General features: G+C 39.5%; 1 protein-coding gene across 1 annotated transcript; it reads left to right on the forward strand.

The window, feature by feature from the left end:
- Positions 1 to 12,127: 12,127 nt before the first annotated feature.
- GAP43 (growth associated protein 43) lies at positions 12,128 to 117,948 on the forward strand. Its single transcript, XM_004577887.4, has 3 exons — positions 12,128 to 12,335; positions 64,053 to 64,635; positions 117,266 to 117,948. Exons 1-3 carry the CDS (start codon positions 12,306 to 12,308, stop codon positions 117,349 to 117,351), a joined length of 699 nt encoding a protein of 232 aa, XP_004577944.1. The 5' UTR covers positions 12,128 to 12,305; the 3' UTR covers positions 117,352 to 117,948.
- The last annotated feature ends 22,621 nt before the right edge of the window (positions 117,949 to 140,569 follow it).

Raw genomic sequence — 140,569 nt, forward strand, 5'->3', positions numbered from 1 at the left:
GTCTGCTTAGCTTAGCAGTCACGTGTAAATAAAGGTTCAAAATCCTACTTGGAGCTAATGAGCAGTATGTAAAACATCGCTTATGAACTTTTCTGAAACAAATTTTATATAGATTCAAATTAAATAATTATATCAAGGTAATAAGTGACTAAAATACAGCCCTTCTTAATTATTTCATTATCTATGTTTTAGAGATTAGTTATTCTTGCTGTATCAATTTGGTGAAAATACTTTATAACATTGCTTTGCTGTTCATCTCTTCTCGGTTCTGCATTTGGTTACACCACATTTGCAGCTTGAAAAATGCCAGACTGAGAGTGGTGACATCATGAAAATTGGACAGTGCTACAAGCCATGTCTTCTCCCTTCCATTGAGAGGGTGGTATTGAACATTTACTAGCATACCATTGTGTAATTTCATTGTTAATTAGTACGGTGGTGATACACACATCCACAATTACACAACTCCTTTATTTCTGTAATACTTTAAGGAGTTATTTTTATTTGGAAGGTAGGGTGACAGAGAGAAGGAGAGACACAGAGATACAGAGACACAAAGAAATTCCATCTGTTGGTTCATTCCTCAAGTGCTTGCAACAGCTGGAGGTGAGCTGATCCAAAGTCAGAATCCAAGAACTTGTTCCAAGTCTCCTACATGAGTGCAAGGACCCAAGACTTGAGCCATCACCTGCTGCTTTCCCAGGGCATAAACAGAGTGCTGGATCTATACTGGAGCAGTTGGGACTAGAACTGGTACTCATACGAAAAACAGGCATCAAAGGTGAAGGCTCTATACTACTATACCATGTTGCTGGCCACAGTTCTGTGACTTTTAATTAATACTTCACATATAAAATCAGGCTGTTGAGATATTTATTCTGCCCATTGAATCCTTTCACATCTCAAATGCAATTTTAGCTTTGGATGCTACATTTTAAGAGACATAAATAACTTACAGTGTGTTGAAAGGAAGTAGAATAAGCACAATGAAGAGACTCACAATCTTGTTAAATGAAAAATAGCTCAAGAACAGCTTTACAGGACTCAGAGAGGATGCATGAATTATATTAAACTACTTGCTGAAATAATAGAGATTTATTCTTGCTGACCATGAGGCATGGTATACAGGACTAAGGTAGAACTTGGAGTGTTCCAACAGCTGTCAAAATTTAAAATGAGAGCCCAGCATGATAGTATAGTGGTTAAAATCCTTGCCTTGAACACGCTGGAATCTCATATGGGCGCTGGTCCTAATCCCGGCAGCCCCGCTTCCCTTCCAGCTCCCTGTCTGTGGCCTGGCAAAGCAGTATAGCATGGCCCAAAGACTTGGAACTCAGCACCCACATGGCAGATGCGGAGGAGGCTCCTGGCTCCTGGCTATGGATCAGTTCAGTTCTGGCCATTGCAGCCACTTGGTGGCAGATGGAAAATCTTTTTCTCTGTCTCTACTTCTCTCTGCAAATCTGTTAAATCATTTTTAAAAAGTAAATAAGTACATAAAAAGACAAATGCTTGTGAAAATGTAGAGAAAAGGGAACCCTGACATTGTACTGAGGGAATACTGATTAGTAGGCCATTGCAGAAATTAGTCTGGGATTTCCTCAAAAAACTAGTTACAACTGCCATATGATCCAGCAATCCCACTTCAAGGCATATTTCCAACAAAATTATTAATCTTTTGAAAACACTTCTATGTTGTCATACTTATGACCCCACCATTCCAATAGCCAGGAAATGGAAACAACCTAAATGTCCATCAACTGATCTACGGGGATGAAGAAAATGTGTTACATATACACACTGGATTTTGCCTGAGCCATAAAAAGCATGATATCTTGCCATTTACAACAACATGGTTGAAACTGGAAGCCATTACATTAAGTGAAATAAGGTAAGTCAGCATATAAAAATAAACATCACATGATCTTTCTCCTATGTGTAATCTAAAACCAAACAGATGACCCCAAAGAAGTTAAAGATATAATTGTGGCTACCAAAGGCAAGGGAGAAATATAGAGATGGAGGGCTGGGGAAAGTTGATTGATGAGTGGTAGGTTATGGCTAGATAAGAATAAGAAGTTTTGCAGCTCTATTAGACAATCAGACATATTTTGCTATTTTTGTATTTTTAAAGACTTTATTTTTATTGCAAAGTCAGATATACAGAGAGGAGAAGAGACAGAGAGGAAGATCTCCTGTCTTATGATTCACTCCCCAAGTGAGCGCAACAGCTGGAGCCGAGCTGATCCAAAGCCAGGAGCCAGAAGCCTCTTCTGAGTCTCCCAAGCGGATGCAGGGTCCAAAAGCTTTGGGCCATCCTCAACTGCTTTCCCAGGCCACAAGCAGGGAGCTGGATGGCAAGCTGGGCTGCCAGCTTTATAACCGGCGCACATATGGGATCCTGGGGCGTGAAAGTCAAGGACTTCAGTGGCTAGGCCACTGCGCCGGGCCCATATTTTGCTGTTTTTAAAAAGCTGGACCTGTGGAATTGCATCATAAAATAACATTTTGAAAACTTAAAATTGAGAAAAACTAGAAGACAGAGTTTGGGGATGTTTTTACTCTAAAGAAATGCTAAATGTTTGAAAAGACATGTGTATTTTATCTCATAAGACATTATACAATACATATATATAATAAACCATCCTATAGTATACCAAACATAGGTTTAATTTTGTATGTTTAAGGGAAATGAGCCAATCCCAAAAGGTTAAATACCACATGTTTGCCTTAATTTAAGATGATATGATGTTATGTATAACATGTTATGTTATGTATGTTATGTTATATGTTGTATATGAACTAAAATTGAAATGTCAATGAGGTGGTCATAGAATGTGGTTAAGAACTCGAATGTATTTTTAACATATTGGTTACTCATTACTATGTCAATTAATTCCATAATGATGTAAATTTTTGCTGATGGTATGTTGGGGCTTTTAATTGATTGGGATGACACTCTGCGGGCTCTGCCTTCAAACCAGAGAGGGTCTCCCTAAGAAGCCATTGAACTTGACTGGACAATTAGATGTTAGACTCTATGTTTGATATATGCTTGCAATGAGGGAATCTCAACTGAACTTGAACTGTGGTTATGCAACAAGGTGGAGGAATCCACCATGGGGGGAAGGTTTGGGGAGGGATGGGGAGAACCCAAGTACCTATGAAACTGTGTCACATAATACAATGTAATTAATGAATAAATTTAAAAAAATGTATGTGTATTAATTTTCTTAAATAAAAAATTAAAGTGTGAGAAAAAAACATTATACAACCGTGTTTGAAAGTTATTTTAAAAATTGTAATAGCTTTTTGAATGATTTGATGCTTAATGGTGGTTATAGATTTATAAACCTGTACAACTTGTTATTTATTCTCCTTCCAAATAAACATGCATTTCACACTTGTACTTTTCTTAAAGTTCCTCAAATTGTATAAATTTCATGTTCCATAAAACCTAAATATATTATTGCTAAGAACAGCAACAATGAATTTCAAAGCTAAGACAGTGTCCTGGTCACCCACAACATCCATTGCAGCAGGGCACAGGCTGGTAAAGAAACACACAGGTGAAATAGAAAATAGGGGTATGGAAAGCTGTGTGTTTACTTCAATGAACAAGCCAAAAGAGTTGCTCTGACTCCAGCCTTGGATGATACGCTGGTAACGGAAGCAGGAGAAAACTAATAGAACTTTTAACATCAGCTGCTTCATGCACTCAGTAATCCAGACTTCAGTTTGTTCACTCAGGCATTTGCAAACTTCTTTTTGAGCTAATTGGCAAGTTGAGTTGTAGCACATGGCAGCATTCCTGTCAAGGGCTCCTTTCATGCTGCCAGCACATGGTTCCTCCCTGAGATTTCCTTGTTCTGGAATATCAGCCACTCAGAAATTCAGATGGCCTCCAACGTGTGCTGGAAAGAGGAAATCTCAGAAGGCCCGAAACAAGTCTGGAAAGCTGGTCCGAGATTTAAAAAGTCCTGAAAATCATCCTGGCTCTGGCTTCAGAAACCATGTCTGTGTACAGGAAACCGGGTGAATCCTGGCAGGGAGGCCACACTGAAATGCTAGCAAGCCTAATTGATATGGTGACATCATATCACAGAGGCAGGCCTTTCCCTGGAACCAGACGCAGCCCTGTCTGCCTGGAAGCCTTTGACAGACTGTGTCTAGCAGCATCATCTCAAGCTAGCAAGCTGGGTCCAGTCAGAAAACATCCACTCAGGACCTATTGCATGCCAGTCAAACCCCACCCCCAAGCATATGATAGGATTCCAAAAAGGAATAAGCAGAGGTCCTCCAAATAAGGAGGAGTCTAAACCTTTAGTGTGGACAGTGAATAACATTAGCATGGAAGTGCTAATGAACACTAGGATCTGAGTGCTGCAGGACAGAGCAAGCTTCTCTGATGCACAGAGCATGCTTCTTCGAGAAAGTGCTACTTATCTGGTTAATGCTCATTGGGTTTGCAAGATGCTTACAAAGTAAGTTTTTCTAATATATAAGGTACAGAGTTTCCTGAAGAACTGAAACAAGTTCAGTGTCTACTAGACTCTAGGTTTATTATATTGGTAAACATAGGGTGAAATAGAAAATGCTGCCAGAATATTAAAAAAGAAGCTTTCTGAGGTTGAGCTTGTAGCTTTCTTTGCAGACTATTCTTCCTCAAGGTATGACTGAAGGCTCATTTGAACCAAAAATTATTTGAGGGTAACTGCACATATTGCAGAAACTTTGTTGCATCCAAAGAACCTGCATTTACAGGTAAGCGTTTGACATAGTGGTTAAGGGGTGGTGGCCACCTGGGGAATAAACCAGCGGACTGAAGATCTCTCTGTCTCTCCTTCGCTCTGTAAATCTGACTTTCCCATAAAAATAAATAAAGCTTTAAAAAAAGAGGAAGAAGCACATTCTTTGAGTTTAGTTTTAGTTTAGTTAACATGGGAGATAGAAAGAAGGATAAAATTGAGATTAGTTTAAAGTCCATAAAATTATGTATTCTGAAAAAAAAACCTGCATGAATTTCAAAAACAATTTGCATCAAGGTAAACTTTTGTTTTTACTTTTTTTTCCCATTAAAGTATCTCACACACACAAAAAAAATCAAAGATAACTAGGGTGCTATTGCAACAGGTTTATTGAGAAATGCTAAAGATGTGCATTACATGAATGGATTAAGACAACAAAAAAATTGGAAAAGAATATTTCAGAGAAAAAAATGGGCAGAACATCCTGAAGACTAGAGAAACTGATTGGCTAGTGCCATGAAGGCGCAGAAGTGGATGATAAAGGCTTGGATGAGTGCTAAGTGTTGGGACATTTCACTTACACTGGAGAAAGGAGAAGTTAGCAGTTATGGTGCCTACTTGGGTTTTAGTTTGGGGTTAGGGCATCTAGCCCACAGATCTAATTTTTCAGAAAACAACTGAATATCCCATCCTAAAGTTGCAATCTGATAGAGGTTATACTCAGCTCTCTGCTAAGTTATGGCACGGAATAAACATAAAGAATCAATGTTAGGGGTGATTTAGTGCTAAAAAGAAAAAGCTAAACAAATATGTTTCAAATCAAGGTCACTTGCCCATGAATATTGTTAAAAGTTATTTATACACCCATAGAATTAAAGATTTTCCTATATACCCTTAAATATAATTATTGTTGTAGCTTGTTTAAACAAGAATCTAAATTTGCGGTTGTATTGCTATTGTTTCATCTCCTACAGATATCCATAAACCATCCTAGTGTCCAACTATTGTGATGAAAACGTGCAAACCAGATGTTTTATTTATCCAACCATTGACAAGGGAGAATTTTGGTCCTTGGTTTTCTATTTTGCTCCTGTATGGAGAGAGCAGGTTAACTTAGTGTCAATGTATCTTCTTGGCATTCCACATTAAATCTTGAATTTTGAGGATGTGCCATTTCTGCACATTGTTATGTTATTTGAGTGTAATATGCCCATTAAAATGTTAGAAACTAACATTTTGAGAAAGTTTAGATATAATATTCCTTTCTTCTGGAAAGAGATTGTGCCATTCCATGAAAGAATTCCTTATGGATATTTATAAAATAATTAATTATGCAAGTATTTAAATAATGACAAGTCCATTGAGTTTATAAATGAAAATTTAAGATGGAGAAAGCCAAGAAATATTCTCCAGATTTTTAGTGGCTATCGTTGCCTCTAGTTTCACTCCTGACTGCTCCTTATTTTATCTTCAAGTTTCTGAGTCCTGAATATTTCTTAATGTTCCTAAAATTTATTCTTTGATTCTCTAATTTCTACAGTGCTCTGAAGCTGAGAAAATGAATTTTCTTTGATAGTACCAACAATCACATATTGGAAAGCACTTCTGAGTCTTGTTACTTGTGATCTGATCCTGTGTTGTACTTGAACATTTTCAATGCTTCTATAACATGAATGCTTTCAGTCTGGACTCATCATATTTCTCACCAAACTAGATCTTTCTGTATCTACTCACATGTATTTGTATATTCTCATTCTCCATATTGCCTAGTTTTAATCTCAAGCAACTTTTTAAAAAGATTTTTGTTATTATTATTATTTAAAATACTTCACAGATAGAAAGAGAAAGTCTGCTATCCACTGGTTCACTCCCCAAATGGCCACAATGGCCCATGCTGAACTGCCATAACCAGAATCCAGAATGTTTTTCCAATTCTCCCATATAGGTACAGAGGCCTAAGGACTTGAGCCATGCTCTGCTATTTACCCATGTCAGAGCAGGGAGCTGGATCAGAAGTGAAGCCTTCAGGACATGGATCAGCACCACAAGGTGGAGAATTATTCCACTGTTCCACCGCTCTGGTTCCTCAAACAACTTTTGTTTCTTGATTTTTCTCTTTTCTGTGGCTAGTCTCCCATAAGATAAATGAACAAAAACATGTTAGCACAAAGGAGGTAAAACCTGAAACAGACTACAGACTTAACAAGTCAAAGTTCACTTTGTCTTGAACTTCCTTTCTAGACATTAATAGTTCCCATTTGTCTTTCTCATGGGCCCCCCATCCACTCTCCTTATTGGTCCATACTATACAACATTGCCACATGTAGTTTCCAGTGCTCCCACTCATAGATCTTAGGTGTAGCCCTTTGTGGGCTGACTCGTGTCTGCAGACATATTTGTAGCTATGTCTGAGTCCTTGTCCTTGCAACCGAAGAATGTGACCTTCATGTAGATGTACTTAAGGGTAGTAAACTGAAATCACTTTGGATTTCAAGTGGGCTTGAAAGTCAGTAGCAGGTATCCTTTCAAAAAGAGAGGAAAACAAAGAGACATAGAGAAGGAAAGAACAAGTGAAGATGAATGCAATGATTGGAGGAATGCTTCCCCAAAACAGACAAAGAGAAGAATTGAAGATAACCAACAGAGGTCTAGAGAATGCTATGGAAAGGATTCTGTCACACAACCTCCAACCTGCCACTGCTTTGATTTCAGACTTAGCCATCCATCATAATTATGAAAGAATAAATTTCTTTTGTTCTAAGCTTGTCACAGAAGGTACAAGAAATTAATATATTCCATTAACCTAATCTTTAAAGGCTCCTCATTCTGTATTTTACCTCTTCTTCTAGGGTCTCTTATCACCATGCTTTAACACAACCCTCTTCTGCATACAAACAGTTCTTTCCCAAGCAGTGAATATTAGTGCATTTTACCTCTTCCAATATGAGCCCATTCCCTTCTCTAAACTGCATTGTTTTACTTGTTCAAATCCTCATTAAATGAAAGGTCTGCCCTAGACCACAGGGATTTCTTTCCTATTCTGAACTTTTGTAACACATGTCTGATGTTGACTCATTCTTTGCTCCAATAATATTTACTTTTCTTTTCAGGTATGTGTATATCTCATGGGAGGAAGAATTATTTTTACAACATATAAAATGTCCAATAAATGGGATCAGCAGGTTCTGACAGAGAATGCTGTTTTTATAAATTGAATTATGTCCCTAATCCAATGCATATGTCATAGCCCTAATACCTAGCACTGCATAATGTGATTGTTTTTGGAGACAGGGCCTTTTATTAAGTTTAAATGAGGTGGTGGTGGGTCCCAGGCCAATCTGACCAACATCTTTATAAAAAGAAGGGTTTAATATACACAGGAACTGATACCATGGATTTTCATGTATGGAGAGATGACCACATCATGTGAAGAGGCAACAAGAGCATGGCCTTCTGTGAGCCCAGGATTGAGGCTCTCGGAAGAAATCAACTGCCATCCTCTTGATGTTATCTTTGCAGCCTCTTGGAGTAGGATGCGTCACTTTTCTCTTGGTTAAGCCACTCTTAGAATGGCAACTCTAGCAAACTTATAGATTAGGTAAGAGGCTGAGACTGAGTTCAAAAAGGTAATGCAACTATCTATAAGACTAATGTATCTTCTACCTAAAGAATAATATTGTTTTCTCTCAAGTATCAGTCATATTTTTACACTGGAAGACGAATAATTAGCAGAGGCCTTAGTAAAGTCTAGTGACTTATTGGTTCAAAGTTTTTTGTACCACGTTCAAAGAGATTTGACATTAGAACTGGGACATTGCCTTCATTATTCTCTCTCTTTTCTAGATTAGTATTTTTCACAGTCAGGAAGCTGAGAACTTCATGGGTTGAGAAGCGAGTCTAAAATTGTGTAATTAGTCAGCATTAAAGCTTATACATTGTCTGCAATTGGTTATTAGTGTATGATGATTAATGAATCCATTGGGGGAAATTGCCTGGTAAAGATCAGGACAATTCTGATTACTTTTTTTTTTAATTTGCATTGTAAAAATCAGATCAGTATGTTATTTTTTTACTTGTTCATTTATTTATGCACTTTTATTTGAAAGTTAGAGGCCAAGCCAGAGAAAGAGTCAGAGAGAGGCAGTCAGAGGTAATCCATTCACCAATGATTCTTTAAATGCCTTAACAGCTGGGTTTAGGCCAGACTGAAGTCATCAGGAGTACAACTGGGTCTCTGGCGTGGTGGCAGGAGCCCAAGCTCTTGCCATACTGCCTCCCAGGGTAAGCATTACCAGAGAACTGGAAAAGGGAGCAGAGCCAGCACTCAAACCCAGACAGTCTGCTGTGGGATACTAGCATCTTAATCATTGTGCCAAATGCTCTTCCTTCTCATTCATGTTCCATCTCGTAATAACTTCAATTGCCTAGAGGAGAAAAGTGTGTTGGAATTGATCCCACATTATTCACACATAGTTTGGAATCACAAGTTCCATTCTTGCAAGTGCTTCACAGGACCATTGACAGAATGCTGTGTGTGAGGAGGAAGGCAGCAAAAATGCGGAGAGTTGCACACACTGAAGATTAGAAGAATTGTCATTTGGTCAGAAATAGATAGGAGAGCTCTCTATTGGATTCGGTTATCAGCTTGTTCTTTGTGGCTCTTGAGGTAAGAGTCATGCCAAAAAGGCATACCCTTGTGACACAAAGCTCCCATTTTGTTGCTTAATCTAAGGACCCAAAGTTCTATGAAGTGGTGATGTGGCTTAGGGGCAAAGAGGATTATTTAAACTCCTGGATTTGCCTCTTATTAGCTGTGTTAACCATCCAAGGCATTTCACTCCCTTTAGCATGATATCACATCAGAATGGAATTCAAATTTGCAGTTATGCGGTTTTGAGTGCTGCAAAAATAATACATGTAAACTGATGAGAAGGCTAAAGCTGAGAAGATTGGTTTAGCACATTTTCACACCAAGTCTGTCAATGCCTGTGTCAGTTTTGAGCCCTAGCTTGTCTGGTATTATTTGCTGTTTCCTTCCAATCAATAATAGGGAGGAGAATATAAAAATGGGAGAGCTGGAGTGAGTGCACTGAAAGGAAAAGGAGTTGTTCCCAGTCTCTGCATTTGCTTTGGCCACACAGTTAATGAAATGATCTTATCAGTGAAGCTCACTGCCTGTTTAAACATCAGTAGAAGCAATTCCTTCTTACTCTTAGCCTCCATCCCTTCTGCTTCCTCCCTTCAACACTTTCCAGTCACTAACAGACTACATGAAGGGACCCTAATCCACAACCAAAATCCAAGGCGCTTCTCATCCATTCTTTGCCCTCTTCTTCATGAAAGACTGCTTTTAAAAACTCAGCTGTAACTGGACTCATTATAATATTAAAAGTACCTTAAACTAAGAATCTAGTTCTGACATTTATTATAATCCATGAAAACTGTCAAGAAACCGATTTTAAAAAGGGCTAGGTAGATTGGCTCTAAGGCAGGGCAGTTGAAAACCCCAGAGGTCATTGATAACCATCACCCTCAGAGTTATCACCATAATTCCCAGATACCTTTCAGAGACAGCCCATTTTGAGTTGGGTGTACCTTGAATTTTATTTAAATGTGTCAAGCACCTATTGAACTCAGTGACCCTGGGTTATATCTATGAGAGTATAAGAATACAGGCGGTTTAAATAGGGGTACTTGTCACACCTATTAGCAACAAGAGGTGGCTTCAAAATATTTGGGATCGTCATTTGAACATATCACCAAAATTTTCAGAGAAGCCAAGACTCTGGTGCAAAGCTACCACGCACTGAGAGTGGGTTTACACACATAATGGCAGTTTGTCCTTATACCATGTAAGCCAGGTTGGAACTATTATGCCCATTTTACAGATGAGAAAAGCAGATTCAGAGCTGTTTGACAACATTCCTACACTGCTACAGCTTTTATGTATCAAAATAGTACATTTTATGCTCTTTGAAGTCAATTTTTCCTCCCCCCAAACTATTAAAGACCATAGAAAATATTGAAAAATATGCAGCAGGACATAACCTTTCTTCTCACCATGGAAGAGTTTATTTTCATTCGTCATGGCAAAATGTAATTTTGATTGCCATTAATGTTCCACAGACCTGTTGTTCAAATATGCTAAGGTTTCTCCTTAAAATTAGAAGAAACTGGAGTCTGGTGGGGTAACCTAATGGCCAGAGTCCTCGCTTTGCACTTGCCCCAGGATCCCATATGAATGCCGGTTCTAATCCTAGCAGCTCCACTTCCCATCCAGCTCCCTGCTTGTGGCCTGGGAAAGCAGTTGAAGATGGCCCAAAGCCTTGGGACCCAGTGTCCACGTGAAGGACCTGGAAGAAGCTCCTAGCTCCTGGCTTTGGATCGGCTCAGCCCCAGCAGTTGTGGCATCTTGGGGAGTGAATCATTGGACAGAGGATCTTCCTCTCTATCTCTTCACCTCTCTGTATATCTGACTTTCCAATAAAAATAAATAAGTATTTTTTAAAATTTAGAAGAAACCTTGATTTTTAAACAGTTTTATATGAATTCCAAAGGAAAAAGCCACCACCATATAATTCTAGATATGGATATTAATTTCTAAACATTGATAATCATTTCTTAACTCAAGTGCATGGAGTGTTTAAAAGTTTACATATTCGTGTGACTTTCTTCACAATATTGCAGCATGTGTGAGATGGGTTTGTGTATCTCTGAACCTATATGTGTGTTTATTTTAGGTTTATGCATACTAATAACAGTGTAGGGATGTATATGTGTGTATGTATATTCTATATATATATGATACATGTGATAGTTATATGTTATTTAATTTTTGAGGAATCTTAACCCTCATAATTTTTAACTGTGCATAAAACCTAAATGGCTGCTCTGGCTTGTATAGGTATTACTACAACTCCCCTTTAGGAATAGCTGGTGTTTGCTTTTTGGGAAAAGGAGAGTTGGTGTAGAAATGCAAGCCTTTCTCAGGCCCCACTTCCCTAAAACATATTCCGCCCAATCTCATGAACAGGCTAAAATATCCTTTTCTGCCCCCACCCCATCACCCTCGCAATGCAGTGGGAAAGTCGGTGGGTAATTGGGTCCAGATTGGAGGTGTTTAAATATTCATGAGACTGACAGGGGATTGGGAGGGGTGACTGTCTAGAATGGGGTAGGGGCTGGGGGAAGTGATTAGTCATTGAAAGGTAGTGAACAATTCTGAGGAGAGGGGGAAAAGGGATAGATTTGGGGGGCGGAGAGAGAGAGAGGGAAGGAGAGAGAGAGAGAGAGAGAGAGAGAGAGAGAGAGAGAGAGAGAGAGAGAGAGAGAGAGAGAGAGAAAGCGAGCATGTGCGCTGAGCAGTAGCTGTGGACCTTACAGTCGCTGCTAACTGCCCTGGTGTGTGAGGAGAGAGAGAGAGGGAGGGAGGGAGAGAGAGCGCGCTAGCGCGAGAGAGCGAGTGAGCAAGCGAGCAGAAAAGAGGTGGAGAGGGGGGGAATAAGAAAGAGAGGAGGAAAGGAGAGAAGGCAGGAAGAAGCAAGGGACGATACAACCATGCTGTGCTGTATGAGAAGAACCAAACAGGTAGAGCTAAAGATTTTTACTTCTTGCTCTTGTGAAATGACCAGAGTACAAGATTCCCCTGTAAAGGCAGGGGAAAAAAAGAAAAAAGAAAAAACTGTTTTAACTGCTTCTGCTCTGACCGTGGTACTCGCGTTTCCGTAGCATATGGTAACTGATGGTCGCATCCCAGCTTTTATTCTTTTCTGTCTTTCATGCTCTGGTTTTGGAATGCTGCTACTAAATAGGGGTGGGGGTGGGGGCAAATCCGCCCGTTTGGCTACCTCAAAGGTTTCTTTTTGCTTATCAGATTTAAATGCTCAGCGTTTTAGGTTTCTGGTTTTGAGGGTGTGGATGTCGAAAGGGGTGTGGGGAAGAAGATGTGAGCTCTACCTTACAAGATGGGGAGGCGATCCTTTATATTCTTTACAGAAAGCATGGTTAAGGGAATAATATTCAGAGTAACGCCTGTTCTGCCATACCGTTTGCTCACATGTGCTGCGGAAGATGCCTTATTTCGTACATGCATGAGCTTCACAGGGGCACAGGTATTTGCGGGGGAAAAAAAACATGTGAAGCGTTTATTTATTTATTTATTTTTCAATGAATGAATGGAACGTTGAGGCAGAAAATTTTATAAATGGAGAAATCTAAGAACAACTGGGATTGAGGAAGAAACTGGCCATGTAGAAGGGAAAACCTCCGCCCTAGGATCGGCTAGTGATTGTGCCCCAGCTGGTCCGACAAGAGGGTGGACCACGCCCCTAGGAGCATTGAGCTCTGATGCGATGGGAATGAGGAGCCCGGTATTACCTGTTGGAAATAGGGGCTTATCTCTTTGGCCCTACTCCTGCTCCTTCCCTGGGATTTTCAATGACCAGAGATGTGCTCACATCCTGGGTAATAAGCGTGGTGACTCATTTTCTTCAGGAAGAGGGACATATCCAAGATTAGCAAGATTCCTGGTCCCCTTCTTCCCTCCTCTCCAGTACTCAGGTTTTCCTGCCTTTTCAGATTGCTCACTTATTTCTTTTAAAGATATTTGAGAAACTTGATGGGGGTGAGGATGGGAACTACAGGACTGTGTAGCAATCACAGCATGCTGGCATTTTCCAAAGGAAGCTTTCAAACATTTGTGGGAGCACGTTTAAGTGATTTTGGCTAGGCTTAAGGAGAAAAAAATGGGTGTAGGATTTGAGTGTGTACGTGTGTGGGTGTGTGTGCTTGTGCCCGGGGAAGGGATGGTGGTGGCAGTTTTGGTCAAAGAAGCTCTTGGCAGATTGAGTGCCTCCAGGGTGGGGTGTGAGAGATGGGATTTGCGTATTATTCTTGTGCAGATAACGAAAACTGGGTAATTTGTAATACACTCCCTGAATCCGAGGGGGTGGAGAAGAGTGAGGGAAGAACAGCCTGCCAACCTTGCACATTTAGCCAGCGCCCTGGAAAGAGGGGTGGGGAGTGAAGATGAAGAAGGAGGAAGAGAAAGCAGAAGCTCAGAACACTGGGTGGACATGCATGGCCCAAAATAAATAAATAAATTAGCAAGCCTCCTAGGCTGTATGCGGATGGGGGTGGGGTTGGGTGGAGCATGTCAGCTGGGGGGGAGGATGGCCATTTGCAGCATTATTCAACTCATTTTTCAACCCAGGCCAGTTCCTTTTCTTGTCTTCCTTCATTTTAATGCGCAAATGCAATAGATACAGGTGTCTGTATGAGTGTACCGTCAAAGATTCTGAGGTTATCCTGTCTATGAGCTGGTGAATTAGCATTTGCGAAGGTGAAGCCCTGAGGAAACCAATGCTATTCATTAAAACGGTTTTAATTTTAAGAGAAAAGCATGTCAGATTGTAACTTGTGTCCATCCTGCTTATATACATGCAAGTGTCTACACATCTCCTTGAAACAGGAGACCAAGCATGATTTTTAGAGGCTGAAGGATTTCCCTCCCCAGAATGAGGACAGCTACCTTAGCTCAGATTCTATTTCACCCACAACCCCAAGCATTAACTCTGATGTGCAAAGTAATGAGGCTGAAATGGTGTGTTTGGAGAGTAGTATAGATTCACATGTAAATGTGCACAGCTTTCACATACTTCATGTGCAACAGTCATGCGTGTATTACTCTCTGTGGTTTCTACTTGCCTTCCTGGTTTGTAACATCATTCATATTCAAGAGAGAAAATTAAAAAATATTGTTGTATTTTACCCATGCAATTTATAAACATGTACTTACATGTCAGAGACTCCTTTCTCCTATATGTGACTGTTGTGTATTTTTCACATGAGTCAGTATTTAAGAGACCATGTAATCAAACTGAAGGAAATGGTATATTCAGGGCGTGGGCTCATACTATACTGACTGGAATTTCTATCGTGTATGTGCTTAAGTCTCACGCAGGTTCTCTGCAAGTGGGTGCAATGATCCTGCCTCAACCAGGGCACAACCCAGTGGTGTCTGACCATCTTCCAGCATTTATTCATTATCCTATTCTTTTGCAGGGAATACAACATTGTCAAAACCCTGCAAAGGTCTAACTCTGCCACACCCATAAAATCCAGCAGAAATGAGGGAGGGGTCTAGAGGGCTTGCACTTCCTTCCTCTTCCACTTGAGCAGCAAAAGGAAGCAACCCTGTGTTTCTAAGTTGTAAGGCATTGCCAGTGGATGAAAAAAAAATTAGATGATCCATATTAACCATTAGTTGCCACTAAATTATCAGAGCTTGGAGGAAAAAAATAAGTGTGGGCTGGAGATAAGGAGATAAGTGAATGGGGAAAAAGGAGAATAAAATAAAATAAATCCAGAGATTTGACTGGCTTATGATTTTTAATTATCTGGGGGATTTACTTTAAATAGTGAAGCCAGCATGCATACTACAGATGATTGAGAACTTCCAAGGTGTGACGAATGTCCACAAAGAAAACTGTTGAGATGGTTCCTTTGTTTAAAATAATGCCTTTAATTTGTAAATGAATTATAAAAAAAATGCATGCAAACAAGTAGCTCATCTGCATCTCAGCCCATAACCTCAAGCCCTGCCTACTTCTTTTCCCCACACTAGTAATTCTCATCTATGAGACTGTGATCTGTGGTGTAGAATTCCAACCTGGCTGCGCCTTCCCTTGCAGCATCGGGAAGGAGTGCAGGGATGCAGCTTTGCAGCACGCTGCAGGCGATTCTTCCCGTGATGTATTGGATTCCTCCTAAATCTCTCTGAGCCACACCCAGTGTCATCCAGGGACTTGGTGAATTAATTAAATGGAGACATTCTACTTAATACAATTGAAACAATTCTCTTTTAAAAATTAAAAATACTGATTTCTATTAGCATTTCCAAATTTAAACACAAGGAATACGTCCTTGTGTTATCTGGACTTGCAGAGAACTTCAGAACATTCCTAGTGCATACAGAAATACGTTCATTACCAGTGACTCTGTATTTCCTTCTAATTCATGCCAGGTGCATATACAATGAGCTCTTATTTCCCCTGCTGACCATCTGTAACTGCTCCCACCACCTCAGCCAATGCTGAGGTAACAGGAACAAGAAAATGCAGGGTTAATTTTCTTTCATGCTGAGCTAGCAAAACTACAGAAACCTTTGAGATACTATGCTAAAGGGCAGTGCTACTATTTATTGAAGGGTAAAGGGCTTAAGGTCTCCCTTGCCACCATCAGGGTGAACGTTTCAGTGTTAAAACTGGGACTGAATTAGCCCACAGACTTCTGAGTTTTAGCTGGACCCATAGGAAGTGTGCTGGGATTCTTGCAGGCAATAATGGAGCTTATGTCCTAACCAAAATGTTCCCCTTGTTCATATTGTGAAAGTACGACATGTCTAAAAATCTTCCTCTGCTGAGAGTTCAAACAATGCAGGTGAAAATATTCATTTCAAGAGAAGATGTAATATTTAACTCTTTGTTTCCTTATTAGTTGCAATACAGTTTTGAGGCTACCAAGTCTAGTCTGTTATAAACCAAAGCAGTGATTGATTGCAGAAATTTGCCTTTGGGATGTCTAAAGTGTGGTCAGCTCTGCACTACTGTAATCCATTGCCATGAAGTCTCCCCAGTATTTTCTGACATGTTGGAAAGAGCACTGTGCTGTGAGACTTTAATGATGGAGTTTACTGAGTGATGATTTTGAATGAATCATATCATCTTGGGGTTTCAATTTCCTCTTATAAATAAGGACTGGAAAACAAAACAACAAAACAAAACAAAATCCTAAAAAGTTCACTTTGCTTAATTAAAAAAGGTTTTTGCATGGGTTAAACAAGTTGATGTGGAGATAAAATAAAAGTAGAACAATACAAGAAATATATGAAGACCACTATAAGAATACATTTTATATTTTGTTTTGTGAAGCTTGACTTCAGATCACTTTTTATGATAATCAAGGATCTATTATATCTTTCTCTTCTCTTAGACATTAGTTTCTTCTTGTGGTGGCACTGTGGTACGGATAGTTAAACCTTTGCTTGTGACACAAGCATCCCATTTTAGAGTGCTGGTTCAAGTCCTGACGGCTACCCTCCTGATCCAGTTTCTTGTTAATGCAAATGGGTTCATGCTAACTATGCAGGAGACCTGAATGGAGGTCCTAGAACCTGGATTAAGCTTTGTCCAGTTGTGGCTGCTGGGGATAAACCAGTGAATGGGAGATACAGCTCTCTGTTGCTCTTGCTTTGCTTCTTAAATTTTATATATTATATATCTCCAATGCATAATCTTTAAAAAATGAAAGAAATTGATTCCTACTGGTTAGGGTTGAGCCCTCTGCTGTAATCTTGTCCTTTCCGTGTTTTTAGCAGGGCTTCATTCCTCAGGTCCTATTCTGTTGAGACTCCATCCTCTATCCCCACACCTGTGAATATGCTTTTATCTCTTCTATCATTAAAGGGCCCTGTCCCTGATTGTATGTTCCCCATTTCTAAATTGCTCTTTCTTGACTTCTTTCTAGAGTAATCTACTATACATACTACTCATGTTCATTTCCTCCTCTCTAACACTGGTTTCTCAAAATTTCATCTACTTGAATTTGGCTTTGGATTCTGAAAGGACCACAACATCCAGTGACCCTCTGGTCTACCTCTTCTTATCTCTTTGGCATTCTCTGTTGTTGGAATTCCTTCACCCAAGAGCTCTCCTGGAACCTCTGTTGTACACCTTCTCATTCTCTTTTGTGGTCTCCTCCTCTCTCTTACCTACCCCATTAAATATCATTGATTTGCTATTTCAAAATCCTGATCCATCCCTCTTTGACTTTCTATTCCCAATAATTTCATCCATGTCTAGAACTCTGTGATCTCTAAATCTTTAGACAATATATCTGTCTTGAATCCCTGATACACACATATAAAAGACAGCCAAGTTCATGTCTTCTGCTTTGTGTCATATTCAGTCTTCCTTGTCATGGTTATTACTGTAACACTCTCCTTATAATTCTTAGCCTTAGGGAACTAGGAACCTGCCATAACCCTGAATATGGTCCTTCCTTTCAACTCCCTATCCAATGACTGAATCCTTTGATTCTAGTTTAAAGGATTTTTAGTATATACTCTGCCTTTCAACTCTACATGTTTATATAAATGACCTGATTCACACTTTTTGTTACCTCTAATCTGGACAAAGCCAATAACTTCTTCCTACATGGACTCTCAACCACCATAATGTTCTGATGGCTACACTAATGTTACCTTTATATATATATATATATATATGCTCGTATTTCCCTCATTAAAATCCTATAATAATTTCTTGTTAACTATAAACTGAAATACATGCTCTTCCTCATGGGTAGAATCATCTAGTCTTGCCCAGTTTTCCAGCACCATTTACAAAGACTTTTTCCTTCTTGCTTATGACATTGTATCAATATTTCAGACCCTTCTTATTACCTTTGCTTGTACTGTACCCTCTGCCCACACTACACTTCCTTTTCAGCCTGCAAAACTCTTATTTTCCGTACAAAATGTAGTTCTCTGAAGTCATCTCTACTATGCTAATTAAGTTTCCTTCTGTCTTCTTTACACACATGCCGTATTTTGTACTATCTTTATTACTACTTTTTGTACAATGTAGTGTGTATGGGGGGGCATTTACACTGGGAACTGTTTGAGGGAAAGAATGCCATCTTAATTATTTTATCACTTTTGTTTACTGTAATGTTTGATCCATAAAGTAAGTACTTTTAACTACTGATAATCTGTTTGCTAAGTAAGTGTGAATCAGACTTACAGTATTTCTACAAGTTGTGACATTCAAGTTGGATATGATCAATACTAAATTTTCTAAACTTATTATCATGAAATGAATTGTATCATCATTTTTATAGGCATGACAGCTGTCAGCTTTTAATGAATTTAGGCACAAAAACAAGTACAGCTATTCTTATCTGGTCTTATCCCTTCCATGTCTTCACCCTCAACTAGTGAACCAGTCCCACCCTCTAAGGTTAGCAGAGTTCCAGTCTAGACACCTGATCACCACAGTCTTGAATCTTTATAGGTCCTTCTTCTGGAACTCCACATACTTGTACTTACTTTGTGTGGTTCTACAACTATTACAAGTAGACCCTAAATCAATCTCTTTTTGCTCCTAGTTGGTTTTTTTCATCGATAGCAAAAGCTTCAAAAAATGTGTATGGCATTAGTCTATTCTTAAGGATGTGTGCTCAAGAATTAATTTGACTTTCATTTGGAGTGAAGTTCCTTCCCACTAGAGTATCAATATAATAATATTCTACAGTGATATATTTTGCAAGCAGGTAAAGAGAGGATTGAGGGTGAGTAGTCTCTCAAATGTCAGTTACATAATCAGTCATGTCTTGGGTGTGAACAGATTTGGATCCTCAGGCAGGCCTATTGTGCCCAGTATGAGGCAAACTGAAGCCACAGCCTCCCATGCAAATACACTCAGACTTTAAGTAGTATGCTTTCTCTGAGTGGCATGTTCTTGAGAACAGTAAGATAGAATGATTCATAGGGGAAATTTGTCTTCAACTGCTAAAGTTGAGTAGTGTTTCTTTTTGGCATTGAATTTTCCTCCTCTCAAGCCCAAAGCAATTTTTCTGATTAAGTAATATTAGTTTTCAATGATGGAGACTACAGAAGCAGAACTTTCAGAATATATGTGTCCCTCCCAAGTTTCCAGATAAATACTTTACACCAAACATGCATTTTATGCTATAATCTACCACACAGTAGATTCTTAGTAAATACTTATTGATGGAATAAGTGTAGAAAGGGAGGAATGATCATGAGGGGCCATTAGCAGAGATGTTTTGGTACAGAAAACTACAACTGCACATCTGCTCATAGTAAGCTTTGTGTGAATGTGTCACCTCTATTGGTCCTCTTCAAAGTGGTGTGGTCAAAGTTGCAATTCCCTCTCCTATCTGCTCAGATCAGAATGACATACTTAAATTATATTAAGTATAATTTGGTAGCATGATCTTCTACATTTCCTATCTCTAATTATTTACAGATATTATTGTCTTAGATGTTGTTTATTTAATGTCATGTTTCATGTCTTTGTAGTGGAATAAACCCTTTTCCTGGGTTCTAGACCTGGCTCTGCCAATTGTTTGTCATGTGATCTTGGGTAAGTAAGTGAGTATTTCTGAGCCTCAGTTGATTTGTTTGCATAATGGACACATTCAAAATGCCCTCCAGATCCTGATTTGCACTGTTTACTAGGTTGATACAAGGCTCAAATAGAGTGATGAAAGTGTAATGATACAATTGTTCTGGCAAAAATATGTTTTCTTCAAATGTAAGGTATCATTCATGGGAAATTTTAATTTAATTAATCCTGAAGTGTTTATGGCTCTACATGAACAAATGCTGCACTTGCTGTCTGTATGCAAAATATATATCATCCATTGCCACCTCTCCTCTTCTTCTTCAGAGTAATTACTAATCATGCTTATGAATAGAAGCAAGAACAGTTTTAATATTCTTTTAAAAAATGTAACAGTATTTTAATAAGCAATAGAAAAGGGAAAAAAAGAATTTAGATAAGCCAATATTTAAATGTTCATGGGACCCAAGGATCAGTTCAAATGCTTTGCTAACATCCACTGCTTCTGTGTTTATCTTTGTGTGTGTTAATATTTCTTCATGCTTTGATCTCTTCTCTTCTCCATTTGCTAAATCAGCTGCAACTCCCCCAATTCCATCCCCCGCTTTAACCTCCAAACTGGGTTCTCAGCACTCAGATTACTAGACATGCTGTGCTCACATCCATCACATGAAGGTCCAGTCAGGCATAAGAATGGAGAGGGAATCAAGGGCTGCTTGGAAGATGGAAAAATGCAGATGTCACTAGTTGCGGGAAACACACTTTAAAGGATTATCTCCTCAGCAACATTTGTTTTAATAACCTCAGTGATCCTCAGGACATCAGAAATAAACCTCGGTCAAAACAGGTGATAAACAAGCCAAAGACATTTCAGACTCAACTCGAAATGCCAGAATCTGTTAAGTTTTCAGAAACTACAGAAGGCATTTTGTTCTTCTGTGTTTCTGATTGTCATAGGACATGTTACCCACATAAAATAACAAAATTTATCAAATTCTCAAATAAGCAATGAAATTCTCAAATCAGAAACTGAGTTCTTACTATATGGATGAAATTTGAAAATGTTTTCAAAGGGTAATGATAGGCTCAAGTTAACTCAAGAGATTCTGCATTTCCTAGAAGCCAAAGACTAATATGAAAAATGAATAATTCAAACAATTCTTAAAAATAAAATTAGTGAACAATTAGTATCAATGTACTTTTTAGGGAAAAAGTATCATTTTGCAATTTTTTTTTTCAGAGAGAGCTCACATGGACTAAAGAAAAAAGTATGCTAGTTACTAATTAGAAATCTGGAATATTCTAGTGTCCAGAAGGAAATACTTACTTTGCTATAGTTAGTATTAGTGTCATGTTTAATCATTCCCTATAATCATTTTCTCCTCCCTTGCTACCAAATACACACTTCTGTCATGTATGCATCCTATGGATACAAGTTAAAGACACCAAATTTACGAATCCACAAGAGAAATATTTTGAAAGAAAGCTATAGATGATAAGCAATTAAGACTTGAGCAGCCAGGGACCAACACAGTGGCACAATAAACTTTCCACCTGTGGTGCTGACATTCCACATGAGTCCTGTTCATGTCCCAGCTGTTCCATTTGCAGTCTAGCTGCCTACCTATTCCTGGAAAAGCAGCAGAGGATGACCCAAGGCCTTGAACCTCTGCACCTATGGGAGACCTGGTAGAATCTCCTGGCTCCTAGCTTCAATCAGCTCAGCTCTGGTGATGGCAGCTATTTGGGGACTGACCCAGCAGATGCAAGATTCTCTCTCTCTCTCTCTCTCTCTCTCTCTCTCTCTATATATATATATATATATATATATATATATATATATATATATCCCACTCTCTGTAATTCTGACTTTCAAGTAAAATAAATGACACCTTAAAGAAAAAAGAACTGCGCATCCAAGCTTGTGGAATAAAGGTAGATCTGATCCTCAACAACAGCAATGAAGCTCTTCCTTTCCGGAGTGCTACATTTAAATGGTGCTGTTACTTACAGCCACAGATTTTCCCTTTCTCAAATCAAAATTCTTTTTTTTTAAAAAAGATTTATTTATTTTTATTGGAAAGGCAGATATACAGAGAGGAGGAGAGACAGAGAGGAAGATCCTCCGTCCAATGGTTCACTCCCCAAGTGGCTGCAACGGCCAGCGCTGTGCCGATCCGAAGCCAGGAGCCAGGAACTTCTTTCTGGGTCTCCCACGCGGGTGCAGGGTCCCAAGGCTTTGGGCCTCCTAGACTGCCTTCCCAGGCCATAAGCAGGGAGCTGGATGGGAAGTGGAGCTGCCAGGATTAGAACCGGCACCCATATAGGATCCCGGCACATTCAAGACAGGACTTCAGTCGCTAGGCCACTGCGCTGGGCCCCTCAAATAAAAATTCTTGAAAGAGAGAAAGAATAACAGGAAAAAATGAGGCCGAATTAATTTGATCACTCCTATATGAGTCAACTGTTACCATCAACTGATGAATGAGCTATGATTGGAAGAAGGTTGCGGTCATAGTTGGAACGTGATTCCTGGAAGTGCACCAGTAGATCTACTGTGAAAGTAAATTGACTCTGGAAGAGTACCTTGCATATCTATCCACAGGTTCACAATGCAGTAACTACTCAGATTACCACAGGCTTCAAATGTGGTAGACTTCCAATTTTTCTCTGATTCCAGTTTGGTATATTTTATATAGTTTCTGCTTGGTTGGCTTAGCATAACTGCTTCTAAGGGAGCAATAACCAGCAGATACCTGAACCTAGGAACTTAAATATTTAATAAAGAAATATCAGGGCAAAATACCATACCTGGATATGGTGCTGGATTTTCATTGTCCTCTAAAAGCTTCGGTCTGGTAAAGAACACCTGTCTAAGATGTTCTATCTTATATCCTAGGTGATTTAACATAGCTGTATGATAACAGCTTTGCTATTTATGCTAATTTAGCATGGTGTAGCATTCTTCCAGCTTCACTTTTTAGTTTATAGCATCACTTTCCTCAAAGGGATTGAATAAAAGTGGGTATAAAACAGGTCCCTTAAAGTTTATGTCATAGAACTGCTACTTCTTGACACTAGTCATCTCATTTTGTATATTTTTGAATTACTTCCAACAATAATCACCATATTCATCTATTTTTAGAAAATTGGCACTTCCTAAAATATTGAACTGCTGTCTCCATATGCACCAGTTTGCTCTGAATGTAGAATGCTGATAATTAGCATTGCATCCATTATTTGTAATACTAGTTCCAAAAAACTATTTAAAAATGTTATTTTTAAATGAAAATTGGAGAGACCCTAATATCATCCTGTTAATGATTGTATGAATTGACTAGATGAGGCAAAGCAAACTTAAAGGTCTCCAAAAGAACAGGTTAAGCAAACTCAAACCTTGGCTGCTTTTTAAAGTGTCTTCAAAAGTTCTGAAAGGCATAACTAGCCTAGAAACTAGGCTTGAGTAGCACGTCACTTTTCAATTCTACTTTTCTTTTGCCAGAAACAAATTCTGGATAATTCTGTTCTTAACTTCCAGTTAGATGTATAGGTATGTGCTGTGTTACAATGCCAGTTATCGAGACTTACTGGAGTTCAAATGGGAGAAGAGGAATAAGCATTCAGTATAATATTTTGTTAAAATCGCATTTCAAAAAGCCCTTTCTTTTTCAGTAATTTTCCAAAAATTGCTCTATCTGAGAGATAGGTAAGAATACTGATACATATAAATGGTTATCATGAACATGTGTCATTTCATATTCATCTAGATATATGGTATTTTTTGTTTTATAGCTAAGGTTTTTTTTTGTTTTTGTTTTGAAAATGATTTATTATTTATTTATTTGAAAGGCAGTATGACTTAAGGAATGGGATAGGATTGGGGTGGGGAGAGATCTTTCCTCTGCTGGGTTACTGCTCCTGTAGGCAGCCTATAGGAGCCAGGGCTGGGAATGTCAATGCAGTTCCCCACATGGATGGCGGGGACCTCATTATGTGGGCTATCATCTCTCACCTTCCTGAGTGCATTAACAGGGAGTTGGGTCAAGAGCAGAGCAGCTGGGACTCAAACTAATATTCCAATATGGCAGCAGACTAACTAACTAACAGACTAACTAACAGACTAACTGGCAACACCCACCCCACAGTGCAGTACTTGAGCACATATACACATTATAGCTAAGTTTTATTGGATTATAATTCAAAAAAATCTGAGGATTTATGAAGGAGGCAGAAAATCATATTTGTCTCACTTGACAAACACCAACTCTTTCGAAAATCTGCCTTGGGTATATAATTTATTCTATTGACCTTTTTCTAATGAGTGTTATTGCAATATTTTCTTAACTCTCAAGGATTTTTTTAAGCCCATGAAAGGAAATAGGACTGTTTTTTCTTGTGCCTGGGAAAATTATTATGGCAAATTCAGAATTCAGGTTTGTATTAATTTGACTATGTCTTTTATGATAGCCTTCCCAATTCATTGTTCCTCAGAGCTTTGATTGCCTTTGATTGAAAGACACAAGGTGGTGGTTTTTGCATAACTCAGTGAGATCTGTGTTTTGAAACTAATGCACATTCTATTGGAAAACTGTAAAGAAAACCCAGGATTAAGACTTAGCTTGTTACACATTCTTTCCTTAATCTTGAAGTTGATGACTTACACCTCTTAGGTAAAGTCAGTTCAGAGGAGAAAATGAGATCTCTATAACTGAAAAAAGAAAAGGAGTTTACATTATAAAATAAAATTACTTAATTTGGAATTGAGCCATAGCCCTCTAGTAAAAACTGCCATGGGAACATTAATGACCACAGATGGCTCAGGCCTCACTTCTGAACATCATCTGGAAAACACAATATGCCCTAGAGAAATTGTATTCAGAAAAGAATCCAAGAACTTTGGTCACCAGTATACATAAATGTACTTAACCATGCTTAGGACCAAATTCAGTTTTCAGTGTTTTTTCAGTGGGAAAACGCTATTTGTTCTTGGTTAAAAAAGAGAAATATCAAGTTTTAAATTATAGCTATTTATCTTATTTTATGTTAAAAACATATATTTTGGAAATCATGAATTTTCCTGCAAGTTTCTACTTTCTTTGAATAAGCTTGCTAGTACTGTGGAAACCAATTTGTGCAAACACTGCAGTCAATTTTATTAAACACATACTACAAAACTGTTATTTTCTCTCAATTTGACTATGTACCAAAAACCCACCTGTAAAAAACTGAACCATAAGAATAATAGGATAATCAACCAAAAAACTAACATTCTCAGAATCCAAGGATTCCAGATATAACAGATATAATAATTTTGCTTTTCCTTCTAGTCTTTGTTGTCACCTCATAAAAAAGTTCTATTAAGTAAATTACTTGTTCCCAAGATAAGACCTCTGACTCTTTTAACAATAGCTTTCAAATATGCCATTACATTCCCAGTTTCCCAGTTCATAATATGGAAATAATTGATTACTCTTGATTCTCTTATGAAGATCATATAATAACTTACCAAATTCTATTTGCAATAACTGTCACATCTGTCCTTTCTATCATCTGCCAGGCTTCTTCAGTCAACTTTCCAGAGAAGAACCAAAATCCTATTATCTTCAAGGTCCTAAGACCCACAATTGCCTGCAATTGTAAATAATGAATTTAATCCTCTCCTGTGCCACCCCTGGAAGAAAAGGAAATAGGCAATTTTCCCCCAGTGGTCCCATTATTTTTATTGTTGCTAGGTTGGGATTTGTCACCCAAGTTTTTTTATGCTGTGGTTTAGATGAAAATGTCTAGGTATAAAAGGCTGGATAATCATTAAATTCCATGTTTTCAATACCATCCCTGATGTTTATCTGCTGGAGAATCATATAATTAATTACCCTTTGCTCCAAACTTCAATAATTTCTCTTGTTTGTTAGGTTAATTCTAATTTATTTATTCGTGACTTTTTTTCAAAATTCCTCAAACTCTATTACCAATCTCTTATGCTTGTCTTCTACTGGCTCTGATATTGCCTAGGCCTGTGAATTTAAATAATTCTATTCCCTTTGTGTTGCCATTTTCTTTTATGCAAAACAAAAATTTGAATGAAATCATTCTTAAGATATTCAACTTCTTTTATAATGTATTCTGTATATTACATATTATATGCAAAGTAATCTTTGTACTGTTTGTGTATTCCTTGAACATTACTTTCCAAACTTACCAAATCTAATCCTGTGTCTATACTTTTTCTCATTGTCTTGGAAAGTCTCTCCTTTTTACTCAGTTCAATCTAACCCAGTCTTGAGGCTCTGAATTAAAGTATTTCATTTGTGAAAGCTCCCCAAACACTACAGTTTTCTGTGATTTCTATTCTCTTGCCATCCACAAATGTCAGCCTTACTTAGTTATCCATGTTCTTCTATTGGTATCTGATTTCTCACAGTTGGTAAACTCTGTCAAGGTGACATAGCCAGATCAGTGCCTGATTCAAGACACATTGAATAATCACTTTGTGATGAGCTCTGCACTGGACTCTGGGGGAGTTAACAGAAAATTCAGTACACTCTCACAAAGACAAATGAAACTATCTGGTCTGGATTCCTTGGAACATTGGGATACCTGAAATACGCCTTCAATTCAGAATCTCTTATTTTCTTCGTTTTTTCCCCCCAGAACATTTTTCTCTGTAGTTTTCTTATTCCCAAACTGATAAACAAAAGCAAAGACAGTAGATTTTCCTACAGGGGAATGAAACAATAAATGACCAGGGAATCTATTACTTACCTACATCTGACCAGTAATGTTTATGTAAAAAAATAATTGAAATTCTTTTTGAGGACTGGGGCTAGGAAGAATGCCTTCTACTTGCAATTTTGGTGAATGAAAAAATATTTCCAATTAATGTGTCCTCTTTTAAGATTAATTGTAAAAAGCAGGTAGGGAGAACAATGGTCCATGATGATTAGTTAGATAGATCTTTCTCTACACTAAAGCTAGGTAACAGAAAGACTAAATATACATTTTTGGTTTGAGTAGGAAACAAAAACTCCTTTAAATTTTTTTCAGGAAATGGCAGTTTTAACTTTCAAATTGAAAATTTACAAGACAAACTCTGGAAACATTCCTTTTATGAAGTTAGGAGAGTGCTCATTCCAAATTTGAATTTGGGCAGGACAAAAAATTATAATTTTCCTGTTTGGGGAAGGGATGATCAGAAGAAAGCAAAAGGAGGCTGACTTCAACTAAAAATTATGAGTCACTGTTCTTAGTTGTACATTTTTTATTTTGGTAATTATGTGGGAGGTAGAGAATATGCATAAGTACTTTATGATGCTGAGAAAGTAGATGAGAGAGACAAATAGTTAACTTTGAGCAATTGATTTCGGAGTTATGGTGGAATTTTTAGAGGCTCATTGGTCATGGGTGGAACCACTTGAAGCTATTTGTAGAAGATAATTCATTTTCCATATGACTGATCTGGCTATACATGCCTTTGCTTTCAGTTTTCACAGAATTTTCCACTAGGCTGTGTTCTTAACAGAACCCTCCATATAATGGAAAACCACCTCCACCTGGAAGCTCTAGACACCTCACTTGCTGTAACCAGAGACACTGAGTGTGAAGCCACTATGAATCTCAAGTTGCTGCTAATCATATGATATTCTTAGAATAGCCAACAAATCTGAGACACTCTGACTGAAACAAATATCAGGAACTTATCTGAAAGTAGTAAGTTTCCTTTGGGTTCCAAAAGAGGATTAACAGATCAGGTATGCAGTATTAGAGGATAACAAAGCTTTCTAGGCACTTGTTTTTGTTATTGCCGCTTTTTAAGAGACTTATTTTTCTATTTGAAAACCAAAAATGACCAAAAAGAGAAAGGAGAGGAGAAGAGAGGAGAGAGAAGGGAGAGGAGGGGAGAGGAGAGGGGAAAGGAGAGCAGGAGAGGAGAGGAAAAGGGAGGGGAGAAGAAGAGAGAGGAGGGGAGAGAAGGGAGAGGAGAGGAAATGGGAAGAAAAGAGAGGAGGGGAGGGACGAGGAGAAGGGAGAGAAAGGAAGGGGAAGGGAGGAAAAAACAAGAGGGGGAAGGAGAGGTGAGGAGCGGAAAACAGCACAGGTAAAAAAGGAGAGGGAAGGGAAGAGAAGAGAAGGGAAGAGAAGGGAAAGGCTCACTGGTTCACTTTCCCAGTGGCCACAAAAGCTGGGGAGAAGCCAGGAGTTGCAAACTCCATCTAGGTTTCCCATATGGTTGAAAGAACCAGACATCCCAAAAGGAGCTTAACTTGCTGTGCCACTAGAGCACTTTCAGAAACCCGTGGGATGGCAGGGAGGGGATGGGAGAGAGAATGAAAAGATACATTGATTCTGAAGCCCATGCAAAATTGTCTTGTGCTGTACATTTTCCCATGAATTTTTATTTTTTTTAAAGATTTATTATTATTTTTTTATTGGAAAGGCAGATATATAGAGAGGAGGAGAGACAGAGAGGAAGATCTTCCATCCGATGATTCGCTCCCCAAGTGAGCGCAACGGCCGGTTCTGCGCAGATCCGAAGCCAGGAACCTGGAACCTCCTCCAGGTCTCCCACAAGGGTGCAGGAACCCAAGGCTTTGGGCCGTCCTCAACTGCTTTCCCAGGCCACAAGCAGGGAGCTGGATGGGAAGTGGAGCTGCCGGGATTAGAACCGGCGCCCATATGGGATCCCGGGGCGTTCAGGGCGAGGACTTTAGCCACTAGGCCACGCCGCCGGGCCCTCCCATGAATTTTGTAAAGCAGCATTGTATATTTAAATTCTGATAAATATTTCCTCTCCACTCAAACATTTTTCGTGGACAAAAATAAGTTTAGAAAAGAGAAAACCAAAAGACAAGCAGAGTGGTAGATTGAGTAAAGTGTTGCTGTAACACAGACATCCTTAGTGGACACACAATACAGTTATTGTTGCTCCACTTCCCAATCAAGCTCTTCACTAATGCACCTTGGAATAGTAGCAGAATATAGCCCAAATATTGGGACCCCGCTGCCCTTGCAGATGACTCAGAGGGAGTTCTCCTGGCTTTGGCCTGCTCAGCATGGCCATTGTAGTCATTTGCAGAGTGGATGGAAGAACTGTCTCTTGTTTCTATCTCTCTGTAACTCTGTTTTTCAAATAAACAAATAAATCTTAACTCAAAAAGAAAAACAAACCTAAATAATCCTTAAGCTCTTTTTAACTTGGCAAACGTATGATAATCATTACGATCAAGTATTCAGACAAAGGGTGGCAACTTGTCTTTGGAAGATAAAATAGATAGTTAGCTATAACTGTAGATCCAGTGTATGAAAGCATTGCACAGGACCTTGTGAAGATGGAAAACACAGAAAACCCCCAGAATGTGCCCTAAGCATTCTCCTGGAAAGATCACATAAAGTGTATACATGTCTCAATGTTCTCTCCCTATCCCAGGCCTACAGAGATATACACAGAGTTGCTTCAGAAGTGTGTGTGGGGGAAAAATGGAAATGAAGATAAATTTATTTTGGTGCAAAATTTTTTAATTATATAATTTTTCTCATAATGTATATTTACCATGATAAACTTAACTTTTTTCCATGAAATTTTAGAAGAATTTTCATATTTCAAACAATGTAGGGAAAAGAAATTGCTGGGAAAGTTACTAGAGTAAATTCAATTTGGAACCAGATAGATAATGGAGAAATAGCTAAAATTATTTTAATTTGATTATCTTTTTTTTTAAAAAAGGTTCATTTATTTTCATTATGAAGTCAGATATACAGAGAGGAGGAGAGACAGAGAAGAAGATCTTCGTGCAATGATTCACTCCCCAAGTGAGCCGCAACGGCCGGTTCTGTGCCGATATGAAGCCAGGAACCAGGAACCTCTTCCAGGTCTCTCACGCGGGTGCAGTGTCCCAAAGCATTGGGCCATCCTCGACGGCTTTCCAGGCCACAAGCAGAGAGCTGGATGGGAAGTGGAGCCGCCTGGATTAGAACCGGCACCCATACGGGATCCCGACGCGTTCAAGGCGAGGACCTAAGCTGCTAGGCCACGCCGCTGGGCCCAAATTTGATTATCTTTTAATCCAATTTGTCCATGAACTTTTTGAAGCCCACTTGTATAAAGCAGACACATAGGAGCTTTGAGGCTAAAATACAATTTGGTGGTCTAGAAATACATCTGGTCAACACCCCTTTTTGTGTCTCCTGAGACCAGGCTGGCAAAGCCCAAGGAGTAGAGGTTTTGAAACACTGATCTACAGTCAGTCCTTCATGGTTCAGATGTAGGAAGTTGTATGTTCAGTATCATTCAGCTTAAAACAATAACAGCAATAGCAACAACTACAAAACTGTTTTCCTGCCTTGATCAGGGCTACTCCTTCTCAAAGTAGAAAAGGCCATGCCCCCAAATTCTGGATGTGTACGTACCCTTAAATATTCTGAATTCAAGTGATCATTCATGTGTTTCTTTTCCATTGAAGAACATAAATTGAACATAAATTATGTTTATGTTTTCCCTTTCCTGTGTCTTGATTTTCTTATTTTTCAAGTAGCCTTTTCAACAAGACTAAATTTTGGAGGTAAAAATTTCCTAAAATATTAACCAGAAATCATTTATTCATTCAACAAATATGTTTTCATCATCTACAAAAAGGCTTCTTACATGTCTCCCAGGTGAGTGGTAAGGGACTAGACACTTGGGCTGTCTTCCACTGCTTATCCTAGTCTATTAACTGGATCAGAGGTGGAGCAATCCCAACACGAATCAGCACCCATATGTAATTCCAGAATTTCTGATGATAGCTTTATCTGCTTTATAATGCCAGTTCCTGTGGAGGTTTTTTAAAGAATTAATTTCTTGATTTTTGGTAGTGTGTATATTTACATACATGTTATACATTAAATGAATATGCAATTGACTAACAAAGAAATGAGATATTAACTCCACAAACACAGTGTTTACACTCTAGGTTCTCAACATTCATTAGGCTAATAGACATTGATTCTTGGAATCTAGAGGTATTACCAGCATATCTTAGCAATGTGACCAAAAGTGAAGTATTATATATTGGAGATGATCTCAAGGACAAGGTTATCACTTCCTGGGAAGGGGAAGGTAAGCATCCTAAAATCTGAAGTTGACCACCTTGAAACTTTAAGGAATGATGCAAAGATGCAATAAGAATTCCAGGTTACTCCCAACAGTGTCTAGGTTCCATGGCTGTGGTGCTCATGAACCCATGTTCCAGGGGTGTCTTTGCCTTTGTTGTTTCTCTAGGGCCCACCTCTCCTTGATTTCTGCATAGTTTCTACATCTTGTGCTCTGGCCTTCCCTTCAGTTATGTGATTCCAAAATTATCCTAATCCAGTTCTGGTTACATTGCTTGCACCCAGGAGACTTACTGATACAATACTCAACGCTACATCTAAGTATCAGGCACAAGCTACTAGTATTTTTCATCTAAATCATTACAATATCCTTAGGGTTTTTGTTCTCCTGGGTCCTTTTGTCCAAAATGCTTTGTTGTGATATATTCTCATGACTAGGTCTCCTACTTTCTCAGGGATCTGCTCAAATCTAATCTGAAATCTCATCAGACTTTCCATGTACTATATGAATCAGCATTTCACTCATTCTCTTTAAGTCCCCTTTTGTTCTTGATCATTTTTCTCTTTCATTCCTGGATCTATTGAAGTATGTATTTGTTATAGTATACTCACCTCTGTGGTGTATGTAAACTCCTTGAGGTATCCATGACTCTATTTGTCCTTAAGAATTATTTAGTTAATTCAAAAGTCATAGTGAAGGAGAGACAGAGCTCTTTAATCTGATGATTTACTCTAAAAAATTATTGCAGCAGGTGGAGTTGGGCCAGGTAGAAGCCAGAGACCAGGAGCTTCAGCTGGATATCACATGTGGGTGCAGAGTACCAATGTTTTGGTCCATCGTCTGGTACTTTCCACGTTAGCAGGAAGCTGGATTGGAAGTTGAGCAGCCAGAGCAGGAACTACTGCCCATATGGGATGTCAGCAATACAGATTAGTGCTGGACATGCTGTGCCACAGCACCAGCTCCCTCATGACTCTTAGCAATCTTTATTTTCTGAAATTTTACACAGTACCTGACACACAAAAAATTCTTAATACGTATTAATTAGAAGAATGAATGTATGCATGCGAATTCTCTGAGGCAAAAATAAAGTCAAACCAAAAAATAATAATAATATGTCCCTTCCACTTTACTGCATGTTCTTTCTGATTTCTGCCCCATAATCTTGTCCATCCGCTTCATATACTACTTTCAGTCTTGCTGTCAGTCTAAGATATGTTATATAAAGGATTTGCTAAGAGCAAGGAAAAGAAATGTGACCCTGCTTATCACTACAATGTTTATTTCTCCTTTTACATTTTAATTGTTTAAATATTTGGGGAGGATTTCCTGCTGTGGTAAATTTATACTCATTAAATTGTTAAATGTGATGGTATTGTTTATTTATTTATTGCAAGCACTGTGGGAGAATGCCTGCGTTTGCCACTAGTACCATCTGGCTTTGAGTGATTATTGTGTTTTACCTGGTAGTCTGTGGCAGGACTATCAGTGTGATGGATGGCTGAATGTGGGAGGAGTTCAAACACAAGTTGAGAAAGAATAACAAACCTGGAGCAATAAGTCAGACACCATGAGGCGTTTTAAGTGATGAATAAGGCAGAACATCCATTGTACATCCTATTTGCATTCCAGGTTAATCTTAAAGAGTCAACATGACAAAAACATTGTGTGATAAAAATGCAACAAGATCTTCTTGAAAAGATTTAAATTTCAAGGTAAATGGAAAAATCCTATGTGGTTACCAAGAATGCATTGATTCCACATAGTGGTGGTTGCATCTAGAATTTTGCATACATTTTAGCGTTAATGACTTACTAATGGGGATTTAAAAAATGAATCAGGATATTTCAAGACATTTTCAGAGAACATTATTTGTAGAAATTCAAGCATAGGACCCTGAGTGGTAGCCTAGTGGCTAAAAGTCCTTGCCTTGCATACACCTGGTCCCGTATGGGTGCCAGTTCGTGTCCCAGCAGCCCTCCCTCCCATCCAGCTCCCTGCTTGTGGCATGGAAAAGCAGCCAAGGATAGATCAAAGCCTTGGAACCCTGCACCCACATGGGAGATGTGGAAGAAGCTCCACTTCCTGACTTTGGGTTGGAGTTAGCTTCTGCTGTGAAGCCACTTGGGGAGAGAATCTGTGAAAGGAAGATATTTCTCTCTCCTCCTCCCTGTATATATGGAGGAGAGAGAAAGATATATATATATATATATATATATATATATATATATACACATATATAAATATACATATAAAATAAAATATATATATAAATAGATATATATAAAATAAAATATATATATAAAATAAATGAAAGAAAAGAAAATCAAGCATAAAATTTACAGTGGCAAATAGAACAATGTCAGGCAATAGTATCTGCAGTCCTCACCTGGTAAGACATCAAATTCCAGCCTGCCACCATTGTCAAAGCCTAACATTCATCGAAGGCTTTTTATTCCAGATAGAAATTAAGTGATATTTCTGTTAATGTAGCTTACTCAGCTTGTCCAAGTGTATCTAATAGTTTTGTTGAACAGAGAGCCTAAATTTGCCATTCATTAAGCTTCTCATATTTCCCCAGAGAGGGACATTTGTAAAGTGTACATATAATTGAGCCCCATATTACTTTGGTTTTTCAACAGCCATCTTGTTACATGCATAGCATCTCTGAGATACATGGGGTTTTAGAAGTGATCTTGCCTTTGAGATATATTAATATAGTCATTGGGAAACTTTTATTGAATGCCTATCAGAAATCAAAAGTATGAACCAGATATTTTCATCCTTTCTAAATGATGCATTAATTCTTCTTCATGACATCTTTTATACATTAAGATTTAGCTTTTGATGCTCTATCTCCAACATTTCATAGTAGTGTCCACATGAGAGCATTAAGATCCTACCAAATTTTGCTTACTTCTCTTTATTCAAAAATCCAAGGATGGATTCAAAAATCCAAAAATGGAATCAAAGTAGAAGGGTTGTTTAATTTTTAAAAATTAAACAAAGCCCAATTTTAGAAATTTTAAGTAACTACTAGAAATCAAGATATACTGGATTCTGTCTCTTGAAAAGATTATTCTTAAACCATGATGTAAGAGTCTTTTTTATTAGTCTCTGTCAGTATTCAGAAACTCAGTGCCAAACGTAAGTCAGCCTTGGATAAACAGATTGTCTGGCCTAGGCCACCAATCTGTCCAGCATTTGTGACCTATAAAGCTTTTCTTTTTTTTTCCTGCAAGTAGCTCTGTTTATGTCAACTATTTACATGCTCAGTGGAAACTTCCAAAGCTGTTCCTTTCCCAGATTTTTTGTTTGTTTGTTTGTTTATGGGACTAATTACTACTATGTTAGAATTTCTTTTGTAGTGTTATTTATGGAACCAAGGAATACTCAATAACTCGTGGTTTCTGCTCAATGATAAAAGCTGAAGGAGAAGAGCTTAATATTACAACATTCAAGCTTGTGCAATGTGCCTTGATGATGCAACAAGGACTCAGGAATTATTGCTACAGTCGAGATTCAGAAGACTTTAATGAAAGATTTATAGAAATTGAGACAAAGAGCTGTAGACTCCAATCACACTAACGAAAAGAATAAAAAGTAGAAATAATCTAGAACAGAGAAGGAGAAATCTTATAAAATCTTGAACTGCATTTAAGTTATCAGAAGTATTTGCAGTACCTTGTTAGCATATTTTTGTTTTGTAAAAACAAGACAAACAAAGCAAAAAACTGGAATTAATATAAACCCTAACCACAAAAGACCTTTCTATTGAAAGGTTTATAATTTGATGCCATATTATGTGGTAAAAATCCTCTTTCCACTTTTTTTTAACATATTAAGTCTATAAAAAGTATGCAAGTATATAAACAAACAACTTTGTGTTTTCCCCTACAATGAAGCTGTCTACCTTGGTTATGGCACATATTGTGATGAGTGCATAAACTCCACTACCCAGGAAGGACTTATTCTCTGAAGGTCAATGTGCCCTCAAAATTCATCTGTTGATACTGTACCCCTCAAGGTGACAGTATTATGAGGCAATATTAGGTAGGTGATAGTATAGAGAGGTGACAGTATTAAATAAGTGATAGTACTAGGAGGTAATCACTTTCATAAGTGGTTAGGCCATGAAAGAGGATCCTTCATGAATGGCAAGATTTCACCTGTAAAGAGAACAATGGGCCTTCCTCAATTCTACTTCCATGTGAGCACAATGCCAAATGGTTCTAGAAACCACAAAGCAGGTCTTCATCAGACACCACCAGATCAGCCAATAATTGGGCCTTTGACTCCATAGCTTTTACAACTATAAGACATAAAATCCTGTGATTTATAAGTAAGCTAGTTCACAGCATTTTATTATAACAACCTGAACTAAGACATAGAATAAAAAAGGCTGATTTTCAAAAACATGTATAATCTGAGGAATGGCAAAGATAACACAGCAAGAACACCTGTGTCACGAGCACTCGCTGAGGACTCCTGGAGGAGGCAGGAGAACCTGAGGTCTTTAAAATGGAAGTACCAACAGCATGCTCAAAATAAAGGGAAAAGAGTACACTCTGGCAAAGTGAAATGACACGGTGCATGTTCATGGCGATTTAAGCAGATCATACTGATGAAAGTGTAACGTCTTTGATGCTAAGAATGGGAGGAGGGACATGTGGATTGGGATATAGGATAATATTTAGCTGAAAAGCATGATATAGTAAGAAATTGGTGTTAAAGCTTTTGTCGAATGGGATGACATGATGAAAGAGGTATTTACACAGGATTTCAGATGGAAAATGAACACAGGAAGGTAAGTTAAGTGCTTATATTTTTCAAATGTGGGTGAGAAAATAAAATCTTGTAGACCATTTGAAGAAAAATCAGTCATTTTAATTCTTGTAAGTCATGAAGAAAGGATTTGCAATGCATGTGGTTTGTGATTGTCCCAGCTGGTTGATCAGTTGACATGTAGCATAAGCTGTACAACAAGGCAAGACAGAGAAATGTCTTTCGTTTCAGGCAATTACTCTGGTCTTCTTTATAGTTCCATTTCCTTTTCATTTTCATTTCCCTAATTCTTTAATTGATAGCTCTTTGCCCCCACACATAATTTCTGATTCTGAGTTCTCTAGCTAAGCTCCGTTTTGTTCTCTCCCTTCCCAGGCATATTAGCTCAATGCTAGATCAGAAGTAGAAACTCTGGAACTTGAATCTACTCTTACAGGAGCTGATGTTGCAGGTGATAGCTTAATATGCTATGCCACAACGCCAACATTATTCTAACACTGATTTCTATGAGGTCTTTAGCCATTGTTTCATATTTATCTCCAAAAACCTTTTCTTAGCTTTCATTTAACAGTTCACTTCTTTTCACTTCCTGACACTCCTTCTAAGAATTCTCTCTTGGTTCTAACTCAGGCTCTTTTCAATTTATGTTCAGCTAGGTTGTTGTATTAGTTTATTCATTATTGAAATAACCTGAGGTAGCCCAACTTAGAAAAGAAAGGGGCTTATTTGGACTCATGGTTCTGAAAATTCACAGTTCAAGATCAGGCAGGGTGGGCCCAGCGCAACAGCATAGTGGTTCAAGTCCTTGCCTTGAACGCGCCAGAGATCCCATATGTCGCCGGTTCTAATTCCCATGACCCTTCTTCTCACCCAGCTCCCTGCTTGTGGCCTGGGACAGTAGTCCAGGATGGCCCAAATCCTTGGGATCAGGCACCAACATGGGAGAGAGACCCGGAAGACCTCCTGGCTCCTGGCTTCAGATTGGCTCAGCTCTAGCCATTGCTGTCACTTGGAGAGTGAACCATTGGACAGAAGATCTTCCTCTCTGTCTCTCCTCTCTGTATCCACCTTTCCAATATAAAAAAATAAATAAAACTTTTTAAAAAAATAAAATAAATAAATCTTAAAAAAAAAAAAAAGGATCAGGCAGGACTCAGTAGTTCTGCATCCGGTGATGACATTCTTGCTGGCAATCTCAGAGTCACACAGGGCACACCATGGCAAGAGACTGCCTATGTAGTTATAATTTTTTTTAAGATTTATTTATTTTTATTTGAAAGACATATTTTAGTCAGAGAAGAAGAGACAGAGAGAGGGGTCTTCCATTTATTGGTTCACTCTTCAAACGGTTGCAGCAGCCAGAGCTTAGCCAATTCAAGCCCAGAAGCCAGAAGCTTCTTCTGGGTCTTCCATGTGGGTGCAGGGACTAAAGGACTAGAGTCATCCTGCTTTCTTAGGGCATAGGCAGGGAGCTGGATCAGAAGTGGAGCAGATAGGACACAAACTGGTGCCCATATGGGATGCTGGCACTGCAGGTGGAGGATTGGCTTGCTATTACACCATACTGGCCCTGACATAATCTTGTAAAAAGATTTCATGATTTAATCATGGAACCCATCACCATGTGAGTTGCACCTTAATAACCCATCTGAATATCTCCCAAAGGCGCCTTCTCCAAAAACTATCACTTGATTAAGTTTTTAACCTTGGTACCGTTAACATGAGACTTTGGAGACTGAACTTTTAACCCATGGGCCTTTAGGGAACTCTCAGCTTCCAAACTAACACCCAAGCCATAGTCACTGTCATTCACTGTTCAACTTTCTCCTTCTGTCTTCTCAATACATTTTCATATCTTTATGCTGCAAGGTTTCTAATTGCTTACTGGATATTTAGTCTCTTATGCACTTTTATGTTTGAAACTGAACCTATCACCTTTCTCCCACATCCATCTTCCCCTTTTGCTATCAAGTCTTCTAGTCTTATAATCTTTCTTGTAATTTTATAAAAACACATTTTTTGCCACCCATTTTGTTCTCAGAGTGTTTTCTTGGTGACATTTAATCTTACCATATATAGATGATAGCTATAATGAGGGCAATACTTTCATTTTCTACATCTGTGTATTCCTGAATGGTAGTCAGTGCTCATGGAATAATTCTTATTACGATGTCTCAACAAAATTGAAAGATTTTGATAAAAATTCATGGATAAGATTGTGGTTCAATTCACCATCTTAAGACAAATTTAGAAGTCAATAAATGTACTGATAAGAGACTCTCTGTTATTTGTTATTAACAAGGAATGCCATTTTTATGCAGCTTTGAACCATACATTTGCTCTTCAGAACCTTTGTAAAAGGAAGGTTCTAGCCAAGAAATGTAAGAGGCAAGTTAAAATATCCAAAGTTATGTTAAATTAAGAAGATACCCATATTAGGCATAAGGTTGAGTAGAAATCTTGGATTTGGGAGAAAACTTACCAAATTATGGGGTAGCATTTACAGTATTAAAGGAGTCTAGAAAAAGATGTGAGGAATGATTCAACTCTTGTTATGTATTTTGTAACCCCTGCCTCCTAAATTTCTTTATATACAATGACTAGGTTTGTAGATTCATTGTATTAGTGAGTTCAGTTCACTAGTGAAGATGCTGCTTTGGAATATCACATTCTATATTGCAAATACTAAGTCCAAATTTCCATTCCTCTTCTGAGCTTCTTACTAATGCACACTCTGGGAAAAAGCAAGCAATGGCTCAAGTACTCCGGTCCCTGCCACCCATCTATGCAGGGAACTTGAACTCTGGGTTCTTGGTTTTAGTTTGGTCTAGCATGTAGTGAGTAAAGCAGCAGATGAGGATTCTCTGTCTCTCTGTGTGTGTTACTATCACTCTGTTTTAATAAACATAATTGAATGAAACTTTAACAAAAGTGCTAATGAGTTAGACAGGCTTGAGCATCACTTGTAATCACTTGTTTAGAATATGCTACTGCCTTCCTAATGCTGATTGTATATTTGATTTCCCTAATCACTTACCTCTGAACTTCCAGCTACGTACTAACCCTGGAGTTTGGATAATTCCATCCAAACATAATTGTGGAGGTTATTTAAAAAAATTTTTTTGCCTGGCTCATATTTTATGTGTGTTCCCCTCAAAAAAGTTTGAGTTCCCATTCTTCAAATATTAAAGCATTTGAAATTTTAAAAATTAGTCCTACTGAACATGTCCTTAAATATATGAAGCGGAAGTAGTGAGAAAATATTGGCTTTAATCTTTACCCTGTCCACACCTCCCATACCCGATCCACACATTGGAGCATTAATGTACTGATTTTACCATAGGCTAATTCTGCTTTTCACTGATGCAACAAAATTCATCACAAATGAATGTCATATATTTGAAGCTTTCTTCTGATCTACAGAAAACTGGCCTACTTCTATTTTATTGCTTTCTGTTTAATTTATCTATCAATAATTCTACATATAAAAAAGAAACAGCTGTATCAAAAGGAAATACTAAGTGATTCAAATATTGACCCCTAGATTTGTGTGACCTTAGGCAAATATATACTTGTGGTCTTATCCACTTGCGGACTTAGGAGTAGTGTCCAAGAGTTTATCTGAAAACTTCTTTTCAGGAAAAAAGCATTTATGAAATACAAGCCTTGGGCCCGGCGGCGTGGCCTAGCGGCTAAAGTCCTCGCCTTGAAAGCCCCGGGATCCCATGTGGGCGCCGGTTCTAATCCTAGCAGCTCCACTTCCCATCCAGCTCCCTGCTTGTGGCCTGGGAAAGCAGTTGAGGACGGCCCAAAGCCTTGGGTTCCTGCACCCTTGTGGGAGACCTGGAGGAGGTTCCAGGTTCCTGGCCTCAGATCGGCGCAGAACCGGCCGTTGCGCTCACTTGGGGAGTGAATCATCGGACGGGGGATCTTCCTCTCCATCTCTCCTCCTCTGTGTATATCTGGCTGTAATAAAATAAATAAATCTTTAACAAAAAAAAAAATAAAAAAAAAGAAAGAAATACAAGCCTTCCTTACTGAAGAGCCTAGTTCTTCCTGGAAAGGTCTGAGGAAATGAAGAACAAGTCCAGTATGACATCAGCACTCCTCTCCCATATCTACTTTCAAAAGCTTTGTTGTACTTGAACTCCCTGTTCCTGAGTCAAAAGAGTACTTTAGCAAAATCTGCCTTCCTAGGGGCAATCACACTCTCATATAAGCTCTCACAGAAAGATACTGCTGACTATTGGCTGGACAAAAGATGTGTTTTTTTTCCCCCCTTCCAGCAATAATTGCTCAAATTGCTTGAGAAAGGCACACAATGTGATGTTTATCCCTGTTTACAGATGTTTAACCATGCCCCTTCCAAGGGTCATGTGCTTACCAAAAGCATCATGCTAATTATATCCAATGTTGTGCAGCACAGATGTGTAAATTGGTGGTTTCTTGGGAGAAGAAAATACCAAGTCAACTTTCCAGAAATGTTCACAGTGCAGCACAGCTGTACCATTTTGTGTGGAGGGCTTTTTAGTGTCTATCATGGAATGTAGTTATGTTTAAAGATAGAAATTCAGCAGACCATCTTAGCAAATCCTGGAGTACCTAGAAAATGATTCAGGAGGCTTGATATATTCTAAAATTTCTAATGATACTGAATAGATTGCCACATCCAAAGGGCATAAGAAGTCTTTGGTTCTGAAGTTTCCAGGCAAGAAATAACATACCATGTAGAAGATAGAGTTGGAAACTTTCTAGTGACCCATCTACCTCTTTTGTCTGTGAATCTTCAAAATAAACAATACTTCAGTAAGATTGAACTAGTGATGTGTGAACCTCTGGTCTGTAAACATTAGAATATTGCTAAACTCATTGTAGAAGGTCTTTATAGGGACAAGGCTTCCAGAAAACCAACATTCAATGGCTCCTTTTTTTTTAAAAAAAAGAATATGCTATCATGGACAGACAAAAGATGAAATAATTTCTGCAGCACATTTACTGTGTTGTAGCTGTTTGCTTTCCCCAGGTTGAAGATCTATATGGCCAAGGGGTAGTCAATATTATCCTTACAATTAAAATGATATCAATCAATCAAAGTTAGCATTTTTGTATTAGAACAACTAATTAAACATGTCTGCTGTCATAAACACAGATGAAGGTAATTTAAAAATTTCATAGAAGAATGAAATTACAAGATAAATTTATTCTGGTTCAAAATATTTTAAATTCTGTGCATAATATACTTTCCATGAGCTTTTTGAAGACCTTTGGATAACACTGTAAGCTTTGCTATCTTCTTTCTTAAAAGAGTCTTTTGCTATCACAAATAGTGTATTCAGAATGTAGTATTATGACCTACTATGTGCCAAATACATAGGATTTCTTCTGGACTAGGGTTATTTGTATCTTCACAGATACTGAAATTTTGTAAAAGATGTATTTCCATAAGTTAGAAAATATGATAAAACCCTGGAAGTTGATTTGCATTTATATTGCATATTATCATATGCAATGATATTATGTAAAACTTGAGAATTTTGCTTCTGGGGTAGAAAAGTGTAGTCTGCTATTTTTTCAAGCTATGCTTTTTGGATTTTATGATTCCATTGAAACTACTAAGCAGTACCAATCCATGTCTCTATGATTGAAATGTAACAGAGGAACAATCAAGTCGGCTAATCTGGATCTTTCAGGCCCACCATGCAATGATAATAAATTGAGACCTGCCAACCGCCTTAGGTCAAAGCATGTCTTTTGACACTAATGATCTAATTCAGTTATCTACCTTGTCCCAAATCCAGCCTTCTTTTTTCTTGTGGCCTTGGGTACTCAGAAAAACACCAGGAGTGATGAGGGCCAGCCCAGCTCTACCATGAATTAATTCACTCCCTAAGGCTCCCTTTCTGAGGCTGTGAGGCAACACTCTGTGATGGGCTCTCCTAGGACTTGTGTCTACACATGCTGAGACTTAGAAGAGGGATTTTTAACCATTTGTGTGCAGTAGTTGCTGCTGGATATCCAGTTGCTGCTACTCAGGAAACAATGAGATAAGAATAGAAACTTATGGCTTACTTAACATCACATTTTTCCTAAGATCAAGGATGTATTTCCGAATAGAAGTGGTTCAGTTTATAGCTCTCATTGTGGTCTAAGAACTCTGTAAAGCAACTTGCTACAGCTTTTACTAAAATGCATTTAGACAGTTTACACCAGACTTGTCAATCAGCAACTCTGGAATTGACACCCAGGAATCCCTGATCAGTGATATTTACACCAATGTTTGTGAACCCTTGGAAAAGCACATTTTATGCTAATCTAACATTTGATTGAAAGAGAGTAATTTAATTTTACCTGAAGTCTCAGTTTTGTAAAGATGGAAGCATTACCTATCTTTCTCCATTGTCCAGAAATAAAAATGTAAGCATCTTAGTAGAATAGCTTTTTAAGAAAACAGCTTCATAGGCAAGCAATTTCTTAGTTATAAATTATGCTCATACTTCAAGAATAAATTGTTAAACTTGAAACTCAGAATGCCTTCTCTGCAGAAATAACATAAAATGGTGGTAAGATTTCCAGACTTGTCTATAAACTCTAGTTGACACAAAATCTAGCTGAAATTCTATGCCTTCATAAAGGAACTATGAAAGAATGCAATGCTTGTTACTGCATATTGGAGAAAGGTTAAACCATTTCTTTAAGATTTATTTGAAAAGGCATAATGACAGAGACACATGTATAACACAGAGACCCACAGAGCTATCTTCAAATTGCGGATGAACTCCCGCAAAAGCCTGCAGCAATTCGGGCACAGCCGGGCTACAGCCAGGAACATCTCCTTCCAGATCTGTAATATGGGTGTTGGAGCACAAGAACTTGGACCATATTCTGTTGCCTTCCAAGACACATTAGCAAGCAATGTAATGGGAAGCAGAGAATTCAGGACTGCAATAAGAACTCCAACAAGGGATACCGACATCACGAGTGGTGGCTTAACGCACTATGCCACCATGCTGGCATAGATATATATATATATAAACAGAGCGGGAAAGATCTTCCATCTGCTGGTTCACTCCCCAAATCACCACAACCGCCAGAACTGAACCAATCAGAAACTAGGAGTCAGAAGCTTCTTCTGGGTCTTCCATGTGGCCAAGGACTTGGGTCATCATTTGTTGCTTTCCCAGACCATCAAGCTGGAAGCTAGGTGGAAGGTGAACAACTCAACTGGTGTCCATATGAGATACTGGTGTCATAGGCAGTAGCTTTACCCCATTACTCATTGGCTTCGACTGTAATTATTTTTCAAAAAGTTTCTACCAGGCTGAAATCTAGTAATTTTTAACCTTCCAGGGGGTGGAGCAGGTGACAGTCTTTGAAAAGCTATGGATTTTACACTAATTTATTTTTTAAATCTATTTTATTGTATTGTTGTTGACAATCTTTACATAGTTAACTACAGTTAAAGAAAGAAAAGAAAAAAAAGGTTCAGGGGGATATGGAAGTGGGTAATACTATTATGTCCATATTGTTTCCATCATGTATCTGAGGTAAAGGGGGATATTGAGGGAGAAGCCCCACCCGGTTTCCCGCCCACCCCGAGTCCCGGATGTGGGGCATGCTCTGAGATATGTGCTCGAGTGGTGTTAATAGTTCTCCGGTTGTGAATCGCTGCCAGTTTCGCTCAGTGAGGTTGTCCACTGATTGATATGGTCCATTATAAAGTCTCTGTTTGCCCCATATATCGCTGCCAACATATAGCTGAGATGAATGATTGATCTGCTCTGTCTTCTGTCTTTTCTTGATTAGAGTTCTGAGTCCAGCAGTTCGATTGGGGAGGTCTCCAAAGAAACTTTGAGGTATTCCCAGACTAGTTTCTTGTATGTTCTAGCAAGCACAGGGCCTGGCACAGTCCATCACCCCGATCAGCTGGTGGTTTCAATTGCTGGGTTGTTTCTGTTTTCAGTCCCGAGTTGCACTGGAACCAATGGGTGTTGCAGTCCAGTCTGGTTTGGCCCAGCACGTACTCGGCCCTCACACTAACCAGTGGGAGCTGTAGCCTAGTTGGGGCGACCCACAATAACCCCCACCAGGCCCGCCCCCTACCCTGGTTTGCCAGTATGTGTAGCAGAAGACCAGTCTGTCCCCCATCCCATTTGGCTCTTGTACTTGTCAATGGGTATTAAAGCTTAGTTCTATCTAACCAACTCAACCATCCAGCCCTCACGGGTGTTGTTGAGTGCCTCTCTATCTAGCCATCCCAGCTCCCGTCCTAGTTTTCATGCCCTCCCACGGGAATAGTGACCCAAGAGGGGGGAACCCACTTTTTCCCTCTCAGGTCTCTCTGTCCCGGTTTATGCACTCTTTATGTGGTTCTGTGATTTGACTTGACAGAATTAGTCCCCAGTGCCAGCTTCTGCGGCTATGCGCATACATCCCTCACCTACTCTAATTTATGCTTGCACCAGCAGGAATAATCAGCCCAGCCTGGCTTTTCCCTGGTCTAGTCCACAGGCAGCGCACAGGTGAATCATACACTAAATGTATTGCATACCACCTCAGATGGAGACACACGCTGAAACCCATCCTTAGACCCAAGACTTAAAACTACGTGGTTGATAAAGCTCTGACACAAATCGCGAAACTTTGGGCGAACAACATGATGGACATCCGAGGAGCAGATCTAAGCAAAGTGGCTCTCCCCTTGGCTCCGCAGTGTGCACACTCAGACTTCTAGTCTTCCTCTGTCCGTCATCGCGTGCTCTCTCCGCCCCTCCGCGCCCCGAGCTCCCGTGGGCGTTCGCTACGCCCCAGCCTCCCTTCGAGGTGATCTCATCCCTTTGTCCAGCGCCCACCTCGCAGACTAGCCGGCTAGGCTGTGGGCGTGGCGGGCGCTGCCTCAGCCGCCCGGGCCACGGGGCTGCAGGGCAGAGCCGGACCACGCTGGGCTAGGTGTGCGTCCGCAGCTCGGACGCCACCCAGAGGCTGCTACAGCCGCATCTGCAACCGGCGGAGCTCCTCCTCCCAGTGCCGGAGCCTCCAAGGTTCCCACAAGCCTAGGAGTTTGGTTTTGTTGTCAGGAGGCTTCAGGGATTCTTGTTTGGGAGCTAATTGCTGCTTTCGGTGGCTGGCAGAACAAAGCCTCAGTCCCAGCCCTGGGCCTTGCTGCAGTGTCATGGAGAGCGCGCTGCGCAGCGCAAGCGCCTCCACCCTTCATCATCCTGTCTTCTCACCTGCGCCCCGGACCATAGCAGCGCGGGTTTGTTAGGACTGCGCCCTGGGACACCGCCAGGGTCACACGGCGGGTGAGGAAGGAAGAGAAGAGAACCCAGCGTGTTTTTCTGTGGCTCGGAGGCTGCAAAGAGCGCATTAGCATTCCTCCGGCTGTTTGCGCCATCTCCTTGGCAGCAAGGGGACTCGCTGCACAGTGGGCGGGGAGGTTTCCAGATGACAGCAGCAGCACCTTCGCGAACTGCACAAGAAATCTGGTCATTAGCAAAGAAAAGCCAGCTAGCAGCCAAGGCCACACACCTCTGTTGGGAAATAATGTGTTTTTCCAGTTATGTGTTCCGGACGTTTTCATTTGAACTTTGCGTTTTCTGCTGTTGTCCATAAACTATTGCAAACAAACTTTTGGGCAGGAGCAAATGGGTGTGGTCAAGGAAAGATTTGGTGTGAGATTTCCTCTTAGCCTCAGATACAGGTAGCTGCAAATAGGTGCTGGCTCACTCAGCGATTGAAATAAATGCATATCATTTAACACTATGCTCCACTTTGTTGTGGCTGTAAACCACTTCTGGTTCCTGGGAGAGGGAAGCCAAATGAAAGAGAGGTGAGGTGTAATGACGCAGGGAGCCTTTGGGGCCGAGCACGTGTAATGGCCATGAAGCCACCTGGGAGACTGCGGAGGCAACAGAGGAACACGTTTGCCTTTGCCAGCGACGAGTGTAGAGTGCTGAGGGAACCAGGAAATTTCCAGTTTCCTGATCGCTCTTTCTTACTTCAATATAGCATTGGATCACTTATCTTGTTTATCTGAAGTAGATTTCATTGAGGTTTTCCACACAGATTGACGGCGTGGCTTTAGAAAATGTCAAGACAATCCTTCAGAATCCTTTATTCTTTCATGGAGGTTTGGGGGGAAGTATAACTTTTTGCTCTTGCAGGAAATGATGTCAACCTGCACGGGGCCCTAGATGAGGGTTGTACCTGCTGTCCTGATGAGGCAGTCATTCACAGGTCACAGAAGCATAGAAGTGAAATGCTGAGTTGCATCAAGCATGCAACCCCAGCGTAGGCAAGCGTCGTGTCACGTGCTTTCTCAGGGTGGCTGTCTCCTTTGTGAACTGGTTCACTTAAGGAAGATTTTTTTTTTTTGAAGAATCATAGGACTAATATGATTCTGCGTTTAGGTGAGTGACAATAATGGTCAGAGTATGGCAGAGAGAATCCATTCGTTTCAGAGAGCAGGACTACATCATAGACGCATTTCTAGCCTTTCTGCTCTTGAGAAACAAGATGATTTAAATATAGATGTTATATGTGTGTATTTGCACATAATTAGAATCAAGGTACTTCAAGTCTGCTATTTCCTAGTAAGCTGCCTTAATGAATGAAGAAGCTGACTCCCAGCTAATGTGAATTCCATAGGTTGTAGCCAAATTGTGGCGTATCAGGTCTATGCCGTGCTCCCGATTGCCAACCCATTGCTAACAATCCATTGGTAACTCCCAAGAAAAGGAAAAAGGCATAATACCTGTTGCTTCTTGTTTGCCTGAATTTCCTGATAGAGGTATCTTCTGTTATTTAATGAGACATGCTAATGGATTTCCCAAAACAGGTATGCTTCAGTCTGTGTGTTGTAGGCACACAGTACATTTTATACTTGAATGTGTGGAAGGTTTATTAGTCAAGTAGATTCTAGTTCAGTAGATCTGGGGCTGGGCAAGAGTCTGTGTTGACTGCCTGCTCTACCCTGATTGTTACAGATACTGCTGCTCAGTTGCTCAGGGCTGCAGTCAGCACCTTTACCTTCTCAATGAAAAACAGCCCTGGAAATGAAAAAAAAAATCTTTTTTGTTGTTCTTGTTGCCACGTCACTATGCTCCCTCAATTGACTGGATGCTTTTCACCACCTTGTCCTCACGCAGATCTGAGATTGTGTGAAATAAGTCCCTGGAGACAGGTGTCTGGAGCGGGAGGGTGTGATCTTTTGTACAGTGACATAGCACCATTTATCTTGGTTTCACAAAAGCTTTTGCACATAGCAGTTTGTTCAGTCCTGATAGATAAAAGGCCCTGCTGGCTGTGGCTCATTTCTTTCTGAAAGGGCCGCTGGCATGCTGCTAGCCCATAAACCTGGCCCTCCTGTGGTTCAGCAAGGTGTTTTCTGTATTCTCTCATCATTCATTTCTGCCTTGCATTTCTGTGTGTAATACCCAGAGTCACATTGGAGTCCCTTTGTGCATTATCTGCAGTGACTAAGCCAGGGAGAGGTAACACAGCATACTCTTCTAAGGCAAACTTCAGAGCCACCTCCTCCTCAGTTTTTTGAAGCTTGCCTGCCTTGAAAGTGTTTCTCCCATTATTCTTTTTTTTTTTTTAAAGATTTATTTTTATTACAAAGTCAGATATACAGAGGAGGAGAGACAGAGAGGAAGATCTTCCGTCCGATGATTCACTCCCCAAGTGAGCCGCAACGGGCCAGTGCGTGCCAATCCGAAGCCAGGAACCAGGAACCTCTTCCAGGTCTCCCGCACGGGTGCAGTGTCCCAATGCATTGGGCCGTCCCCGACTGCTTTCCCAGGCTACAAGCAGGGAGCTGGATGGGAAGTGGAGCTGCCGGGATTAGAACCGGCGCCCACATGGGATCCCGGGGCTTTCAAGGCGAGGACTTTAGCTGCTAGGCCACGCCGCCGGGCCCTCTCCCATTATTCTTTATGTTGCTTGGGGAGCTCATTTTCTAACTTTTTCGTTATAACTGGTGCCAGGAAAGAAGCAGAATTTCATAGCAACTGTCATAAACATTCTCCAGGTACTTTGCAAGGCTTTGCTGCATGAAACAGCAATGAGAGAGGCCACATGGTGTTGTTGCGGAAAGGTTGAGCTCTGGAGTTAGGCAAGTTGGACTCTTGGGTCTCGGCTCAACCACTTATTAAATGTGGACTCTCCCCAAGTATTAGTATCCTCATCTGTAAAAATAATAACCACTTCCTTGAGCACTAGGAGACCAGCTGTTTCACACACTTGCTATGAACTACTTTTTTTTCCTATCAAGACATATAGCTCAATACCCGGCATTAAATGATCAATATATATATATATGTATATATATATATTTTTTTTTAAGGTTTATTTATTTATTTTTATTGGCAAGGCAGATTTACAGAGAGAAGGAGAGAAATTATGAAGACCTTACATCCACTGGTTCGCTCCCAAAGTGGCCACAATGGCCAGAGTTAAGTCAATCTGAAGCCGGGAGCCAGGAACTTCTTTCAGGTCTCCCATATGGGTGCAGAGTATAAAGGACATGGGCCATCCTCTACTGCTTTCCCAGGCCACAGGCAGGGAGCTGGACAGGAATGAGCTGACACCCAAATGGGATCCCAGCACATGCAAGGCAAAGATTCAGCCATTGAGCTGTTGTGCCGGACCCAAGTGATCAATATTTGTTAGCTTCCATTATTACTATTATCAAGTCAATATTACTTCCTGAAAGACTACAGACTTGTCTTGGAGACTTGATGAGTAAGTATACCAATAAATGCAGTACAAAAATAAAAAAGAAATACAATTAAAGGTATGTTGAGAATTCAACATAAAGAAATATTCTGTCGCAGAGGTTGACAAATCACAGCCTACAAGCTAAGAATAGTTCTTACATTTCTAGATGATTGAAAGGAAATCAAAAGGGTAATGATATTTTGTGCCACTTTAAATTATATGCAATTCAAATTTTGCTGTTCATAAACAAAGTTTTCTTGGAACACAGCCATGCTTATTCATATAGTATTGTGTATAGTTACTTCACACCATTGTGACAGAGTGGAGTAATTGCAATAGAGAACATATGGCTTGAAACACCAGAAATAGGGTTTGGGATGATTCATGCAGGATGTGTAGGGTGTCAGCAGCCACTGAGGGCAGAGAGATGTTTCTGGTGGGCCACCTGGGAAGTGAGGACACAGACTACATGGTGTGTGCGCTTTCACTGGACTCAGTTTCCAGGTAACTCCCAAGAGAAGGAAAAAGGCAAAATTTAATTCCTTTCATGAATCCTCAAATACCAAAACAATGTCTTTCTTTTTATTTTTGTACAATGTTATAGTTTTTAAGATAACATTTTAAATTTATAGTTTACTCATAGCTATTTTAGCTTGAAAGGTAATGGAAATATTTAAAATTTGTCTATTTTAGGTGGAATAAGCATATTATGGTAATTCCATAACTACTTTAGCTTAATCTGATAATGTATGTAAATAGAGTAGCAAATAGACCAAGTAAGAAAATACATAAGATGAATACTATGTTTTATTTCAGGGTCAATTTTAATCTTTAAAATAAAGAAGTAGAGGCCAGCATTGTGACAGAGTGAATTATGTTGCTGTCTACCATGCCAGCATTTTCTATTAGAGCACCAGTTTGGATCCCAGCTGCTCTACTTTCGATCCAGTTTCTTTTCATGCACCTGGAAAAGTAATGGAAGATGACAAAACCATTTGGATCCTTACTACCCATGTGTGATACTAGCATGGACTTCCCGGCTCCTAGATTTAACCTGGCCCAGACTTGATCTTTGAGGTTATTTGGGGAGTGCACCAGCAAAGGGTTTTTTTTGTTTGCTTGTTTTTTTTTTGTTTGTTTGTTTTTTGTTTTTTTTTTGTCTCTGTATGGTTTGGGAATGTTATGTTCCCCTGGGAATTTTTCATTGTTAGTCTTGGATCTGTTCCTGAATTTGCATCTCCTTGGGTCATTTGACAATGTTTATGACATGTTTACACGTGTTCCATAGTTGTTTATAGGCAGGCAGAAAGAAACTGTCTCCACTGGCTCCAAAGATCTCATAATCAAACAAAAACTTCCCACAAGATTTTATGGAAATATTCACATATAACTCATGAGTGCTAAGTAAGCTTTATTATAGATAGTATTTTTGAAAGATGGCTCTTTTTATTATTGGTTATTTTTATATTTTAGTAGGTCTAAATTTTAAGTTAGCAGTTTATCATAAAGGTATATATATATGTATATATGTATGAAAATGCAAGGTATGTATAGATATATTTGCTACTAGCTAAGACCCACCAAGTGTCTTAAAATATATTCCCTAAGGGTAGGAGGGAGCTACTATTCGTCCAAAAGACTATGTAACATAAATAGTATGATACCTTGGAAAACTGTGATCAGAGAAACTAGTATACCATTCATGAAATGCATGGATTTTCCTATCTACCTCACTACAATTATGAGAAAAATATCAGAAATAGTGTTCAAGGAAAAGGCAATGTTTAATTCAGGAACTCAGATTGGATTTAAATTCTCACTCAGAAATAAATTGTAGAACCTGCTTTTTTGCACCTACTCAATCCTTTTGCTCTGATAAGAATGCATAAAGGCGACTCTAGTTCATCCATTTGCTTTTCTCATTTAATTAAACCCCCATAATTCCCGACCTCGGGCTCCCTCTCCTCACTCCTCTCCAAGAATTGCTTTCTCTGCTCTGTGCAATGTTCTGTCTCTTGCTTTCAGAATTAATAGAAAAGCTGGTATCTGGGCTGTTTTCCACTGTCAAGTGTGAATCTTCCCTGTCAAAATCTTCACAAGGAAAATGAGTCATAGCATCACCTAGGTGATGGGGTCATGATGCCACAGTCCCGCCATTGAAAGTTTATCTCTGTTCTTTATTGTAAAGAGATTTTGAAGGGAAAGGACAGAATTGGGTCGACAGCTCTCAAGTCCAGTTCTTTGCGCACTTTGAGCTTGCTCAGCATCTGTAGGCACTTGTGGTAACTGAGTCCTGCCCTGAATTGTCACATTTTCCGCTCTGCTTTCTACCTTATCTAGAAGCCTCCATAGAAAACCTACCGAGGTGAGAGAAGCCTAACCTGTCACCCACTTATTTTCTTAACTTTCTAGCTATGAGGAATATTTCATATCACATAACCTATGTGAGCATTTGGGGTTCAAATCCTGGCTCTGACATTGGCTGTGTGATTTTGAGTAAGTTTGTTAGTGAGTCTGTACCTTAGTTCTTTAATCTATAAAATGTCAGGACCTACACATTAGAAGTAAATTTGTCTTTAAATAAAATTAAAATATATTTAATAAATGTATTTGGAGTCACATAGACACATTTATAAACAGAAAAACGTGCATAGCAGAGTGCATGATATATGCTATGTAAGTTTTCAATTTGTTAGTATCATATTGTCCAGGATATGAGGATATTTTACCATTAAAGGATTTTTGGGAGAATGGGGAATAGCAGTATTTTTAAAGTATTCATAATTTCCTGAAGCTATCAAAAAAGAAAAATCATAAAATATTTATCAAAATGACTCACTTTCTCCCTATTCTCCAGAAGATTGCAATGTTTACTCCATGTGTATTGCTTTGTTTCAGGCATTTCATATACATATTTTTTCATTCTCAAGAAAATTCTGCACCATAGATATTAGCTACCTAACAAGCCATATGAAGACATTAAACTTTAAGAAATTGAATTATTTACTCCAGGTCAGATTTCATAGCCTTGACTGAGCCATGTCTCAAATTTAAATTGTTTGGCCCCCAAAGCCATGCTAGTGACCGTGAATTGAGTAAGCATTAGTGACTGATGGCTGAGAGAGAACTAAGTGCCAAAAATGAAGGTAGTAGCAAGAAAAGAAGAGACAAGGAGAGTAGCTACATGAGTAATAATACCAAATTTAGACTCAGGGTTATGATTTGCTGACTTTAATAAGGTCTTATCCATTGCCCTTAAACCATCCACCAGCTTCAAGCAAGAAATTCATATTCAAACCGCATGTACTGTACCTGCTACCAGCCTGATCTACACCACCTGGTCCTGCCTCACTCTTAAACAAAACATTCCACTGCATTTGTGAAAGAATACAACAGCATACTGTGGTGGAATCAGAGAAACCTATTTGCTTGTCTTTTTCAGATTTCTCTATTGCTTTTATAAAACTACATTCAACATGTGATTGATATAGAACATTAAGACATATGTAAACTGTTGGTGATGGAGAGCAGGGCCCCTACAAAATCATCCTGCCAACACCTGCAGTAGAGATGCACACTGGAAAGGCCATGCTGAGGTCCAGCAAATTAAGACACTGCTTGCCACTCTAGCATCCTATACCAGAGTGCTAACTCATCAAAATACCAGACACTCTGTTTCCAATCGAGTTCCCTGATAGTGTATGTGAGAAGGCAGGCAAAGTCGTCCATGGGCTCCAGTTCCTGCCGTACATATATGGAAGATTCAGATTAAGTTGTAGGCTCTTGGCTCTAGCCTGACCCAACCAAAGACATTGCAGCTATCTGGGAAGTGAACCAGCAAATTTTCACTTTCTCATCCTGCTTTTCAAATAAAGAAACTAATTTAAAAAGAAAAAGTAGATAGATTTGAGAAAGCAAAAAGAAACAGAAGACAGGGCTGAGTTGAGAATGTGGTATGGTTAATATTCAGGTGTATTTTGACCACACAGAGATTCTGATCCATCCCTTTCAAGAAATAAAGTTCTAAAAATCAGATCTATAATACAGACCAATGTGTTAATTAAAATTACTAAGTAGTCCTAGAACTGATAATAGGATTGCTACTTACTGAGTTACACTTTCATAAACTTTAATATATATTTAGTGCAATGCACATTCAAATGTCTTTTATTTTCTAAAGAGAGTCCAAGTCCTTTTTCAATGTCTCATTTATATAACGCGCACTCTGATGGTAGATTCTTTTAATCTTCTCTAGATATTAGGTATGCAAGATGTTAGATATGGTATGCAAGTATTACTTGTTGGAAGTACAGTGTTAGAGCTGGGAATCTCAGATCATGACCATTCTCTCTTCCTAGCACCAAATGTTCCTTTTCTATTTGAAATAATAAATTTATTTTATTTTTGACAATGTTTGCATAGTTGAGATGGACAGACACCCATGTGGACTGCTGGTTAGGGTGGGGAGGGTAGAGGAATGGGGGAGGGTAAAGGACTGGGGAAAAGTAGATGAGACAATTATTTCCATTCTCCTTTTTTCTTCCTGCATCTGGGGAAAGTGGGGGGAGAAAAGGGAAGAGAGCGATTCCCAGAAGCTTAACTACATTAGTACCCGGGGATGGAGGGCAGCCACCCAGTCTTATCCCAGGGTCCCAGATGTGGAGCATTTTCTGGGGGCACTGCTTAAGTGGTTTTGATGGTTCTGAGATGCTGTTGATTTTGTTGGTCCAAGGTTGAGGAAATCCTTCCAAGGTCCATTGGCTGATATAGTCCATCTTAGAGTCCAAATACTCACTGTAAAAGCTTGGCCAGGAGAACTGTCCAATATGTTCTTTCCTCCATGGTACTAGATGTCTTCTGCAAGCCTCAATGAACTGGTTGTCATGTTTCCCATGTGCATCCGAGCATACTTTCTGCTTGCAGAAACAGAGGAGATTCGGTTCTGGCATTTGTACTCCATTGTCAGACCACAGATCCTGAAATTTCTCCTGTGAATGAGGTTTTGAGTCCAGTGGTCCAGTTGAGGAGTTCTATGAATGAGGTTCTGAGTCCAGTGGTCCAATTGAGGGGTCACCAAAGAAATCTCCACTGAGGTGACCCCAGCCTGACTCCTGTGTGTGCCAGCCAGTGTGGGGTCCTACTCAGTAATTACCCATATTAGCTTATACATACACATTGATGATTACAGTTACCCAGTCAGTTCTGTTCCCAGACTCATCTCATACACAAACCAATGGATGCTACAGCCCAGCCTAAGAGTGCCTACCACACACTCTGCCCTCACACACACCAGCAGGAACTACAGCCTAGTCGGAGCAACTCCAATGCCCCCCGACCCACCCCCAGTTCTGGTTCCTGCACATGCCAGTGTGTGCAGCAGGCTGGTCCAGTCCATTCTGCATCCCACTTGGCTCTCATACACATCAATGGGCACTGGAGCCTTGCTCAGCCTGACCAAACCCACTATCCAGCCCACGCTCATGCTAGTGGGTGCCACTGCCTATGCAGCCAGACCCACCCCTCTCCAGTCCTGATTCCTATGCTCACCAACAGGAGCTATTCCCCTCAGAGGGTGCTCACAATTTCTCTATAAGGCCCATTCCCACCCTGGATCTTTGACAGGACTGACAGGACTTGTCCTAGTCCCAGTACCCGCTTGCTGATGCTACAGCAAAGCCAGACCAGGCTGTACTTTGGCTCACATATGCTCCAGTAGATAGGGTTGCTTAGCTCAACCTGGCATGCCTCTAACCCAGCTCACATGCAGGTCAGTGGGTTTTGTAGTCCTGCCCAGCCTGATCTATCCTGAGACCCAGCTCTCACCCTCACCAGCAGGGGAATTATCACAGCATATTTACCATCCTCACTGTCCCCCCTCCAGGTCTTAGGTGTGCTGGTGGATGCTGCGGTCCAGTCTGGAATGTCTTGCCTTATCTCAGCATTCACCAGCAAGCAGGTGGAAGTAATGGGTGCTGTAGCCTGACTTGGCCCAGTCTGCCTTCAGTCCTAGTCATGCTGCTGCAGCACCAAATGTTTCCAAACTGATCTCCCACACAGTGTCTGACAATTGAATCCATAACTCTCATTACAGGAATATGCCAGATATAAGTACATAAATGGCCTCAGAAGTTACACAGACAATCGTTTTATTGGGCATGTAAGGGGTATAGTTGGATCAGCAGGATAGATCAAATAGTCACGAGACAAGAGTTTTAGTGGGGACTAGGTTTTCTGTGGGATGAGGGTTGCCAAGTGCAGAGCATAAAATTTGGGAATCAAATGAATTCTAATTTAAATTAATTTCTATCACCAAGCTGAAAGGGAATGAGGTGATTTGGGTGAAGGATAAAGTTGCAGAGAGCTGAGAAGAATCAGATGATGCATTCAAAATATAAATAGATATTACCACCTCCCCCAGAATAACAAAAATTGAATTGAGTACTGAACTCACATTGAACAGTTTTCTGCTTAACTCCTTGAGGATGTAGAGCTTAACAGTATTAGACAATTACAGAACAGCTTTTTTTCCTCCCCGGGTGAGAATGTGAGTAATCATGGAGATGAAAATGGTTTTTCTGGTTTTTATTTTGCTGACATAACTTAATCTAGTTTCATGATGAAGGAGAAGTTACTCTGAGGGGATAAGGATGATGACAATGTTTAGGATGAGAAATCTAACAGCAGCTATCTCTTTTTGAGCATGTATAATATGTTAAGGACTGTGATAAGTACTTCATATATATTAGCTCGTTTAACCCTCACAACATCTCTAAAGGATCCATGAATGGAAAAGTAAAGAGACTGAAGCATATTTGTTTAAATTGAACAGCTCATAAGTAAGTGGCAGAACAGGAATTCAAATCTAACCTTGTCTAGACACAGAATACAGGCTCTTAAGCAATAGAGAATATTGGTTTTCTGGCTCCGGTGTGCTGGCCTAGTGGCTAACTCCTTGCGATGCATCCACTGGGATCCCATATGGATACCAGTTCCTGTCCCAGCTGCTCCACTTCCCATCCAACTCCCAGTTCGTGGCCTAGGAAAGCAGTCGAGGATGGCCCAAAGGCTTGAGACCCTGCACAGGAGACCTGGAAGAAACCCCTGGCTTTGCACAGGCTCAGCTTCAACTATTGTAGACACTTTGGAAGTGCACCATCGGAGAGCGGATCTTTCTCTCTCCTTCTCTCTGTAAATTTGATCTGTCTTTCCAATAATAATTTTTAAAATCTTAGAAAAAAAGAAAAAAGAATATTGATTTTCTGCCTTGTACTTTAAGAAGTACCTGACTGAGGCTAGGACTCTGACATTTGAAACTGGATCACGCCAGAGTCCCTGCTGGTTCTTCTGTGGTCTCCATCATGAAACAAACACGGTTGTATGTCCTTCACATGTTTATTATGAAGAAACAGTTGATATAATAAATGCATGTCCCCTGTGCACATATGAGAAGACACAAGATGCAATTGCTGGAAAACTTAGTTTTCTTATAGGGCCACCATTCATGCAAGGCCTGGTGGTGCAGGAATATGTAGCCATATGGCTGAGCACTGCCCACTCACATGCTCTCTACCCATTCATATGGTCCTGTAGTAGTTACTACAAATAAATACTATTTTGAGTATCAACTGTGTGGCAGCATCATTTTGCCCATTGAAGTTTTTTTTTTTTTAAGATTTATTTTTTATTGGAAAGGTCGATATATAGAGAGAAAGAGATAGAGAGAGAAAGGTCTTCTGTCTGCTGGTTCATTCCCCCCAAGTGACTGCAATGGCCTGAGATAAACTGATTTTAGGCCATGAGCTAAGAGTTTCTTCCTGGTCTCCCACATGGGTGCAGGCCCCCAAGGTCTTGTGCCATCCACTGCTGCTCTTCTAGGCCACAAACAGGGAGCTGAATGGGAAGAGGAGAAGCCGTGACACAAACCAGCACCCATATGGGATCCCTGCAGATGCTAGGAGAGGACTTGAGCCACTAGATTACCCTGCTGGGCCCTGGCCACTAAAGTTTTGAGTATTGCTCAAAATTCACACAGCTCCACTCTCACCGTTTGTATTTCAAGAATAGATTCAGTTAATAAGATTAAAAAAAAAAAGCCTAGGCCAGGTGGTTTTTTTAAGTACTAAGAGGGAAAACCAAGGTAAGTGGATGTAGAGTGACTACAGTTGAGGAAGTCTACATGCCACTGTGGGTGAAAGTGTCTCATCAAGGACTTGTGATTTGTGAAAGTTTTGTAAGTCAGCCATCACTATTTGACATAGTAGAAAGGGCAGTAATTGAAACCAATTTATATTTAATTGTTTCTTGAGTCCTCTCTGGGAAGCAATTTGTTTTATCCTAAGTTCCCCTGGGAGGTAGGGCTCCCCTGCTGATGCTAAAAACTCTTTTGTTCTCCAGCAGCAGGGAATGTGGTTTGCTTTAGGGCATCTTGACTGGGAAGGACTCTTTTCTGGAAGTAATGGGGGAGGGGACGCGGTCTTCTGGTAAAGGCTGTTTTTGGTATCTTTTCCCAGGTGTGTGGGCTGCCTGCAGTTCTTCTACCCATTCCTGTTGTTAACAGAAGCCTCAAGTCCCTGTCATGTGATGTCAGCCTTTTCAGCAGCCTAACAGGGAGTCCTTTCATTTTGTTGGCAGTCAGTAGGCACACCAGGCATGGAGACCTCTCTGTGGACAGAGTTGACATCCCTTCACCTGGCTTGCGCTACTTTCTTTGAGCGTGCCACTTCTGGAGGCAAGTCAGTGCAAGCATCCGCTGCAGGATACATTGGAGAATCTGCTCCCACTGCTGCCTAATGGAGACCTTTCCACCCTCTCAGTTCCCCACACACCAATGCCTAGGTGTCAGTGACTATGAATCTTGGCTCAGTTAGGAGGCTTAATCTTATGTTTGTCATACCCACATGTTTCCTAGAAGAGTTTAATTAAGCTATCCTGCCCAGTGTGTGCCCTGGTAGATGACCATCATTATCTGCTCCTTCTGAATCCTAGTTCTTTCCAAATCCAGGCTGAGAAAATAAAGCTCCCTTCTTTTAAAAATGAGGAGTCAATCACCCTTAACTTGGAGAACAATGCACAGATGGAGCATAAAGAGTAAAAATGTTCCAGCAATTCCCCCATGAATATTTTCACCAGTTTTACTAATGAAGAAGCAGAGATGTACCATGTAATCATACTTTTTACTGCTATGACTACCCAACCCATAGACTAAATGGATAGTCCATCGTTGTGCCAAGTAATTGGTATGTCTTTTTCTAAGTGCATGACTGCTTATGTTTATATCATTACTATTATCTACAGTTTTTTAGTTTGACTAACTTTTTTTCTTGCCAAACTTCTGATTATGCAGGTCTCCAATGGGGAAGATATGTACCTGTCTTACATACATACTCTTCAAGTCTATTACTAGTGAAGATTTTTTTAAACAAAAGTTGACAAAATGAAATCAAGTCTTCTGTAACTATCATCATCCTTCTGCAAGAGCCCTAAAACATTCAGAATTTGAAAACACCCACAAATGCTGCGCACCTACTATATTTTGGGTGTGATTCCATAAACTGGAGATTCAACTGTAAGATAATAGATAAGACCTTTTCATCATGCATTGAACTTTGCATGTCAGAAGGCATCAGTTGTCTCTGATTTTTTGGGGGTACAAATAAAGTTAAACAGATGAAATAAAGAAAAAAAATTTCAATGAAATCAGAATTCTCTTATAATGTTCCATATCATATTTTATAGGTCACCTCAGATTATTTTGAAAGTAAGACAGATGTATACTTAAATAGGTAATTTGTGAAAGTATATGTATTTTAAAAGTTAAGACAATTATCATAATTTCAGATACTGGCTATTTAGCTTTTTTATTTATCCAGTCAATACAGAGCATTTTTGTTTGAAAACTGAAAAGGGAGTTCCATCATGAGAACTCTGCCAGAATTTCCAAGGCAGATCGTTCTTCAGCTATCATATTCTTTTGAAGAATTGCCCATTCTTCATGGAATCTGTGCTTGTGTTCAACATCAATTAAAACACTTGTTCAGAAGAATTTGAACAAGCAATGACCATTGTTAGGAAGGGCTTTACAGTTGCATTGTTTCTGCCTGCAGCTGCTTCCCGTCCTGTTAAGAAACTCAGATCTACAAAGCAAACTGAACGTTGTGGAAACCCTGTATATCCCAGCTGTGACCATGCATTTTTTAAGTGACACATTCTTCATATCTACACAGGAGCTGCAGAGAGCTTCCAGCTGCAGAACTGGAGGAGAGTGGCCCAACACCTCCTTCTTTGTTCTAGAAAGAGTATTTCTCTGTATTTCTAATCTTTGACTAGATGCAAGGAAAGTAGACAAACTTCACTGTGAAATACTTTAATGTTTGGACATTTTTCTCTTAAATATGTTGCCATAATATTAGCAATGCTTAAAAACACAGTGAAGTCTTTTGTGTTTCACCTCAATAATTTATGAGTAAAAAGAGCCTTGAGTAGGGACTTACTAGAGTTCATATATATGCATCAGCATTGTATTCTGGGTTTCATACAGGATGCATGGTAGGCATGAAAACTGTATTGATTTTTAAAAATCACAGAAGTTAACTATACCTCTCCATTTTCACTTCTGAACAATATCTTCAGATGGGTGATATTTAGTCATGCATTGGTTTACATCAATGATATTTAAAAGCATTTAAAGTTCATTTCTGTTTAGGAGAACATGTAACATAGTATAATAGAGCTACTTACAGCTGGCAGAAATAGATACAGGGCCAAGTTTTTCTTTACTTAAGAGGTTGAACTAGTTCTGTGGCATTTGGATAAAGATACATGCGTCGAGGTGTCCCAGATGAACGCACAATGTTATTTTAGTTCTGAAAGTTGGGCATTCATGTTTTGTGTGTGTGTGTGTAGTGTTCTTTGATAACATAATAAATACAAGTGTTTGTGCATTTAGAATGTTGTTTTAAATTTTCCATTCCTCCTTTCCTTTAGGGAAAAGGAAATTACTAACTAAAGTCACAATGTTGAATACTCAACTATTCCTTATTTCTAGCTTTCTTAACCATGCATCTTAATAGTCAATTAAAATCATTGTCATTTCATGTAATAGATTTAGAAACTAGACTAGGAATGGTATCTTCATGTTCGTCAGAATAACACAAGAGCAATATAAGCAGATTATTTAAAAAAATTAAAAGGTAAGTTGATTTGGCAAGTCCTGGTGGCTAAGACGCCCCGTGGAATGCCTACACCCTGCCTCAGGATGCCAGGGTTCACATCCCGCCTCTGGGTGTGATCCCAGCTTCCTGATAATGTGTTCCTTGGGAGACAAAAGAAGATAACTCTAGTAGTAGGTCTCTGTCACCTACATGGGAGACCCAGAGTTTTTGACTCCAACTTCAGCATGGTTCGGCTCCAACACTGTGGGCATGTTGGAGTAGACCAGTTTATAGATTCATCTCTGTTGGTCTTTTCTTTCTTAGTGAATGTGTGTGTGTATTTGGCTCTCTGGCTCTGAAGAAATGTTTATTTTGATGCAAAAAAACTTGAAATCCATATGTAATTTTTTATAATACACATTTTCTTGAATGCTTTGAAGAATCCACACTATTCATCCAAGATTTTAATGTTTGTGTGAAAAGTAGATTTCATGCACCTTTGTTGCCTTTAGAGCTTAATAAATCATGGGGCTCAAAATGAATCACTAAAAAAACATAAAATGTTGACAGTAAAGATTCCTTAAAACATAGCAACTCATAAAGATACTCTTCCTACATATGAAATACTACATTTGGTTATCCTCTTCAGTTAATTCACAGACAACACATTTTCATGTAAAATGACGGATTTTGAAACGTTCTCAGAAACCATCAGCACTCAGGACAAAGCTAATTTGTGAAAGGACTGAGTTTGAAAAGCAAATAGATCTGAAATGAGACATGCCAGCTGACTCCGCAGCCATTGAATCCCGAGATACCATCTCTGGTCCTCTGTAACTTGAGACTTTTGTCTTTACCAGTTGTGTGTAAAAATCAAACTCCTCCTGAGAGTTACTGGGCAAAAACTGTTAAAGTCCTAGGGAGTGTTTCAAGTGTATTTAAACATAATAATAATAATAATAGTGGGTAAAATAGCTATCTGACCACTAGTGGGTGTGAAGCTTGCTTATTACACTCACTAGGCAGTGCTGCACGAACGAATGAATGCGAGTGCTGATATCATGTCTTGTGGATTATCTGCTTCAAGGAGTTACATGACACTCCGGGGCAGTGACACAATGAAATTGGATGTGAGGGATTGTTATAGTGGGCAAAGGACGAGTTCAATACATTCCACAAATTGGGGCAAGTCAATGAATGTCTCAGAGTCATGAATTTCCCTTTTAGAAACTGCAAGAGGGCCCAGCAGAAAGCATAGTGGTTAAAATCCTCGCCTTGCACACCCGGGATCCCATATGGTCGCTGGTTCTAATTCCCGCGGCCCTGCTTCCCATCCAGCTCCCTGCCTGTGGCCTGGGAAAGCAGTCGAGGACAGCCCAAAGCCTGGACACCCTGCACCCACTTGGGAGACCCAGAAGAGGCTCTGGGTTCCTGGCTTCGGATTGGCTCAGCTCCAGCCATTGTGGTCACTTGAGGAGTGAACAGTTGGACGGAAGATCTTCCTCTCAGTCTCTCCTCCTTTCTGTATATCCGCCTTTCAATAAATAAATAAATAAATCTTTTAAAAAAAGAGAAAAAACTGCAAAAAGACTGCTGAATGTTCCCAGTGCTATCTGGGCTCTCCAAGCTGAAGTGTTCTTTGTTTTAAGTAAATGCCTTCATTTGTAGAAAAATCCTAAGTGGACTGATGCCTTGGAGCTGTTGCACAATCAGTCATGGAGAATGGAATTTTTCTTTTTGTCTCCCCTCTTCAACAAAATGTATTCCTAATACATTTATCTTTAGTGTTGTGAAAAAAATTTTACTAGCAAATAACCTGGAGTTGAAGTTATATGAATAGAATAAATCACAAGTACAAAATAAAGATATGTACCATTCAATAGTATCTTGCTTAAAACTCAGTTTTTGTTTAAAATACTGTGGTTCCAGCATGTCTGCATCCATTCATTTAAGTCAGGCCTCTTATTAGTCAAGTTTTTTTTTTTTCCCTCTCCTGTCTTTTTTTCCTTCTCTCATTTTTTCTTTCTCTCTCTCTCTCTCTTTCTTTCTTTCTGATTTATTTCTTTTGTTGGCAAGTCAGATATACAGACAGGAGAGAGACAAAGAGGAAGATCTTCCATCTGTTGATTCACTTCCCAAGTTGCCACAAAGGCCGGAACTGTGCCGATCCAAAGCCAGGAGCCTCTTCTGGGTCTCCCACGCAGGTGCAGGTTCCCAAGGTTTTGAGCCGTCCTCGACTGCTTTCCCAGGCCACAAGCAGGGAGCTGGAAGGAAAGTGGTGCCGGGATAAGAATCGGTGCCCATATGGGATCCCAGTGTGTTCAAGGCGAGGACTTTAGCCACTAGGCTATCATGCCGGGCCCCAGTCTGAACCTTTGTAACTAGTTATTTTTACCATGAATGTTGTCTACACTATTTTGCATTCTGATCATTTTGAAAGTCCAAGTGGCAAATGCTCTGAGAAATTGAGAGTGTGTGTGTTGACACAGGTTCTCCCTGCATCCACACAGTCTCTCAGCATTCTTCTTTTTGTCTTCTTTCTTAGTTACCTTTCCTTTGGTTTGTTTTCTTAAAAGCAGAGTTTTAAAATAATAGCTTTCTTGAGTCAATAAAGTGTCTTTTCCATATACCTGCTCACTCTGAATTGCCTCATTCAGAAAACTTAAAGAAGAATAAAACAAATCAACAGCATTGTGGCTCCATTCACAATGGTTAATCTTACAGGGTTATTCTTCCATCACTAGCAGAGGCAGCTGCTCCCTTGCCTCAGATTTTGCCGTGCTTGTTCCAGAACAGCAGGATGGCAGGAGTGGGCAGTGCATCAGAGGGCTGAAGAGTCAGCCTGGTGCTGGGAGGAGGCAGCAGGATAGCCCCCCCCTCCCAGGCTTTGCACTGATTCCTTCCTTCTTTGTGTAGATACAATCATGGTTAACTGAGGAAGAAGAAAAAATTGTGTTGAATTTTTACTGAAAAACTTGTCAGTCCTGTTTTTACTCTCACAGATAGCTCATTTCCAAACATATATTCGTGTGTTTTTGTGCATGTTGATGGACTAAGCTATGGCAGGCCTTTTACTTATCCAAGAATATTAGTTGGGCCTACATCATCAAGAGCAGGATCTGGGTTACTGGGGCAAAATGAGAATGGCAGGTGGAAAACATACTGTGTGTTGGTCTGTTGCGGTTTACCTCTGCAAAGTGGAGCAAAGGCCAAGGTCAAGGCCAAAGCCAAGATTGAAAATAAGCAGAAACTTGGTGCAGCAAAAGCAGTCTTTCAAGTGCCATTGCTGCTATTCATGGCTACATATCCACTGTTCCTACAATAGTGAATCAAGGAAGGATGGAATGGGGACTATGCAATAACCACTTCGGGGTACCATGGTGAGCAGCAGCTGTGTAGAATGTCATATACTTGCCTGTCCGTTTCTTTATATGATTGTGTCTTCAGTTCTTTCCCTCTAGTTAATTTTCATCTGGAGAAACAAAAAAGATCCCTTGCAGTGTTTTACTCTGTAAACATTGCCATCATCATGCAAAATTTTGTATTCTGGTTACCTATCTTTAGTAGTAAAATGGCTGTGCAAATGGCAATGTAAAATTCATTCTGACTTTAAGTTGTTTTGGAAATTAGGAATTGTGACTTGGTGAAATGGACCACTTTTTCATTTGTGGAAATCGTATGTGTGGTTTTCTTTTCTTTTTTCTTTCTTTCTTTCTTTTTTTTTTTTTTTTTGCTTCAACTCAGGAAAAACGATCATTTCCTGTAATTAATTTCTGAAGGTCTAGTGTATCTTTACTGACAGTTGTTCACACACCAGGCAAAGTGAGCCATGCTTTTGTGACCAGTATTCTGGTTGTCACATTGTCTCAAAGGCTTTGCACTCATTTGCGTGTTACATAAAATCGGAATGAGATTCTTCTCCAAATTGTTACCATAGTCTGCTGTGAATCTGTTGTTTTCACGATCAGGCTTGAAATCTTGCAAGGGAAAGAATAGACTTTTGCATAATCTTTTTAAGCCAATTTTCTGCAGAGTCCCCTCATAGGACCCGAAAACGTTATCTTTCAGGGGGCTCTTTGGTTAAAACTTGGGGTGAATGTGCTTTGAACTGGCCAGGTTCAAAGAAACCTAAGAAACAGACTAGAATGTGGTAGTAGAGCAGTATGAACCTGGGGGAAGCAGAAAGGTGTAAAATAATGCCAAACGATATGGAAAGTCAAAAGGACTTTAGTTTTGCGATCACACCCTGTGGGAGAGAGGGGAGGCTGGATCTGAACTTCGGGAGTTGGCTGATTCCTGAATTGCAACTGTGATGCCCGACATTAAGTCTCTGACAAAATACTTGTTGAAAGCTGTGATTTGAAGGGAAAGAACATTCTTCGAACTCCCCCCCTTTTTTTTTCCTTCTTTTCTCCGTCAGGTTGAAAAAAATGACGAGGACCAAAAGATTGAACAGGATGGCATCAAACCAGAAGACAAAGCTCATAAGGCCGCAACCAAAATTCAGGCAAGCTTCCGCGGACACATAACGAGGAAAAAGCTCAAGGGAGAGAAGGGCGACGCCCAGGCTGCAGAGGCCGACGCCGAGAAGAAGGAGGAAGGCCCTGCAGCAGACGGGGTGGAGAAGAAGGAGGGAGAGGGCCCAGCTGCCGCTGAAGCGGCCCCAGGCACTGGCGCCAAGGCCGAGGAGACAGGCAAAGCAGGAGAGACTCCCTCCGAGGAGAAGAAGGGAGACGGAGCGGCTGAGGCTACGGCCGAGCAGGCAGCCCCCCAGGCTCCTGCTGCCTCGGAGGAGAAAGCAGGCTCTGCTGAGACGGAAAGTGCCACTAAAGCTTCCACTGAGAACTCCAAGGCTGAAGACGCCGCAGCCAAGGAGGAGCCTAAACAAGCCGACGTGCCTGCTGCTGTCACTGCTGCTGCTGCCACCACCCCTGCTGCAGAGGAGGCTGCTGCCAAGGCTCCCACGGAGACTGCGGAGAGCAGCCAAGCCGAGGAGAAGATAGGTGAGCGGGGGTCAGATGGCGCGGGGTGCTGGGTAGGGGTCCCTGCGGAGGGGCGGGCCGCTGGACCTTCCCTGCCAGGTGCTTTCTGCAAACAAGGAAAGCTGTGCTTTACAAAGAAGTGGCAGAACCAAGAGCTCAGGTTACATTCCCTGCACAGCTCCAAGCCTGGCAAGCAACTCTGGTAGGTGTGTGCAGCAACCAGTCAGGGCTGGCAAATGCTGCAATTGGATTGATTTGAACTAGATAACCATGGGTTGAAAGACATATATATATTTATGTAAGTATATAATGCTGATAAGACTTAGTATAAAAGGTAATAACTGGAACTATGGGTATTTTATGGATAGGAGTTAGCGAACATGATTGGCTCTAGGAAGTGTCTAGTGTAAATGCAGTCAACTCCTTATTATTGATCCAAATTGTCTAATGTGTGAATTGCCAGCAGCAAAAACATAATCTCCGGCCACCTTTCCCATCCCACAATATGTTTCTGGGCACTCTCCCCACCATCAATTGGTAAGCAATGTGTGCATGCTCAGAGAATGCTAATTGTAATACTAATTGGGGGTCAAACGTAATTAGGGAAATAAGTCTGTTGATATTGCCAAAAACAAGAGAAACCCTGAACACAAAGCATTTTGTGGAGTCAAACATAAATTATCATTTCATTACTGAATACACTATTTTCCACTAAATGCATAAATAGAGTCTGATAATAAACAATGTACTGAATTCTTTTTTGGTTTGAAGCTGTAACTTGCAAGTTGTAATGTGTTCACTCTTATTTGCCCAGAGGACCTGGGTGGAACTGGGATGGTACATCTCCAGAGTAAGGCATATTTAACTTTCCCTCACTTTAAGGCACCTAGGGTTTGGACGAGATGCAAGGCCTCGAGGGTTTTCTCTAGTTCACTGTGATCTGTGAATGCCTTCCAACTCCGAACACAGGGAAAGCTGAGGTCCCTTCGGTGCTGATTTAGAAGACTGGAGTCACACTTTCAGAACGCCATGTATTTAACCCATGCTAGGATCAAGGATCCAAATATACTTTAGACCACTATGTGTCCTTGGAAGAAGGCTACTTTATGATGGTGGTCTGGGAAATGGTTTGGTTCAAATTATCAGAGTGCCATTGTAATCTTTGGACACACTCTGTGATAAAAACATTTCTCCAAATCCCTTGCTACTGATGACAGATAATTTTTCCAGATATTTGCCGGTCTTCTTTTTTCATGTCAGCCCTAAAATTCTGTAACAGTTGTGTTTTGTTAATTGTTATTGTTACTAATACATTCAATACTCTAGGTCCAGATGAATCACAAGCTTTTTTTCTACTGCTGATTCATATAAGTCTTTAGTCTAACCACATAAGAAAGAAGGAAATTTTTTTGCTAGGAAAGGTAAGGTGTTGCAGAAAGAAAGGATGGTTAATTTTAATGTACTCAGTAAAATAAGCCTTGTTAACCAATTTTCTTTTAAGGTTCAAACCTCAGAAATGGTATTTACAGATCAATTTGCCTATTTGATAGGGTGTGTCATCTTGTAAATTTTGGAAATTAATCATGTGTTAAGATACAGAAAATATTTGACATTGCTGAGATCCTAATTTTTAGTTTTGTAAAAGATTATAATTTGCATATATGTAGTATTCAGTGTGATATTTTAATAAATAGATACAATACAGGGTAGTCAGATCAGGATAACAGGTGTGTCTGTCACCTCAAATAGTGACAATTGCTTTGTGCTGTAAACATTTAAAATCCTTTATACAAGCTATTTTGAAATGTGTAGCTAAACATAGTCAACCATAGTTCACGCTGCTGTGCTGTGGAACACTGGGTACTAGCTATTGCTCTATCCACTTGCACACTTGAATCCATTAACCATTCTCTCTTTACCCTTGTCCCTTGTTAATGATAACCTCTATTCTCTCTACTTCCTGGAGATTCACTTTTTATCTTCCACACATCAGTGAGAACACATGCTATTGTCTTCCTGTGAAGGATTTATTTCATGCAATATTCTCCATCTCCATCCATATTGCCATGGATAAGACATATTATTTTTAAACTGGCATTTCTGAAATTTTGAATATAATGACACAAAAACATGATGTGATTTTAGATATATAATGAGATCTTAGATTAGTCAAAAGAAGAGCTATTCTTGAATCAGTGAAAACCATGCAATGTAATTATAAGGAGACTCCATTTTATTATATTATTATAGTATATTTCAAGCTATGTTAATTTTAAATCAATTAAAGTATTAATAAGACATTTTATTTGTAAGTGCTTAATAAATGTCAAATGCTGAATGAATGCAAATTGGTTAAATTTAATTTGCAGATGATAATTTGCTCATTTAATCATATATTTCTCCTGTCACTTTACTAATGCTATCCATTTACTTGATGAAAAACAGAGATCATGTTCTGTCCTAAATTTTACAAATTCAGATCTTTCAAATAATGAAACTGAATTATGAAAAATGGAAAGGTAGATGAAGTTCAATTAGGAGTGATCAAAAAATTTTAGTTTATAATATTTCTTGATTTTTGATAGATATTAAACTCTTGCTTAGATTCTGAAATGCTGTCTGCAGTTTCTTTCAGGACTGAGCTATCTGTTAGCTTGGCCTGCTCTCTATGACAAGCACACATTACTCTGCATAGTGAACCTCATAGAATCATAGAAACTAGATGTGACAAGGAGATCTATCACCTCATACCAGGTGCAAATTCCCACAGATGTTGTACTGCATTTTGTCTGTCTCCCATCAGTTTTGTTCTAATCTGGGTTAAAGAGGTGATGTTTTCAACTGGGCTGCACTATTTGAAATAAATGGGAACCGGAGGTTTTTTTTTTTCCCTTTTTAAAATTTCATTTTATGACACAGTTTCATAGGCTCTAGGATTCCCCCAACTGCTCCCCATGCACCTCCATGTTGCGTTCCTCCACATTGTTGCAGTAGTACAATTCATATCCAGTCATGATTCCTTCATTGCGAAAATGTGTCATGCATAGAGTCTAGCATCTAATTGTCCAGATAAGTTCAACAGTTTCTTTTTTATTATTATTCATTAATTACATTGTATTATGTGACATAGTTTCATAGGTACTGGGATTCTCCCCACCCCTCCCAAAACCCTTCCACCATGGTGGATTCCTCCACCTTGTTGCATAACGACAGTTCAAGTTCAGTTGAGATTCCCTCATTGCAAGCATATATCAAACATAGAGTCCAGCATCTTATTGTCCAGTCAAGTTCAATGGCTTCTTAGGGAGACTCTCTCTGGTTTGAAGACAAAGCCAGCAGAGTATCATCCTAATCAATTAAAAGCCCCAACATACCATCAGCAAAAACTTACATCATTATGGAATTAATTGACATAGTAATGAGTAACCAATATGTTAAAAATAAATGCGAGTTCTTAACCACCTTCTGTGACCACCTCATTGACATTTCAATTTTAGTTTATACACAACATATAGCATACATAACATGTTATACATAACATCATATCATCTTAAATTAAGGCAAACATGTGGTATTTAACCTTTTGGGATTGGCTCATTTCCCTTAGCATTATGGTTTCCAGTTTGGCCCATTTGGCCACAAAGAACTGCATTTTGTTTTTTTTAATAGCTGGGTAGTATTCCATGGAGTAGATAAACCATAGCTTACTTATCCAATCCTCTGCTGATGGGCATTTGGCTGCTTCCATGTTTTTGCAATTACTGATTGTGCTGCTATGAACATAGGAGTGCATGTTGGTTTCTCATAAAACAAGTGTTCTGGATATATTCCTAGGAGTGCTATTGCTGGATCATACGGTATGTTGTATTTGAGTTGTTTGAATGTTCTCCATACTGATTTCCATAGAGGCTGTACCAGCGTGCAGCCCCACCAGCAGTGGAGTAGGGTTCCCTTTTCCCCGCAACCTCGCCAACAAGTGTTGTTGGTGCTTTTATTCATGTGGGCCAGTCTTACTGGCTTTAGGTGGTACCTCATTGATGTTTTAATTTGGATTTCCCTTATTGCCAGGGAACTTGAACATTTTTTCATATGTTTATTTGCCATTTGGGTTTGTTCCTTTGTGACGTGTCTACCCATTTCCCGTGCCCATTTCTTGAGTGGCTTGTTTGTTTTGGCATTTTGGCTGTTTTGTAGTTCTTTTGTATATTCTGGAGATGAGCCCTCTATCACCTACGTAGTGCGCAAAGATCTTCTCCCATTCTGTGGTCTGCTTTTTTACTTTATTGATTGTTTCCTTTGCTGTACAGAAGCTTCTTAGTTTGATGAGGTCCCATTTGTTTATTCTGGTCTTGATTTCTATTGCTTTTGGAGTCCTTTTTAGGAAGTAGGGACCTACCCCTAGATCTTACAGAGTATTTCCAACATTTTCTTCCAAAAGTTTAAAGGTTTCTGGATGTAGGTTTAGATCTTTTATCCATTTAGATTTGATCTTGGTGTATGGTGAGAGATGTGGGTCTATCTTCTTGTTTCTGCAGGCTATTAACCAGTTGTCCCAACAGCATTTATTGAACAGACCTTCCCATTTGCCTGGATTGTCGTTTGTCTCTTTGTCAAAGATTATTTGGCTGTATTTGTGTGGGTTCCCTTCTGTTGTTTCTATTCTGCTCCATTGATCTTCCTCTCTATCTTTGTGCCAGTACCAGGCTGTTTTGATAACCACTGCCCTATAGTATGTCCAGAGGTCTGGAACTGTGATTCCTCCTGCTAACTTCCTATTCTTCAGGATGGTTCTAGCTATTCGTGGTTTTTTGTGTTTCCAGATAACCTTTGAATCATTGTTTCCAGTTCCATGAAGAATGTTTTTGGCAATTTGATTGGGATTGTGTTGAATGTATATATTGCCTTTGGCAATATAGACATTTTAATGATATTGATTTTACCTATCCAGGAGCATGGGATGTTACTCCATCTTTTGAGGTCTTGTTCAATTTCTTTTTTAAGTGGTTTGTAGTTTTCCTCAAATAGGTCTCCTACATTTTTGGTTAGATTTATTCCCAGCTACTTCATACTTTTCTCTGTTATTTTGAATGGTATCTTGCTGGTTAAATCTTTTTTTCCATCTTGGGGCTGTTTGCATACACTATGGCTGTTGATTTTTGTTCATTAATTTTGTACCCTGCCACTCTAACAAACTCTCGTATAAGTTCTAGCAGTCTCTGTATTGAGTCCCTTGGCTCTTCTATATAAAGAGTCATGTCATCTGCATATAGTGAAGAAAAGGTAATGATCCAGATGAGAGAGCCAGCACCCCACCAATGAAGTTCAACAGTTTCTTGGGGAGACCATCCCTGGTCTGAAAGTAGAGCTGGCAGAATATCATCCCCTCCAATGAAAAGCCACAACATAACTTCAGCAACAATTTAGAACATCATGAAGTTAATTGACAAGGCATTGAGTGACCAATATGTTAAAAAAAAATGCAAGTTCTTAACCATATCCTGTGACTATTTCATTGACATTTCAATTTTATGAGTTTATATACAACTGGCTGCTATACACCTTAAAATGGTTATAGGGTGCTATTTAGCTTCTCGTGTCTATTTTCATTTTTATATTTAGCAGCTTATAGTACTGAAGCTTGATTTTTACAGAACTTGGCGAATTTTAGGATAGTCCAAACAGGCTTATAATTCTAACTAGGCATATGTTAACACTTGAGATGCAGAACAGTTTTAGGAGGGGTGTGCAGAGGAATCTTCAATACCTTAGTGAGGAGTAACTAATCTTTGTGTCCTACCTAGTAAGGTATATGGGAGTCCAAGCTGACTGTGCAGCCTCCTGTTAAGAGGCTCTCAGGGTAGCCATTGGATCCCACTGTATGTCTTTATAGTTTTTGCTAATGTCTAATGCAGATTTGAGTCTGCTATCTGCAAGTCTCCTGTTATAATCTTGATAGGTTATACTTAACATCTTCCTCACACACTCTAACAAGGTGGAAGATTTCTCTGCTCTCCCAACCCATTATGGAATAACATAGGGAATTAAAAGCATATCAGAGTTTGTAGTTCTTTGTTGAATATCATAAGCAGTCTGACTCACATTGATTGTTGGTTCATTGGTTATATCACAATATCTTATTGCATGTAATTCAGGCTGTTTGAGGTTGTAATAATATTACAATTTACATGTACTATTTTTTGGTTGACATCATTTCATCTTAAGACAAACACGTGATATCTAACCTTTTGGGATTGGCTCATTTCCCTTAGCATAATGGTTTCCAATTGGGCCCATTTAGCCACGAAGAAATACCTTTCATTTTTTTTAATAGCTGAGTAGTATTCCATGGAGTAGATGAACCATAGCTTTCTTATCCAATCTTCTGTTGATGGGTATTTAGGTTGCTTCCAAATTTTTGCAATTACTGGTTGTACTGCTATGAACATGGGGGTGCATGTTGTTTTCTGGTGAAACAGGTGTTTTGGATATATATTCCTAGAAGTGCTATTGCTGGATCATTTCGTATGCAGATTTTCAGTTGTTTACGTGTTCTCCATACTGGATTTCCATAGAGGCTATACCAACCTGCAGCCCCACCAATGGTGGAGTAGGATTTTCAAATTCGATGGCTGCCTGGAAGGACAGAAAAAGTCCATCTAAGCGGGTACAGTGAAAAGAGTTAGACAAGAGTCTTAGAACAGGATTTTATTTTTGTCAGTAGGGGTGTCAACTATTTTGCTTTAATATATTTTGAAATGTTTTGGAAATTTAAAATGTGCCTTCCCCCTCCACCCACCACTTCCTTTATGCCATAGCATTGTTAAAGTGAGCACCATTTGCATCAATACCTGTGAAGGCTTTTTTTTTTTCTTTCTTAAATCCATATCTTCCAACCATGTCACCGTCTGTCTGCTTCACTATTCTACCTGGCCTGCTGTCAGATTTTAGTTCTTTTCTGAGGAGGGTTTTTCTTCTTTTTTTTTTTTTTAGGATTTATATATTTTTTATTGGGAAGTCAGATATACAGAGAGCAGGAGAGATAGAGAGGAAGATCTGTCAGATGATTCACTCCCCAAGTGACCGCAATGGCTGGTGCTGCGCCAATCCGAAGCAGGAGCCAGGAACTTTTTCCAGGTCTCCCACCTGGGTGCAGGGTCCTAAAGCTTTGGGCCGTCCTCGACTGCTTTCCCAAGCCACAAGCAGGGAGCTGGATGGGAAGTGGAGCTGCCGGGATTAGAACCGGCATCCATGTGGGATCCCAGCGCATTCAAGGCAAGGACTTTAGCTGCTAGGCCATGGCACCGGGCCCCTGAGGAGGATTCTTCAAATGGAAAGAAGTGTTTATATCTCTATAGGAAACTGTCCCTTGTGGTCTGCAAAAGAGGAACTTTCATTTCCTTTTAGAGAAAGTTATCTACACCAAGAGTGTTATCTATCATCGGTGTCTCCTTCTGGGATGTGTTGCTGTGATCAAGGTCCCTTAATGCTGGGATTCTGTTATGTCTCCTCTGTTTCAAGGCAACCCATTGAGTTTCTCAGGCAGAAAACTCCAGCTTTTCTACCATGGCCATACTCCATAATGTTGTATCACCAAAACAGTTAATCCAAGTGCTATCAATCAGAAATGTGGACTTGGAGGCTGCCACAGGGTCTTTGACTGATGTCACAGGAACTGTAACTCCAGTTCACCATTGATGTTTTGAGTGTTGATCTCGGCTGCATTGTATTTTCATGATCTCAGTGCATTCAAATTGAGTCATCAATAATGATCTAGGGAAAAGGAGAGTTGGCATTTGCCATTCTCTGTCTTAATACCAAAATCAGCTTAGCAGTTCCCTACCCATTACTCTCCTTCCTTTTATCCTTCTTTTTTTTACTCTTCAACCACATCCCAAATTTAGACACAACTCGTAAAGGTTGATAATTTCTGTTGTAACAGTCCATAAATGCTATTTATAAAACATTAACTCTGTCAGAGACCCAGTGGTATGCTGCTCATATATTGTTGACTATTATGCTTTTATGGAGTGCTTTTATATTGCCAGAGTGATCATTTTTGTTGGCTTCCCCCCACCCAAAGAATCTAATTGAATCATTTGCTAATATTTTTCTTTCTATTTTTACAGTCTAAGAATAGGAGCAAATTCAGACCAAGTTAGTGACAAAGTGAATCAAACTGATAGATCTCTAAATCCTCCCTTTACAGTTTGCCCTGCAGGTTTTTTTTATGTATTTATTTGAAAGCCAAAGAAGATCGACTGAGAGAAAGTGAGAGAGACAAAGGAAGTGACTGAGAGAGAGGCGGAGATTTTTCAACTGCTAGTTCGCTCTTCAGATGTCTGCGTCAGCTAGCTCTGGGCCCAGCTGAAGCCCAGAGACTCAGAGTTTCCTAGAACAATGGCGAATCTTTGGCAACTTTCAGCTTCTCTGGACATTAGTGTCTCATCATTAAGAGCGACACTATAGTTGTTTTTGAAGGTTTGTTTTAAGGGTTAAAATGCAAAAATCTTGGACTAGAGAGCAGTTAATGAGTAGTGCCAGGCCTGTGCTATGAGTTATGCAGGTATTATCTCATTTAATCATCATAACAATTTGGTGGTATGGGTAGTTTTTGCCTCACCCTTTTACGAATGAGGAATTTGAAGTTTACGGAAATCATGCTATTGAATCATTGTCAGCAGCTGCCAAATGGAAATTGAATCCTGACAATCTGATTGTGGAGGTTACATGACAAACCCATGCAAATACCATTCAGGAAAAAAAAAAACCCAAAGAGGATTCATAGTGTGTTTTAACCTAAAAACATTCCCTCATTCAATTGAATATTCCAGACCCTTGTCTGGAAATTACTAATGATTACATTTACATATGGAAATCCAATAATTATTGCAATCCCTTATTGCAATTACCTCTTAATTCTAGCAATCTAGAATTATTGAGAATACTAACCTGGTTTTGAGTCTTAGATTCTTACTTAAAATTGTTTCAAGTTTCAACTTAGAAGAGCTCTAAATTTCAGGTGAGATTCATTCTTCTTAACAGAAATGTTGCTGACTCCATGTCAGGAAGAACTGAAAACTGAAATATTCATGTATCAGTCAGCTAAAAGTCATTCTATATAGGTGATTTCTATCCTAAATCTGGTGGATCAGAATTAGTATGTTTTTAGCATTCATTTTTTAGAACTTTTTCCCCCTTTAAGTGAGTTTCCACAGAGGCTGGGATCTCTATAGTATTTGTAGTTACAATATTAAAGGGAAAAAGGGGTGCAGAGACTGGAGATCAGTCTATGTATCTTCAGCTTAAAAAGTCAGTAGACAGAAAATAAAGAAACGAGTTTTAGAATCAAGAAATTCATAGTGTTACAGCCTTTTGTCCATCCTATATAACCCATTAAATTGTTGCAGTCATATTATAAGTGAAATTAACAAGCAAAAACACAGGTGACTGCTTCAATTTTAAAGTTGTGAAACCCTATTAGACAATGAAAATGAAGCAAAACTCTGAAAACAGAGTAGTTTTCAGATAGTAACGTGTATTTATAAAGTATTTTGTTTTTACTTAATGCATGCACATACACATGCATACACACAGATTAAACAGTAAGAGGCTGTAGCTGCAGGAATCACATTGTGAGTTTATGTGATTAAACATGGAGAGGCAGCAAAGCACTCAGTCTAATGAACCAGAAAACACTGAGTGCTCATCATTCTTTTGTTGTTGTTCTCACAAGTGTAGTTTTATTTAATAAAGCATGAGGCCTCTTGGACTGGAGTTCTGGTCCAGGACAGACCTGGTTGGAATGAGGGAAGAGTACAAGAGGCACCTGGTAGGCCTTGTCACCATCCTCCCTGGGGATGGCTGCCTGGTTGTCTTTTTTAATTTCAGTCTTGCTGCATTTGTTTCAGTCTTTGATCCAGTGGTGAGGCAGGGAAGTGGTAGTGATGAAAGCTCATTGCTAATGCCTTCCATGTGGCTGTTGTCTCTCCCTCGGCTTTGTAGGTCCTCTGTCTGTACAGTTTGCTTTGCAAATAAATGAAACATTGAAAGGTAGAGTTATGGGAAGAAGGCAGGAGAGACACACGGAGAGGTCTTCAAATGCTGCTTTACTCTCCAAAGGGCTACGAAGCCAGAGTTGGGCCAGTCTGGAGCCAGAAGCCAGGAGTTTCTTCTGCATCTCCTGTGTAGGTTCAGGGGCCCTAGGACTTGAGCCAACTCCATTGCTTCCCCAAGCTGTAACCAAGATGCTGGATCTGAAGTGGAGCAGCCGTTGAGGCACTTGGATGGTATATTAACAATGGGGCCTGGGCTTAACTCACTATGCCACAGCACCATCCTGAATAAATAAATCTTACAGATAAGTTACCTCCTTATTAAAGGCAAAACTCATTAAATTAAGACTGACTTTTTGTGGGACGCCCCCCAGACGACAAGACTCAAAACACTGGGCTTCATTTTGAGATGTTTTAGAGGAACTATCAAGCCTTGACTGAAGTACTAACCAATCTACCTGTAGACCTCTGACGGGTGGCAGTCACTTTACCTGCAATAGAATCTTCTGAAGAAAGCTTACCCTCAAAAAGGAAGGGAACTCAACTCTGTGAAAAGACCTGAGAATTTGGCCCAAATCTCTAACACTGGCAATGCATTTGTGCAGGAGAGTGAAAGAAAGAAAGAAAGAAAGAAAGAAAGAAAGAAAGAAAGAAAGAAAGAAAGAAAGAAAAAGAAAGAAAGAGAAAGAAAGAAAAAGAAAGAAAGAAAAAGAAATTTTCTTGGAACCAGACAGAAAGAGAAGGGAAGGATGCCAGTGGTGTTGCTTAAGGCTATAAGAACTATCCACTTCTATAAATTCACAGAGAAGGCTTTAGTAATACACAATTTTGCCATTTCTCTTAGTGATGTTTGAATTTCTTGCTTAACTATGACAAAATCAAGTAGCAAACCACATTCTCATTTATATAATCAAGAAAATGTATTTATTTTAATTTATAAATATTTCAGAAAAATTTAGGCAGCATCTAATAGCAGAAAAGTTTGGCTCTGTAAGTAAAGGTCTATTTGGGAGTTCAAGAGAATTAGCATAAAGTATTCTCACAAGGCTGATGAATAGTGTTGTTCAGATGTATCAATATTGAATGTTCATGATGCATCCTAATGGAGAGGTCTGGGTTCCGGACCAGATGCTGCTGGAATTGGGCCATTCTTTCTACAGTTTCAGTCGAGCTCTGACTTCTAGAAAGTAAATATGCTAGATGCAGTATCTTTTTTCTCTTAACTCTCAAAGTTTGTAGTAGTAGGCCAAGAAAGTATCTTTGAAGTGTGGGGCATATGACTTCCTATGACAGAAACCTCAGCTTGTTGTAGTCTTTTATTTTCCTAATTATACAATAATGTGCTAATCAACTTGGCTAAGAGACCTAGATGTTGGCTTGGGCTATCAAACAACCCAAGAAAAGACAGTTTAGATAATGCACAATTTAGATGCAATTCACAGCTATTCTCATGCATATTTTCAGTTTTTATGGAAGGGAGAATATTTCAGCTTTGTTATTTCATGCCATTGTATTTGGAAGGAAAATTTCAATTCTTAAAGCCTATTTAAGTTAATAAAAATTCTAAGAAGGCTCTTTGCCTTCTTTTCCTTTTCCTTTTTTTTTTTTTTTTTTGTTAAAAATCAGGTTCCTTGAAAGTGTTCTTTTCCTGGTATCATACTGTGCACACACTGAAATAACTATTAACTAATATTGTTGTTTGTTTCCTTCCGATATGAGTAGGAAAATCTTCTAGTATTTGGAACAAAAATCAGAAATTATTCACCTAAAATAGCAGCGTCTTTCTAGTGCATTTGAATATACATGTTTCTCAGAGAGTGGAGAGAAAATGAAAAGTAAAGAATATGACTGCTACATGTTTAGGTACTGTGTCTGTGCTTGTTACGCCCTTTTGCGCATGGCGTCCATGCTTATGATAAATGCCCTGCAGCACATTCATACGCTCCGTATGCCTAAGAGATTTGTCCAGTAGAGAAAATCTACAAGTATAATGAAATACACATTTTCTTCACACCAGCGGTGGCCCACAGCTCTAAGCGTATCCCTGGCTCTCTGACAGTATGTGAAGAGAGTCCTGACGCTCCTGAGTGTGTCACCAGGATGTGCTTGTGAATCTGCAATGGAATGGGCAGAGACAGGGTTGGAGAATAGATGTATCTGTGATAAAATTTATAGTGTCTAAAACTTAAAATCCTGATTAGGCTAATTAGAAGAAGATTGGGAAGAATTCTTGGCTTGCATATTACCTCAGCTGAGTCATGCAGAATAAAATATTTTTAATGCAAATAAGTATCATTTATCTTAAAACCTGAGAAACTATTTTCCAAATTAATACCAATGTACAAATAGCTAATTAAAATAGTAATTCAGCAATTGGTATTTGAAACGAACCCTTTATATTAAAGGCATCTTCCTAATCATGTTTTGTTTGTGGTTCAGTCTCCTGCATGTGCAACAATGATTTGGAATTTGGAGGCAGCTGAAAAAGCATTTAACGGATGAGTTAAATATGAAAGCAGTAGATCAAGTCCAGACCCTGAAGACTGGACATTGGGTGAGAAAATTCCTTAGGCTCTTTGAGTGTGAGTTTACTTTAATGAAACAAAAATTGTGAACAGCAGATTTGAAAATTAGCACCATTTCTGAAATAGCTTCACAATGCTCTTGTTACGACACATTCCAAGTTTATATGCAGATTCTCAGTGACAAAGGGAGGCAGACACTTGCTGAAACAAAAAAAGCACTGGTGCTGTAAACCTGCGATTTCAGAAGCTTAATGCAAAATCTCTCTGGAAAGGATTGCCATTACCCAGGGCCATACGTCTGCCCTGTGGTTGCCAAAATTCAAACCATTTAGGAGTTCATACACCAGTGTGAGCATTTTGCATCATGTCTAGAAGCATATTGAGAACTAGAGGAAACCAGGGCTGTTCTCTTCAAAAAAAACAGGTGATTAATTTCATTCCAGCCCCATGAGTGACCTGTGCATGGCTCTTGCCAGTATGTGATAGGAACACCCAGGGACAGGATGATTTGCCAGGTTCCTTGGCTCCTTTTCCTCATCCAACACAGTTAAGTAATCTCTGCAAGGTGTGTATGAATATGCTCAACCTGCTGCTGCCCCACTATAGGATGAATTGTTGATAGACTCCCAAATCACCAGTGATGGGACAGAGACCAGAAAGCAGTCTTTGTCACTCTTGCTGCATATTCTACATTCCCACAGTATTGCAAACATAATGTTTGTGTAGCCCATGGGCCATTCAGACTTCAAATAGTACGGGATCACAAGTTTCTTTCTCCTACAGGAATTGTAACTTGCAGAAAATCTTATGTGTTTGGTAAAAAGACTGGAAGAGTCCTGCTTTTTCTTTTAATTTGAAAGGTTTATAAAGCCCAGGTTTAGTAGTGTGGTTACAGAATTCTCTGCACCATTGTTATCAGATCCTTTCTGAAGGAAAATAGCAGTGGAAGATTTTTGTTTCCTTCCTTTAGCCTCCTTTAATAACAATGGGTGATCTAGAATGTGTTTGTAGAACACCTGTCTTCTATTGGAAGTTAAAAATCACTTTACTTTGATCAAATGTTTCTGTTCGTTTTGTTTTTGTAAACAGATACAGAGAGAAAGATTGGGTCAGGGGAGAAAATTCCCATGTTCTTATCTGCTGGTTCACTTTGCAACTGCTTGGGAGCCAATAACTCAATCCAAATCTCACACATAGGTTGCAGGGATACGATTAGTTTAACACATCACCTGCTGCCTTCCAGGGTGGACATTAGCAGGAAGCTGGGATCTGGAGGCAACCTTGGACTCTAACCAGGCATTACAATAAGGGATGTGGATGCCCCAAAAGTCTGCTTCCCACCTTTCCCATATTTGGGTATATTTTATAATGAAGAAAAAGAAAAGAAAAGAAAGAAAGAAAGAAAGAAAGAAAGAAAGAAAGAAAGAAAGAAAGAAAGAAAGAAAGAAAGAAGCAATGTCTTGCTACTTGTGATGTTTCACTGGAACAAAAAAGTAGATGCTTGGAAGACTTACTTGTTCACCCATTAATTAATTAATTAATTTGTTTAAAAGGCAGAGCTAGAGAGAGAACGAGAGAGAGAGATTGAGAGAGAGAGAGAGAATGTTGCACCTGTAATTTTACTCCCCAAGTGGCTGCAATAGCCAGGGCTGAATCAGGCTCAAATCAGATGCCAAGAACTTCATCCAGATCTCCTGAATACTTGGGTCATCATGAGCTACTTCCCAGGAACACTAACAGAAAGATGGGTTGAAAGTGAAGTAGCTGGATCTGAAACCAGGACTCTGATACGGGGGTGAGCATCGTGAGCCGTCACTTAATCGGCTGCACCCCAGCACCCTCTCCAAACCCCCCCTTTTCCTTAGATACTTATTTATTTATTTGAAAAGAAGTATGAAGAAAGAAAGAATGAAAGAAGAAAAGCAAACATTTTAAATGTACTACTGTGTTTGTAGAACATCGACCGTGGTCTCGGCACAGGTTGGCGCAGTTGTGAAATTACATATTGGTTTTGAAAACCTGAGAAGACATGCCCCTCTCAATTGTAATATCTGATAAAACAGATTTTGAGGTAAGAATGTCATATAACAAATAGAAACATGGTTTCTCATGACCAAAATTAAGCTGTAACTTTGGCAACAGGTTTATTGTATAAAGAGTCTCCAACTCTATGATGGACTATGTCAATCAGTGGATTCTTCAACGACCTCATCGTGCTTGGAGTGGCGAGATTGGCAGCGATTCATAACTGGTGAACTATCAAAACCTCTTGAGCAAGTATCTCAGAGCATGCCCCACATCCGGGTCCTAGGGTGGGTGGGAGACTGGGTGGGGCTTCTCCCTCAATATCCCCCTTTACCTCAGATACATGAAGGAAACAATATGGAAATAATAGTCTTTCCCACTTTCCTATAGCCCTTAACCTTTTTACCCTAATTAACTATGTAAAGATTGTCAAAAATATTTAAAAAAAAGAGAGAGAAAAGCAAATGCACAAAAAATTAAAAAAAAAAAAAAAGAGTCTCCACCCTAGGGTTAGAAACATGAGTTAGGGTGAACACTTTTCACATTTGCAGGTATTGCAGGATAATGTTTCTCATCCCAACTCTTGGTTCATATTCCTTCATTCATATTCATTTTGCCATTGTCTGGCCACTTACCCCGAGGTGCTCTGACGATTGCACATGAGTGTTTGTTACAATGTAAAACAAAACAAGATATAGATTGTTCATGATGATTTTATTAGATATTTGGTGACACATACTGGTAGATGATTCTTCAAATTATGTGCACACAATGACACTATTAAAAACCCCGTTTTGTAATGTTTCTAATCTCTGTGGTGTGAATACCCTGCTATGGATCTTTGCCAACTTCAGTGGTGTGAATACCCCTATTAAGTCTGATTTCAGGCTATTAGTGTGTTGTCAGTGAACACAGTATTGAAAACAGACATTGTCCATTTGTTTTCAGCAGCAATGTGAGTCAGCTCCACTTTTTCAATCTACTTTAACAATTTAGCAAATTTCAATTTTGGTGACTCTAAAATAGTAAAACAACTATCGTGAACTATCAAATATTTTTGTGTGCATCAGCATATACATATGCACATGTTTGATATGGAAGCATATCGGTATTTACTTATATGTTATGCCATAGATACATGTGATACTATGAGATACCATGTGATACCATGAGAATAAGCTTTACCAGTTGTAGGCATTTCTGTTGCATGATATTTGCTTAATAGAGATCATAGAAAAGGAAAGCTCAGACTTGTAGCTAGAATTAAACTGGAAAAAGGATGGATAAACTAAAGGATGGATACCTGGTCCTCAAAAGTGTCATCTTTTTTATTGAATTAAGAGAACATTTTGGTCTTTTCAGTTTTGGGTTCGGATTAAATTGCCATTTCCAACCTCTAATGCAAGAAAAGAGTTGCCTCTTTGCTTTCCTCAGACTAATTTTAGTGAGAATGGTGCTTTCTGCTCTAGAAAGAGTATTGTAAAACCATGTGTTCACAGAGGTTAGGTCTGATTAATGAATATTTATTGAAGACAGCAGCTTTCAAACTTGTCAGCCTAGGCTCATGTGTTCGAATGAGCTGACAGTGTGTCTGATAACTCCCAAAGCAGATCTGCTCTGGGTGAGGATGGTGGGGTGAAATGGATAGAGCTGGAGATGAGCAGTTTTTTCCTTTCTTCTGCCTGTATTCTTACCTCCAAACTGATCACTTCTGAGCTCTGTAATAGTTTGACAAATACAAATTTAAACCATTTCCCTGCCACTGACTGTTTCCACACACCCACCAAAATGGTCACCACCAGTCAACCCTATTTATTACGTCAATCTTGAGAATGAGTCGAGGTGACTGCAGGCACATTGATTATGCAGTGTAGCATCTGCATTATTGATCATGTCTGCAAAAACTGATGCATATTATAGAACAATTATTTAGCCACAGATAGGATTGATCTCAGGCACCTCAAAACATGGTATTAGGTAATTGGACCATGTTGCATTTTATGTTAGATCCAACAGTAGCACAGACATGCAAACTTTATTTTCTAGGAAACACAAGGAATGTTTACTTCTGAAGCCTTTTTCAATATTTCTAAATGAGTTTGAGTTGAGTTGGGCTGTGGGAAGCCTGGCATTCATGGAGTCTCTTCAGGGAATCAGGTTATATGGTGCACAGGCCAAGGTGGTGTCAGGGTTCTGGGTCCTCCACATCCTAACATGTCCTGTATTCCCACCAAACTGTTTCTGAAGCTTGGTCATTGTAACAAATAATACTCTGACATTGTAATGAATAATAATTGAAAACTATTGTTGAGCATTCTAGACCAATTTCAAAAGGTCTTATATCCTGGCCTGATTGAAATTCAGCTGGACATAATTCAGAACTCCTATTTTCATTCAGGCATGTACTTTGTGATTAGCTCAAATTGTTTATTTTACATCATGATATTCTGAGAAACATCACAGAAGAGTTCTAAATTCTGAGAATTTTCTTGCAGTGCAAATCATTAACTGATGGAATTTAAGTGACTGATCATCTAGGATTATTAAGCAAGGGAAGTAAATTCATGGGTTCTGGGTCCTTTTGAAAAAGGATCAGACTAATAGTGAAATCACATTTTAGTTCTGCCCATCTGCAATGTAATTGTGTAAATAGGACATTTGTTTTGATGGGACACTCCAAAGGAATCCTATCTATGCCCTTCTGACCATCCACGTAAGAGTTTTAGAAAACAAAACTCTAAAAAACTTGATGACTTTTCTTTTTCTCATTACCACCCCCCTCCACCTCCAGTGGATAACTGCTTATGTGTGTCTAAAAGGAAGCTCAAAAGGAAAACATCTATGGGTAATGGGACCAATTATTATTTAACTCCAGGTGACCTAATAACTGTCACTTCAGTGATTAAAATGATAGGGTGACATAATCCATCTGATCCAATAATGTCGTGACAATTTTAAGCTAAGGCTGTGAGCAGCGTTGATTTCTTATAATTTCTAATAGACTTCTCTGAAGACCATTTTGATAAAACCTCATACTTGTACCTATCTTTATCAATACCCCATATAAATCTTAAGTTCATCTTTTGCAATCTGAGTAGATCTGAATCATTGTCATGGCTCCTGAGACTTCCTTTGGTCCGACTTGTGTTATCTCTCTGATCTTCGCATCCATGTCCTCTATTTCTCTTCACACTTTTGCAGCCATATTTGCCTTCTTAATGTCTTTTAAAATCATTCAGCCGATTCCTAACACAAAGACTTTGCATTTACCTTCTCTTTTGATCTCCTCAGGATTGCATCTTAGCACCTAAGTTTTTATTTGGATGTCTTCTGCTCAAAGAAGATGTCTCTGACTGTTTGGTCAGAAAAGTACTATCCTTGTTGGCCCCATTGTTTCTACCACAATATCCAATTTGTTTCCTGCATAGCTTTCTCAGTGTCAAAAGTGATTGCATTTTTCTATCCATGACATATTGGCTGTCTTTCCCTCCACTAGCTTTTCTGTACCTCAAAGGCAGGGATTTGGCATCCACTTGTGCTGAATGCCGGTGCTCAGAGTAGGACCCAGCAGATAGAAGGCCATCAGTGGACATCCATTGATTGATTAAAAGTGTGGCCTTCACTAATGGAGAAATTTCTTTTCATGAACAGTTTAAAAAGGGAAGAACCAATGGGCCGCACATGATGACTCAGTGGCTAAATCCTCACCTTGCATGAGCTGGGATCCCACATGGGTGCTGGTTAGTGTCCCTGACTGCTCCATTTCCTATCCAGCTCCCTATTTATGGCATGGGAAAGCAGGAGAAGGTGGCCCAAAGCCTTGGGTCCCTATGCTCACATGGAAGATAAGAGGAAGCTCCTGGCTCCTGGCTTCAGATCAGCTCAGCTCCACTCCAGCTGTTATGACCACTTGGAGAGTGAACTAGCAGATGAAAGTTCTTTCTATTTCTCCTGATCTCTGTAAATCTGCCTCTCCAATAAACAAACAAATAAACAGACACATAAATAAATCTTAAGAAAAAGAAAAGGTAAGAATTATTTAGATTTTCAAATTTGAAAGCTTTTCAAAAAAGAACAAAACAAAAACCTCAGTCATTTTCAACTAAATGTTCACTTTTATTGTTTTTAGTCCAATGCTTTTAAGCTATAAATCAGCAGCTTCCTTTCCATGACCTATTTCTGAAAATGAGTTACTCAGAAGGAAAACTGGTCAAAATGTGAGAGGTGTGAGAGGAAAGGTGTGTACCTTCAGGATCTTCGTTTAATGCAGAGAAAAGGGAGAGTTAACATGCAAGAAAGCAGGGAGAGGAAAAGGAAGAAGATCAGAAATGGAGGTTTCATAGGAGGCAAGAAGAAAAAAGAAGGGAGAAGTAGAGAAAGAAGAAAACAATTAAGATGGAAAAAAAACCTGCAGTATGGGAGGAGCAGGACTGAAGGATGAGGAAAGGCAGAACGCGGACATTGAGCTGGGAGAACCACGAGACTCCTGTGTGTCCTCCGTAGCTTTGTTGAGAGCAAGTTCTCTGGCTCTGGGCAGGGCAAATTTACCTTCCTATCTAGTAAAAGGAGATGGTTTTTAGGGTATCTTCCATCTGTAATATTTTCTGTTCTTGGCTTGACAAATAAGCAGGCCCTAAAGGGCTTCCTGGCAAATGGATTTTCTGTCTCAGAGCAGATCTAAGTGACAGATGGGGCCCAGCTCCCCAAGGAGAGCCCTCTCCAACTCCCTCACTCAGCCCACTATTGTCTGATCCTTTTGGCAGCCTCAGTGCCCAGCCAGCCCCACCCTGACAAACCAAGAGCCACTGCCTCTGCTTGCTCCTACACAGGTAGAGAAAAGGGGAGTTGAGTTTCATGATCCCACAAATTCAAGTGCAAGCCAATGTTTATGCCAATAAGCATGTTCCAGAAACACTTTCTGCTTAGAATACCTCATAGTGATAAAGACTTGGAACTGGACAGTCCTGGGTTCCATTCCCTATTTCACTATGGTTTTGATGGTTTAATTTACCCCTATTGTCTTCATCTATGAGGTAGAGATATTAGCATTACCTTAAACAAGTGCTGATTAAAATGTAATGTGCAAGGAACCCAGTACAGAGTAGTTCCTCAGCTTCATCTGGTCATCCATTTCTTCTGATGGTTTGAAATACTCTCTTGTTCTACTGGCATTCATCTACCCCCATGTGGGGATCCTTGGGCAGATCTTCAAATTGGGCATGGCAAAAATGAGGATTGCCTGTCAACATCCTAATAGGTAAGCAGATATTGGAAGGGATTCTTTCATCTGGGAAATAAAGAAAGCCATGTTTGTGTGGTGATGTATACTTGAAAGAGTATAAAGTACTATGGAACACAAATATGTCCCTCCATGGATACTGCAACAGTAAACAGAACTTAACCCTATCTCCTCCTTGGAGGCCGAAAGTGCAGGAGAAAAGTCTTGGAATTGAAACTCTGTTTGACTCAAGGGCTTGACCCTTAACCAACTCTATTCTGCTAGCTCAATATCCATTTTGTCATTTTGAAATGATGCGGTAGTTTCATTGTTGACTTTTGAAGGTGCCAGCATTAAGAAGTTCTGGTGTCTTCTGCCGCCCTCAGTGTCCTGTTGAACGTGTGAGTGTCCAGTGCAAAGTCCCCTGTGTATCTGCACTATTTCAACAGAAGTTGTTGGGGAACTTTTTTCTGTTTGGCACTACATCTCTGATTTTATAAAAGAAATTCATGTGCAAAGAGGATCTGATTTATAGCCAGCAAGAGAGAGAGATAATGATGCGCAGTCCCTTCTGGGAGTCACAGACATTCTATTTGGCCTACCTTGTAGCTCGACAACATTACCAGGTTCTTACATTATCATTAATGATTGAGTCTGGAAATCAGCCAAGGCCACCAGGTAGTGAAGCTAGGAGTAATTTAGGCTTAATGTAATTGGTCCCTCAGAAATTGCAGTCTAGGGATCCAATAGAAAATGTTAGAGGCTCTTCAGGGAGCTAGCTCATACACTGTCTAGGTAGAGAGCAGCAAAGAACTGTCACACCTTGGTTTCAATCCTAGAGTCTCACACCTGAAAGGAAACTCAGTAATTGCCTATATCTGGGAATTAAATGGCCTTCAGGTGGCTCTTTAATCTCCTGAAATGATTTGCAACATTTTGTGCCTTATGAAAGTGTGTATGAATGATGTTCTTGGCCAAGTGTCTTTGTGTTTCATCAGATATTCAACTGGGATCATTACACAAAAACAGTAAGATCTGTGATACTTGAACAATCTGCAGGAGGAGTGGGTGTGTGCTTGTGTATGTTTTAATGACAACTGATGAATATTCTCATGGCATGATCTATCTTCCCATGGCCACATAAGAAATATTTGAGCTTGAGGAGGTAGACCCAGAGGTCTCAAGGATTGTGTTTCCCTGTCACTTAATTTGTATTCATTAATATGCATAATATCCATACTGGAATAGTTATTATGAAGGATTCACATGTATCAAAGGGAACAGTTGTTGCCATGGAAGTCACAATCTGGTTGCAAGCAAAAAGCAAAGGCTTTTAAAGGGAGAAATAAAAGGCAACCCAAGACCATGTAACAGCAGTGAACAGAAGGCCGTTTGCAAGGGCAACCTGCAATTACCAAGAAGAAATTCAGAGGCCAGAGCGATAGGGTTTTGAGGGAGGACGTGAGCACTGTTGTGCCACATTGGTGAGGAGACTGGGGCATTCGTTGTGTAAGTAAGGAAAAAGTGAGACCCACTAACGTGAAGTGTCAGGATTTCCCTCTTGGAGCAGTAGTAAACAACATGTGGGGACTGTGTTTGCCCATGGATGACTGATGCTGTCTGTAAGATCTGCACAAAGCACAATCCACATTTTCTAAATCAATTTAAAGACTGATCAACATTTTAGTTTATTCATTAAAATGACTAGTAAACCGTACTTCTAGATAGAGTTTTGGGTCATTTTCAAAGGACTGAGAAATAAAAAATAATTTCAGGACAACTTCCACACAGGATCCAGGCACAATATGTTGTTTCTACACCATTGCATTTGCCTTTAGCCACTGCTTCCTAGGGCGAGAATCCCGGCATCACAGCTAGGAACAGAATTACTCTGGCTCCCTCAGCTGGCAACATGAAGGAAGTTCATCAGGAAACAATAGTGTTTTAGTCTTTTCAAGGCAGGGTCCCATGGCCATCAGTCTGAAATTATGTAGTTCTAGTTACAGTCTTCCCAAGAAGGTAGGCTCTGGCAACATGCCTAAATTCACATGTATTTGTATTTTAGAGAGACTGTTCGCTCATTTTCAAAAGTGTCCCAAGCAAACTGACCCTTTTACTCCAAAGAGCTGGACATTCCTTCCTGTGGACACACTGCCCACACTCGTCTTGGTGGTGCCCATTTGCTACAGAACACTGAATCTTGAAACACCAGCGGGAGACTGAGGCCATTTCTTTTAATCCTATTGAATTGTTGTTATTCTTTTTCTAACTGAGCTGAAAAAACACATTGATGCTCATTTTTTACTTTGTTGGCTAAAATAATCAGAATGAATGCTATGGTATTAAAATAGAGTGTTTATTCTGATGTTCTTTTAGTTCCCCACTCAAGTGCTTTTTCCTCTAGAGGTAAAAAACATAGACAGTTGCAATTAAGAAAGGGATGGGAACTGCCGAGAAGAAAACAGAAAAAGAAAACTAAAGGAGTTGTGAATTTACATGCACAGAAATTGGTGGCGAGCTCCTAAAATTAAAGCAACAGGGCTGTGGGATGACCCTTTCTAAATCTTCACATTTACTTTATTTATTTATTTTTTTAAGATCAATAATACAGACGCGGAGGCCTGCCTCTGGTTTCCATAACAACCTGGCTTATTGAAAGAGTGCAGGCTCCGTGAATCCCCAATTATCTGCCATCCAGGGCTTATTAATGGAGCCGAGGATCCCAGTGAGGCAGGCAGCTCATTGTTGGCACGTGTCTGGTGGGCTGGTGGGAGGGAGGAGGAGAAGGGGAGAGGAAATGCCAGACAGCCGCCGTCCGTCCCCTTGTCACTGGTGCGTGTATGGTTGGAGGGACACGCAGTTACTCAGGAGACCCTGAGGTGGTTGTGAAGCCAGCAATGACTGTGGCTGTCATTGCCAGCAACCCAGAAATCGAAGCGGAGATTGTCTTCCCCAGCCCCACCTCAAAAGCCATCCATCTGGAATAAATCCATATGAATGTATCACCAGCCCCGAATGTTTATTGAACACCTATAATTAATGGAGACTTCCTCACAAAAACAAGGATTACTCTGTGTGTCTAATATGAAGTCAAGCCTTAATTAAAACGTGAAGCCAGCCTAATGCATATTTGATAGCTTTGAGTGAGGCCATCTTGGGTCTGGTGTTTGCTTATTACGTCCCATCCATAGAATAATCACAATAGCAACAATAGTAGTGATGATGATAAAACTACAAACAATGACACCTTGTCTGGAGTCAGTTTCTGCTGAATGTCTACATGGAGTTTCTTGTGTAAGCCATGCAACGATCTTGTGATGAGGGATTCTTACTGTGTGCCCTTTTTACAGATGAGTAAGCAGAAGGTAGAGAACTGGCAATGGCTCACCTTAGACCTCGTAGCCAAGGAGTGTGAATACACCAAGGTCTCATCCTGCTCTGTCGCTACAATTATTTTTATTCCTCTTCTACGATTTAACTTGTGTGGCCTCAAGATAGAAAAAAAGACAAACTATTTACATTAAATTCTGTGTTACTCACAGTGATGGAGAAATGAAGATTCTGGTTCAGCAAAAGTGTTCATTAATTGCACTCATGTGACCTTGGATTTTCAATAAGAAAAGATTTTGTATATAATAAAACATATGCAATGTTAGAACTGTAGCAATTAAGCCACAAAATCCTGTTTAGAACCATTATGCAAATGCCAGTTGTTATTACACTGAAGAAATACTGGTTGGTAAGGACTTCTGTCTGATGCAATGCTGGGGGAACTGTTGTTGGAGCACGAGAATATCAGTAACCCAACACTTTGATTACTGTATATTTCAACATCTATTATAGAAACTACCACTGAAGTTCCATGCTATCTTAAAAAAAATCCTTTGGGGACCTTTCAGAGATAAAAAATGTTACTGCTTGAAAAACCTCAAATTCGTTAAGTACTCTGAATAACTTAATTGTGCTTTTAAAAAGCAGAACCTTATATCATGTGGGAAGAAGATTATACTCCCTTGAGATGGTCAGCCCAACCCTGGCACAAAACATAATCAAAATAGAATGGCAGGATTTTCATCATTGAGTTCAAAAACAATTTTTGTAATTGTAGTCTCTAGAACTGATAATAGGACTTATTATAAAGAGCTTATCCTTTTAAGGATTCTAAGAGACCTGAAGATTGTTCACTGTACATACATATTTCCAACTTATTCAAACATACATGTATCTCACTTACCAACAGCCTTCTGAGGGGGATTTATAGCTTCAGCTTACAGGTGGAGAAGTCTGAGTCCGGGGAGGTGATACCCTGTGCCTAGGCTATCATTTTGGCAAGTAGGGGGCTTTCCAAGTTTGAAACTCATGTAGTTTAGCCCCTGTGACAGTGTCCCCAACCAGGGTGGTCCACACTCTTTATCTCTAACTTATTTATTCTTTTTCCTTTATAAATATCTAACACTTATGTTTCTTCCCTTATTGTCCACTAAACTAACCAAAATTACTAATGGCCGAAATTACCAATGAGCAGCTAAAACCCAGTGGTCAGTTTTTTTTGTTTTTAAGTTTTATTTACCTTATTTACTTGGGAGAGGAGGCAGGGAAGTGAAAGAGAAGGAGAAAAAGAAAAGAATTTTCCATCCATTGTTTCACTCCTCAAATACAACAGCTAAGACTGAACCAGACCAAAGCAGGGGAGGTAGCTGGACTCAGTTCAGGTCTACCGCATGAATTACTGACATTATCTGCTTGAACCGTCACCTGCTGGCTCCCAGGGTGCATGCTAGCAGGAAGCTGGAATCAGGAGGGAAGTGGGAACTCAAACCTAGCCACCCTCATACTGTGTTCAGCTTCCCAAGTCCTCACTTAACCTTTGCTTCAAATGCCCACCCTGTGATAGTCAAGCAAAGCCCTGATCTTTCTCGATTTATAGCATTTGGCAATTAATCACTTTCTACCCTTTGAAAGGCTGATATCTGTTCTTCCAGTGCATTAGTCATTCTCGGCTTTTTATTTATAAAAGGGAACAACTGTTATGTATTGCATATATTTTCATAACCCACTGGCTGGCTTACGCTCCTTCTGTAACTCCCTGCTTTGCAAGTGTTTGAGTACTCCACACTGTTTGCTTCTTGAACTCCTCTTTTTCTCCACATTTGCACCGTTGGGGGTCTGCTGCAGTTCACAGACTTGAACAATCTGCAGTGTAGTAAATCCCAGCATTCCCTGGATAGCTCTGACGTCGCTCCTCATGGCAGAGAAATGCTGACTCTGTCTCAGTCTGAACATGTAGCCCATGACTTGAACTAGATGATTCTGGAAACCAAATTCTGGTCATTTCATCCTAAATCTGCTCTTTCTTCACTCTCCATCTTAGAAAAGCAGCAATTCTATCTTTTCCTTATGCTTAGCAAATGTATCTTGGAATTATCTCTGAGTCTTCTCTGTGCTAATATTACATATAAGAAGTCTTACTGTCGCTGGCTTCAAAGTATATAGAAACTCAGCATGTTTCACTTTGACTAGCAGCCATCCCGCTCCCAAAAAAGCCAACTGCTTTCCATGGTTTCAGACTCTTCACAGTTCACATTTCCCCTGTGTCAGACCTCAAATTTCATCTCTCACTTTTCCTTTTTTATCTAGTCTACAAAAATGACTTTGTTCCTACTTTGTCAGTGACTGTATTTGCACTATTTTTCCCTCTTTTTAAAAAAGACATATTGAATGGGCCTGGCGTGATAGCGTAGTGGTTAAAGTCCTCCTCGCCTTACACACCCGGGATCCCATATGGTCACCAGTTCTAATCTGGCAGCCCTGTTTCCCATCCAGCTCCCTGCTTGTGGCCTGTGAAAGCAGTCGAGGATGGCCCAAAGCTTTGGGACCCTGCACCCTTGTGTGGGAGATCCAGAAGGAGCTCCTGGCTCCTGATTGACTCAGCTCCAGCCATTGCGGCCGCTTGGGGAGTGAACCATTGGACAGAAGATCTTCCTCTCTGTTTCTCATGCTCTCTGTATATCTGACTTTGCAATAAAAATAAAATAAATCTTAAAAAAGATGTATTCATTTAGGTCATAATACAGAAAATATATATCTCTACTCTCAGATAATAGTAAGACTCTCATTGTTACTTACAAATATACTTTTATATTATCATACTATGTTTTCTACCTTTTCCTGTACTTACTAGGTCACGATGCATTTAAATTTAAGAAGTTAAACTCGTAACTGTGAACTGAGTGTGCATTCATGATATCCTGGTGACAAATGGGAAAGGAAAGAGGGATGAACCCCTATGCTTATAAAACTGTGTCATGGAAAATAATAAGTAAATAAGCAAATTTTAAAAAGATGTATTTATTTATTTGGAAGTCAGAGTTACAGAGAGAAAGAGAAGGAGAGATCTTTCATCTACTGGTTCACTCCCCAGGAATCCTCAAGAGCCAGGAGCTTCTTCCAGATCTTTCACATGGGTGGGTGGCAAAAGCTCAGGCACTTCTTCCTTCACCTTTCCCAGGCCATTAACAGGGAGCTGGATAGCAAGTAGAGCAGCAGGGACAAGAACCTGTGTCTAAATGGAATATTGGTATTGTAGGTGATGGCTTTTCCTACTGTGTCACATGGTAGTCCCTTTTTCCCCATTGCTCTTACCACCAAACTACTATACAGTATATTCAACTTACTTATTTAAAGTTTAAATTTCACTATATAAATATAGTATCGCAATGACAGCTCTATTGGTTATGATTGGTGAGACCTGATCCTGATAGTCAACACACAGAAGACAAAGGTGGACCCAGCCATTCTCATAAACAGTGGGTGGATTCAACACCACCAAGGAAACTTCCTGCCTCCCACCTGGGCAGTTGTTATTCTCTCTTCTTTTGGCGCTGCAAGTTCTTTGGCCACCCATACAGCTCTCACATGTGTCATCATCCTTAATGACTGATGGATGCTGTTGGCAGGGCATTAACTATAACTGACTTGTGTCTACGGCACCAGATATTGTCCTGGTCTCAGTACTTCTCCTACCACAGAGATCTCTCTGTGGCCAACTATGTAGTACAGTAAGTTTGCCTTCTGCTTAGGATCATGCCATCCCATTCAGAGCACTGGCTCAAATCCAGACATCTCTCCCTTCAATCTAGCTTCCTGTTAATATGCCTAGAGAGACAGCAGTGATTGCCCAAGTGTTGGGGTCCTGGCCACTCATGTGAGAGGTTGGGATAGGCCTGGTCTTGCCTGGGTCAGCCCTTTGGGGAGTGAACCAGGGAGTGGGAAAGATCTCTCTGTATCTCCCTTTCTCTTTGTCACTATGTCTTTCAAATAAATACATACACTTTAAAAAGTATATATCTGTAAAAGCAAAACCATTTTAGTAAATTCAAAGCCACTAGACACTCTGCCAAGAATAGAAATAGGTGACAGAAATGTGCCTTGATTAAGATGCCATTCTCTTTATATCGGCTCAGCAAATAAAAGTCATGAGAAATTTAATGTTTAGTAAACAGTATCTGATGAGTTAAGTGTTTCTACCTATGATAAGAAATAGTTAACTCAGAACTTTCCTGTCAGTGGCCATTTCTAGAATACTAAATTTGTAATAAGTGATTAAAATTCCCCCAAGTGAGTAGGATTTTTTTTCATATAAGAACAATTCTTCAAAAGAATCACCGTAAAAATCTGCAGAGCATACACACTACAGATATCTAATGGGTATCTCTTTGGTCCTAATCAATTAGAGACCATGGGTACTCCTCCCATCTGTTTATTAGCTTTGTACAATTGGATAGATGTTTTATGACCCAGATAATTCCAATTCCAATAAAACCAGTTGGTCTTTCTTGGATGCCAATTGTGGCTGGTATTGTAAAAAACTGTGACACAAATTATAAACCCACTTTGTGTAGCTATTTACAAACTCCAAAGACGTAGGTCTGTTCTTTATTACGAAAGAGGCAAGGTTGTGTGTGGTGGCACCTAGTCAGTGGAAAGATGCAGGTAGGAGGTGGTAGTGAGCACATCTTTGAGGAGAAAGCGGAGGTGGTAACAAGGCCAACACCACCTGAAAATTCCAATCCAAAAAGTCAGTGTAGTGAGACAGTGTAGTGGAAACTACTGAGGAAGTTTAAAGTTACTGGATTGTAAAACTCTGATGATCAGAATCTACAAATAAGGGAACAAAGTGTGTGTATACACTTAATGATTGGGCCCATAACTGAACTAGTGAACCTTCATTTGATACTTGCCCCACAATACTCCCTTCTTCATTTAATGTTTTTTACATTTGACAAAGGGGAAATGGGTGGAGCAGGAGGGGAGGAACTTGGAAGTCCAAGGAGCTGTGCTTAGTCATCATTGCTGAGTGCTTTTAACAGCCTCAGCCTTCTTGGGGATTAGAATTTCCTGCTTGGGAGACAGGTGGACAATTGTCAACCCTGTTTACCATCAGACACTTTGGTTTACGGAGAAAGTACTTGGGTGCTGGCAGGAGGTTGATGGGAATATAATCATTGCAGCGACACTACTCGTCTTTAGCAACCAGTGTCCTGACACCTGCTGGCTGTGGAAGATTTGTACCTTGTCACCATGCATGTAATGTGCATGAGAGAAACAGTAGCAAGGTTAATGTTTCCCTTTCCCACCTAGATGTGTGTTAGCTCTTGTTCTCTCCCCTTTCACTCCAACACCCTCTGTGCTATCACTCCCAATCTTCCTTCCTCTTTCCCCACTGCAGTGTGTCTCCTGAGAGTCTTTATTGCTCAGCCCATCAGCCAAAGTTAGTGGGTTTCTATGGCAACCAGGCAGCTGGTGTCTAGACACTGAGGGATGCCTTGCAATTGAGCTACAAATCTAGCTTCTATCGTACAACCTCTTCTCTTCCCTCCTCCTCTTTTCTCCTATTTCCTTTTTATTTACGACAGGCATTAATGCCAACACTGAATGGAATTTCATTTTGACAGACATTTAAGAAAAAAGGGGAAAAGAGAGCAATGGTGGAAAATCCAAACTTTTCACATCAGCACAATAGGGCTGGTTCTGCCCTCCCTTGCTTTCTTCCTGGGGGAGGATTTTATTTAACTGAAATATTTTAAATTAGAAAATGGTGCCGCTAATCTGTTGGGAGTCCTAAGAATCTTTGAGAGCCAGTGAAAGCATTTTTAGGAGAGGGCCTCAGCTGATGGCACTAGATTGAGGCTGCAGTTTTTCACTGTGTCTGGGCATCAATGTAATTTCTTGTTCTATCATGCTCAGGATCATCGCATTGTCTTCTATATTACTGATGGGAAACACTGAAGTGAAGTATAGGCAAAGATACAAAACACTCCAAGTCTGGAAAAGTTAAGCTTAAACCTCCTTCATTTCTCATTAGAAAATCAGTTCCTAACATCCAGGAGCTGGATATTACTTCCAAGTTAATTTTTAATGCTCTTCTGTTACCATAAATAATTTTACTAAACACAAATATCAAACAAGGCCACTTTGAGTGATGGGTCATGACACAATCATGTGAACACAGATTAAATACAGTGTTGAACCCATAAAACAGCCAAATATTGGTAACAAGAATGATAATGTTTGCTTCGTTTGTCTTTCCTTCTAAATGATATTTAAAATTGAGGTACGCAGTTATTAGGTTACCCCTGTGTCATGACAACATGCCTATTTAAAGTGCTATTCCTTCATTACAAATAAATCCTTTGCAATCTCTTCTAAACCAGACTCCTTCCTGGAGAGTCTTCAAAGTGCATGGAAAATTTGCGTTGTAAAAAACAAACAAAACTATGAATGGACGTAAAGAAAAAAAACATACCAAAATACTTATTTTTAATTACATTTCCCCCAAAACTTTGTGAAATTCCTTTATTTACCCTAATCACAATATGTGAATAAACCCAACTTCAAGTTTCACATGTGTTTCTGATAGGGTTTTGCTAGAATTATTTTTTGTATTATTACGCATAGCCAAGTTACTTCAATGAAAAAAAATTTTTTCTTATTTTCTCTCTCATCTGGTTTTTAAATATTATTGTTCCCACCTCAGATTCATTGCTGTATATCTCTGAATATGCTGATTTTCTTCCTAGCATCTCCTAAAAATCTAATTCAGAAAACAAAGTTAACCCAATCTGTTTCACCTACCTTTCATATTTTCCCTTTTTCAGCCTTAATATTTTGTCATGATGGTTCAGGACATTTGGGTGATTCAAAAATTTTTTTTTAAGATTTATTTCTTTTTATTGGGAAGTCAGGTATACAGAGAGGAGGAGATACAAAGAGGAAGATCTTCCGTCCGATGATTCACTCCTTCAGTGATCACAACAGCTGGAGCTGAGCCAAATCTTCCACATGGGTGCAGAATCCCAGGCCTTGGGTTGTCCTTGGCTGCTTTCCCAGGCCACAAGCAGGGAGCTGGATGGGAAGTGGGGTAACTGGGATTAGAAAAGGGGCTACCAGGATTAGAACTGGAGCCAATATGGGATCCCAGCATGCCATGTGCAAGGGAAGACCTCCACCACTAGGCTACCACACAGGGCCCCTCATGAGAGATTTAAAAACATCTCTTTACACCTCTTTGGGAATCTAATGTCCTGAGTCAGCAATGATGATAAGGGCACAAAATCAGACATTAAACATGTCTGAGCAAAATTATAGAGCAACCATGTCAAAATTTGCAAAATTTAGTACACTTTGATTTGATTCACTGTGAAAGGGACATTAGCCGAGGGGTTAATTTGCCAGTTAAGATGCACATGTCACATTTCGGAGTACTTAGGTTCAACACCAGCTTCAACTGCTGTTTCCGGCTTCCTGTGAGTGTGGACCCTGAAAGGCTGTGCTGATGGTCCAAGTAGTTGTGTTCCTGCCACTCATATAGGAGATGTGCAGTGAGAGTCTTCCAGTGCTTTTCTAAGACACATTAGCAGGGAACTGAAACTGTAGTTGAACAGCGCTCATATGGGACACCAGTATAGCAGCAGCAGCAGTTTATTGATTGAAGATGTAAAGAAAAGGAAAGAGACCATCTTTGCATTTTTGGAAGACTACACCATGCAAGAGAAAGAATATGCTGAAGATGTTTTTGTAGTGTGATTGGAGGTGTTGTGGTTGATTGCTGCCTTCAGGAGGTTCCCAAGACTCCTTTCTGTTCTAAGTTTTCTCTGTGTTTGGACTGCTTTCAAACAAATAGGGCTTTTGAGAGAAGAACTATAATAGTTGACAGTTTCTAGACTAAAGAAGTGCCTTGGAAAATGCCTATAGTGGAAGAAAAACTATTGGACAGAGAAAAGGGGAATGATTTTTCAATTGGTGCAATGACATGATGGGTAAAACATGTGTAAATCTGTCATTTTGCAGAAATAAGTTTAATTAGAGGTTTGTTTTTTAACTTCCTGTGTTCTGAATGTCCCTAAATAGCTCAAACTATAGCATTCTTTGCCACTAAATATAAAAATAGAATTTGGATATTTTTGAACAAGATGAAAAAATCAATGCAAATATTAGCATTACTTTTTTCAATATACTCTTGCTTATGTTTCAGTGAGAGTTATTGATTCTTACAGCAATTTTTTTTTTTTTTTGCTCAAAAGCAGTAATGTAATTTGACAGGCCCAGGAAGCCAAAGAACACAATGAATACAAAATGAATCGTCTCAGTAAAAAATGGGTTTCATTTATTTACCCATGTGCAAGCATATAATAAAACACTTTTTATAGGACTTCTCATTACAATAGTAGTTTAGGAATTAACTTCAAGTTAAAGCTTCACAGTTGGCTTCTTAACCTATTACTGGGAAGTGGAGGGAATATATGCTAAAGGGAATGATAGACACTTTAATTTCCTCTATTTCAGGTCATAGTTGTGATCTGCCATGGAGTCCTGGACATGGACTGTATAAAAAATAACTTTATTTACCTCTGGACCTTCATTATCCAGTAACTTTTCAGTCATTTCATTTATGATTCCTACTTTAACTGATGATAACTATTTAACTGAAGTTAAAATTTACAAATCCCCTCCTTTCTTTTTTTTTAACTTCTAAATAGTGTATCCACTTCATCTCCCACAATCTGAAAATAACATGTTGAAACTGGATTTTAAAATAAGTTTTTAAAATTATTTATCTTACTACAGCTTTATTTTCACCATAGCATCTCTTAACTCAATCCGTGTCTTAATTTCTTTTTTTTAAATTTTGTTTTTGATGAGTTTTGCATAGTTGAATAGTGCACAAAGGGTCAGGGGCTAGAGGAAAGTGGATAAGAACATTGTTTCCACATTCACTTATTTTCTTCCTGTATCTGGCAGAAAGGAGAAGATAAAGGGAGAAGCCACACCCAGCATCCCAACCATCCCAGGGTCCCTGATGTGGGGCATACACTGAAGGTGTTGCTCAAATGGTTTTGATATTTCAACAGTTTTGAATTGATGCTGATTTCATCACTCCAAGCAGGATGAAATCTCTCTAGAATCCACTGGTTGACATAGTCCACCCTAAAGACTCCATTTGCCTAGATATTCACTACCAACACTTGGCTGGGATAGCTGATCAATTTGTTCTGTCCTCTGTTGTGGTACCAGGTGCCCTCTGCAGACTCCACTGTACTGCCATATTCTCCATGTGTACCTGGATATGCTGTCCATTGCTCTGTCTGAGCCACTGGGGAGGCCCACCTTTGACACATGCACTCCATGGTCAGTCCATGGAATCTGCAGTTCTTCTCATGGATGGGGTTTTGAGTCCAGTAATTTAGTTGGGGGGATCCCCAAAGAAACTTCATGTGATGTGATGCCAGATCTGATTCTTGTGTGTGTTTGCCAATACAGGGTCTAGCACAGTCCATCGCACAAATTAGCGTATGTATATGCTGGTGGTTGGAATTGCTGGGTCATTTCTGCCTCTCGCCCTGACTTCTACACAAGCCAATGGGTGTCAGAACCCAACCCCTGGTTCTGCAAGCCTCGTAAGGATCTGAGATTATGTTTGGTAGCCTTTAACACAAAACTAATACTGATTCACCTTATATTTCACAAAAGGAAATTGCAATGGGGAAAGCAAAGAGCGAACATCATGGGGAAAGAATAGTGGAAGCATATGGTATATTTAGAGTTAGTAAGGAAAGATGCAAGTTAAAAATCAGTCAAATTCACTTGTTCTGAAAGTCATTAAAGGAAAAATGGATGGATTACAAAGTTATATTTTATAATTTTATTAAAATATTTGTATTTTATTTATTTGAAAAGCAGAGTTACAGAGAGAGAGAAGGAGGAGGGAGAATCTTCCATCTATTGGTTCACTTCTGAAATAACTGCAATGGCCAGAGCTGGGCCTGTCTGAAGCCAGGAGCCAGGAGTGTTTTCCAGGTCTACTGCATGGTTTCAGGAGCACAAGCGCTTGGGCCATCTTCTGCTTCTTTTTCAGGTACTCTAGTATGGAGCTGAATGGGAAGTGGAGCAGCCTGGACTCAATTCAACTGGTGTGCATATGGAATGAGGATGATGCAGGAGGAATTGTACCTGCTGTGCCACAGCACTGACTCTAAGATTGTGGAATTTTAATTAACAATGTAACTTTTGGAAAATCCCAGGAACTGTCAGATTTTTCTTACAGGAATGAGTGAATTAAACCAGATCCCCATTAGGGCTTCCCCCGAGATCACAATATTCTGCAATTTTATGAATAATTATAAAACAAATCTGTGACATGGTGTACAGATTCTGTGTTTTTGTCCCAAGTTATGTAGTTCAGCCATTTGCTTTGATAAAATCAGTCAGACAACTGCCAAGTCGCTAGTTGTCTTTGTACTGCTTAGATATAACAGGAAGGGAAAATTAAACAACAAAGATAAATAGTTGTCTGGTTAATCTCAAATGCTATCCAAATACATCATGGCAAGTTACTGTGAGGCATGAGCTGACTCTGACTCATGACTGTAGTTATTTTATTTAAAATTCAAATATTACTCAAGCAACAGATATTCATTAGTAGGAAATGTTTGCAGACAGCTGCAATTAGTATTTGTGTGACCCGTATTTGAGTTAGGTTAAGTCTAGTTTTAGTTTCATTTTAATCCTGGAATCAGATATTAACATCATTTAGTCAACTATCAGATCATGAATTTTGGCAAATGCAAGTCAACATTTTCTTATAAATGTTGCAAATTCAACTTTGTAAAAAGGCAATTAATTAATTTAATGTGCATTAAAATATTACAAATAGTTATATTTCTTGATGAAAATTGGTGTAACTGGGAAGACTATTCTTCAGCTTCCTCAAAGTCTGAGACACAAATGGCCTTATTAACACTTTTATAATTGATCACTAGATAAGGTCTAAAGAATCAATGTTAGCAATAGACAGCATGATAAAAATCATAGTATAATGCTTCAGTAGTCTGGTTCCATTTATGTGAAAAGCTATAAGAGAGAAAGCAATGACTCAATGAAGTGTCACTATGACCATCAAGCATAGTTAGCCTGTTTATTATTTCTTCATCTAGTAAGTATGGAGGAAAATAATGAATACAAAATACATAAAGCTTGATTTTTAAAATGATTTATACATTTAGCTTGAAAGTTTTAGAATTACAGAGACAGAGAGACAGAGGGTGAGGGAGAGACAGACACAGAGAGAGAGAGAGAGCGAGAAAGAGAGATCTTCTATTTGCTGATTCACTCCTCAGATGGCTGCAGTGACTGATGCTAGGCCAGTTCAAAGCCAGGCCTGGAGCTTCTTTCTGGCTCTCCCACTTGGGCCCAAGAACTTGGGCCATCCTTCATTGCCTTCCCGAGCCATAAGCAGTGAGCTGGATTGGGAAGTGAAGTAACCAGGACCTGAACCAACATATTGATTTCAACATATTGAATTCTGCAATCAAAATCACCCTTGATTTTTTAAAATGTTATTAAACATCTTCTAAAATGCAGCAGAAGAAATTATGAAAATCTAGGGGCATGGGCTCTTGGTATTGGCAGGATACTGATCTCAATTATGTTTGAACAAGATTATGAAGGATATAGTGATTTTTTTCCCCTTGAACTGTCAGTTCCTACACTATTCTATTTGTTGAAGTCTACTGGAATTCCTTGCCCAGAAATTTGGGAGTACTGTGCATATGCAGAAAGAATAATCTCATGGCAGCTGACTTCCCTAGGGATACCCTCCCAACATACACTCCATCCTTAAATGACTATAAGATTTCCCCAAAATGGTAAGATCTTTCTTACAATAAAGCTGAGTGTCTTATAGTTTTCCATAAGTTAAGGGATCAATTTCTTTCAAGTTCAGGATTACAAAATTATGATGAAATATGGGAATTTTTTAAGAAGTTGATATGATGTCTTGCATGAAGAATTGCTATCCACCCCTCCCCCCTGTAATCTGCAACTGGATACAAAATCAGTGCAGGGTAGATGGTGCAGCTTGGTAGAAGATGGCTTGCTCATGTAATATGTTAAACAGCCTTTATCCTTCAGTGGACCTAAGCCCAGGGGTGAGGGTTAGTGTTTTGAAACCAATTGGTTATCACTTTTAGGATGTGAAATGGACAAGCTGTTGTGTCTTCAAATGGAAACAACAGCAGAGTTGTCTCTGCTCTTACAGACTTTACGTTCAGTATCTTAATCTTAGATAACAGAATCATTAATTTTCTTTACTGCTCTTGAGGTTTGGCCAATGGTCACCTTCATCCTTGCAATCATTTCTGGACTTTGACCTCTGACTTTAGAGCATTTTTCAAAGAATTTTTTATAAAACTCTATAAGTGAAAAAACTTCATGAGTCACACACTTTTCTGCACCTTCCTCAAGATAGTTGAAGAGTTTCTCATTTACTTTGTTTTTTTTTAAAGATTTATTTATTTTAATTACAAATCAGATATATAGAAAGGAGAAGAGACAGAGAGAAAGATCTTCTGTCCGATGATTCACTCCCCAAGTGACCGCGACGGCCGGAGATGAACCAATCTGAAGCCAGGAGCCAGGAACTTCCTCCAGGTCTCTCATGTGGGTGCAGGGTCCCAAGGCTTTGGGACATCCTTAACTGCCTTCCCAGGCTGGAAGAAGGGAGCTGGATGGGAAGCAGGGCTGCCAGGATTAGAACTGGCAACCATATGGGATCCCAGCGCATTCAAGGCGAGGACTTTAGCCGTTAGGCCACTGCGCCCGGCCCTCCCATTTTCTTTGGATTAAAACTACTGCAGAGTATGAATCAGCAGAGAAGAGGAAAAAGCAAGAAAGCATCACTGTGTTAGTTTCCCCCCTCATTTAATGCCTGTCAATTTATGAAGTATGTATTTGGAAGGAGGTATTACTCCAATGTTACTTAGAAATGCAACAGCAGAAAAGAAAGCAGGAAAGATGCACATTGCATAACTATGACACATGTTAAATATTACAAGTATTTTAGTTCCCTATCAGTCACTAAAATCAATGCTCATGTGTACTTAACTATGTCATTCAATGTTAAAGACTAAAGAAACACAATCTTGTTTCTGCTATTTTATTTTGCTTATCAGAGAAAGAGAGGAACCTCCTATCTGCTGGCTCATTCCACAGATGTTCACAACTGCAGAGGCAGGGCAAGGGTAAAGCCAGGAGCCAGGAACTCATTCTGAGTCTCCCATGTGAAATGCAGTGACCTAAGTATTTGAATCATCACCTGATGCTTTCTGGTGCCCACACTGCAGGATTCTGGAACGGGGAATAACACAAGGACTTGGACCTAAGCACTCTGACATTTGATATAGATATTTCACATGGCATCACACTGTGGTCAACATATTTAATTTTCATAACAAGCCCATGTAGTGAAGACCAGTATTATTAGTAATTACAGACAAAAATTAAGGACATGTAAGAATTAATTGACTTATCCAAAGTCATGGTCAGTGCTAAAGATGGCTTAAAAGCAACAGTCTGACTCAATAATCAACTCTTAACTACAACTCTGTACTTTCTAAAGTAGTTGTACTTATAGCAGATATATGTTCTTCAATATTTTGTTTCTGAATAATTTATTATTATTTAAAAATAATTTTTCATAATATAATTCCATAGACACAGGGTGAGTAATTTATTATAAAATTAAAATATAGATGTGAAATTTAAATCAACAGCAAAATGGATGATGATAGGATAATGCATTCTATGGAACTATGAGTCAAAATGCTAAAGTTTGTTTTTGTAATGCATTATGTTGCAATTCAGATGAATCTGGTGTTTCTTTTGCTTGTGGTAATACTGTAGAAGAATACATTTTGGTCTGAGGTCATTGAAACTTTATAAACATGTCTCAAAACATTCTTAGGATGTTTCCCTGTATTTTCTTTCTTCCTATAAATATTAATGATAAGCTTGACATTAGGGATTGACAGTAAGATAGATTTCACTGATTTTGTTAAAATGTATATATGTAGATATGTACAAACTACAGAGCACTACTTCTGATGGCTGAGAGACAGCGTCCTGGGCCCAGTGTGGAAAGATCTGAGAGATCTGAACATACCAAGAGGAGTGCAGTGACATAGAGAATAATTCAAGGCAAGTGAAGAGAGATTGAGATCTGGTTTACCTCCCTTTTTGTTATTTGTTTACTGTCGTTGGCCATTACAAAATATGGATGGTTTACTTCATTCACTAAAAGTCTTGAATTGTGAATGTAGCTAATTTGGCAAAAACAGCAAAGACAGCACTGTCATTCGGAACCCTTGAGTTGAAGCTGATTTGTGAAGGAAAATATATGGTTACCTTTTGGCTAAATTTAACTTCTCCCATTTTGAACTCAGAGTTCCCAGATAGATCTCCATAATAGTGTAGAAGTTTCTTATTCTATACATTCTACCTCACTTATTTTTTCAATGAGAATTCTCTAAAGTTTTAATGGCTTCAATCAAAGTCTCTATCCTTAAGTTCCATAGACCACACTGGCAGATTCAGTCATGGGCAGATCCACTTGTTAATGTTATCTTCCTGGCTCTTGGAGCTGAGTCAGTTATTGCTGGGACAGAGATAACTGTGATCTTTTTAGCAGGATTCTTCTCCCTGGCATGGTGAGAAGAGATGTGGAGAGATGCAGACTTGAAACTGCTGAGATATCTGTTAAAGACATGTTTTCTGATTTGAACAGATTTTACTCTAGAGGAGGATTGACACTAAAGTTCTGCAATTAGATATTGGCAAAGTAACCATTTTCTTAAACAGTAACATAAATTTACTATATTATTTCATTATTTTACCCAAAGACCTATGTCAAAGGATACATGGTAATGAGCCAAATATATCATAAAGTACTTGTTCATGTTCAAGGTTATATACAGACATGGATAATTACCTTCTAAAATACTAATGTAAAAACATGATACTACTAGATAATCAGTTATGTTCTAACTGTTCCTTATGGAAAACCAAAATATGAAGTAGAATTTTCAATTGGTAAAATATTCCTCAAGTACATATGCTGGTGTTATATCTTGAGAAATGATTTGTATTAATTTAAAGCAGAGCTTTCTATAAAGTTTCGCAGTTCTTGCATCAGTTTTTCCATGGCATCCCCAGGCCAAAGGAAACAGTTTCTTTCATTAGAAAATTAAGTCCAAAGAATTTAATAACAATAGATTACACAGTATCAAATAGTCTTTTTTCTTCCAATTTAAAAAATTGTTTCTTGGCATCCCTCACTATGATATACAATGGTGCATTATTATATTGATTAGGAGCCATAATTTACAAAGCTTGTTTGCATTATAATTTCTACGTAATGTAGATAACTTAGAGACGAAGAAAGAGAGATTCCTTCTGCTGGTTACCTCTGCTGGTTTATTCATCCAGTGGCTGCAACAGCCAGGGTTGGACCATGATGAAGCCAGAATCCTGATGCTTTATTTCGATCTCTTGTGGATCACAGGACTCAAGCTCTTGCACATTCTTCCCCTGCTTTCCCAGGCATATCACGAGGGAGCTGGATTGAAAGCACAGCAGTCAACACCTGAACCAGCACCCACATGGTATGCCAAAATGCCAGTCTCTAGTCTTTTGTATTCTGTTTTAACTCAATTTTCTAAAAAAGATCATTAAATGGTATTTTGAACTGCACCTCAAGAACACTTAGTTTGGGCCCGGTGCAATAGCATAGTGGTTAAAGTCCTCACCTTGAACGTGCCAGGATCCCATATGGACGCCGGTTCTAATCCTAGCACCTCCACCTGCCATCCAGCTGCCTGTCTGTGCCCTGGAAAAGCAGTCGAGGATGACCCAAAGCTTTGGGACCCTGCAACCACATAGGAGACCCTGAAGAGGCTCCCGGCTTCAGAATGGCTCAACTCCAGCCATTGTGGCCACTTGGGGAATGAATCATCAGAAGGAAGATCTTCCTCTCAGTCTCTCATGCTCTCTGTATATATGACTTTGTAACAAAAATAAATAAGTCTTTCAAAAAATTTTAAAAATATACTCATTTTGAGTGTCCTGAGGGTGATTAACCTCTTCAAGCTCTTGTTTTTGTTCATGATAGCAGTTCATGTCAAAGAACTTTTAAAATAAATGGGCTTTTGTGATAAAAATTAAATATCTAGCCAGAGATGGTCTCCCCAAGAAACTGTTGAATTTATCTGGACAATAAGATGCTGGACTCTATGCATGGTGCATGCTTGCAATGAAGGAATCATGTCTGGATTTGAACTGTAATACTGCAACAATGTGGAGGAATCCACCAGGGGGGAGGGCATGGGGAGAGGTTGAGGGAATCCCAGAGCCTATGAAACTGTGTCATAAAATGAAATGAAATAAAAAATTTTTTATATACTTAAAAAAATTAAATATCTAGCAAGTTGTAATGTTCTGGGTTTTTTGCAGTTGATCTATCCCATATTGAAGTGCCTGGATCTGAGTCACAGTTACACTACTGAGTACCACTTTTCTGCTCATGTGCGTCATGGCAGGTGAAAAGTAATGGCTCAGGGACTTGTCTCCCCACGTGGGGGACAGCCCAACTTTTATGGGTATTAGAGTATTGAACAAATCAGAAATTGTCTTTCAATATCTCTCCTCCCTCCCATCTCGCTCTCTTCACATACATACATAAATTTAAAGTCAGATCATTTTTTGGTGCTAAATGAGTGCTGTGATGTGAGATAATGGAGAAGGGAGCAGTCACTTCTGGTCATGACCGTCTGCAATGAATTCATGAGGCATTTCAAATGCAGAAAGTATACATCCCTTGGAGCTTAGGTGTTATGAAATCTGTGCACATACTTCTTTCATTGGAATTTGAACTTTATAAAAAAATTCAAGTAATGCCACAATAAAGAGAAAAAAATGCCCCTAGACTGAACAGTTTCTGATTGTCATTGTGAGTATCACTCAGTTTTACAACTTTGCTTTTCTATGTGGCATGGCATTTTTCAAAACTTCTCAGTCATAGAACCATAGTAGTTTACTTTTATGATGAGTCCACATTCTTTCTTTCTTCTAACAAAGTGGCAGAAGCAATGCTTTTTCACAGATCGTCTGCTAGATCAGATAGCAGTTTAGCTGGGAGCAAAGATGAGTGTGTCCTTGTGATGTTAGATTTATTCCCTGCAATAATGGTAGGAAATAATGTCATTTGATTTCATATAACCAACTCATCTTATTCCATAAAAGCACTGGGGGCAACCAGGAAAGCCACATAAATTCTGATTATTGATCTTTCTGTATATTTCTAATGGGAAAAAGATTGGATACTAATTTCTAATGATTTGGTAGACATCCATTAAGGATAATGTTAAGTTTTCAAAACTTGAGCTTTTGTTTCAATTTTTACAATCTCTGTATCCTTTCGGCTAGAATATTGACTGTTGTCCTGCAGAAATCCTATATACTGCCCCAGTTTCTGCAAGAGTAGCTCTCTTTAACTCAGAGACACCAATATCCTTATTTTTTGATTAGAATTAGAGACTTTACAGGAACATTTTGGGAAGACATTTTAGTATTGTTTTATATGGGAAAAAAGTTTTCGTTTTTGCTTTGGGAGAATCTTTGGATGAAAATGTTAAAGTTAATGGCTGAAATTAGATTAAGTGGATTTTCCTGAATCCATAGATTGGATTACAATCTGATGAACCCCAAATCCTATAGACTGGCTTAAAATCTGAACATACTGCACTCTACACTTAAAATTTTGTTGAAATGTTTCAATTTCCAAAGAACCTGTTCAGCTAGCATAAGCTCAGTGTCCATATTATTTATAGGTTAGGGAATTAAATCAGGGAGGAAAAATATTTTTTCTGAGACCATTTGGCTAGTTGGGGGCAAAGTTAAGGTCAGAACACAATTTAGTTTGTCCTAGGCCCACACATTTGAAAGAATATGTAAAAATGTATATATGTTTCAGATATCATTATGATGCCTCTGCATTTTCTTCTTTAAGTTCTATAGAGCTTTTAAGTACATAGTATTCTTATTAGAATTCTCTTAAGGGTTCAGAAAGCAGAGAGTAGGGCATAGATGTTATTTGTACCATTCTTTTGACATGGAAATTGCTTATAGTGATTCAGTAATTTCAGAGTGGATTGAAATATGAAGCATGGTGATGAAAAGAGAAAAACAGGGATCCCAGTTAGTAACTACCAAAAACCATGTTCCCGACTCCAGACTGACATCTGGTGCACAGCTCATGAGAAAGATCTTGGCCACAACAAAAGGGCCATATGTGAGTTAGTTACCAAATGCTTTTTATTGCTTCCTTTGAGCTTTGGAGGTGGTGATGGTTAATATTCAAGAGAGACGAAAATAAAAAGGGAAAGGAAGCAAACACCCTAGCCCAGTGGTGATTGGTAGAGTAATTGTGGGCATGGCCCCAAGATGATAGCAGCTTCTATTTAATCAATGCTGACAAGGCTGGGGAGAGCTGGGCAGGTCCCAAGAGGTAATGTTTTGCTCGGAAATCCACTCAACCTAATTTCAGTAATGTAGGGCTGTGGAGGGGGCTGGAGTGGAGCCAGGAAACAGGGCCATTAAGAGTTCAGTGTAGGCGATGGCAACTGGGAACACCGCCATCCCTCCAGCAGCCCTGCAACCAGGCTGCCTGGTTGAGCACACAGGCAGCCACTGCTGCATATGCTCTGGGTATTTCCTCACCCACAGAACACACAGCCCATTATTCTCACCATTTTGAGAAAAATGGACGGAATGCACACACAGACAGGAGTTGCTTCCAGTATCTGTTTCAGCAACGATCATGGAGCCAGTTTGGCATATCTCTTTTAACACTTAACATGGATTGTTCATCGGAACCCGATTTTGAAAGTTACAACTGCACTAGACCATATGGATACAGAAACAACTTCATCATTATTGTTGTCTTGGTACCATCTACCATCTTGATCTGTCTTGGAACAGTGGCTGTAGGTAAAAAATATGAAAACGATTAGTTCCCCCTCCCCCTTTTTTGAGGTTTAATGAAATTCAGAAAAGATGCTTGACTTTGCAAATCCAAGAGAATGTAGAAAGCCTACACCTTTGGGTTAAATTCCTGCCTAACAATTCTTTCCTTTGTCTACCTCTTTTTCAACAAAGCAGTAAGACATTACAGTAATTAGTTATATAGAGAAGGTAGAATACAAGAAGGTGGAAATTTTCACACCACACTTTCACTGCTGTGTCCCCACATGCTCATCTAACAGTGTGTGGCACACACTGGGGCTCAGTTCCCTTCACTGGGTCACTACATGAATGAATAGAGAGAGTTTTCCTTCCTCTTTGAAACATCCTTTAACCATAACCTTACTTTTTATTTATTTACCTGTTTATATTAGAAGGTCAGATATACAGAGAGGAGGAGAGACAGAGAGGAAGATCTTTCATCTGATGATTCACTCCCCACAAGCAGGGAGCTGGATGGGAAGTGGAGCTGCCGGGATTAGAACCAGCGCCCATATAGGATCCCGGCGCATTCAAGGTGAGGACTTTAGCTGCTAGGCCACTGTGCCAGGCCCTAACCATAACATTATGTGATATTTTTATCAGTTACTAATGTTAATGTTCTCTTTAAAGTAATACGGAAATCAGAAACTTCATGAAGGCTTCCAGTGAATGTGATTATTTCTCAGAGGTCTTTGGGTTTGGAAACATTGGTTGAAAAAAATGTTTTTGTTAAGGCTACTTTGTCATGGTCTGGGCAGGTGACAACATTTTGCCAAGTTCCAACATTAAATGTCCTAATGAACAAAATGGGTTTTTTGTGACTAAATGCTATGGGAACACTTTAAATAACAGAATATCAAGAGGATAGATTAAGCAAATTTTAGAGCTACTGGCTAAAACATCTCAGATGAATAAGATAATTTACTCATGAAAATGTGAGTATGTCTCACTTTTTAAGTTACCTGATATCATAGTCTTTGTGTGCTTTGCTTGTTTGTTTAGCTGTTTATCAGCTTATTTTTGATACATCCTGTTTCATAATGGAGTTGAATATGGAGGCTTGATATTGCTATGGTGAAAAATGATTTGGGGAGAAGTCATCACCAGGTACTTAATAGTAATGATTCCTAGTGAGAAATTCACCCAGTATCTCTCTCTGTCTCACACACACACACACACTTCAAATAGAATGAATAGATGAAAATAGAAAATATACACTTTCTCAAAGTAAGCTCTATCAATTTCAAGATTTTTCTTAAGCGATGCTGCCACTCATTTGGTCCATCCAGAAATAACCGAGTATCCTGAGAATGTAACCATGTGAATGAAATCTTTTGTACATTATTAACTGATGAAAATGAGTATTATTAAAAATGATTTATAAGGGCCTGGTATTGTGATAAAGAGGGTAAAGCTGTCACCTGCAACCCTGGCATCCCATATGGATGTCAGTTTGTGTCACAGCTGCTCTAGTACAATCTGTTTCCCTGCTGGGAGCTTGGGAAGGCAGCAAAGAATGGCCCACCTGCTTGAGCACCTGTCAGCCACATGGAAGACCTGGGTGAAGCTGCTGGCTCCTGGTTCTATCCTGGCCCATCACTGGCTGTTGCATTCATTTAGAGAGTGAACCAGCAGTTGAATTCCCCCTTCTCTCTTTTTCTCCTTTTCTCTGTGGAGGATCTCCTACAGATCTCTCTGCCTGTTAACTGGTGGGTGTGGCTTGCACCTTACCTGTCCATGACCTGAAGCACACCTACCGGCCCTGCAGAACATGACCTCCGACATAACTGGAGGGTCTAGGGGAATAGACGTGCCTTCTAGGCAATTACAGCGTTATTGTTGTGTGGGGGGACTGTTGGGAGACACCTTCCAGCCCTCCCCTTCCCTAACCTTTATAAGCTTATAATTCTGCACGGTAAATAGACATCCCTCAACAGTTTGTCTCTGGTGGTTTGGCTGCTGAAGAACACCGTTGCCTCACCCCTCGGTGGTCTCGGGACCTGCTGGTCAGGAAATGCCTATGATTTTCTCTCTCTCGTTCTACACACACACACACAGAGATATCTCTACATATGTATATATTCCTTTCTCTGTGTAACTCTGACTTTCAAATAAATGTATATATTTTTAAAATGACTTTTTAAAGATTATTAAACAAAAAGAAGTCAGAAGGAGCCAGATCACAGCTATAAAGTGAATGCCTAATGATTTTTCATTAAAACGCTAACAAAATTGTCCTTGTTAATGAAATGAATGAGCCAGAGCATTATTGTAGTAAAGACTCTGGTGAAGTTCTCCCAGACATTTCTCTGTTAAAGTTCTGATTGGCTTCCTAAAAACTTTTCTAATAAGATGTAGCTGATATTTGTTCTTTGTTCCTTTCCGTGAGCATTGAAGAGCAAAATAAAACAAAAAGAAAACTTTCCAAGATCTTTGCTCTTGGTTGGTTTGCTTTTTTTTTTTTTTTTTAAGATTTTGTTTATTTTTATTGAAAGGTGGATATACAGAGAGAAGGAGAGACAGAGAGGAAGATCTTCTACCCAGTGATTCACTCCCTAAGCGGCTGCAACTGCTGGAGCTGAGCCAATCCGAAGCCAGGAGCCAGGAGCTCTTCCAGGTCTCCCACAGGGTGCAGGGTCCCAAAGCTTTGGGTCATCCTCGACTGCTTTCCCAGGCCACAAGCAGGGAGCTGGATGGGAAGTGAGGCCGCCAGGATTAGAACCGGCGACCATATGGGATCCTGGCGCCTTCAAGGCGAGGACTTTAACTGTTATGCTATTGTGCCGGGCCCGGTTGGTTTTCTTTTGCTTTAATGGGACTTCTTTCACCTCTTGTTAGCCATTGATTTATTTGTGTTTTTTCTTTGGCATCATATTGACAAAGCTATGATTTCTTTCCTGTCCCAGTTCTTTGAAGAAATGCATCAGGTACCTGATCTCACTTGTTTAAAATGTCCATTGAAACATCTTTGGTTTTCTCTGTGGGTATTCAGGGCAGAAGAGTTTTGCTACCCACTGAGGAGAAAGCTTTCACTTAAAATTTTCGGTCAGAATTGTATGAACAGAATCATTGGATGGATCTGATTGTGTCTTTTGCTTTTACTGTTAATTTCCAATCCTCTTCACTAGAGCACAAGCATGATTAATTTGTCCTTCTTAAATTTATGTAGATGGGCTGCAGGTCTCATCTTCAACACTGTGTCATCCCTCCTACAATTTGTGATCTTTTTAAAGGTGTCAACGTTTTATCTTCTGCTCACCAAGCAGTATCAAAAATTTGATATTTATTATTGTTTCTGTTTTAGCAGAATCCCTGTCACTGCTAACAGGCCTCTTTTCAAGCTTATCTGTCAGCATGCTTTGTTCCTCATGAATGAAATGTAGATTTCATTCATAAATCTTATAGCAAGTTAAAATGAGTTTGTTTTAAAATCCATGCATTTTTTTAAACGCCACACATTATCATGAACTTTTTGAGGACTCCTGATATGTACATGTGTGTCTTAATCTACCTGCTGTAACCAAATAAACTAGGAAGCTTCTAAATAACAGAAATTCATTTCTCACAATTCTGGGAGCCTTGGGAGTCCAAAGTCAAGACACGGAAAATTCACTTTCTGGTGGTCCCCTGCTCCCTCAAAGCTAGCAGCTTCTTACTTTTCCTTGTGTTGTAGGAGGGATTAGCTAGCCCTCTGAGGTTTCCTTTAGAAGGGCAATAATGTCAATTATGAGAGCTCAGGTCTCATGATCTCATTACCACACCCCTTACCCACCCAAAGTCATCACCCTGGGTATTCGTTTTGAACATACGAATTTCTAAAGAACACAAGTATTCAGATAATCCATTGACTTTTTCTTTTCCCCTGATGTTTTAATCAAAATAACAGTATGAAAAATTAGGCTTTCAAGTTTATGATAGAAGTGCTAATCAGAGACAAGCTGAAAAAAGGAAAGTTATTTTGTGTACTTTAACTTGATGGATTTTAGCTGTCACCTTAGAAATTCCAGGCTTTTCTCATTTGCTACTGTCACGCACTTGTTTTATGTCACTTGGTACTGAATATTTCACTTCAATCTCCTGTTTTTCTATAGCCTCCTTTCTAGCAGGAGGGTGACTGATGTGGATCAGTGAATGTGACCATTTACCCTAATTTGATTATGGTGACTGGAGTGACCAGCTGGCCTTAGTCGTTCACCTGGCTCTGCTATTCCCCAAGATGAGCAAAGATTTTGCACAAATTTTTGAAGATTATGTACAAACTGATGTCTAGCATTTGCAAATTATAAAATTAGTGCCAGCAAATGCTCAAGCCAGATGTCACATAATGAAAAGTTAATTAATGTCCTTCCCTCCATTTTGAAGTGCTTTTAAGAAGACTAATTTTCAAACTGTATACTACAAGCCTACATACTTGTAGATGACCTGCTCTTGCACCTACTTGGAAGCCACACAGCCTTCTTGGAGGAAGGCAAGGGCAGAGAAAGCAATCTAAGGTGGAAGACACCAAAATAGCTTTCTTTAGGTTGGAAATTGCTATTTATGGACAGTATGGATTTAGATAAACTACTTAATCTTCTTGCTCCAAGCTTCTCCAGCTACAAAATGAGACAATTAGGATAAGTGAAATTTAAATGAAATGAAACATGGACACAGAGTATGATTCTAAGCCAGTAGTAAGTGTTAATTACATCAACACCCTTTATATGAAGGGCATGGAAAGTTTCCATCTCAACTTCTTCCTGGTGGTGAAAATTACTTTATAGAACAGGATAGAGGATGTAGCTATATGACTACATTAATTGTAATGTTAGTAATGGTGAGATGTTTTGTTCTGCAAACAGGTTCAATTATATCCACTTTACAACGATTTAAATTCAATCTATAGTAAATTCCTCTGTTGATAACAGTGCCTGGATCCCTGCCAACCATGTTGGAAACCAGGATGACATTCCTGGTAACTGGCTTCTGCCAAGACCAAACGTGACTGTTGAGTAGGGAACATTTAGAGTGTGAACATCTAGATGAAAGATTTCTTTCTTTCTTTGTCTCTTTTCTTCTTTCCCTCGCTTCTTCTTTCCTTCGTCTCTCTCTGTCCCTCCATGTCATTCTGGTCATAAGAAAATCATGGTCTGTTTACAATACTTTATTTGGTCTTTCTTAAGCAAAATTCAAACTACAAAAACGCATGGTTCTATGAAAGTTATTTTCTGAGTAACTAAATTCCTAAGATAGATTTTCTGAAAGGTTAACTCTAAGATTCTTTATTTCAATGACTGGGTTTGAGGTTAGGACCAGCAGGGCTACTGAAACCTGCAGGGTTTATTAGCTAAAATGTGCAAATTATAAATGTACTAGGTTGGTAGCAAGATATATGCCAAAAGAAGGTATACTATATAGACCATGGTTTAACAACTCTAAATACTAACCTTTCAAAGTCGTTTTAAACTAGAGTAAAGGGAGAGTTAATAAAAAGGAAAGTTTCCTTTAGAAAATGAGATGGGGGAAAGCTTTGCCTTAGTGTCTTAGATACCGCATTGGAAGACTACAGGCCACATTGGAGTGCGTGAGTTCAAACCTCAGCTCTGCTCCCAATTCCACCTTCTTGCTAAAGTGTACATAGGGAGGCAGCGGGTGATGGTTCAAGTACTTGGCTATCTGCTACCTCTTCCTTGTGGGTGACCTACACTGAGTTCTTGGCTCCTGCCTTGTGCCTGGCCCAGCAACAGTTGACAGGTTTTTAATCTCGTAAATTTTGCAAGTCAGGAAAAAGTGTAGACTCCCACTATTTAGTTAGTAGTGCCGAGCTGATAAACAGGTTTGACCCTGACTCTCATTGCTCAAGTCTGACCACCTAATATAATGGGAAAACTGGACAAGTGGGAAACCTGAATTTTAATCTTGACATGATCATAAGTAAGTCATATAGTTTTGGGAACATTTTCTCATGTACCTGGATTTCAATTTTCTCTTCTGTAAAATAAAAATGTCCATTCGTTCTTACACTGAACAAATAATTATTGATAGGCCTCATTGCATTAGTTTCCATGCTGGACACTGAGGATAGAAAATAGATATTTTGTTATCTTTAAAGGGATTATGATTTAGTAACTTGAGGCCATCTGATTACTACCTTTCTATGATTATGAACTTTATTGTCCATTAAAGATACATGACAGTACTTGCAAAAATGTTGGAAAGTGAAATTAAAAGGTGGTTTACACGATGGTATCATTTTTCTCAAGAGACTTGTGTTTCCTTTTTGTCACCCATGTGTTGGCTACTCAGTGGTGCCTTTTTTCATGGTGCTGTAATTTGTTGTTGCTGCTGTTGTTGTTGTTGTTGTGGCTGTTCTAACTCATACCACTTGTTGACCTTGTTTCATGGCTTCTCAAATATGGAAATGTATAGTGATGGAGTACTGGGGTCTACCTTATCCAGATGTGGGGGTATAATGGAACACGCATCCCTGTTTCCAGATGAAAGTTAGATTCCCAGTGAAGCTGTTGGACATATGTAGACAATAGGATGCTGGACTGTCTCACATTGTCTGTACCAGCAATGTCGGGGTACACTTAAATAAGAGAATGATAGAAATATGATTCCTTATGAAGGACTACACCATTGTAGTAAAATGGGGAAAATCTGTCATGGGGTGGGAGTTTGTGGGGAATCCCAGTCTATACGAAATTGTACCACATAATTCAAAAATTCAAAACATATACATATAAAGATGAGTTTATTTTGGTGCCAAAAGATTTTGAAATTCAGATATACTTTTTTCATAGTGCACATTTTCCCATGAAATTTTTGAATACCTCTTCAATGCACAGATTCCAAAGGATTTTACCCAAGCACTAACTTTTCTTCTGCTTCCATTTCCAAAAGCCCATTTGAAGCATAATTAATATTATGGCAACTTTCACTGGCAGCAGAGATCATTGTTTTTTAAATTATTTTTCCCAATGTCTAGAATACATGATACAGTCAAGGAATACAACAACAAATTATTCAGTGAGTGAACCAACAAATCATACTTCAAATACTGGGAAGCGTTTGAGGAAAATAGTAGGTAGATATTGATGCTCACATAATAGGGAAGAGGTAGCAATGACTGCTTATTGTGTCAGACTTAACCTCATGTTTGAGGTATAGTAAGCTAAGCTGCTGCCTGCAGTATACACAAAGATGACAGGAGAATTTAAGAGGACTGTTACTGTGAACCTGACTGCATTCCAATAAGGGACAAAAAAAAAAAAAAAACAGCTGCACCTTAGAGTGATTGGAATCTTTGTTATTTTGTTTCTCCACCTTTATTTCTGAGAGTCAGCAGGAGATGCCTGAAGTAATTGGATTCTGACACCCATGGGGGAGACCTGGATTCAGTTCCTGCCTCCTCTCCTTAGCCTTGGCCTGGCCTACTCCCAGCATAAGGGGAATGTGGAGGGTTAATCAGCATATGGGAGCTTTCTCTCTTTGTATCTCTCTCTCTCAAATAAATCAGTAGTAACAATAAAATTATAAAAAGCATAACAGGGCTGGCACTGAGGTATATTAGGCTAAGCCTCTGCTTGTAGTACACACATCCCATATAGGCGACAGTGAAAGTCAGCAGAGGATGGCCCAAGGCCTTAGGCCCCTGCATCTACATGGGAGACCCAGAGGAGGGTCTTCGGCTCCTGGCTCCTAGCTTTGGATTGGCTCAGCTCCTGACATTTTGGCCATTTGGGGAGTGAATGAGCAAGTGGAAGGTCCTTCTCTCTCCTTCTTTCTGTAAACTCTGCCTTTGAAATAAAAACAAATCTCTAAAATCTATAGCTTTGTTTCATGCTTTTGAAGTTATTATAATTTTAATGATCCATGTTTATTTAAAAACATCCTAGATATGAGTAAAATGGACATTTTTTCATTTAGTTAGCTTATAAACCTTGCCCATATCCTGCTAAATTAAAAAAAAATTATTTGTTGAACTCTTTACTTAGTGACCATTAAGTCTTTGATTATAATGTAAACTTTTAAAAAAAGAACAAAACAAAGTAAGGGAAAAAGGAAGAGAAAGAGGAAGAAAGAGGGTAGAAGGAAAGAAAGAAGAAAGGGAGGAAGAGAATTTCTAAGAATTGCATCTATGGAACATATTGAATCTGTTTTCTTTGTATTAACATCACATATCCGTAAGAATTGATGAAATCTGAATTGTAGCTATTAGGCATTTAGTGAGAATCTAATGTAGTAATAAACTCCTTTAAAAAACTTACAACAGACTGCTTTTGAAGAAATATAATTACTGTGACTTCTTCTAATGATTTCCTAAGTGGTCTCCATTTTTTTTAATCTCATCATCTTCTCCCAATACCAAATCCATTTTATTTGATATTGCTAATTTAATTTCCTCAATTTACAGCTATTCTTTATTTTTCATGGTCTTGGAAAAACTTATTCATTCCATTCAGATTAAATAAAATTTGTTGGTCTATCAAAATTGTGTGACTGTAGTGTGTCTTTCAGAGGAAAAAATAACAGCTAGTAGACACTATGAGAAAGAAATGTAATAATGAAATCTTTATTTTAAAAGACATAGATGGGATAGGCTTTGAGCATAGTGAGTTAATCAGAGTACCACTTCTGATCCAGTTTTGTGCTAAAACACACCCTGGGAGGCAGCAAATACTTGAGGTCTTATGCAGAAAATGACAATGGAGTCCATGGCTCCTGGTTTTGACCTAGTCTAAGCCTGTCTTGTAGTGAATGGAAATTTTCTTTCACTCTGCCACTATGTATTTCAAAAATACATTTCTAAAAATTAAAAAATTAAAAATAAATGCAGGTATGCTCAATATGATTTGGTGTGCAGAATAGTGGAGCAAGCAGGCCCAGAGGCATTCTCCTCAGTTCACAGGTTGTAACTGACTGATATCCTTGTAGAGTTAGCCCTTGGCTGCTGTCTGAAAACTTGAATTTTTGGAGAGTTCACCCGATTCTTCCTCATAGGAGTAGCTCCCATGCCTAAACTCCTTGTGTAAATGTTGTATCTTATGCTGAACATCTCTCTTTTTCTCTTAGAGGCTGAACTTGGTATATTACAGGCAGAGGTTGCCAACCTGACCAGTTCTCTACACGAACTCTGAATCTTCTTCTGAAGTTCTTGTGAGCGATTTTAGCAGATGGTGTCTTAGATGTTGTCACAATTTATTGCTGGAAGAAAATGAAAAACTATCTGAATGACTGTCTGGAAAAGATTCTCAAATCTTGTGCCTGGTTTCCTCCAAATTTTATCCCAGGCAACTTTTCCCTTTGTTTCACTTTGTGTGCATTAACTTTGACAACTTATAACCATGAGTAAAACTTATGTGGATTCCTATGAGTCCTGCAGGCAAATGTTTAAACCCCAGGGGGTCTTGGAGACCCCTGATACAGAGCATTTATTGGTTGGGAACACAAGTAACTTTAGGAAAAGGGAATTCTATTTCTGCAGTTGACATCTTAGTATACTATCTTGTAACATAACATCAACTGATTGAGTTCTATAGGGAAACTAAATGGTAAGAGGTGGAGGCAACAGTATTCTTCATAAAAACATACAGCACTCCTTGTTAAATAAAACAATACTTGCCCCATTGGTAAGTGTGCTTAGTTGTAATGTAATTGACTGCAAGGAACTGATAGCTGCAATGCTTTACAGGTGGTTGTTTTTGCCAGACACAGCACCTGAGGGTAAGGTGTTAGGCAGAAGCATCATCACCCAAGAATGATTTTTGATCTTTTTCTGTCTTTCTCTCCATAATCCCTAGTTTTCTGTTTTTGTCTTCATGAACACAAGAAAGTAAGCACATGATCAGGAATAATTTGGTGTCCAAGTGATTAGAAATGGGAGAATTCAAGAGCAAAACCAAGGATACACTTTCCAGGGAATTCTTGCTCTAGTTCTCTGTCTAAATAGCCAGTTTTGTCAAATGGCTACTCCAGCTCCAATCAGCGTTGAAAAGTCATTGTTTTACTTTCTAGTCATAATTCTATGAGAAATAAAGGGTAAGAAAATTAAAGCTGATACTCCATGAAATATCGATTATCTGCTACTAATGAAACAGAAATACAAGCTTGTTGCTGTTTTGCTGTGTGAGTCTCACATGTAGATATATTGGCCATAAAGCCGAAAGGTTATAGGCCTTAGCATTTCTCTTTCCTAGATTTCTTTCTTCTAACATAAAATATAACTTGGTTTCTGCACTCTTTCATTTGGGTCAGTTGTGGAACAACTTCCTGGAGGTAGAGTCTTCTGAACTTGAACTTCATTAAGTATTAAAGGCACCAGAAATCTCTTTTTATTCTAAAGATCTTTGTAACGACATAAACATTGCGTTGTCCTGTTGTACAAGCAGATGAAGCAAACTACTAATTTCTTTCTCCCTCTTTCTCTTCCCACCCTGTCTTGTTTTCCACTTCAGAAGCTGTAGATGAAACCAAACCTAAGGAAAGTGCCCGGCAGGATGAGGGTAAAGAAGAAGGCGAGGCTGACCAAGAACATGCCTGAACTCTAAGAAACGGCTTTCCTCGTCCCCACCCTCCCCTGACCTGAACCCTGTCTCTCCCACCCTCTTCTCAACTCCACTCTGAAGGTTCCCTTCCTTTCCTGCTCACGTCTGTGAGTCTGTCCTCTCCCACCCGCTAACCCTCTTTCTCTCTGTGTGGCAAACATTTAAAAAAAAAAAAAAGCAGGAAAGATCCCAAGTCAAACAGTGTGGCTTAAATTTTTTTGTTTGTTTCTTGGTGTTGTTATGGCGAGTTTTTGGTAATGATGATCCAATCATTTTGGGAAATTCTTGCAACTGTATCCAAGTTTTTTGATCTGGTGCGTGTGGCCCTGTGGGAGTCCACTTTCCTCTCTATCTCTGTTCCAAGTGTGTGTGCAATGTTCCGTTCATCTGAGGAGTCCAAAATATTGAGTGAATTCAAAAACCATTTTTGTTTTCTTCCTTTTCAATGTGATGGAATGAACAAAAAGGAAAAAATCCAAAAACCCAGTCTGTTTTAAAAATAAATAAATAAAGCAAATGTGCCAATTAGCGTAACATGTGGCTCTAAGGCTCCTTTTTCAATCGGAATATTAATAAATCATCAGAGTAATCAAACTGCAATGTCTCTGTGCCTCTGTTCCACCTTCTCACTAGTTCTCTTGACATGGTGGCATCTTCCATTCGGTTGTCCCAGCCTCTCTACGTGACACCAACAATGCTGAGCAAGAAATGTGGATAAAATCCAAGGCTTTGATCAGTTCCAGGGACTCCAGTTCTTGCTGGATGATTGGGCCACACATAAGCTTTCTGTGACTGCCATTACCAAGTATTGTGGATATGATGAATTACATAAGAGAAACGTGCCATTATCGCACCGTGGTGGAGATGGAGAGTCTGAAAAACATGGTGTTGGTAGCTAGATCCCTCCTGAGGACTGTGCAGGGAAGCTGTGCTCCAGGTTTCTCTCCAGCTATCAACCTCCTGGGTCTTTATATCTTCCCTCTGTGTACATCTTTGTATCCATATTTTCCCATTTTATAATGAAACTAATCCTATTGAATTGGGGTTAACTTACTTACTTCATTTTAGCTTAATTATCCCTGTCAAGACCGAACAAAGTCACATGTACAGGCCTTGGGAATTGGACTTCTATGTAGAAATTTGGGCTTAACATGCACTAAAAGTTGTTTTTACTAGAATAGCCTCAGATTATGTTCGTGATGCAACAGAACTTTAGTTTGCCCAATAGAAGTTTATTCCAGGTTTTCTACGTTACCTATTATAGGTACATATCACTCTTATAAACCTCCAGGTTCATGTTTATATGATTAATTTTAATCCAATATTTAGCAATCCATTCTATCTAAATCAGTTTATGAAATTTTGTTGGGCTAGCAATCCCCACACATGGTAGCTGTCAGATTCTTGATTAATTACAATCATTGTACAGGCTATTGTTAGAAGTAAATGCAGAAAAGACATGCCAAGCAACCTGTTATCAATATTTTCAGAATGTAGTTCTACTTTTCTAAATGCTTTCTGTTGGATGGCAAACAGCTTTTATATGAAACTAAGCAATGCTCCTAAATCCTTAAGTATCTGTACTGTTTTCTACTCTCTAACTTTTCTAAATCAATATTGGTCCAAATTCCTGACAAGTCATATTCTTTTCTGGGCCTAAGTCTCCTCTCCATTCAACAAGATGAAGTTATTGCTTCAAGGTTCATCTATTTACCTGCATAGAGACTATTTCAGCTATAAAGAAAAAAAAACATGAGGCCAACAGAAAAAAACTTAAAATGATGAAGCAACAGGAAGAACTTAAAATAATGAAGATCATCTGTATAAGTCCTGCCACGACCTTTGCAATGACCTCTGTGTGGAACTGGTACCTAATTATTGCTTAAGAAAAGTTGGTGCCACATGAAGGATGGGTCATCACTGGATCATGCACCTTTGCTTGGTTACTGAATCTACATGGAATTTTCAGGTAGAGAATAAGCTCAAAAGAACAAGGTCAGACGACATCAATAACATATTAAACCAATTTAGAAGTTTGGATTAATTCTGAGTTGATATGATATCCTTAGAGAATATTGCAATAAGTGTCTACAGCTCAAAATAATCTCATGAGAGTCTTATATGTGTGATAAGGTTCTGAAAAGTCATTCATGGTTTGGAGCCAGGTTCTATAAAATGTAAAGCAACATATTGTCTGAGGATTCCACTCCACCTCAGTTTTGTTCGCCTTAAATAGTTTTATTTCTATCACAAATATACAGTGCTTTGAGCCACTCAGTGTGTTCAAAGTAAACTTGTAAACTTCTTGCACTTACCACACATTTATACTGAAATAGTGCCTTGTGACCTTTTAAACATAACTTAAATACCCAGATTAGTGGTGACCTCAGCACTCCTTCCAGAGCTGCTTTTGTTTCTATTTATGAATAACTACTTTTATTTGATTTTTAAAGTCTTGTTTTCTTATTAGAAACACGATACAGGAAATCACATCAGAGAGGTTGCAAATAACTCTGACGGGCACACTGAAGCTCTTATCTGTTACAAAGCAATGTGAGTTAACATATACACAACACACAAAGTCAGGAGGTGACTGAGCTGCAGCAGTGTATGCCAAAATATAGAAGCATAGAGGTTCTAAATTCTATTCACAAAGTAACACACATTTTTGATTCTAAATAATCTATAGCTAGGTTACTTTGATATAAAAAACAGGTTGAGGACAAGTACAAAAGGATTTGATATAGACAGGTGACCCTTTCAAATGGTAATGAAATCATACTCTGGTTACCAGGACCAATATCCCATTGATAGAGAAATCACAGCTTTTTCTGCTTGAAATAAATTCTTTGAACCAAATCACTCTGTTTGGGTCTAAAATGTTCAGTCACAATGTTACACAATTTGAGTCTCTTTGAAGTTGAAAGGATTTCTAAAATGGAATAATTTATTTCCACTATCTTATCCACATTTTACTGATCTTCCAATCTTTTCCACTACCATCTGCACAGTGGCCAGGCTTAGAAATCTAGAAAATACCCTGGCTTACCATTTTTTTCATGTAACATTTAATTCATCAGTAAATCTGCTGCTATGTGTTCCATGAGAGTGAGTATAAAATTTTTGCCTTCTGCTCTGACCCACTTTCCTTGGTCAGTTTGAGATGAACAAAGGCTTTTAACTTTTTAAAAATTTTTTACAGTGTTCTGTTCCATATTTTGTTCCTAAAAGAAATCATAGAGAGATCACCAAACTCCCTGACTCAATGACATGATAAATGCCACATGGAATTCTTCAAAAATGGCTTACTCCTCATTAGCCAGACCCAAAGAGCCAGTTCTGCAGTTGGCACAGAAGCCTGGACAATGAAAACACAAGAGTAATGAATGATCTCCATAGAGCATTATTAAGATCATTATAAGTTCCATTACCTTTATTTTTTTTTTTTACATTCCCAAACATTACCTGTTGTCATGGAAACACAGTTTCTGTTAAGTTGACTATAAAAATAACTTAATGATTAGTGACCCCTTTTAGCTAAAAGTCACCTAATGAGCATTAGAAGTGCAGTCTTTTTAAATTTTGCATAGAACTATTGCTCAACCTTTTCCCTGGGGATTTAAAAATCTATAACTGTCTGTAATGTGGGCAAGACCTCGATCCATGTTCACTGCTACTCTTAACAGGTTTGTCCTATCTTCCTGGAAAATAATTCACAACATCAGGAATAAGCACAAGCAAGTATCTATTAGTGGTAAGTTCTTAAATGTTTTTGCAGAACATTGTGAAAGTTGCAAGAATCTGTGTAATGCCCTGCATTTTCCAGCAGATTGGTACCTGTTTTGTTTTCTTATAGTTGCATCTTATGGTTGGTTACTGCAGCATGTTTAATGTTTAGTGTTGTGGTGGGTCTTTATTAACCATGTTTTCAATGAAGTAAAGAACCTCCTGATATGAGAGAAAAATGTTGCCAGTTAATCTCTTATCATCTAAGACCAGACTGTGGAAACACTTGGGATAGTGACTAGAATTTTAAAGTGATTTTGTTGCTTAATTTCTCCAGTAATGCTATTTCACTATAAAAAGGTAGAAAGTGCAAAACAGAAAAAATCTTAAAAATTCATAGTTTATCATCAACAGTGACACAAATTTCACATTTGTACATGCAGCCCTATGTGGTCTGTCTACCTGCATCTCTGCTCTCCTCCCTTCTCATACTTCAGCCAGTTATTTACTTATATATGTACACAAATGAAAATGTATGCACATATTAGTGACAACATTGTGCTCATGCTGTACATATGATTTGTGAATTTGTTTAATCGACAGAATTGCAGAAAATCTTTGTCAGTAAACATACATTTAAATCAGTATATTTGAATTGCAATTTTCTGTTTTATAATGCATCTATGGATTTAGAAACATCTAAAACAAAAAAATTGAGCCACAGAACATGAATAACAAAGGATTGTTCTATCATATGCTGTTTTTAAAATTTTACTTATTTTATTATTTTGTGATAGAGTTCCATAGGCTCTGGGATTTTCCTTTATCCCTCTTCAAATCCCTCTCCTTCCCCCCCCCCCCATCGACTTCCCTATATTATAGTCCTTCATAAACGGCCCTAAGTCCATCATGCTGCTATTTACAAATATACTGACATTGTAGGTATGGATAATGGCAGAGTGTCCAGCATCCTATTGTCCAGATACATTTAAGTGTTTCATTGGGAGTCTATCTTTGATTTGGAAGTAGAGATGCATACTGCATCGTGTCTTCACATCTGGATATGATAGTCTCTATTACAGCCACTATACATCTCTTTAAATGAAAAGCTGTAAAACAAAGCCAACAATGGGAAGAAAAATAGAAAACTTACAACAACACTAATTTAAATAACATGCCACTGAATCATCATAGTGTTGCTGAAGAAATAAAAAGGAAATTGAAAACCTTCTTGAAGAAAATTATATTAGTCTATTATCTATGAACCAGTGGAGAAACAAGTAAAAAAAAAAAAACCTTTTTTGAAGAAATGAAAATAAAAGCCAAAACATCTAAACCCATGAGATGCAGCAAAAACAGTACAGAAAGGGCTATTGATTTTGTGCTTTTCACGAAGGTTACCTTGATTCAGAGATAACATATGCTGTTTGTCCTTTTGGGATTGACTTATTTCACTGAGCATAATGGTCTCTAGTTAGGACCATTTGGTTGCAAATTGTATAATTTCATTATTTTTCATGGCTGAGTGGTATTCCAGGGAGTAGATTACCACAGAATCTTTTTCCAGTCCTCTTTGGATGGGCATCTGGACTGTTTCCATGTCTTAGCTGCTGTTTATTATACTGCTATAAATACGGGAATACAGATCCCTTTCTCATTGCATTACAGATCCCTTTCACATATGCAGATTTCATTTCCTTTGGATATATTCCTGGAAGTGGCATAATAAATATACAACAGCACATCAATTTTCAGTTCTCTTAGCACTCTCCGTACTGATTTCCATACTGGTTGTACTAGCCTGCTCTTCCACCAACAGTGAAGGAGGGTATATTTCCCCCACATCCACACCAGCAGGTTTTGTTAGTGCAGTTCTGAATGTAGGCCAATCTCATTGGAGTTAGGTAGAACCTCAGTGTGGTTTTAATATGCATTTTCCTGATAGTTTGGAGAGCCTGAACATTTTTTCATATGTCTATTAGCCATTTGAATTTGTTTGAAAAAATGTCTGTTCATTTCCTTCACACATTTCTTCACAGGGTTGTTTTGCTGTCATTGATTTTCTGAAGCTTTTTCAAATCCTGAATATTAACCCCCTATTATTTGTGTAGTGAACAAAGATTTTCTCCCATTGTGTTGATTGTTTCTTCACTTTCTTGTTCTTTCCTTTGCTGCAGAGAAGCTTCTTAATTTGATGTAGTGGGCTGGCAGGGTATAACACCATGAAGAACACAATAATCAGCTGCCCAACCAATCGGGCCCCCAATCCAAACCCATCAGCCCAAATCAACATTTTTCCCTCATAAGTAGCTTGTGTCACAGATTTCAATGCAATAAAGAAAACTGAGTTATACAATAACTTTTTTTGAAAGGAGCCATACTTACCCGGTGGTAGAGTACTATGATCATGAAAGAGAGGACATAATAAGATCCTTCTGTCTCTCTGCCACATAAGGATAGAGCAAAAAGATGGCCTGTCTACACAAGCACTCTAACATCAGACATCAGTCTCCAAAACTGTGAGAAACAAGTTTTTGTTTTTAATAGCCACTTAGTATGCAGTACTTTTGTTATAGCACCATGAACTAAGACAGACTAAATTATGAAACATCTGGATATGCATAACATGAGTTAGTAATTGATTTGTGATGTAGAGGAGTGGGAAGCTAATGATCTACTTAACACCCTGAAAAAAAATCAGTGATTCTACAGAAATGATATGGCCATGCTAGTCCAACTTAACAGTTTGCAATTTCTAGTAGGTGGTAGGATTTACCCTTCAGAACTACATTTGATTGAGAAGAGAATGATTATGAAATTAGACTTGAGATGGGCATATGGTCTGGCAGCTAAAGTCCTCATATATCTTGGGAGGCAGTTATGAAGTCTCAAATGGTTGGGTTGGATCCCTGACACCAATGTAAGAGATCTAGACTGAATTCCTGGAACTTGGCTTCAGCACAGCCCAGCCCTGGCTACTGTAGGCAGGTTGAGGGAACCAGCAAGTAGGATCACTCTCTCTCCCCTTTACTTTTCATTTCTTTGTCTCCCAGATAATTTATATTTTATTATTTTAAACATTATTCATTTTTATCGAACAGTCAGATTTTACAGAAAGAAGGAGAGAATAAAGATTTTTCATCCACTGGCTCACTCCCCAAGTGGTCACAGTGGCCAGAGTTGAGCTAGGAGCCAGGAGCGTCTTCCAGGTCTCCCACGCAGGTACAGGTCCCAAGGCTTTGGGCACTCCTTGACTGCTTTCCTAAGCCACAAGCAGGGAGCTGGAAGGGAAGTGGAGCAGCCAGGATATGAACCAGTGCTCACATGCATCCTGGTGCATGCAGGGCAAGGACTTTAGCCACCAGGCTACCGCACCAGGGCCAACAGATAATTTATTTTTAAAAAAATTGAAAAGAAAAAAGACATTACACTTGTGCTCATGACAGAACATTTTTCTGTAAAAGCTAACCAACTTGAAAAATAACTATTATAAACTGGACACTTTACAAAATATTGTAGGAGTTAGGTACTCATTTAATTCACCATGTTTACAAATTTTTACTTAAACTTTAGGTAAAATTTAGATAGATATCAAATCATGTATATATAATTAAACATGAAATCAGAGGAAGAATAATGTTTTTTTAAAAACATTATTAAAGTTTGTTGGATAAACACAGTTACACATAGAGGGAAAGACGCAGAAAGAGATTTTAATCCACTCCTTCCCACTCCAGATGGCTACAATGGTCAGTGTTGGGCAGGTCAATGCCAAGAGCCAGAAGCTTTATCCATGTCACTCATATGGTTGCAGGGGCCCAAACTCTTTTCCTGCTTTTCCTAAGTAATTAACAGGAAGCTTCATGGAAGTGGAGCAGTCAGAGTAAGAGCTGCTATGCCAAAACGCTGGCTCCTCTTTTTAAATATTTGGTGCCTGGTTCTTTGTTTGCAGTCACTTGTGCTATCCTCCAGTGAATTTCAGGTCTAGATTCTTGTGCTTGGCTTCAACCATGATCTCCATAGCCCTAGCTCCTGGGTCACCATTCTCCACCTCCTGTGAACTTGTGCTGTGGCTGCACCTTTGTCTGTACAACCTTTCTCTCACTTCTGGTTTGAGCAGTTCCCACTATTAAGGGGACATCAGGTGTCCTAAATAACTAGGTTATTGGTGGTGCTTATCATGCCAGAACCTGAAGGCTGTTAGGTCTGAGGGCCAGCTGGACCTATTTTGACTCATTGGTCTCCTGTGGGACCAGTGCAACACACTGAACTGGAAGTGAGTTCACTTCCTGCACATGCGTGGCCCACTGTTGTCCCTGCAGTTACAAAGCCTTTGCCACACTGTACAGAATTGTGCCTGATGTGCCACTGGAAGAGTTCTGGATCTGCTGGTCATTAGCTCTGGGGGCTACACTGATCTCTTCTGGGTGGAACCTGTAGGATGCCACATCACTGCAATGCACTGAGCTAGAAATGAGTTCGTTTCCAGCTCAGTGCATGCGCAATTCTATCCCATAGCCTTTATGTCAGTACATCAAATGGTGCCCAATGAAGCTCTGGTGGGTGTCTGGGATGTAAAAACCAGCCTGTTCCTGCACCATCTGTTTGGGGTATATTGCTCTATCTCTGCTCCTGATTGAATATTCAGGAGAGGCAGTTCTTTGCCTGGGTTTACTTCCTGAGCTCCGCGTGAACTCTCCTTCCCACCTGGCTGCTGGTGGAGCTCCAGCTGCTAGTGGAGCTGCGTTTTCCACTCGTTCACTGCCACTGGGACATCACGTCAGTGCAGCACCACACCGTCATGTCTCCTGCTTTCCCATGTCCATCAGTCTCCAGGTGAGCCCTCTGCCATAAGCTTATCCTCTTCTATTTCCTCAAATTGCTCTCTGCTTCACCCTGGCCAGTGAGTCTCCATCTGTTTAAAACTGTCCTTTACCCTATTCCACCATTTTAATTTTCCCCATGATTTTTCAAAAGTTTATTTACTCACTTATTTTTGTTTGAAAGGCAGAGTATAAGGAAGAGAAAAATAAATCCTCTTATTCCATTTGTTTACTCCTTCCTCAAGTATATGAAGTATCTTGGACTGGATCAGGTTAAAGGCAAAATCCAATAATCTAACTGGGTCTCACAGAGATGGCAGGGGCGTGACTACACTGGGCATCATCTACTGCCTCCGTGTGAATGAACAGGAAGCTGGAACAGAAGCAGAAATAAAACTTGATTTCAGGCATACCATATGGAATATGGCTATCGTGAGTGGACATTTGGCTACTTTTCAAAGTAAGTTTTCAGCTGTTCAGTAGAAAATAAGCTAATATAATAGCTCACAGATGTGTGTAAAGTTACAAGGAGCTAGCTAGCAATCCAGCTAGGTTACATGCACCTGGGAAGGTCTTAGGCAAACAAAATGCTGAGTGGCCAGAACAGCTGAAGCAAATGCCAGGAAGAATGTACCACAAGCCCCAACTCTCTACCCATTTTTAGTACTCAGAATTGGGGTGGGACCTGAATATTGGGGAATTGCTTGACTTTGCTACATATGTTGATCAATCTATCAGAATGTGATCTTACAAATCATTAATGATGTCTCGCTTTTCTGAACTTCCCAAATCTAAGGCCATTTTTAAGTGAACAGGTAAGGCTTTTTCTCATAACTTGAGGGCATACTCAGGAGTGAGTGGCTTCAGTAAAGGGAGGCACATCTTATCCAATTTAAGTTGCCCTGCTTTGAGTACCCATGTCTCCCAAAAGAAGCCTCAGAAAAGCTCAAGCTTACCTGTTAACTACTTGGGCTTAAAAATGTATTTAGTATCTTAAAACTTTGTTTCTCTCCCATTTTAAAAAGGGTTTACTTATTTATTCAAAAATCAGAGTTTCATACTAAAAGGAAGAAACAGAGATCTTCCATCTGCTGGCTAACTCCCCTAGTGACTGCAATAATCACGGTTAGGCTGGACCAAAGCCAGGGATGTGGAGCTTCCTCATGATGTCCCACAAGGGTGCTGGAGCCAAAGCACTGAGCTATTCTCAGCTGCTTTCACAGGCATATTAGCAGGGTGCTGGATCAGAAATAGAATAACTAAGTCTTGAACTAGTTCCCATGCTTGGATACCGATGTGTTGGTGGCAGCTTTATATGCTATGCTACAACGCCAGTCCCTGTATATTTCTTTAAAGTATTGTTAGGAACAAGAGTGTAGGAAAAGAAGTTGTGGAGCATGTTATAAGCAGAGTAAGTATGCTTGGCGATGAAAGTTCAAGTTCATGTTTTTACAGTCATAATGCAGTAAAAAAAAAAAAGGGTACTGAAATTAGGTCTTTGACTTTGAGGCTACCAGCTGGATCCCCAGAACTTTAAAAAAGATGAGGCTGTCAATTCGGGGATATTACAGCCTGAGTCAATTAAGTTGTGTAATACAAAGTTCTGAGATGTCAGAGTTAACCACTGTTCATGAAATGGAGGCACAGAGGAGAACCATCCTTTCATTGCATTGCAGCACACACAGCTTGTCCTGTTTGTTGCTTCATAATGAGGAGGTAACTGAGATATATGCTCATCTTTCTGCCTCAACTGCTCTTAGGACAAGCCAATTTTGAGATAAGGAGCTGGCTAAATACAGCTGTATCTGTAACCTCGCTCCAAATTTGAAAGTATTAGGATTAGGGCCGGGTGTAAAAGAGGTGCAAATAGAAGTACTAACATGCATCCCATTTCAGAAAGAGCAAAATAATTTAGTGTGGTTTATTTAAGAGAAGCATTTGGAGCATGTCCCTTAGACCTCCGAAACATGAAATACAGGCAGGTAACTAGGAGATTGAATAAAACTGAGTTCCAGCTGAAGGCTGACTCAAGGTTAAATGAGTGTAATGCAACATTCAGAGTGGAAAACACAGAAGAAAGGTTTACTGATAATCTTGTCATCTCACATCTTGCAGTCAGAACCAAAGTAGCAAACTGATTCTATGGTGTATATAAAGTGCATGGGAATTATAAATGAATTTTTGGTGACTGGATTGCCATTAAAGAAAAGCACAGTGGCATGTAACATATTGGTCATCATATAGCCATGTGGCATTTTGCAAGATGAAGATCTTAAAGGAATCTTTCTCATGTAGAAACACTCTGGGCCACAGGCAGGAAACATGGATTTCAGGCTGTATGAATGGAAGATGTTTGTTCAGATTGAGCATCCCAGAAGCAGCAACATGAGAAACTGGCAAACAAGACAGTGAGAACCTTCTCTTTCAAGGGCATGACTCCCATGCCCTGCAGTAAATAATAAGAACACCAGACAGAAAAGTCCTGGTAAAGGTGCTAGAAGAACAAATAAAGGAAGGAGAAAAGCAGCTAAGGCAGAGACTTTTTGAAATGCTTCAAAGAGAACAGAAAAAAATTAAAGGAGGCCCTCATTAGCTATGTAGTTATGCAGATAAGTCTGTGCAAAAAAGGGCATTCAAGTTTGGATCACTGCCAAGGGATGCTTTCAGACATAAACACTCAGCAGGAAACATCTACTTAGAAAGGTCCTTACAGGAAACAGATGGAGTGTAAAAGAAATTACGAGAGACCTACAAGGAGTCACTGGAATCCCCAAGTTATGGGTGAAGATCATTACAAAGCAAATTGATGCAGAATATGGAATTAAGGATACCTAAGTATAATGGACCACATTTTCGATACAAGTCCTCAGCCACAGTTTTAGACACAAGTGTTTCATTTCCCCTAGGATGGGTTAAATGCATGCTGATCTACATCAGGGTGAGGAACTTGGTTGAAATAAGGTGTTAAAGGTCTGACACTACTTCTCACTGCACAATGGAGGTCAGGCTCTAGGACAGTGCCCCCTTTTCTCCACTGAGGACATGGATTCTTCATCTTGCCTATCCAGGCAGGGGCTGAGTTCCATAAGCCCGAGGGAGAACTGTCAACCTGCACATACACCTTGAACGTTGCTGGTGAGCCTGATGCTAGTCATCACTAGCCCTCACGCTCTGGGCTGGTATCTGGAGTACCCCCAAGGGAGATTGTCCAATGCCTGTGGTTGTCAAATTAGACTGGGCTGTGTTTCAGTTCAATTGCCCATTCCCATCACCTTGGCATCCTATGTGATACCTGAAGGTAAATAAAGAAGACCATAAAATAAAATTGCACTTTATCTTAGCCAAAAGGTCAAGAAGCAATCATCAGAATAAAATTGAAAATGACATTAACATTGAATTTCAAGCAAGGATTGTGAGAAGGCACTTGGTTCACTTTCCCAGTAAGATATTTAGCTGTGATTAGATAATAAACTAACAAACTTGCAAGTGCAGGAAGTTACATGTAGACAACTAGTACAACAGCGGGGTTACAGGCTAGAAGCCTAAATAACTGAAGTAGATGATGGAAAGATTTTAACTTTGTAGCACTGAACTAATGAGGAATTGGGGGAGGGACCTGCATACTAAGGAATAAACTACTTGAGAAACTGCATGCAGTGTACCTGCCTACCCACCAGACTCCCAATCTTTCAAGATCACCAAATTACTGATGAAATCTTATTCTGACTGCAATTCCTGAGTCTGAGTCCATCGTTTGAGTGGATGGGTAAGGCTGTTTCTCAAGTTTCTTGAGCACCAGCTGAATCCGCTGTGCCACAATGCCCTCCCCTAAAATTATGCTTTTAATTATGCTTTCTTCTGTTCTACTGGAAAAAAATCCAAATAGAAACAAAAGAAGAAACAATTTTACATTTCTTAGCTTCTCTACCAGACCCTATTACTTCCTTCTTCCTTTAGTAATAAAATGATAGAGATTTCTAGGATAGAGGCACTAGAATACTTATTAAGCAAGGGAATATACTGAGAAGTAGCATAATGGTTGCAACATCTCTGTCTCAGCTCCAATAGCACCACCTACATCTGGAGAGGGTATGGCACATTTGTTTTAGCATCAGAGGTTTCCAAAAGAGTTTTGCAGTCCTGCCTTTGCTGACTTTATTAACTCCTGTCCATGGATCACCTAAAAGCTTGAGACTCAAAAAGCCTGCCACTTTCTCTGATTTAGCTCATCTTGCCTGTTTTTATTCATTCAATTTATTTAAGAAGCAGATAGAAATCTGACTTTTGACAGTCCACTCCCTGAATGTCCACAACAGCCATGGCTGGACCAGATGAAAGTCAGGAGCCAGTAACTCAATCCTGAGAGGCCACATTATATTCAAACTGTAATACTTGCCTATGTTGAAATCAATGATTGCAGTCAGGAGACTTGATGGCCTGTTTGTCAGGCCTGGACTTTGTATCTGTTCAGTGTTGGAGGTTACCTCCTTGAAACACCACAGCAGTGTATTTCTAGTGTGATGTGAAAGGATAGAGGATAAACAAAACAACAGATGTCACCTACTAATGAATGTCTTGGAGCAGTGGTCTATGGATGAATGTGATAGTCGAAACCAATTTTAAAAGTGCTAAGATACTCCCCCGGGAGGGCATGAAAACTAGGACAGGGGCTGGGGTGGCTAGACAGAGAGGCACTCAACAACATCCTTGAGGGCTGGATAGTTGAGTTGGTTAGATGGAACTAGGCTTCAATACCCATCGACATGTACGAGAGCCAAATGGGATGTGGGACAGATTGGACTAGTCTGCTACTCATACTGGCAAACCAGGGTAGGGGGCGGGCCTGGAGGGGGTTATTGTGGGTCGCTCTGAATAGGCTGCAGCTCCCACTGGTTGATGTGAGGGCCGAGTATGTGCTGGGCAGAACCAGGCTGGACTGCAACACCCATTGGTTCCAGTGGAAGTCGGGACTGAAAACAGAACCAACCCAGCAATTGCAACCACCAGCTGATTGGGGCGATGGACTGTGCTGGACCCTGTGCTTGCTAGAACAGACAAGAATCTGGTCTGGGAATACCTCAAAGTTTCTTTGGGGATCTCCCCAATCGAACTGCTGGACTCAGAACCCTAACCAAAAAAAAGACAGAAGACAGAACAAGTCAATCACCACCTCAGCTATATGTTGGCAGCGAAATACTCGGCAAATGGAGACTCTATGATGGACTCTGTCAATCAGTGGATTCTTCAACGACCTCATTGTGCTTGGAGTGGCAAGACTGGCAGTGATCTATAAGTGGTAAACTATCAATACCACTTGAGTGGGTATCTCAGGGCATGCCCCACGTCTGGGACTTGGGGTGGGTGGGAAACTGGGTGGGGCTTCTCCCTCAGTATCCCCCTTTACCTCAGATACACGAAGGAAACAATATGGAAACAATAGTCTTACCCCTTCCCTATAGCCCTTGAACCTTTTTTTCCCCTAATTAACTATGTAAAGATTGTCAAAATATAATAAAAAAATCAAATTAGAAAAAAAAAGTGCTAAGATAATGTATGTACTAAGTTCAAGGAGCCATCACATAATCACATACCGCCTCCGTGGGCATGCAATAACAGAAAACTATCGTTAGGCGAGGAGTTGGGACTTAAACTCAGGTATTCTGAATGGGATGCAGATGTCTCAAATGGCATTCCAACAGTTTAGAAAATTCTTCCTAGCCAGAGATATCTTGGGTGAGCAAGTTTTGTCTTTTATGGTTCTGTATTTCAGTTCACTGAAAGATTCTGAAAATGGCAGGGAAGAACTGAATAAATCGATCTTGCAATTCTTTTCTATCATGCTCCTCCATCTGTTCTTCCTTGCCTTTGCTGATGAAAATGTTCCAGAGGAATCCCAATGAGTGTCCCCTTGTCCAAAAAAGCATATATTTCCCTTAGAATTTAGTATTCTCAAATACTATACCTAAAGACACTGAGGCAAAACTTACTACATGAATCAGGTACACTTTATTTAATTGAAGGTGGTAGTTTGTCATCACCCATGTTTGATGTACCTCACTGGCTCTCCATTACTTTATCCGTGCCATTGTACTTGCTATTCCCTCTGCTTAGAATAATCTTTGCAAGATACCTCCAGGAGGCAAGATGGCGGCATAGAGTACAGACACGTTTGATAAGACGGAGAATCTTTAGGCAGGGAGAAGTACAATAAGTAGATTGCAGGGGAAAAGTAGGGCTCAGGCAGTAAGCAGGAGGTACCAGGAACCCCCCTGGACACAGGGTAGCTGCAGAAACAAGACAGCAGTGTTGTAGTGGATCGAAGAACCCACCAGCAGTCTGTGAGCAGCAACTCAGATCCCGGTGATCCAGGCTCCAGTGATCCGTTTCCAGCACCAGCCAGACATCCAGCAGTGGCCTCCACACAGACGTTGTGACCGCCGGGTGAGAGCCTGGGTCCGCGTGGGGAGCTAGGAAAGCAAGTGTGGTCTGGGAGCGGACAGACAAGCTGAGTGATTGGGACTAGCTACAGGCGGAGAGAGTCAGGGACTCAGGGCGCCATCTTGTGTGGAGAGGCGGAACACGGAGTTGACAGAGCAAAACACAGGCCCCTCTCTGGCTGTTCATACGGAGCTGATCCAAGGGTGGAGGGGAGCACCAGCTTTGCTCCCTGCAGGGTCAGTGTGGTCCCTGGAACTGAAAGCCAGCAGCCACAGCTCTCTGCCTGGCGCCATCTCAGGTAGCAGGGCAGCAAGTGTGGACCCCAAGTGAAGATCCAGTGTGGGCGTGTTGCTGGCTAATTGCGCTGAGCTGAGCCCAAGGCAACAGCCTTGCAGCCTGTGGGGTCTGTGTGGTCCCTGGAGCTGACGGCCGACAGCCCCCTGATCTTTGCTGGTGCCCTATACGGGCGCCATCTTGGACACTGAGGCAAGTGCTCTGAACACTGATAAACTGCAAGAGGAGAAGTGGCAAACTGAGCATGCGCTAATTCAGCAACTCTCAGATAACAGTGTTACGGGACCAGACACTGTTACACTGAAGGGAGGTCAGCTGAATAGCCCAAGAACTGACCTGGGGACAAAAATACCACCAGTTTAGAGCACTGCACAGACTCCACAGAAAAAACAGCCTCTACAAGGCGTGCCACCAACTCCACCCAAAATAACCCCAGGAGGTACTTAGACTTATCGGCCAGCAGGGGGCGACAAGCACAGTGCTGCTTACAAAATCAGTGCAGTGGACAAAGCAATTATTCAGGACAGCTGTGTTCCCCAAATCCAGGGCACTGATTGAACATAAAAATCAACTTATAGACCTGTAGGTAATAGACCATAGAGATGATGTCGTCAAACAGATTGGCAACTACAAAAGGTAAAAGACAAGACAAAAGCACTATGAATGTTACTGAAGTCTCTCCAACAAAGGAGCAAAAGCTTTGCCCACTCCCAGAGTTAAATGAGGAAGACATTGAGAAAATGGGGGACAAAGAACTCAGAAAACTCGTTGCACAGCTGCTGGTCAACAATGAGAAGTACAAACAAGAGTTCAAAGAAGAAATAGCAGGAATTATCTTTGCCAGATACCCACAAGACAATTTTCAGGTCAATGTTCAAATAACACCTTTTTACTCAACATTCTCTACCATCTTTTCCTGTACTTGGAGCTTATCTACATGTAAAATTTAACACTGTGGCCTAAGCTGTTTTATTTGTCCATCTTTCCTCACAAGAACACAAACGTCCTGAAAGTAATGACTTGCTTTATTTAGTTTGTACTGCCAGCTCTTCTGACACTGCCTGGCATGTGGAATTCAGTAAATGGCAAGTGGATGGATTTTTCTCTAAATTCTAGCCAACCATGGATTAGATTTCTTCCTTGAATCTGGCACATGTTTCTTCATCTTCCCAGTTTTTAGTGGAAAGATACTGGTTCTTTCTTAGTATCCCATTCATGTATGGCCCACTGTTCCATGACATTTATCATTGGCAACATCTGTTTTGCTCACCCTGTGTCTTTCCACGTTTCTTTGGTAATAAACTCTCTCTTATTCTATTTGGTTTGAGTAGGGTTGACCTTGATTCTTCTCTTACCCCCAACATAGAATTTGATTGAAAAACAGGACCGGGAAATGGAACCATCAAATTTCCTTGCTGCTGTGACTGTTTCAAGCATGGTTATGTACATGGGGCTGCAGCTTGGATATCATTTGATCCCCAAACTTGTGCAGACATTTAAACCCCAAACTCTTCAATTACAGCTACTGATTCTGAATGGGAACTTAATCCAGGTATTAGTTTAGGAGCTAGGATATGTTCAGGAGTGTTTGGGTGGCCCCTATTTCATTGAGGATGATATCCTTGAAAGGTATCTCTCACTAGAGAGTTGTTATTAAAATGTGAGCTTTGACTTAGTTATTCATTCTGTTTCCTAGCTCAGATTAGCCTTGTGATTTGTGCATGTGTCCCTTGATTGGTATCTGCCCTTGTGAAAGCCAAACCAGTGCGGCCATGTACTTTAGGATTGAACTTCCTAAGCTGTGAGTTACATAAAACTTTTTTTTATTCATAAAGTTGGTTTTATTGGGTATTTTCTTGTAGTAACAAAAAGCTACTGACATATCATGAGCTAACATAATAGCTAAGCCACATCTTCTGCTTTTTTGTTTTTCAAAAAGATTTGTTAATTCATTTATTTGAAAGGCAGAATTATTGGCCAACGTGAGCGGGGATTGAGGACAAGCCAAGCCAAGCTGGGCTGCAGCATCTGCTGGCAAATGTTGAGGCAAGGCAAGCCATGCCAGACTTGGCTACAGCACCCGCTGACCCCCAAAAGACGCCAGGCTGTGGGTGAGCCTTGTATGGGAGCTTCAGGGCCTCTCCTCTAGGTCATTGCTTCCACTTGTGAGAGTAAGAACTGGGAGCAGACCAGGCTGGGCAGGGTTGCAACACGTATTGGCCTGCATGGGAGCGGTGTTTGAGGGAAGGGCCAGGAAAGGTGAAACCATCACACACACTGGGATATGCAATGGTCAAAATAAGTGTGGCCATACGTGCTTTCTCTTATCATCTGCTGAGACTGGGTGCAAATCATGTCTGGCTGGACTGCAGTATCCCCTGGCAGTATAGGATAAGGGACTAGAAATGGGACTAGTAGGGAGATTGTGTTCACTCCTCTACTAGGCTGCAGCTATCACTGGTGAGCACGAAAGCCAGAGCTGGGGGTAGGTCAGGCCAGACAAGGTGATAGCACCCATAGGCACATGTGCAGGTTTGGTCTGGGGAGGATGTGTAGAGCTTAGCTAAGCCACAGCACCCATAGGTGTGTTATGAGAGCTGGATGGGATGTGGGCTGGGCTAAACTAGTTTGCAGTGCATGCCAGCATGCACAGGGACCAGGACTCAGGATGGGCCTGATGGGGGTTATTGGCGGTTACTCTGACTAGGCTGCAGTTCCCACTCGTGTGCATAAGAGCCAAATTTGTGGTGGGATGGGTTTGGTTAGTCTACAGCATCCATCTGTTTGCGTAGATGAGGCTGGGTGAAACTGACCAGGCAATTACATTCACCAGTGTGTGTGTAGAATGACAGTGGATGACAGAGTGCACTGACTGCACCAGCAGGCACACATAAGAGTCAGGCCTGCAGTCACTCCAGATGAGGTTTCTTGGAAGACTCCCCAGCTAGGTCACTGAACCCAAACTATGGCCACAAAGAGAATCACAAGATATGCAGTCTGAACTTGGGATGCATATATTTGGATTGGGCATCCTCAATGGCTGATACCTGTGCAGTGGACAGCATGTCCAGATACACATGGGGGGCATGACATAAGCTCATATAGGCTGGCAGAGGGCACTGAATCCCACAACAGGGGGTGTAAAGCAAAAACAGATTGGAAAACTCTCCTGGCCAAGCATTGGAAGCAAGTGTCTGGGTGTGTGGATGTACTAAGATGGACTTTGTCAACCAATAGACCTTGTAAAAATTTTCTCAACCCTAGAGTAATGAAACCAACAACATCTCAGAAGTATCACAACTACTCATTTGACACGCTTGGAGCATTGTTTCCCACATCAGAGTCTCTAAGATGACATCAAATGACTATCCCACATCCCTGGGTGCTGACGTAGTTTGGCAATGAGGAGCAGCCCCTTTTCTGCAAAGTGTATTAAGTTGCTGCTTACAATCCTGAAAACTCATAAGGGGGTATCATTTGAGTTCTACATGCTCCAGTTCTAATCCAGTTTCTTGCAATTGTGCTTCAAAAGACTCCAGAAGATAGTATTTGGGCCTCTGAATACATTTGGAGACCGAGATGTAGTTCCAGGCTTATGGCTTTGGTCTGACCTACCCCAGGCATTTGGAGAGTGAATCAAGGAGTAGAGTATCAATCTTTATCTCATCCTAATTCTGCCTTTCAAATAAAATAATGAAAATGCATTTTTTTAAACAATTGAAGCAGAAGTATTTATCAACAATGAAATGATAGTTTCCCTTGAGTAAAGGCTGCTTGGTCACCTTGTAGAGAGAGTCTGCACAATGCATAGTCAACCCAAGGAAGAAAAAGAGTCAACTCTTGGTAGCATTGTTTAGTTCTCTAGATAAAACAATGCTTAAGCAAGGACTGTTCTTGGGCTTTCCAGCTACGTGTGCTAATGTCCATTTTTATTCAAGATCTTTTTTTTCTGTCAAGTACCACTTAAAATATTCCCTACATATCAGCAACTTCAAACTTAAGTCCCCGTAATGCTTACATATGAGCCCCTCTCTCAGTGATATTTAGGGCTAACTCACCCTGATGTCTTGTCTCCTGCACATTTTTGTGATATGTGGCATAGGTGTAATGATTTGACTGGTAAGTATAGCGTATGTTTATTTCTCTACCCTACCCTCCATAGAATGATAAGATATTTAAAAAATCTATTTCAGAAACTGGAAATGTTGAGGTATAATACCAATGTGTCTGCAGAGGAAAGAACACATGATAATATCTAGATAAGGGTAGAATTGAGATTAGACACAATGTCACTTCTCCCATCCCAGGACCTTGAAAATCAGATAGTATATCTCATGTTTAGAGGACTAGGACACTGGATATGCTCTAATCCTGGAATTATAGGTGTTCTCTTCAAAAACCTAACCTTAATTTAAATCAGAACACCATATGGTATGAAAGTAATTACATATTTTAATGAATATGAATCTTTCCCTATTAGCAAACTATGTTAAACAAATATTTTCAATATTTACTTTGGATATATTACTGCTGTAAGAGTAGGCGTTTAATGAGATTAAATATTAGCATAGTTGTGTTGCTTAGAGCAGAAAAAATGATATATTTTGTACACATACACATGAATATGTGTATATATATATTTTCTATGTACACACACTTTTAAAACAAAATTGAAGCTACTGAAGCCTCACTTTAGCAGCTACAACACAGAATCAAGTCTCCCTTGTGCCTGTGATGTTTATTTTCAAAGAAAATTGGGAGAGAAGCAGAGTTCATTTTACTAAAGCATCTCTTAAGATAGGGATCATTAGTCAAAGCAAATACTGCTCTGGGAGGGGGCTTCCTGGTATTCCTGAACTGGCAAAGGAATGTTGTTGTTATTGTTGTCCACTTCTGCTTGAATTTTCTCTTAGTGGTCTTGGCCAGCCCAAGCTGGAATTATTGCATTATGCCATGTGTTATTAATCCTAAGTTATCTGCTGCTCTAAAGTCATAAGTAGTGTAACTCAGCTAAACTCACTTCTCATGTTTATACATGCTCCATTTTTGCTTTTTGGCTATTCCACGGGAATCTAGAATTTGTTACAGGATCAAAAAAAATCATTATTTCCACAGAAATTTATTTAGCACTTTTCCTTAGACACATAACATAGCAAGAGAAATAAGACAGGGTTGTCTAATTCAGGAGTTTGGCTATGTAACAAGCACAGTGAAAAGTTTTGATGACCATTATAAAGAAACAAACAGTTCTGGATAAGACCCATATTCTGTTAACGGCTTGGAATCAAATGCCTGTAGTGCTCAATATAAGGAGTTGCACAGTTGTGGCTTTTGAGTTTTAGGGTCTCAAGGGAAATCAATGTTACAATTCCTCTAGTACTGCCCTTGTGCTCAGTGCCTCTAGCAACACATGTTCTCTGCAAGAAACTCAAGGTTTTCTGAAGTGTCATTTATTGGAGCTCTAGGTAGAGACCTAAGACTCTAAAAGTTTGTGCATTCTGTCTATTGGTAAAGATGGCACTACATAGACACAGCAAAGCTTTGTACCAATGCCTTCTGAAGAAACTGCTATTCCAGGGCCTGTACTCACTGGATCCTCACCTTTAGATGGGGGAGGTGTGCCCAAGTGGGAAGCCCAGACTTGGGCCAGCACTGAATCCTTTGGGTATCTGAGGTCCTATTATTGATGTAATTCTATCCCACAGGCCCTAGTGTTCTGTCTATATAACGGGAGAGGCATCTCTGGCGATCTGTGACAAATCTGTGGGAATATTATTCTACTGTCTTGACAAACAGCACCTGGTTTCTACTGAACCATGCTAATCTACTTAGCAAGCAGTCACCTGACTTAAACATTTCTCTGTATCTGTACCACATTTTTTTCCTAATTTTTACAACAGGCCAGCATGACAAATTTTCAAATCATTAATTTCTGCTTTACGCTATAAATTTTTTCTACATATAGTTGCTCTCTTCTGAAATGTTATGACAAGTAATCACGGATGTCATGTCATCACTGTAACATGTTGCTTGGAATTTTTTTTCCACCAAATACCTGATTTTATTACAAGCAAGCTGTGCATTCCACAAAATATCAAGACAATCACAAATCAGTCAAATTTTTTGCCACTTTATGAAAGGACTATTTTCTCCTGTTTCCAATAACATTTCTTTGAGATATCATCAGAATGTCTGTTATTCTGTATATTAATATAGAAGTTCTGATCAAGATCACTTTAATCAATCTAAAAACGCTGATACTTTGTTGACAGTGCCCCCATAGTACAATTAAAATCAATTCATAGCATTGTCAATTTTTTCACAGTTCTCTAAAATTCTTCTAGCCTCTATTACCCAGTTCCAAAGCCTCTTCCCCATTTTTGTCACAGTAACATCCCACTCCTGATGCTAGCTTCTGTGTTAGTCCATTTAGGGTGCTATAAGAAAACACCTCACACTGGGTAACTTTACAAAACCAAATAAATTTATTATAGACATAGAACTAGAAAGTTCAACGCTTGAGGTGTCAGCAGATTTATTGTATACTGAGAGTCTATCCTTTACTGATGATGTCTTTTATAATGGTACTAATCCCGTAAATGTAGGTGGAACTATTAATTAATCATCTTCAAAGGCTCTACCTAGTCAAACTATTGCATTAGACATTAGATTTCAACATAGGAGGCACAAACATTCAGATCATAGCAGACATATTGATTTGGAGATGTTTGTGATACATTTAACTGGAGATGTCTAATAGGTAGATGATTTTATGTGTCTGATATAGAGGATCTGAATTGTGTTTCTAAGTTAAAAGTCTTCAATATGTACATATTATTTAGAAATACCTGGAAAGAGGAAGTAACTCAGGCCCAATTGCTGAGGCACTTCAGTTAGGAATAAGGAAATCCCAGAAGCAACAATTATAAACATGGGAGAAAGACTCTAGCAGTATACAATTTAAATGGCATTAAATATAGAACTTACTTCTGTATAAATTATGTTCAAGTAAATACATATTTTAACAACCATTTAACAAGTTTAACAAATGTATATACCTGTGTAAAATATAGTATATATATATAGTGTATGTAGCATATATTAGACATAGTATATATTATGTAATATGTATTTATGTAGGACTCAGACAGGTAGGAGTCTATCTCCCCACTATTTGGATTCTCATGCTCCTCAGGAGTCTCTGATCCTTAGTTCCTTTGCAAGTATTTTCCAGATATATTAGTGAGGATCTGTTTATCTTCACTCTTGGTGTGAATTCGTCTCCTCCAGTTGCTCAAAACTTGTAGGCGATTGCCTACACATGGAGTGTTACCTCTGACAGAGCTAAGAGGTTAAAGGGATACACCTGGAACATGACCAGAAGGTTAAGGGAGATAGACGCGTCATGTAGCCAATTGCAGTGTCTTTGGTGGGCGGGGGCTCTGCCGGAAGACACCCTCTTGCCCTCCCCTTCATTACCCCTTAAAAGCTGTAACCTGTGGATAGTAAAACAGGCATTCCTCACCGGTTTGCTTCCGGTGGTTCCTCGGTGGCGAGGGACACTGTCGCCTTACCCTCGGTGACCTTGGGGCCTGCTAGCAGTGCTAAACCCGGAGAACCGGCGCCACCAACAGGGACTTGACGACTTTAAAATATGAAGACTTCAAGATTTCAAGTAAGTGTGGGTGAGGCCCAGCATGACCGATCAGGTCGCTACCCATGTCGTTGTGACTCAGACTTCCCCATCGGGAAGCCTACTCCTGTGACACCCATCAGGTGGTCCCACAAACCCACAGGACCCAAAAAAATCTCAATGGAGAAAATTTCAAACCATCATCAACCTAGTTTAAAGACCACTTTCCAGGTTTGTTGTCACCACTTGATATGCAGTTAAAAATGAAATTGATAACAAAATTTAAGTAAATGCAGTGCC

Source organism: Ochotona princeps, chromosome 3 (genome assembly GCF_030435755.1).
Source record: "Ochotona princeps isolate mOchPri1 chromosome 3, mOchPri1.hap1, whole genome shotgun sequence".
NCBI classification, from domain to species: domain Eukaryota; kingdom Metazoa; phylum Chordata; class Mammalia; order Lagomorpha; family Ochotonidae; genus Ochotona; species Ochotona princeps.

Coding starts and splice junctions, on each gene's coding strand:
- GAP43 (XM_004577887.4), top strand. CDS start 12,306: ATGCTGTGCTGTATGAGAAGAACCAAACAG. Junction 12,336..64,052: donor GTATGAGAAGAACCAAACAG/GTAGAGCTAAAG, acceptor TTTCTCCGTCAG/GTTGAAAAAAATGACGAGGA. Junction 64,636..117,265: donor CCAAGCCGAGGAGAAGATAG/GTGAGCGGGGGT, acceptor TTTCCACTTCAG/AAGCTGTAGATGAAACCAAA.